General features: G+C 45.9%; 4 protein-coding genes across 4 annotated transcripts; 2 read left to right on the forward strand and 2 right to left on the reverse strand.

Annotated features, from left to right (window-relative positions):
* Positions 1 to 2,133: 2,133 nt before the first annotated feature.
* On the forward strand, positions 2,134 to 3,416 carry GPR19 (G protein-coupled receptor 19). The gene has a single exon (XM_056862733.1). The coding sequence runs from the start codon at positions 2,149 to 2,151 to the stop codon at positions 3,397 to 3,399; it is 1,251 nt and encodes a 416-aa protein (XP_056718711.1). The 5' UTR covers positions 2,134 to 2,148; the 3' UTR covers positions 3,400 to 3,416.
* Positions 3,417 to 11,969: 8,553 nt separating this feature from the next.
* CREBL2 (cAMP responsive element binding protein like 2) lies at positions 11,970 to 19,097 on the reverse strand. Its single transcript, XM_056862311.1, has 4 exons — positions 19,075 to 19,097; positions 16,872 to 17,069; positions 14,091 to 14,238; positions 11,970 to 12,010 (listed from the first exon to the last, which is right to left on the reverse strand). Exons 1-4 carry the CDS (start codon positions 19,087 to 19,089, stop codon positions 11,970 to 11,972), a joined length of 402 nt encoding a protein of 133 aa, XP_056718289.1. The 5' UTR covers positions 19,090 to 19,097.
* Positions 19,098 to 33,573: 14,476 nt separating this feature from the next.
* On the forward strand, positions 33,574 to 89,834 carry DUSP16 (dual specificity phosphatase 16). Its single transcript, XM_056862468.1, has 7 exons — positions 33,574 to 33,618; positions 63,644 to 64,294; positions 66,127 to 66,265; positions 83,665 to 83,828; positions 84,095 to 84,254; positions 85,861 to 85,984; positions 88,651 to 89,834. Exons 2-7 carry the CDS (start codon positions 64,064 to 64,066, stop codon positions 89,810 to 89,812), a joined length of 1,980 nt encoding a protein of 659 aa, XP_056718446.1. The 5' UTR covers positions 33,574 to 33,618; positions 63,644 to 64,063; the 3' UTR covers positions 89,813 to 89,834.
* A 7,744-nt stretch (positions 89,835 to 97,578) lies between these two features.
* BORCS5 (BLOC-1 related complex subunit 5) lies at positions 97,579 to 116,992 on the reverse strand. Its single transcript, XM_056862693.1, has 4 exons — positions 116,935 to 116,992; positions 113,157 to 113,300; positions 101,055 to 101,212; positions 97,579 to 97,883 (listed from the first exon to the last, which is right to left on the reverse strand). The coding sequence occupies exons 1-4, from the start codon at positions 116,990 to 116,992 to the stop codon at positions 97,653 to 97,655; spliced, it is 591 nt and encodes a 196-aa protein (XP_056718671.1). The 3' UTR covers positions 97,579 to 97,652.
* Between the last annotated feature and the right edge of the window lie 26,709 nt (positions 116,993 to 143,701).

Genomic DNA, 143,701 nt, shown 5'->3' on the forward strand with positions numbered 1-143,701 from the left:
CAAGACTTTCCTGGGGTCTAAAAGAGAGGTAGAATCATAGAATAGAATCATAGAGTTGGAAGGAACCCCCAGGGTCATCTAGTCCAACCCCTTGCACAATGCAGGAAATTCTGAACTACCTCCCCGCCACACACACCCAGTGACTCATACTTCATGCCCAGAAGATGGCCAAGGTGCCCTCCCTCTCATGATCTGCCTAAGGTTATAGAATCAGCATTGCTGACAGATGGCCATCTAGCCTCTGCTTAAAAACCTCCAGGGAAGGAGATCTCACCGCCTCCCGAGGAAGCCTGTTCCACTGAGGAACCGCTTTAACTGTTAGAAAATTCTTCCTAATGTCTCTAGATGGAAACTCTTTGATTTAATTTCAACCTGTTGGTTCTGGTCCGACCTTCCGGAGCAACAGAAAACAACTCGGCACCCTCCTCTATATGACACTCCTTCAAGTACTTGAAGATGGTTATCATATCCCCTCTCAGTCTTCTCCAGATGCTCCAAGTGGCAGCATACTCATGTCTAGTTTCCCCCGAAGAGAGTAGACTGATGCTGTGCCATAAATCTTCCCTCCGCTTTTTGTAAAGTGAATGTTATCTAGGCTTTCAGTGATTTTTCCAGCAATCTCCATTGTGAATTTTTGTTCTTTTCTTGTCTGTGACCCTGGAGAGCCACTGCCAGTCTGAGAAGATAATACTGACTTCGATGGACCAAGGGTCTAGTTCAGTATAAGGCAGCTTCATGTGTTCATGAGTTCAATGAGAATAGTTCTCTCTTTGCAAGGGGGCTGGTAAGAGTTGGTGGGGTGGCAGAGAGACCCCACCCCATCTAGAATGGGAGTGATGGATAGATGGGAGAGGACAATGGGAAACCAGATCAGGTTCCAAAATATTTGGCAGACATCCGACTTTAAATTTCAGTCTTTGATGTGTGACAGCGTTGATCGTTCATATGTAATGGGTGGCACTTATCACAGGCTGTTATTTGATCACTGACATACAATATTTAAAAACTGACAGCTGATCCCTGATCAGATTTCATATTTGAAGCCTTTGAAACCAATCATGGTTTCAACATGATATCAACAAGCCTACGGCTTTTAAAGCTCGACATGAAGTTTAACGTTCAAAACAGAAATTCAGATTTTGTATCCAAATTTTTTTTGAGTTGAAACTGGAAAAATCTGTCAAATTTTAAAGGTTAATGAATATTTATTTCAGCTTTAATCAGCCTATTACATGTAATTATGATAGTCAAAGCATGTTGAAGAATTGGGGGCAGAACTCAGGAAGGAAAAAACATCCCCTGCATTCACAATGAGGCACAACAATGAGATCAGAGCTATTACATTTGGATTCTCTGACGAGGTGACTTTCAAGTCACTTTTAAGAGGATGAACTTTAATTGGTTGCTTTCATCAGACATGTTCCAGTGCACCCCTTCCTCGTGCTGTGCAGGAAGAGAGAAAAGACAAACATCTGGACAAGATGAAGACATTTTAAACAGTCTGGTATAGGCCAGCCTAAAATCCCTTGAATGCTAGGCAGTGTGGAGAGCCAGCGTGGTGTAGTGGTTAAGAGTGGTGGTTTGGAGCGGTGGACTCTGCTCTGGAGAACCGGGTTTGATTCCCCACTCCTCCACATGACCAGCAGAGGCTAATCTGGTGAACTGGATTTGTTTCCCCACTCCTGCACACGAAGCCAGCTGGGTGGCCTTGAGCTAGTCACACTCTCTCAGCCTCACCTATTTCACAGGTTGTCTGTTGTGGGGAGGGAAGGGAAGGTGATTGTAAGCCGGTTTGATTCTTCCTTAAGCGGAAGAGAAAGTTGGCATATAAAAACCAAATCTTCTTATGGCGACCCAATAGGGTTTTCAAGACAAGAGCGGAACAGAGGTGGTTTGCCATTGCGTGCCTTGGCGTAACAACCCTAGTCGTCCTTGGTGGTCTCCCATCCAAGAACTAACAAAAACCGACTCGGCTTAGTTTCGGACATTGGGCTAGCCTGGGCCATCCAGGTCAGGGCAACCCACATGGTAGGTAGTGGTAATTCAGAGTATGCATAGCAACAGTTTATCCGCTACTAAGTGTACTGCTTATTTCACCTAACCACTGGATTGTTCTCTTCTCACAGTCCTTCGACACAACGAGTGAATATGTTGCTTGCCTGCGACATGGAAAACCCCGGCGCTGCTTTTCTCATCCCGACACCAGGGCTGCTGCAGCAGGACTACCAGAAAGTGGAGACCTCTAGCCCTCTGGCACACCACGAGACAACAACTCGTTTACCTAAGGCGCACGAGCTTGAGAAAAACGAGACCGCCTTGCAGTATGAGCTGGTGCCAGGGGAAATCATAGCAGCCAGTCTGCTTTTTGGAGCTTTGTGGCTGCTTTCCATCTTTGGAAACTCCCTCGTTTGCCTGGTGATCCACAGGAGCCGAAGGACCCAGTCTACCACGAACTACTTTGTGGTCTCCATGGCCTGCGCGGACTTACTCCTCAGCGTGGGGAGCACCCCACTGGTGCTTCTGCAGTTAGCCTCTGGCAGATGGACCCTCGGGAGCATGATGTGCAAGCTAGTCAGGTATCTCCAGTACCTCACCCCTGGTGTCCAGATCTACGTACTGCTCTCCATTTGCGTGGACAGATTCTACACCATCGTCTACCCTCTCAGCTTCAAGGTGTCTCGGGAAAAAGCCAAGAAAATGATTGCAGTCTCTTGGCTCTTTGATGCCGCACTGGTGTCTCCGGTGTTCTTCTTTTATGGGTCAGGACGGGATAACAGTTGCAACTTCTTCCCCCCGCATTCATGGGATGGGGCTGTTTACAGCATCATCCATTTTTTACTGGCTTTCCTGATCCCATCTGTCTTCATCATTCTCTTCTACCAAAAAGTCATCAAGTACATTTGGAGGATAGGCACAGACGGCAGGACGGTCCGGAGGACAATGAACATTGTTCCGAGGACTAAAGTGAAAACCGTTAAGATGTTCCTCTTGTTAAATTTGCTTTTTCTGCTCTCGTGGCTCCCTTTTTACGTGGCTCAACTTTGGCACCCGTATGAGACAGATTACAGGAAGAGCTCTTTGGTTTTTATGTCGGTCACTTGGATTTCCTTTAGCTCCTCAGCCTCAAAACCTACCTTGTACTCTGTGTACAACGCAAACTTCAGGAGGGGCATGAAGGAGACCTTCTGCATGTCCTCCATGAAATGCTACCGCAGCAATGCCTACACCATCACCACCAGCTCAAGGATGGCCAAAAGAAATTACGTGGGGATCTCAGAAATCCCCGCCCCAGTCAAAACGATTTCTAAAGACTCAGTATATGATTCCTTTGACAGAGAAGCTAAAGAGAAGAAACTTGCCTGGCCCATTAATTCAAACCCACCCAATACATTTGTCTAATTCGTTGGGGTCTTTTCGACAATTGTTGTGCCACACAGGATTACCGGTTTTGGAACAGACTGTATTCACATGTGGGAAGGGTGTTGTATACAATTATGTGAGCAGAAAAAAGGGTTTTATTTTATTAAACACGTTTTTTTAAAAATTGTAGACTGCCTTTAAAACAAACAAACAAACATGATAGAACAATGCTCTTCAGAACGAGAGCCACATTTCAAAGGTTTGCGTTCTGTGAATTTAAGTTCTTTTAGAAAAACTCATTTATTACTGGAGGCAAAACTATTGGGTGTAAAAGAGAATGAATCTCCCAAGAATGCAGAGCAACAATTTTGCAAGGCTGGAAAACAGGTGTGTTCCAACCGCCCCTTTTGGGCTAGGGATGGCCGTGCTGCCTGTCCGCGCTAAGACACACAAGATAAGAGCGGTGGTTTGGAGCAGTGGACTCTGATCTGGAGAACCGGGTTTGATTCCCCACTCTTCCACATGAGGGGTGGACGCTAATCTGGTGAACTGGGTTGGTTTCCCCACTCCTACACACAAAGCCAGCTGGGTGACCTTGGGCTAGACACACTCTCTCAGCCCACCTACCTCACAGGGTGTCTGTTGTGGGGAAGGGAAGGTGATTGCAAGCCGGTTTGATTCTCCCTTAAGTGGCAGAGAAAGTCGGCATATAAAAACCAACTCTTCTTCTTCTACACAACAGACACCCTGTGAGGTAGGTGGGGCTGAGAGAGCTCTGAGAGAGCTGTGACTAGCCCAAGGTCACCCAGCTGGCTTTGTGTGTAGGAGTGGGGAAACAAATCCAGTTCACCAGATTAGCCTCTGCCACTCATGTGGAGGAGTGGGGAATCAAACCCGGTTCTCCAGATCAGAGTCCACCGCTCCAAACCACCGCTCTTAACCACTACACCACGCTGGCATACCATGGGAAACAAGTTTTGTCCCCAAACCCGTATAACTTTCTTCCCTGGGAGCACATAGAAGCCACATACTGGGGGAGGGGTGGGGGGTGTAGGCAAAGCCTCCATCTATGGGAGTAGTCGTCTGCAAGGAGATTGAGATGTATGGGCAGTGCATCTAACAGGATTTGTGGGAAGGGTGAAATCTTACCCACTAGCCCCATGTAGCCACACTGCATTGTATGTAAATAGGGCCTTAAAGAAAAAGCACACACCACGATTGCACATATTCTTTTGGGAGTGCCTTCTGTATGGTAATCTCAGGAGGCATTTTAGTTCATTGTGTTTGCCAGTTGTTTCTGATCTATATTCTTATGACCTCACTGCATACTTGCTGACAGGGATCCAAAAAGAACTTTAGCTGTTGCTAATTTTTTTTTAATGCCTTTTATCTATTGGGTGATTAGTGATTAATAACAACTATTCACTGCTCAAGAGTGCTTGTATCCTAGAGCTTTTATTTGAATGAAAGGAAAGGAAAAAAGCACATGCCACCGCAGGGAGCGGGGTGGGGGATTAAGACATCCCATGACGACCATCTCAGTGAGGAGGAGAGACCTGGAAAGCCGCATCTGAGCTTCAGCATTGTAGAGGGAAAATATCGCATGATTCTATTCACAGCCTGCACTAACTTCCCCACATATAAAAAAGGATATCAGGCAAAAAAAGGTTTCTGGCCTAGCCTTCTACCTAGTGTACTATTTGCAGAAGAGTTGGTTTTTATACCCCGATTTTCTCTACCTTTTTAAAGAGACTCAAACAGACTTACAACTGCATTCCCTTCCCTTCCTCGCAAAAGAGACACCTTGTGAGGTAGGTGGGGCTGAGAGAGTTCAGAGAGAACTGAGACTAGCCCAAGACTTCACGTATAGGAGCGGAGAAACAACCCTTGTTCACTAGTTTGGAGTCCACCGTTCATGTGGAAGAGTGGGGAATCAAACCCGGTTCGCCAGATTAGAGTTCACTGCTCTTAACCACCACGCCATGCTGGCTCTGCTTTAAATGTACATGGAGTTTCTTGTCCAACCTGTGAACTTCTTGTGTTCACTACCAGTGGCGCTTATGTGCCATCTTTTTTTTTAATAATATTTTTTTTTATTTTCTTATTTAATACATCAATCTACAAAATAGTATCCAGTACAAAAAATAATAATACTAAAAAACAACTAATACTACCAAGTTAACAATAAATGAACTTCCCCCTCTCCCTCTTCCATCCAAAAATAAATTGTGAAAACTTTTGCTAACAGAACTAATCCCAATAGTATTTTAATAAACATATTCTTATCCTATCTAAAAGTATTAAATCAATACTGATCTAAAATTAATAAAAGGTGAAAATAAGGGATTAGATTAAACAGTATTCTTTAAATGGTTCCATTAAGGATTAAATTTTTCCAAAATAAAAACAAAAGGAACCATTAAGTGATATTTGTATAGAATCAAAAAATAAAAAATGTTGAGTTCTCCTACATCTTCCTCCTTTTCTATTAAAAATTAAATGTTTTATAAATCTTTCAATTATCCCTAACATTCATTTCAAACATATTATAATTCTAGTAATCCAATATCATAGTTTCAAAAATGTTATAGTTCTGAGAAATCAATATCATATATAATTCTATTTCCATTTAAGCCAGTCCTTTTAACCAGTTCCTTTTAATCATATCACCAAGAAAGACCAAACTCTCATATATTTATCCCTTTGCCTGGAATTTCCAGCGTTTCCTTCCTTTCCCTATTAACAGTAAGTGTCGTAGAACGTCCTTGGAGGTTGTTAGTGAAGCCTCTTCAATGAATCGATGGTCTTCACTGTAAATCCACGTTGCATTCTGTTCCATCCCAAATTCAAGGGAAAAAATTCTGGCAGCTCCGGTTTTCCTACTCGTTGAATCCTCCAAGCAGATATTGAACAGTTCATCAAGCAGGTTGAAAAAAATCAAAATCAAATTGAGACACATTCAATTCCATTGTTATCAGCCAGATTTGCTTTTTGAGGTTTACCAACTTCCTCTGGTGAATTCTTCTGTTCTTCGTCACTCTTAACAAGTAGAGGGTCTTCTTTAAGGTCTTTCTCATTCATTTTTAGAGTAGTTGATTGGATAAAAGCATTGAAGGTATTCGTCATAATGGTCATTTGATCCATCTGCTTTGACATCTGTTTTGACAGCTGTTCATACTGTTTTATAATTAATTTTTTATAATTTTATAATTTTTTATAATTGGTACTCATTTTGCTTAGCAAACATGCCCTGAATTCTTTTCTCCATATTTACTTCTTGCAAGGGTTCTTAGGATTTAGGTGTTGCAGGTATTACTGTATGCACTGATGGTTGATATTTATTTCAGCGATTTTGGCAAGTCTTAAAAATTGGTTTTCCAGAATATGGGTAGGTTAATAGTTCGTGCTGAACCTAATCGCTAAAAAAATCCACAAGAAATCCTCAAAAGACAGCTAAAAAGTGAGTTTTAAAATTTGAAGTACCATCAAGTTTTTTGGACATTCTAGGTCACAAGCAAACAACAGGTAGTAGGAAGTCGGCAGGAAACTGTGCAGCCACAGACCTTCCGGCGTCCCCTTTCTGTACTTTTTTTAATAGCAAAACTTTTAGTTGATGCACCAGGGGATTCACTTCTGGTCTTATAGGCTTCTATACTTCCCGTCTCCCTGTTGTCGGCAGGCGTCTTGCAATAGAGTAGTATTACTTCCTAGAGGTCTTCCGGCACTTCAAAATAGATCTTGGAGACGTGGCAAGAGGACCTTCCCATCCGGGAAAAGGTAGCGTGACCAAGGGGAAGGAGGGTTTTATTTCTCCCTTCCCCTCAAACGTCACAAACTGATTGGTACTTGCCACGTCTGTCAAACAGTTCAGTTGTTTAGTCTACCCCCAGATCAACTTGATAGAGTCCTTGCCACTTTATCTGATATCTTAGCAGAAAAGTTTTTAAACGATGGGGGCGGGAGAGTGAGGAGTTCCCAGTTAATTCTGCCAATCAATTCAGCCTTCTATTCCCGGTAAGATCAAAAGAATTCTTGTTACTCACTTAGATTTCGGAGGGTGAGGTTTTTCTTCATTAAAATAGTTCGTAAGATGGTTATAGTTAATGGAGGTCCAAGCCTAATGCCAAAGAAAACGCTTGCGGCGATGCTATCTCCTCTCGATGCCAGCGGGGACAAACATCCACACCTCCGGGGGGCTTAAAAAAGCTCCCTCGGAGAGTATGGGAGTCACACCGCTTTCTTCGGGCTGCAGAGGAATTCCTGCGTCCCGGTCCACTATTTAGAACCGGGTTGGTGTGCAAAAACACACCAATTCAAAGCGTTTCTTGGATTCCCTTGGGAGCTCTCCCAAGGGACGTGTGCTGGGATCAGCTCATTACCGGATGTTTGCGCTCATGTGCCATCTGATTCTAGCAATGCACTTCCTTCCAGAATTCTGGGCCTGCTTTATTAATGGAGCAGAACCTTGCTTTTCTACTTTCCCCCGAGCAGGTTCCCCGTGCGCTTTGAAGAGTTCCCATTAATCGGCCAACGGCTCCCTCCGCTGAAACTAATGAGGAAATCGTTCTGGGAAGGGAGCCGCCATGTGCCCAGCACAGATGGCAGGAGACTATGACGTCAAAAATGTCCCTGCTGAACACGTGAGCCTGCCCCCTTTCCCTTCCTGCCACATGGTGCTCGCCTACGCAAGTGGTAGGTGGGCTTCTAAGGACCACAGGCTGCAGTGCACATACAGAAGCCCCCCCCCCCAATGTCAGGGGGCCCATGAGTATAAGGGGCTGCTGCCAGAAAGAAATATCACTCTCCCGTGTGGGCAGATGAGAACTGCTTGAATCTCAGCAGCCATCTGCCACTTCAGAAGAGGAAAAGATTGTGACAGAGGCCTTCAGAGAGACCGCTGCAAATGCCTCAAAACAGGCTGTTCTTACAGTGAGATTTGTCACACTAATTAGTCAGCAAGGAATAAGGCTTTTCTAATTAAAAGAGGCCAAGAATCTGACGAGAGAGGGGAAGGGGGGAGAGGCGGCAGCGGTACTTGAAGGACAGGTCTCTTCACAACTCTGTGGAGAGAAGTTGTAGTGGTTAAGATCGGTGGTTTGGAGCAGTGGACTCTGATCCGGAGAATCGGGTTTGATTCCCCACTCCTCCACATGAGCGGCGGAGGCTAATCTGGCGAGCTGGATTTGTTTCCCCCGCTCCTCCACAAGAAGCCGGCTGGGTGACCTTGGGCTAGTCACACTCTCTCAGCCCCACCGACCTCACAAGGCGTCTGTTGTGGAGAGGAAAGGTGATTGTAAGCCAATTTGATTCTCTCTTAAGTGGTAGAGAAAGTTGGCATATAAAAACCAACTCTTCTTCTTCATTGAACAGTCTCCACATTTCTTCACAGCCCCCCCCCCCAAAAAAAATGACCCTCCAAAGTGAGCTTGGTTTACTGTCAGGATAATGCTCCAATTCCCAGTGGCTTCCATTAAGTTCATTGGAACCAAGTAAACTTTTTTTGGAGGGGGAACAACAAAACCTGTACTCTTCCATCCCCAAAACACGGGGTGCAGGCATTTTGGTGGCAAAACGTGCAATAGTACTTGTGGAATAAACATATTTGTCCCAGGGAGGTAAATGGCTGACAGTCAACCGTATGAGAAAAATGCCAAGCGCTGCACCCCGGGGCACCATTTTGTCAGGATATAAAAGACACTCCCACCCCAAATGCTGAATGGCCCAGTGTCAGAGGGAGACAACATGTCCCCCAGCCAGTGTAGTGTAGTGGTGAAGAGCGGTGGACTCAGATCTGGAGACCCGGGTTTGATTCCCCACTCCTCCACGAGTGACGGATGCTAATCTGGTGAAGTGGATTTGTTTCCCCACTCCTACACACGAAGCCAGCTGGGTGACCTTGGGCAAGTTACAGCTCTCTTAGAGCTCTCTCAGCCCCACCTACCTCACAGGGTGTCTGTTGTGGGGAAGGTGATTGTAAGCCGGTATGAGCTCCCTTAAGTGGTAGAGAAAGTTGGCATATAAAAACCAACTCTTCTTCTCCATGTGCTCAGCCCACCGAGCCACCCAGCTGTCCCTGCTCCCCAACACTCTTTGCCGCTTTGATAAAGACCCACACACGAGCTTGAAGTGTCATCTGCTTTAATAAAAAGCAACAAAGGACAGACTTGGGTCTTACAATTTAAGAGGTTTCTCCACACCACTACATGCAAGCGACAGGAACTGATCAGAGCCCCAGCTTCTCCCTTCCTGAGGCACACGGACGACTCTGGTCAGGCTGCAGGAAGTGAAGCGCCAGAACCTCTGGAGGGAGCCAGCCGGCTCTACCGCAGCTATTTGTCTCCCTATGCACACTCCGCTCCATCCCCACCTCTTTTTGACACCTCCCGTGTGGTGTTCAACATGCGAGGTCTGCATCAGCGGACTGGACAGACCCCTCCCGCTCCCCTCTTGCGGCAGCTGGGCAGCCAGCCAAATGGCAAACGCAGAGCCCCTCACAAAGCCGGTCCTCCATTGCATGGAGCAAGGAAGATTGTGTTAGTTTGAGACTCCAGGAGTGCATTAACAAGCAGATTACAGAGAGACACAATTGCACAGGTGTGATAAAAATCAAAGCCAAAGGAGGTCTATTTTAAAACAAAAACACCAGCAGTTTGCTTCCCAAGGGCTTCTTCGGCCCTGTTAAACAGGCCATTTCACAAGAGGATTAATTTAGATACCTGCTATTTAAGGAACTGACTGCTCAGATCAACCGACGGCTGGCCTGCCAAACAAGTACCTGTGGCCACGAACAGCACCTGCCGGTTTGTGGGCTGAGGCGCACCAGGAAGAAAGCGTGCCTTGTGGGAGGGAAAGAACAAGCCACTTTTGCGCACGTATCCCTGTCCTGTACCCATCTACCAGGGAATCCCTGAACAGCATCAATCCCCCCTCTCTCTGCCAATACATGGGCTGTGGTGTCATGCCATGAAAGGAAGGGAGGAGGGCCCCAATGCAGCCTCGTCCTACAGTGGCAGCGGGATTTCACAAGCATTAGGGCTCAAGGGTGGGGTTTTGCTTCCTGGGTGGTACTGAAAGCTTTTTCCACCACTGGAGGAACTACCGTCAATACTGCTGGATCACACCCCTTGACTGTCAACTTTAAATCAGGGCTGCCGTTCAGAGTCCAGCTCCCCGAGGACTTCGCCATTCATTAAGGTCATTTCTAACGTTTGTGAGCAGCTAGTTAAAAATATACTCTATGCCTATTAGTGTCTCCAGGGGAAGCCCGGGGTGGTGGACGAGTGGAGTCATTGGGGTCACGCTTATGCACCTGGCCTCTCCATCACTATACCAGCAAACGCAAGAATCGTGCAAAATAGTTAAAACATCTGCAGAATAAACTATACAAGACATTTGCATAAATACACACATCACACAAATCTGGTACTCGGGGCACACACCCACTGAATTCTTCCAGTGCCCGAGACACACAGCCGTGCCTTAAGCCTGAGTTACATTAGTCCTAAAACTGTCTCTGTGTACCCTCTTGCAGGCACAAAGCCTCAGCCTGCCCAACCTGCAGCCTGCCCAACCTCCCATTCCACTCCATCAGCCTTGAAAGGGGAAAACTCCGGATTGTGCTCAGAGTTTCCGAACACTCCTCTCGGCCAACAAGCCAAAGTGTTTAGCGTCCATACACAGAAAGCCTCTAGACGGTGACCCTAAGCCTCTTACTCCAAAGCAAGCGTCCCTCGGGATTAATCAGCATTACTTTGAAGGAATGTGTTTTAAACTCCAGAACTCAAGACTACTGTGGGTTACTTCCATTATCTACCTTGCCAAGATACAGACAGCTACATGATCACAGAGAACAGAAGAATTAGCTGCTGTGCAGCCAGGCTTGGGGATAAAAGCCTCTTGCTCAATGCAAGAAAAAGGAGTAGAGGCAGGGAAGCTTTAGATAATAGAAGAAAGCTGGGAGTTTGCCCCCACCCCATGCACTCAGATTACAAAGGCATGTGTGGGAAGCAGGATAAGAAAAAAGTTGGTGGGCTAGCAGGACTTTCAAGGCGCTTCGGGCAAGGCCCCCAAACCCTTCACTTCCATGAAGTCAGTAAGATCACGGACCTTACAACTCTGTAAGGCAGGTCAGTATCAACCTCCGACTGGAGACCGCTGGATTCGAGAAGAGTGGGCTTGCCTGGAGCCGTCTAGTGGCCAGTGGCAAGATGGGCAAATTCCAGTTCCCAGTTCACATTCTAGCTACAAGAGCTCAGAAACTACACAACTGTGAAAAGGAAGAACATTTCCATCACATATTCACACCTCGGCTTCTCATCATGCCCCACAAATAAATAATCCCATGAAGAACTTGACCCCCCACCCTCACCCCTTCCTTCTTCGGTGATCAAGATCTCCGATTTTAGTGCACAATTTCTTCTTAAATAACTACGACCTCAGCACAATACAGGCTACAAACTCTTAAACAGCAAACTCGGTCAGGACGTTTCCTCTCTCCCTTCCCCCCAAAGTCAGAATCCCTACTTGCCCGTAGGCGGCAATACAGAAGAACACTGGGTTAAAATAAGTTGCAGATGGACTTGGGTTGACTTGTGGTCAGTTGCTTCTGGTCAGTCCATCATAATCACCACGTTCCAGGCAAACATGGTAACTGACGGGCATCACAACGGAGGAGAGGGATCACGCAAAGACTTTCAGGTCACCACCGCTCAGTTACTTCAGCTTTTTGAAATACAGATGTGGTCTTCTCTCACAGCAACTCAACCTTCACCCTGAAAGAGATGGCAAACATAATTACAACTCCTATATAGCTTATTCTTAAGTCCAGTCGATCAGTCGAAGACCAGTGTGGTGTAGTGGTTAAGAGCGTTGGTTTGGAGCAGTGGAGTCTGATCTGGAGAACCGGGTTTGATTCCCCAATCCTCCCCATGAGCGGCGGAGGCTAATCTGGTGAACTGGGTTTGTTTCCCCACTCCTCCACATTAAGCCAGCTGGGGAGATCTTGGGCCAGTCACACTCTCTCAGCCTCGCCTACCTCACAGAGTGTCTGTTGTGGGGAGGGGAAGGGAAGGTCATTGTAAGCTGGTTTGATTCTTCTTTAAGTGGTAGAGAAAGTCGGCATATAAAAACCAATTCTTCTTTTATTATGGGCAACACCGACACAGCAGCCATTTACTTATTTAAAGTTATATGCCACCTTTTTGCCCCAGAGGCCAGGGGTTCACTACCAATATAACGTTACCTGGACTCATCACAGGAAAAGGGCTATTAACACCGCCAAGGTAAATAGTACAGCAATCTCCAAACTTTATTTTTCTGGAAGAGGAAATCACTATATTCCGGCAGCTTTAAAAGTCTTTAATGCCAAAATAGGGACACAATTACTTTATGGTGCCCCTATATGGATCCAAGCATCTGATAAATCCATAGAACAACCCCAATCATATTTTTTGAGAAACGTTTTTGGAGTACCACCACGTGTTCCCTATGCGGCTCTCTGCCTTGAATGTGGACAGAATCCAATAATAACTAAAATGTGGCTTATTACTATCAAGTACTGGCTTCACCTTTTGTTCCACTCAAATCCTTCTAGCTATGTATTTCAATTCCTCTTAGACTCTAACGACTCGAACTGGATCTCTCATATAGAACTGAAAATAAGGTACCTCGGCATCACTATAGATTCCCTTTTTCTACTTACTGAATCTGCGGCCTTCTCAATTATAAGAACCAAATTATTTCAACATGAGTTCCATTCGTCTGCTACTAAGACATGCTCGCCTCTTCACCACGGAATATTTCCTAAATCTGGTGAAACTGCCACGTATTTATATCAACTGTACACTCCAGGAGTGCGCAGGGCTTTTTCTTTAGCCAGACTTAATATTACCATCAGCCTTACTAACTGGCCGTTATACTGGTGTCCCCCTTCCCGATAGACTGTGCCCTTGCTCTATGGAAGAGACGGAAATCATACAACATGTTCTCCTTCCCCTTGTATCAAAGATTACGATTAAAACTCTTAAATCCTAGTTTGAGTCAGATGGAGGGACTTTCTAACAGTTCAAAGGTTCTCACCCTTCTTAATAACCAAGACCCTAAAATAATAGAAATTGTGGCTAATTTTTTTGTTGGTGTGATGGCAATTTGCTCTTTTTAATAAGTTATTACATTTTTTACTGTACTAGGGTGAACGTTGTATATGCCAATAAAGGTATCTGAACTGAACTGCCCCAGAGGCCATTCAAGGTGACCTGCAATTTTTTTTTAAAAAAAAAAGCATCTAGATAATGGATTCGCCTCTCCCTTCACTCTCACTGCTTGCCTGGCCAGCAGAACTGGTCCTCATTCCTTTTTCCTGCCAGTTTTTTAACCGACAACTCTGCAGGCAGGGTTTGTCCTTTTTTACTTTGATCCTGGACAGCTTCTAGTGCAGGGGTGTCAAACATACAGCCCAAGGGCCGGATCCGGCCCCTTGAGAGTTCTTATCCGACCTGTGAGCCAGCCAAGGTAGGCCCACCTCCAATCTGGGCTGGCGAGGCATGGCCCGACCAAGTAATATTTATGTTATATCCGGCCCTCGTAACAAATTAGTTTGACACTCCGTTCTAGTGATTCAGGCAACGTATTAATTTACTCACTGGAAGCCGTGGCTCCTTGACAGCCTTAGACACCCACCTGAGCCAGGCAGTCATAAGACAAGAAGACTAACCCGCGCAGTCAACACTTACATGGACTGTGGTTGTTGGTGTCTGCCTTGGCAGCCTTGGTGAGCTTGTTAGAGTTCTGCTGGGGTTTGCTTGGCTCTTCCCCGCTGAGGAGGGCTTTGATCTCAGAGGGGATTTTTCCTTGGTCCATTGCCGTGCACCACTGTTTGTACTAAAACACATACCAACAGAACAAACACTCAAATATGTCCCAGATTCCTTTAACTCCAAATGTAACTACTTATTGAACAATTGTTCATCTCAAATATTGGAGACGGTGGCACAGTTTTTAAAGTTTGATTTAAAAGCCCACCAAACAGTTAACTAGATGGCAGTATCAACAAACAATGTTATTGTTTAGTATCAACAGGCACAATACAAAAGGATAAGAAAGGAATGGAAATATTAAAAGGTGCCCTTTAAAAAATAGTTAATAGACAGTTACATTGTTTATTGATACTACAATATGTAGTATCAACAATGTAACAGCTTATTAACTATTTTTTAAAGGGCACCTTTTAATATTTCCATTCCTTTCGTATCCTTTTGCATTGTGTCTTTTTATGCTAGTAAAGGAATGATTGATGCTCACTCACAAACTGACCGCATCACAGAAGCAGAAGCTTTCCCACAGGTGTGATTACTGCACGTCCAGCTCTCTGCTCCAAAACATGCACAATTCCACACAAGTGCTGGCTGGGGGATGGGTGGGGGGCACGGGGGGCGGGTAGGGAGCAAGAATGGGGGTTTGGGTGCATAGTTCAGCATCATTGGTTCCCCTTTCCTTTTATGAAAGAGGAAGCTTCTAGCACGAATGGCTGCCAAGGTATTTTATGTAGCTGTGCGGGCACTGCCCGGTAAAAATCTCAGAAGCAGAGACAGGCTGCTGAATAAGATTCCTGACAACCATGGGGTATTATGCACAGCTCCACACTCCTGTCTACATCTAGCACTGACGTCTTGGAAGTCAATTTTGTGTATTTTTTGTTCAGCTGTTTATCAGGATACATAGTAGACAGACGTAGGTGTGTATAATGTATTTGTATATGTGACTATGATGAGAATTGATATGCCTATGTTATTTGGACATTTAATTTACCTTGAATATAATAGCTATTTTTGAATTATTCTTACAATACCTTGTATAGTGAATTTTTTGGTCGACCTATGTACATTTTGGTTCTACATCTAGCAAAAGCAGAGCGACATCAAACAGCAAAAGTTGCAGAGTAAGTGAGAAGTTATACAACTTTGCTTTTGTGGTTTACGGTGGCAGCAACACTATTCCTTTCTTGGCTGTGGATCTGGACATGGGATTCTTTTGGCAAGTGCATCGAGTTCTCCTGATGAGCAGGCCTGCCCTTCCAATCCCAAGACATGGCACTCCCTGGTAGTCCTGGGCTTTTAAAAGGCGCACAGCAGTAGGAAGGGGTGGAAGATGTGGCTTTGACTCGGCAGCACCACCGAGTCAGGGAAGAGATTAAGCCTCCCAGCCTTCTGTGCTTCTCAACGCTCAGCATGAGAGGGAGAAGCAGCCACTGGATAACCTGCAGCATCTATAACATCTCTTAGGCCAAGACCAATCAGATGGGGGTTGGCATTGGCTGGGGAAGGAGCCTCAGTTCAAGGGACTGGTCCTCTTTTGCTCCCACTGCAAAGAGCCCATCCCAGGGCTCAGACTTCAAAATTCAACCTGCTCAGGGTTCCCCCACCAGGTTCAATGGGTTTAGCTCCAAGTACAGGCTCACTGCCCTCACTACACCTGCCAGCTTGATGTAGTGGTTAAGAGCAGTGGTTTGGAGAGGTGGAGTCTGATCTGGAGAACCGGGTTTGATTCCCCATTCCTCCGCATGAGCAGCAGAGGCTAATCTGGTGAACTGGATTTGTTTCCCCACTCCTACACACAAAGCCAGCTGGGACCTTGGGCAAGTCATACTCTCTCAGCCTCACCTACCTCATAGGGTGTCTGTTGTGGGGAGGGGAAGGTGATTATAAGCCGGTTTGAATCTCCCTTAAGTGGTAGAGAAAGTCGGCATATAAAAACCAACTCTTCTTCTTCTTCTCACTTGCCTTTAGCTCTCAAGGGCTTTGCACATTTAGCCAAGTTAATGTGCCATGGGGCACTGGGATTATAGAACACCTCTCTGCTTCGGCTATGGCATATGCAGCACACACAATCTTTGACCATTCAAAATTTGTACCTTTCCTAAAATGGGAGTGAGGATGGCAAGTGTCACATGTACAGAGCCCATGCTTATAGAAACGTTCCACAAGTATTATATGGTATCAAAAATGCATGAAGGGCAAGCAGGCAAAGGCCCAATCTTGCTCTCACACAGCTCACCTGCTGGAGTGGACGCAGAGTGCTATTTATCACAGTGTCAATGTCACCACTGGGTAAACCAGCTGACGAAGCCCATATTGATGGGCATTTTACTACTCACTTAAGGTTAACATGTGGCAAAAATTCTCCTTTTGCTACTTAGCAGGATGACATAGATGACTTCTCTATCCTGAAGTCCACAAGCGTATCCAAGGGGCAGTTTGCTCACTGCACCAAGTGAGAAGAATTTTTACACACATCAAGGGCGGGACAGGGGCAGCCGCCACTAGACGCAAGAGTGTGGTAGATGGGCCAGGTTTTCGGCCATCTCTGTTAGTCTCTTGCCATGTACCCCCCCCACAAAAAAGGGGGTCGCCGTAAGTTGGCTGCAACTTGATGGCACTTTACACAAAAGGCTCAGAGTTCAAAACTAGGATTAGATTTTTTAAAAACCACACAGACACAGAGAGAAACTCAGTTACCATGTCTAACTCTTCTCGCAGCGCACAGATTGCCCTCTCTCTACTTGACACCAGCTCTTCCAGGTACTGGTACCTCAGCTTCTTCCTCGCCCTGCATTCTCGCGCGCTCTGCCGACTCCTCTCAAGCTTGGCTTTCAAATCTATTTTGGCTGGTTTACGGCCTCGCTTCCCCGGCTTCTTCACTTTGCCTCCAGCCACCTAGAAGGAAGGCCGAAAGCATCACTTCAGCAACAAGTGGAAGAAAAAGATCTCTCAGGAATCAGGGTTGTAAAATGTTAAAAGAAAAGAACATTACCAGCATCCTAGCTGGCAATTGCTCTGTAGCCTCAGGTAATCCGTTTTTCAGCTGTCATCAAGAGAACGCATATGAAATGTTACAGAAATTCTTTTACTTTTTAAATATATATAATATATATATTATTGCCCGAGGCCTCCCAAAGGGACTTCAATAGGATACACACTTCTAGGAAACTTCATTTGAAGATCACCACAAACTCATTAGTGGTGACTACTTTGGTGGTGATTACACTGGGTGGTTCAAATGTCAGACTAGGATCTGACAAAGCCAGGGTTGAATCCCCACTCTGCTGTGAAAACTCACTGGGTGATTTCAGACCAGTCACCTACTGTCAGCCTAATCTATCTCACAGGGTTGCTGTGAGGATAAAGCAGAGGATACAAGAATGATGTAAACCTCTTTGAGTCCCAGTTTGGGAGAAAGCTGGGATAGAAATAAATGAAGTAAATTAATTCAGTCATTGTCTTCGTTCAGCTACCAAACTTTAACACGTTACCAGCATTAACATTTCTAACAGTAATGGGGCTATATTATTATCACAGAACTGTTTGGGAAGGTGCTTTTATAATGCAAACAGCACTGGAGACTTTACCACTGCATACAGTATGTATTATCTGTTGCCTGTATTATCCTGCTCTCACCCCATTGTTTTCTACTTATATAATACACTTTTCTGCATTGTTTAACACACCACATGTAACACTTATGCTTTGTTTCAGATTTCTGCAATCCTAGTACTATTTATTAGATGTCATCATACTGACTGGATCATCTCACAGTGGGGAATCCACCTTGGGTCTCTGTAAGCCTGGTAAGCTATAAATACAGTAAATACAGGGTGTGTTTTAGCTCCCCTTCTTTTTAATATTTTTCTTTCTGATCTAGTGCACAATTTTAACCCAGCTCTTCCCCCCCATCTGTTCTCCTGCGGCCCTAGGCCTTAATAATGGATCGGGTAAAATGGCTAGGTATCTAGATAACCTAGAGATACCTTCTCAACGCCGCGCTTTTCTATTAGCTAGGGTTAATGCATTCCCATCTAGGATGCTCTTAGGCCGATACCTTCAGATCCCTAGACATGAACACTTATGCACAGGCGGTTTAAATTTGTTGAATACAATTGACCACACCCTTTTAAAATATTGTCGAAGGCTTTCATGGTCAGAGTTCATTGGTTCTTGTAGGTTATCCGGGCTGTGTAACCGTGCTCTTGGTATTTTCTTTCCTGACGTTTCACCCGCAGCTGTGGCAGGCATCTTCAGAGGAGTAACACTGAAGGACAGTGTCTCTCAGTGTCAAGTGTGTAGGAAGAGTAATATATAGTCAGAAAGGGGTTGGGTTTGCAGGACAATGATTCAGCTCAAACCCAACCCCTTTCTGACGATATATTACTCTTCCTACACACTTGACACTGAGAGACACTGTCCTTCAGTGTTACTCCTCTGAAGATGCCGGCCTCAGCTGCTGGCGAAACATCAGGAAAGAAAAAACCAAGACCACGGTCACACCGCCCGGATAACCTGCAAGATCGTCCCTTCTATGTGACTCTGCGGGATAAACTGCTATTTACTTTGCTCCAGTACAAGAGAGTAACGAAGTGAAATGCAAATTTCTCTCGGGCGATCGTGATCCTAAAATTACGGCTACCGTGGCTGGATTTCTTACAGGAGGTCTTAAAGAACAAGAAAAGTTTTATTAACCCGACTTGTAACTTATATGTATTGCCCTTTGGAGGTATATGTATTGCCCTTTGGAGGTATATTGTGGTTTTACCTCTGTCTTTTGGCATGCCAACAAAGGCCAATGAAATGAAATGGAAATACAGTCAGGAAAACGAATGCATAAAATAAACGAGCACCCGGGACAGACAGACAGAGATAGACACGCGCAAACAAGACTCCTTACTTTGCTGTCGTCCATAAGTGCAGCTCCAGGATCCTGGCAAGGGCAGAGGAAAGCTCACCCTATGGACTGGGGGCCGCAAAGGCCCACATGCGTTGCACGCCGCCGCTTCCTTGTTTTGAACCCTTCCCCACCCCCCCTCCGCACACCCAGCTCCCGCGGCACCGCGACGCTCCCTGGGAAATGTAGTGCCGATCCTTCGTTCCTGCGTCCAGAAACCGGAAGCGTGGGAGAGCCGGTACTACAACTCCCGTCATGCCGCAGAGCTCGCCAGCGCGGTGACGCAAGGGGACGAGCGCCAAGAAAGACGTACTGTGCGCCACGAGCGAGGGCTAGAGCGGCACATCCTGGGACCTCGGGCGGGGCCTTCCTGAGTTCCGGCTGGGGAGTCCGAGTCCCAACAGAGAACTACATTTCCCAGCAGCCTCCGGCAATTGCTGGGTGCCGCTGCACGTGAACTGCTGCCTGATGCCGAACCATTTTATTTCAAATGTAATTTATGCGCGCATGAGTGAAACCTAAACATGGGTGCTTTTGGGAGGCGTTGAAGGAAGCTGCGAGGCCACGTGTTTTGTGGATATAATTTTAGGCCGATGAATGATGTTTTATGTTACTTTTTGTGGACTTTTATTGTCTACCTTCTATGCTGATAATTCTGCAAAACAATATGATCTAAAGTATACTTACCTTGGAAAGAAGAATCCATCGGTCCATTTTGTATTTTTGTGTATATATTGTACATATTCTGTTCGTTGTCATCTTAGAGCTAAGTATTCACTTGTCACCTTGCACTTTTTATATAATTGTATTGCGTTGAGATTTGTGTGCTGGTTTTGTTTTTTTAACATTACTATACAGCACAGAGCCTCGTTTTTCTCCAACCTCCAGGTGGGGGCTGGACTTCTCCCAGAATTACAACTGATCTCCAGGTGATGGAGATCAGTAATCCCTGGGGCTGGGGTCTCCCATCCAAATACTTGGCCCAAGGTCACCCAGCAAGTTTCCATGACAGAGGGGGGATTCGAACCTGGGTTTTCCCAGATCCTAGTCCAACACTTCTTAAAATTTGTTTTTCTATTTCTATCCCACCCTTTCCCGACTGCCAGACTCGGCGGCTTACAACCATAAAATACAAGATTAACAGACAAATTATAATATGATTAGATTTAAAAGTTTATTTATTTTTAAATTCCAGATTACACCCTAAGCATTAAATAACAATAACCAAATAACCAATCAAGAGTTAACCAGTCAGGGCGGGGGAGAGAAGGGGAAGGGACAGGAGCAGAAAGGGTACCAAGGGAGACAACTGTGGGGTTGGGGGTAAGGGTTGGCTGTCCATTGGCTGTTTCCAGTCACAATCCAAGGTGCTGGATCTTACCGTGAAGGCCATAAAGGGCTTGTGGCCAGGTAGGGTTGTCAGCTCTGGGTTAGGAAATAACATAGGGTTGCCAGGTCTCTCTTCGCCACCGACGGGAGGTTTTTGAGGCGGAGCCTGAAGAGGGAGGGGTTTGGGGAGGGAAGGGACTTCAATGCCATAGAATCCAATTGCCAAAGCGGCCATTTTCTCCAGGTGAACTGATCTCTATCGGCTGGAGATCAGTTGTAATATCAGGAGATCTCCAGCTAGTCCCTGGAGGTTGGAAAGAAAAAAGACACCACTGTGCATATACCTAGAAGGTTTGGAAATCAGCACAGGAGCGAATGAATATTACAAAAGTGCAAATATTTACATAAATCACTACAACATATAACATAGAGTCACAACTATACACTTATTGACACAACCAACCTAAATAATCTATCCTACTATATACAATGTCTGTTACAACAATCAGGCTGGAACAAACCAGACTGAAGATTCAAAGTATAGGTATAGTCCTTATGTCATATTCAGCCATCACAGGGAAGTCCTTGGTTCCTCTTCAAGCTTTTAAAAAGATTATGCCAAAAACTGAAGAGGGGATACGGCCGTTTTGAATTCTTTGGCTTTAAATTTCTTCATCAGTCCCTCAAAAATCAGTCATCATATAATATCTCCAGCTTACATATTGCATGCTTGCTAAAAATTCAAGCAGGATAAATTTCAACCAGTTCTCATGTAGGGTAACGCAAATGTGTATAGGACTACACCTATACTTTGAATCTTCAGTCTGGTTTGTTCCAGCCTGATTGTTGTAACAGACATTGTATATATATAGTGTGTGTGTGTGTAAAGTGCCATCAAGTCGCAGCCGACTTATGGCGACCCTTTTTTGGGGTTTTCATGGCAAGAGACTAACAAAGGTGGTTTGCCAGTGCCTTCCTCTGCACAGCAACCCTGGTCTTCCTTGGTGGTCTCCCATCCAAATACTAACCAGGGCTGACCCTGCTTTGCTTCTGAGATCTGACGGGATCAGGCTAGCCTGGGCCATCCAGGTCAGGGCATTGTATGTAGTAGGATAGATTATTTAGGTTGGTTGTGTCGATAAGTGTATAGTTGTGACTCTTATGTTATATGTTGTAGCGATTTATATAAATATTTGCACTTGGTAATATTCATTCGCTCCTGTGCTGATTTCCAGTCCCTGGAGGTTGGCAACCCTAAAATAACAGGAGATTTGGGGGGGGGGTGAGCCTGAGGAGGGGGGTTGGGGAGGGGGGACTTCAATGGGGTATAATGCCATAGAGGCCACCTTCCAAAACAGCCATTTTCTCCAGGGGAACTGATCTCTATTGCCTGGTAGCTGTCGTAATCCCAGGAGATCTCCAGCCACCACCTGGAGGTTGGCAACACTAGGGCCAGGATACCTGAAGGATCACTGCTTCCCATAATGTCAAGCCCATCAGCTAAGATCCTACTCCCAAGCTTTGTCCTCTGAGCCTCCACCTGTAGAGATGAAGCAACCGGTGACCAGAGACAGGGCTATTTCAGTGCTGGCACCTCACTGTAATACCCTTGAGGCTCACTTCACTTCACTCCTACCCTACCCTCTTTTAGGCACCAGACCAAGATCTGCATGGTTTTTCATGGATGGATCCTTGGGCAACGTACCTTCCTTGAGGAAGAAACTGACCCCTCCCTCAGAAAAAAACAAACTATAATGCATGCTTCCTACTGGTCCTCCAACCACTGGGAGAACACTGGGGAAGGTGTACTAAAATACCTACATGCTCAGAGCTTGCTTCAGTGGCCTCTTCAACCATCTATGGGCTGTGGACATGTGCTCCCAGCTTTGCCCGTTGATGAGGTCACTCATGGCTTATGATGGCTGTAGGCTGTATACATTGGACAGAGGGCTGGACAGAACACTCACCAAAGGGACCCTTGTTTGGGTGACATTTCTATAGTTCAGTTGCCAGTGGCCAGTTTTCCACCAAAGTGACCTTTTCCCCTTCTGGTAGTTCTCCCAAGCCCCATAATTAATAGGAAAGAGGCTAATTTTAGCAAATATTTTGTGTGCCTCTGTTTTGCTGTTCTCTTAAGAGCTTTGTAGCTCTAGGCTTGCAAGCCAAATTCTTTTTCCTTTCATGTGCCGTCACCAAAGCCACTTTTCTTAAGACTATGTCTATCTTGAGCCATCTTTTCTGCTTCCTTTCTGATATTTCCTTGAAAAGTATTAATTCTTGCCACTAAAAGGTGTGAGTGTTTCAGGTGCCATGGAACTAGGGTTGCCAACCTCCAGGTACTAGCTGGAGATCTCCTGCTATTGCAACTGATCTCCAGCCGATAGAGATCAGCTCACCTGGAGAAAGTAGCTGCTTTAGAAACTGGACTCTATGGCATTGAAGTCCCACCTGGAGGCTGGCATCCCTAGTTAGGGCTGTTCTCTCCGAGGCCCCCCAAAAGAGGTAGATGCTCACAAACAGAACGCAGAACCCAGCTGAAACACAATGGGTGCAGTCTAGCTAAATGTCATCCTTTCTGTGGACCATGATTCACCTCACTGGGAGAATGAAGACTTGCATTTACTCACTGAAAAAAAGTGAGACCTGCCCATGATTAACTTTGGCTAGACTGAACCCGATGATCACTAAGAGACAAGAGCTGCTTCTGTAAAACATCTTAATGGGTGGCGAACGTTTCCTGGCAGCCCCAAGCAGGCAGCTCAAGTTACAACAGCTACAGGTGGTCGAACCCTGTGGCTTCAAAATGCAGGAAAGCAATTAGAAAAGGCGAATCTCAGATCATTGCCAAGTAGTGAATAAAAGCCCATGACATGTTTTGACAATGTGTCTTCTTCAAGGGCAAGCATTTTGTATGTTTTGCTCCCAAAGAAGTGCTCTGTCTTGGGACACTTCAACCAGTTTTATATCTGTTAAACCGTTATGGCTTCTCCCTAAGGTTGCCAGCTCAGGGTTGGGAAATACCTGGAGATTTTGGGGGCAGAGCCTAAGGAAGGCAAGGTTTGGGGAGGGGAGGGACTTCAATGCCATAGAGTCCAAATGCCAAAGCGGCCATTTTCTCCAGGCGAACTGATCTCTGTCGGCTGGAGATCAGTTGTAATAGCAGGAGATCTCCAGATAGTACCTAAAGGTTAGCAGCCCTACTTCTCCCACAGAATCACAGGATTTTCTCCATTTTCTCCAGTGGCCATTTTCTCCAGGTGAACTGATCTCTATCAGCTGGAGATCAGTTGTAATAGTGGGAGATCTCCAGTTAGTACCTGGAGGTTGGCAACCCTACTTCTCCCACAGAATCCCAGGAACTTTAGTTTGGTTAGGGTGCCGCTAAGTATTACCCTGGAGAGAGACCACCAACTACAATTCCCAGAAGCACTGCAGCAGTTGAAGACTGTGGTATAAATTTAGCCTAGGAGTTCCAATTTTCATAGGGAGATGTTTCCAATATGTGCTACTGAAATACACTGGGTATTGCTGATACTGCTTTTTAGTTTTCATATATGGCCACGAACACATCCCAGTTATTAGATCTGAATGGGCCATTCACAGACCACAGAGTGCGTTCTGTAATAGGTATGCATCTGTAGGCATACTTCTCAGCGTAGGCCAAAGGAGTAAACCACGTGTCACGAAAATTTCTCTAGAACAACAACAACAAAAACCCCTCAGCTCTGCGACGGAGCACATGTCTGAGCCTCTCTGGAGAATGAACAATGTGGTTGCACAAAGCAAGACACACAAAGTACACAGCATTGAAGAAGTGACTAATATTCTGCAGTCTGAGTTCACCTCAAGTATTTCATGAATTTCACATGACCCACCCACTTTTTTCTCTGTACCTCTGCAATTACCATATCAGCAGCAATAATTCCCTGTTGTTTAAATGCCAGATAGACACATCAGCGTGACTGTGACGCCCCTGAATGAAGGACATTGTACTGCCTGGTTCGGCTCTAAGTAGGGTTGCCAACCTCCAGGCAGTGAACTCAAAGAATGCCTCGTGCTGAAATGGGAAAGTACTACGGTACCCTAAAAAGGCAAATTCCATGCTGGCCATAATTAGACGAGGAATAGAGAATAAAACTGCTGGTATCATACTGCCCTTGTACAAATTTATGGTGAGACCACGCATGGAATACTGTGTACAGTTCTGGTCCCCACACCTAAAACAGGATATTGCAGAGCTTGAGAAGGTGCAGAAAAGAGCAACCAAAATGATTAGGGGACTAGAGCAACTATCCTATGGGGAGTGGTTAAGACGCTTAGGGCTGTTTAGCTTGGAAATAAGGCGGCTGAGGGGAGACATGATAGAGGTCTATAAAATTATGCATAGTTTGAAGAGAGTGGACAGGAAGAAGCTTTTCTCCCTCTCCCATAATATTAGAATGCGGGGTCATCTGCTGAAGCTGGAGGGTGAGAGATTCAAAACAGATAAAAGGAAGTATTTTTTTTCACACAATGCATAGTTAATTTGTGGAACTCCCTGCCCCAGGATGTGGTGACGGCTGCCAACTTGGAAGGCTTTAAGAGGGGAGTGGACATGTTCATGGAGGAAAGGGGTATTCATGGCTACTAGTTAAAATGGATACTAGTTAGGGTTGTCAGGTCCCTCTTCGCCAACCGCAGGAGATTTTTGGGGCGGAGCCTGATGAGGGCGGGGTTTGGGGAGGGGAGGGACTCCAATGCCATAGAGTCCAATTGCCAAAGCGGCCATTTTTCTCCAGGTGAACTGATCGCCATCGGCTGGAGATCAGTTGTATTAGCAGGAGATCTTCTACTACCTGGCAGTTGGCAACCCTAATACTAGTCATGCTGCATACCTATTCTCTCCAGGATCAGAGGAGCATGCCTATTATCTTAGATGCTGTGGCACACAGGCAGGATGGTGCTGCTGCAGTCGTCTTGTTTGGGGGCTTCCTAGAGGCACCTGGTTGACCACTGTGTGAACAGACTGCTGGACTTGATGGGCCTTGGTCTGATCCAGCAGGGCTTTTCTTATGTTCTTATGTAGAAAAAAACAGCACTGGTGGTCCAATATATACCAATGTAACAAATATTTAAAGTTCAAAGAAAAAAAATTTAAACAATAAATTCTTTAGTGGTAAGTTTTCTGAGTTATGCAGTTGCTTTTTGTTACTATGAAACATCAACACTACAGTGGATACACAAGTAACAATTGAAAGTCCAAATAAATATGACAATGAAATTCACAAATGTGTCAATCTTCACATGTACTTATGCTCAGGTAGTAGCTGGAGTTCTCCTGCTATTAAGACTGATCTCCAGCTGATAGAGATCAGTTCACCTGGAGAAAATGGCTGCTTTTGCCATTGGACTCTATGTAGGGTTGCCAGGTCCCCACTTACCTTCGGCGGGAGGTTTCTGTGGCATGCGCGCGTGCGCTTGCCAACGCACCAACCAGCACTTCCGGTTACAAACCGGAAGTGCCGCCTGGTGCACGGGGCTGCAGCGGGCGGCCCGCTCGCCCTGGGGAGGGCGAGGGAAGGATCCTGGCTGGCGGTGGGCGTGTGTGAGGGAGAGGAGAGACTTCCCAGCTGGAGTGCAGGCGTGCGGGTGCACGATAGCCCGCCAACCCTCAGCTGGTCGGCGGGCAGAGGGGCACTTTACCGGAGGTTTGCCCGCCACCAGCGGGCACCTGGCAACCCTAACTCTATGGCATTGAAGTCCCTCCCCTCCCCAAACCCCACCCTCCTCAGGCTCCGCCCCAAAAACCTCCCACCAGTCACGAAGAGGGACCTGGCAACCCTAGCTCTAAGGTTGACTTCTATCCCTTTTCTTACACGAACATCTGAGGTGAGCAACCCTATCAATCACACACTGTCAACCTAACTACCTCACAGGGTTGTTGTGAGGATTAAATGGGGGATTGCTGAATTATATAAGCTGCTTTGGCTTTCTCATTAGGAATAAAGGCAGGATATGAATGAAGTACCGGTAAATAAATAAATGGATTACCTCTTCCACTCAACAGGCCAGTTCTAATAATATAGAACGAGCAAGAGTCAAGTGTAGAAATGCAGGTTCAGCTTTCCAAGGAGCCTGTCTCCCGTTCTGTGTGTCCATATGAACAGGAAATGTGGAAGGCATTGGAACAACAGGAAGTGATTTTTGCAAGGAGCCTGGAGTCCAAGTTGGAACAGATATGAGCTGTTTTCTCCTGATCAGCAAATACTGCAATTTGTAGCCAGCTTGGAAATGAATGGTCGAGCACGAACATCTGAGGTGAGCAAGTACAGGCCCCCAACCACCCACACACAGTTATCATCCATCTTTTGGGGTTGTATTTCCATACATAGTCCCGCTGTTTGGCAATCGTAAACAATAATTCTTAAGTACAATAACTCCACCGTTTAATTATCACTCGAACAGATTTTTTCACTTGAATTTAAAAAAAAATGCAGGAGATTTTTCTTTTTTTCTCCCTCCCTCGCCCTCCACACAGTGAAGCTAATTATTAACCCCAGTCCTTGTTAGTACAACATCCAGCATATAAATATTAACCAAAGAAGCCATTGATCTCCAGCACGGACTCCTGACTTTCCAGCTTCAACAGCTGGGTGGAAAAGCAGACCCTGTCCCACGAGCCAGCCTGCCACAAAGAGCTCTGAATGGATGAGGTTTGCCAATTTTCTCGTACAAATCTATGCAACTGCCTTTGGCTGAATCGGAACACTGGTTCTCTCTAGCTCCGTGTTGCCTTCTACACTCATTCACAAAATGTGGGTTGAGGCCCTTCTAGAACTGCTAATGTAACATGCTTCAGTGCTGAGTCTATGGAAGTAGTATTGCCAACCTCCAGGTACTAGAACACTCAGAAAATTATTAGCCTGCTGTAATAAGGAACGGTGCCAGAAAATAACCAGCAGCACTGGCTTTACAAAAAAACCCTTCAAAAACAATTGTAGATACAAAAAGTCACAAATCTATATTAACGAAATAAACAAGTAGCAAAGTGCAAAGATTGTGAGTCCAAACAATGCCTGATACATCGCAGGGTATGTCATGCAATAAGTTTTGTCCATGCAAGGAATCCAAAATTTCTGTGGTGATATTGATAGTCCACACAGATGACTTCAAGCCACACGTATAAAAAGAATAAGAACCCCTCAATAATGACAGACAGGGATCTGGTAATCGTCCTGTTTCGATGTCAGTCTTCCTCAGGGTTCAACACTGACCGCTTAGTAGCAGGTTCTGTGCTGAATGGAACAAAGATCTCTTGCTATTACAACTGATCTTCAGCCAACAGAGATTGGTTTACCTGGAGAAAACGGCCGCTTTGGCAATTGGACTCTGTGGCATTAAAGCCCCTCCCCAAACCCGGCCCTCCTCAGGCTCCACCCCAAAAACCTCCTGCCACTGGCAAAGAGGGACCTGGCAACCTTAGCTGGCAACCCCCAGGACAGGAGACACCAGGGGAGCAGAGTCTGGATAATCAGCACTGCCCTAACGCAGCTGTGTCACTTCCAGTGTGACCCCAATTCCCTCTCTGTTTTGCTCCCGCTGCTCCACCAAGCATCCCAAACATGAAAAGGCCAATCCACACATGGCATTGTTCATGTGTCCCCCAAGTGGGCTTTCCACAGATATGCTTTGGGAGTTCGATGCTCAGAACTCAGTTCCCAGGCAAGCAGGGACCTGAAGCAGATTGGGTTATCACACATAAGGTACAGGTGGTTAAGTCTCCCCTTCTGGTGCTGTTTTCTCAATCTGAAATGGCCCTGGGGAATTGCTATTTGCCTGTAGGGGAAATTTCCATGTACTGGTGGCTCTCCAGAGCGATTTCAAGTTGGGAAAATGTCACAGCAAGGAGGCTTAAGCCTCTTTTCCCCCCATGCGCCACAGTCCTGATCTGGATTGGGTACCCACACGCCTGGGAATTGAGTTCCCAGCATACCGTTCCAGGTTCCCAGCATACAATTGAGTTCCCAGCACACAAATCCAGGGGTACATCTGCTGACAGTCCACATACCTGCCACATGGACTTCGTAATGTGTGGATTGTACCATTTAAGATAGTCCACTATCCCTGCATGATTTACTGATCTGGTCCTGCCTTCCTCTAATCGGTTTTTGGTTTTGCTTTGGTTCTTCCTGCAACCTCCTTCAGTGTAGGAGGGTAATTCTACCACATCCCTCATCAGATGTGTTTGGATCATTTAAACACTTCCAGAGTGCTTGAATCATCACACGGCAGAATTGCGCAGCACAAATTACTCATTCTCAGAGGGGGCTGGCCATCGCATCTCTGCATGAGTTAATGTTCTGGGCTTGCATACTTCCAGTTAGGATGCATCCCTAGAACAGTGATTCTTGCAAAAGTAGCAGTGCTGGAAAACTACCTAAGGACCGTTCATTCTTATCTTTCAAATTCTAAATTGTGCTTCCAATTTTCACTCAGAAGTATGCCTTAGCTGTCTAAAATGGAGGGGAGGAGAGCAATGTAACCCATGTTGGGTCCCCACAGGGGAGAAAGGCAGGGGATCAATGAGGTAAATAAAAAAATAGCTGTCAGAAATTTGGGGAGCATGCCTCTCCTCTGACTGGTCTTTGAGATTTTAGACAGAGGCCATCCCCAGCCCCAGAGAGCCAGCATGGTGTAGTGGTTAAGAGAGGTGGTGTGGAGCAGTGGACTCTGATCTGGAGAACTGGGTATGATTCCTCACTCCTCATGAGCAGCGGACTCTAATCTGGTGAACCGGGTTGGTTTCCCCACTCCTGGACATGAAGCCAGCTGGCTGACCTTGGGCTAGTCACAGCTCTCTCAGCCCCACCCACCTCACAGGGTGTCTGTTGTGGGGAGAGGAAGGAAAGGTGATTGTAAGCCAGTTTGATTCTCCTTTAAGTGGTAGAGAAAGTCGGCATATAAAAACCAACTCTTCTTCTTCTTTAACGGGAGGTGCCAGTGACTGAGTAAGATGGTTGTGGACTGTTGTTATGGGTTTTTCTAATAAATGACCACAAAACATAAAATGAGAAGGTTATAGTGCTAGATTTCTACTGTATGCCTATGGAAAATGCCCTGAAACACTCATAGAAATGTAGTGTCATTGGTAGTCCCTCAATTTTTATTTTATTTTATTTGCTTTTGCATTCCCGTAAACAATGTTTAGGAGACAGATGGCAACTTGACAGGGAGCAAATGCCACAGTATGAACATCCTTTAACCCGCAAACCAAATAAAGATGTCGCTGGAAATGTCAGGCTGCGGGTGTATGAGCAACACAGCCGTGAATCAACCTTCCAAAAGAAGCGAGTTGGTTATGGTATACATGCATTGATATTAGACAAACTGCAACTATTTACAATAAGATGGGTTGAAAGGACCGTAGGCGTACATTGATGCTTCAGTGCCAACATATAAACATTCAAAAGGACAGATTGCCCAGCCTTCTAAACAGATGCAGCACTTGGAGTTCCATCCTAAGCAGAGTTACCCCTTTCTAAGTGAATTGAAGTCAATGGGTTTGGAAAGGTGTAACTCCGGTATGGATTGTACTACTATATTTTTTCCTGCAGGTTCTCATATACGTAGTCATCTTTGGATGACTACAGCACCAAGCAACAACTTGCCCCTCTGAATGAGCCATCAAGAGATTAATGGCAAAACTAGTCATTTCCACACTTAGGACATTTTCCATATGCCACCCCCGCCCCCCAACACTCAGCCCCGCACAAACCCAATCAACCGTTTGGAAGATTGTATGCACTGAGAGATTCTTTGGGAAGCCCTTTAGAGTTTAGTTTCCTTAGAGGACTGGAGATTTACAATGTCTTTGTAATATCTGTTTCCTTTACAAGTAGAGCATAGTGGAAACAAACAGACACTCCTCTAGCAGGCAGGAAAGCTGCTGTTTCTGTATGAAATTCCCACAGGGAATCTCCTGTCACCTCACACCACGTTGTGCCTGTAACTGAATGTTAGAAGGAGAAGAAGATGGTTTTTATATGCCAGCTTTCTCTACATTTTAAGGAGGGTCAAGAAGAACCAGCTCACAATCTCCTTCCCTTCCTCTCCCCACAACAGACACCTTGTGAGGTAGGTGAGGCTGAGAGAGTGTGACTAGCCCAAGGTCACCCAGCAGGCTTCATGTGGAGGAGTGGGGAAACCAACCCAGGTCACCAGATTAGAGTCTGCCGCTCTTAACCACTACACCAAGCTGCAAACCCCCTTCAAAGTATTTCCCTGCCCTCTTCTACCGATTCTAAGGGATGTCACCTTCTGAAGGCAAAGGCCATTAAGGAGCTTTTGTAAAATCAATGAGGCCTTCCCCTTTAAAAAGGATTAAAGATAACACCTGTTTTCATCTTGTATATTGGGTAATTCATAGAATGGCTGCAAGGGAGTGTCCGTGTGGACACCCCCTCTGTCACCACTATAGGAAGAGGGGAGGAGCAAAGCTCCCTTTTCAAAAGGGAGTTTACAGTATGGATTGGTACAGCATGGAATGGTAGGTAAAGGGAGAGGGAGAAATAGGGTTGCCAGCTCCAGGTTAGGAAATACCTGGCGATTTTTTTAGGCGGAGCCTGAGGAGGGCAGGGATTGGGGAAGGGAGGGACTTCAATGCCATAGAGTCCTATTGCCAAAGTGGCCATTTTCTCCAGGTGAACTGATCTCAGCGTGGTGAAGTGGTTAAGAACAGTGGTTTGGAGCGGTGGACTCTGATCTGGAGAGCTGGGTTTGATTCCCCACTCCTCCACATGAGCGGTGGAGGCTAATCTGGTGAACTGGATTTGTTTCCCCACTCCTACACAGGAAGCCAGCTGGGTGACCTTGGACTAGTCACACTCTCTCAGTCCCTCCCCCAAAAACTCCAGGTATTTCCCAACCCGGAGCTGGCAACCAGGGTTGCCGGGTCCCTCTTTGCCACCAGCAGGAGGTTTTGGAGGCAGAGCCTGAGGAAGGCGGGGTTTGGGGAGGGGAGGGACTTCAATGCCATAGAGTACAATTGTCAAAGAGGCCATTTTCTCCAGGTGAACTGATCTCGATCGGCTGGAGACCAGTGGTAATAGCAGGAGATCTCCAGCTAGTACCTGGAGGTTGGAACCCCTAAACCCTATGGACCCTATGGAAACCCTAAACCCTACGCTGTTTTAGGCCCCGTTTTAATTGTAAGCCGCCTAGAACAGGACTCTGGAGAGGCGGCATAAAAACGGGGGAAAGTTCCAGGTGGAACATTAGATGCCGGGGGCAAGCGTGGGTGGGGGGAGCTTTGCCTGTGGCGTTGCGGGGCTTCAACTTGCTGTGACCCCCTCAGACCCCCGTGGCTCTGCAAGCCTCACGGGCTGCTTCAACCTCTGGAGGTGGTGAGCTCTCCTGCCCTGAAGGTTTTTAAGCAGAGGCTAGACGGCTACCTGTCAGTACAGTTGCCAACTTCCAGGCGGCGGCAGGAGATCTCCTGCTATTACGACTGATCTCCAGCCAATAGAGATCAGTTCACCTGGAGAAAATGGCTGGCTTGGCAATTAGACTCTATGGCATTGAAGTCCCTCCCCTCCCAAACCCCATCCTCCTCAGGCTCCACCCCAAAAATCTCCCGCCGGTGGCGAAGAGGCACCTGGCAACCCTAGACTGTCAGCAATGCTGATTCTATGACCTTAGGCAGATGATGAGAGGGAGGGCATCTTAGCCACCTTCTGGGCATAGAGTAGGGGTCACTGGGTGTGTGTGCGTGGTAAGGGGGGGGAGGGAGTTGTGAATTTCCTGCATTGTGCCGGGGGTCGGACTAGATGACCCTGGGGTCCCTTCCAACTCTATGCTTCTATGATGCTAACCTGCCCGGGCGCTTTGCTAGCAAACCGAAGCCAAAATCCCTAAAACGGAGGGGGGAGGGGGGAGCCTTGAGCCAGGCTGCTGGACGCGGGGCCAGAGGACCTGCCGGGAGCGCCGGCTGGCTGGGGTGGGACGGTCCGGTTTACCCAGGAGGAGTCGGGGGGGGGGGGAGAGAGGAGAGCCAGAACCCCCCCCCCCCCCCAGGGCCGGTGAACTAGGCAGCCGCCTAGGGCGCAGACCTCAGAGGGGCCTTTGGGGCACCGGTTTAAACAGATGGGGGGGGGGAATGCAACTGACAATTTCGATTTTTATTTTAAGAAAAGCACCACAACGGTGCTATGGAATATAATAAGTATGACTTTTTTAAAAAAAATTAATTAATTTTTATAACATAAAAAACAAACAACAACAATAATATAAAAAAACAAAAAAAGAAAATACAAAAGAGTATCTATATAGACTGATTCATACATTCATGGTTACAAAGTTATACAGTTCAAAAAGATACCCCTTCGTCCCTCCGCCCACCCCAAAAAGTGACCCATCGCCCGACTTCCGAAGAAGTGTCTAACACTTATAAAACTGTTTTTAAAGTGTCGAAACACTTTTAGACACTTTAAAAAACAGTTTTATAAGAAGTATGACTTCTTATACAAAGTTTTGCGCTTTTATTTTTTTCCCCTACATCTGTTTTTTTTTTTTTAAAATTGGCTAGCAACGGGGTGGTGGGGAGGGGCGCCAGTAGCCAGCCTTGCCTAGGGCGCAAAAAGGACTGGCGCACCGCCTCCCCCCCCCCCCCCGCCTCCCCATTCGGGACCGGCCGGGGAAGAGCCGGCCGCCCCTCCCTCTCCCGGCTGCGGCTGAGTTCATTCCCGGGGATTGGTTTGCAATGACGGCATCGCTTTATTTTTACACCGATGACCTCATCCCAGCAGCAGCTCCTCGCGAGTTGACCGACCAGCAAATAAAAAAAAACCCCTCTCTTCTCCCTCTCTCTCTTCTCCCCCCCCCCGTTTTGTTCCCGACATTGAATGACTGCCCGGAGCTGCTGCTGCCTTTCCACTCCTGCAAGCCCCGCAAATATTCCTTCTCTCCCCCCTCTCCACACTCACTCACTCCTTCCTCCCTTCCTTTCTTTTTCTCAAGCCCTCTTCAAGGAGGAAGCCAAAGCTCCAGACGCTCCCCCTCCTCTTTCGCCTTCCTCTTCTCCTTCCTCTTCAACCCCCCCACCTCCCCGAAAGAGGAGAAACACGGCCAACTACCCCCCCCCCAAAAAAGGTCCCCCACGGCTCTGAAGAAGGGAGACGGAAGAGGCTGGTGGGAAGCTCTCGGTCCTTTAAAGCCCGGGCAATTGATAAGAGGGGAGAAAAAGTAAGTCTTTTGGGGGGAAGAAAGGGCCAGCGGGGGTGGAGGAGTGGGGGGGGGACTGTGCCCCCCTTCCTAGATGCAGCCCCCTCTCCTAGATGCAGCCCCCTCCAGGATCCAGGTGCCACATGGGGGTGGGTTTGGGTTAGATGGTTGGGCTCTCCCTTAAAAAAAAAAAGATTAAATGAGTGAAAATGCATTTCCCCCCCCCCCCGCCCCACAACACAGTAAAATAAAAAATACTGCCTTCAGCCTCTGCTTTTCCATTTGTTGAGTTGGGTTTGATAGCCTCCTCCTCGGGGTGGTGTTTGTAAGATACTAGTTTATTAACACCCCCCCCCCAATGGGTAGCCTTTGGCAGAGTAGTGAGAAGAAACGAGTCATGTTAAAAATATGGGATGACCGGTGCCCAGGCATCAGTTTTACAGTCTGCCTTTGCAGTTCCTCTTCTTATCTATGCCAATTTCTTTCTGGTGTGTTTTTTGTTTTGTTTTTTGTTAAAGATATATATTTTTTAATGTAACCCCTCAATGTTGTTTGTGTGGATTCACATGGAATAGAGGAGAATCGGCTAAATAACCAGCGCGGGACAGTTTTTAAAAACAGCGTTTGAAATGGCATCTTTTCAGATTTCCGTTTTGGAAAGGGTACAAAACTACCTGTATCTCCTTGCTGCACATACCATGTTTCAAAGGTTGTTCAAAGGAGAATGTGTAATCTTTTGAAGTATAACTTTTTTTTTTTTTGCTAAAGAAAACAGGCTGGGAGGGAGGAATATTTTTTCAAAATCTCCTGGTTAAGGATGCATTTTATATGTGACTTGAGGACTCACACACACGTGTATATATATAAATAAATCGGTGATGTTTAGCTTTTCTGTTATAGCTTTTCTGTTTAGCTTTTCTGTCCATGGGGTTATCTTTCTCTTTGTGGTATTCTCTTCTTTTGATGTAGAGGCTGCGTTTTGACAGATGAACCCAACTCCGAAAGCTGTATCTCCACACTGGAGAACACATCTCCTGTTGTATTTCTGCCTGTTGCGTTAGAGAGCTTTTCTAAGAAAAATACCCCAGACGTAAAACATTTGCAAATGTTGTAGCTAACCTCTGATTGTATACTCTTTCCCATTAAAGTACTAGCCAGAAACATTAGAACACTGTTTAGAAAAAGGTGACCTTCTAGAACGATTGTCATTGCTGAAAAAAGGAATAAGGTGAAACGGTTTTGGAAAACTGTGGCTGATAATAATACTTAAAGTTTTTGCCTTGTGAAGGAATTGGTTGGTGGTTTCAAATGTTTGTAGGGCCCTCCGTAAAACTACTGGGGGGTTGAGGCAACCTAGTAGGCTTGCTGACAGTTACTTAGTTATTTCCCCCTTTTCTCCCCAATTTTGTCACGTAAGGTATATGTGGAAGTTCTTTTGCATGATCTGACCTGCAAGCGGGGGTCCTATTTTATACTCCTAGTCAGATTTATCAGAAACAAAAGATCTTGAAGTATGTTTGGGAGTGTACTTTTCTTCTGAATTGGTGTTTGTAGCCTTAGTAAGTACTTTTCCATAAAAGGACTAGGTAATAAGTGATGTGATAAGACCTCTGCTTGAGACCCTGGAGAGCCACTGCCAGTCAAAATAGACTGGACGAATGGCCTGATTCAGTATAAGTAGGGTTGCACGTAGGCCTGGAGGAAGCTATCCTGTCCCTTTAATAGGGACTTAATGTGTGGAAATAAGCAGCTGAAGCTTTTCATGGCATGGACATAAATAACATCCTATTAAGCCTCTGTTAAAGAGACAGGACATTTTTTCCCTTCCAAGCAGTTAGCCACCCTAAGTATAAGGCGGCTTCATGTGTTAGCATTTTATTAGCAGACACATAACTTGTGAATGAACAAATTGCACAAATTTAGGAATTTTTTTTTGGGGGGGGGAGTCTGACTGTCACCTTCTAGAAGTCTCTGAAGTTTAATGCGCCTTCTCGGAAGGCCTGTAGCATGTTCCGTATAGCTTTTCTAAGGAGGTGTAGCTGCCACAAGTGGGAACTGATAAAAAGAGGCCTGGTTATTTTGGCTTCATTTATCTGACAGAGTGGGCTATGATCCATGAAAGCCTATGTTGAAATATAAAATACAGATGTAATGTTTTTGTTTTGTTTTATTTCCACTTATGCCTCACTTGCAGAAGGTGAACTGCTCCGTTGTGAAACACTTGTTCTGACATTAAAGATTTAGGGCTCTGGACATACATGTGTAAATTATTTGTTTCCAAAAATGTGAGCACATGTCTGCAGCTTTTGGAGCACTATCATCTTGATCTGTCTCTTCCCCTAGCCTGGCTTTCTTTTATCTTTCTCTCAGTTCCAACCCAGCTTCATATTTTGGGTTTGTTTAAGAAGCTTATCTCAATTTATTCAGTTGGCATACTGTAGCAACCAGACACTTCTAGTCTTGACTCTCAACAGATCATTCAGTTAAAACAAAAAAAGGCTTTTTGGTGACTTAAAGGAATGAAAACAAAATTCCTCAAAAGCTGTCCTTCACAAGGTGAGAACTATCAAAGCCAGAAGTCAAGATCGGAGGCCACCAGGTTGGCATGTACCCATTACATGTCACCTAGTGAGACCTTTCAAAAGTTGTGCTGAATCTTTAAAAGAAAGGGGGGTGTTTTAAATTAAAAATGTGCACAGCTGTCTGAAATAGGTGCTGGCAACAGAATCTGTGTTTACAAAAGGATGTACAGTAGAAAACGAGAATAAATGCTTAGTGGTAGAGATTGTCTTATGGGGGCTTATAGTGAATATGTTTAGCAGTTTGTTAGAAAATTGACCTTTCTGATACTGTAGTGTTGGCAGAATGGAGGCTGGTGTGATGCCCTGCATTGGATTTGGGCCCTTCTGTTCACCCCTCCACCATCCCCGTGAATATGGCTACCATGCCTGAGAATGGTTTTTGGGGGAAAAAGGTCTGTGATTATGGCCACTGGGCTTGCCTCTGGATGTGTCTGTGATCTCCTGGTTTATATGGCAGGCTTACCTGCAGCTTAGGAATGTGCTCAGGACTGAAATGACTACGTGCAGCTGACAACGTGAACCAGCTCTTAGCGGTGGTTCTCTGATCTGTGTTGGGAGACTGTGGATGGAAGGAAGGCAAAAGCCATGCAGATGAAATTTGTTTTGAGTCCATAGTGTTGTCTTCAGGGGCAACTGAACCAGTTGATTCAAGAGAACAACTAAAAGAGTCTAACATGCTAACTGATAATGTAAACCAGGGGTGTCGAACTCAATTGTTACAAGGGCCAGATATGACATACATGTCTCTTGGTTGGGCCTGGCCATGCCTTGCCAACCCAGATTGAGAGTGAGGGGAGGGCTGGTTTGCGGGCCAGATAAGAGCTCTCAAGGGGCCGGATCTGGCCCCCCGGGCCTTATGTTTGACACCCCTGCTGTAAACCTTAGTACAGCTCACCAACATTAGAAATCCAGATTTTAAAAATCCAGCTCTAAACCATGGTATTACCTGCGATATTCTTTGCCTTACTTCTTCCATATATCTCCAATTAGATTTCCAAATGTCACTTGCCTGGTTGCCTGTAGTGAATAAAAACTGCTTCTAGGTGAGTAGGCACAAAAGCTTCTGCAAACGGAGAAGCTTCCAGTTCATCGAAGTGTGCCACAATGAGTAACATTCAGCATATGCAGCCTGACAGGCTATTAAATTGTGGACTAGTGAGTTCAGATAACATACTTGCAATGCAGATTTTAGCCAAGGCTGTGGTTTCTGATTCTCCTAGAATTTGGCCTATTCTGCCCTGACCTTCTGAGAAAAACACCCTGTTTAACCATAAACCGGATGATGAATGTTTGCAGATGGATCTGAGTGCTGGGATAATAAAATAAAACCCGGCTGATAATTCACGGAGAGTTTATTGGTGTTTGTTTGAGGGTGGTTGTGGTAGAGAGGTTAGTTGGGGGGGGGGGAAGCCCTGTTTTCGCTGTTACCAGCCAGTAATAGCACCTTGTTGTTGCTCCAGTTCTTTCACCTGCTCCAGGAACTTGAAGCTGTAACAAGGCAAACAGAATATAATACAGATTCACAAGGGCCCTTTGTTTGCTTTGATTCTCTTGCTCCGTATGTTATGCACTTGCAACTGGCAGTGCCTCTCCCAGCCCCCTCTAACTGTTTTGGGCATCATGTCTAAACAAGGGAGGGGGACTGGGGAGAAATAACAATCCACATTTTCAACCGCCTATTTAAAGAATTCATATCCTGAGGGTCTGAGACTGTCTTTCCTATGAGCCTGATTTGAGTTGTACCCTGCTCCCCGGGATGTATTGGACAAAGGGATGCCAGCCTCCAGGTGGGACCTGGGGATTGTCTGGAATTACAGCTCATCTCCAGACTACAGAGAACAGTTTCCCTGGAAAAAGTGGATGCTTCAGAGGGTGGACTCTATGGCATTGTACCCCACTGGAGGTCCCTGTCCTCCTCAGGCTCCATCCCCATATCTCCAGGAGTTTCCCAACCTGGCTCTGGCAACCCTACCCCCCATCCCCTCCTGGTGGCCAGGAGGGACCTGGCAACCCTAATTGGTCAGCCAAGTTGTGAGAGGATCTGGGGGTCATGTGCTCCCATGGAGAAAAGCCACCAAATGATACAGGCAATCTTGCCCTTATTTGGGTATGGGGTGTCTTGGAGCCTGCTAGATGAAGCTTATTTGAAGAGGGTGTCTTAGCCCCAAAGTGAGGGAGATATTGGATTGATTTAATTACATAATTACTGAATTAATTCAGTTTCTTTTCAATGTGGTGAGGGAATGGGAGAGGAGTGTGGGCTGGAAATCATCCAGCTACACTCAATGCCCAAATGTAAAATTAACATTTTTTTTCATACTGTGTGCAGTCGATCTCTGGAACTCATCGCCACACCATGAGACACAATTAGGCAAAGTAATTTTAAAGAGTTTGGCAAATTACTACAAGACAAAAATTATCTGTCACTGTTGCTATGATGAAGAAAGTATTTTTTCACACAACGCATAGTTAAATTGTGGAACTCCCTGCCCCAAAAATGTGGTGGTGGCTGCCAACTTGGAAGGCTTTAAGAGGGGAGTGGACATGTTCATGGAGGAAAGGGGTATTCATGGCTACTAGTTAAAATGGATACTAGTCATGATGCATACCAATTCTCTCCAAGATCAGAGGAGCATGCCCATTATATTAGGTGCTGTGGAACACAGGCAGGACAATGCTGCTGCAGTCGTCTTGTTTGTGGGCTTCTTGGAGGCACCTGGTTGGCAACTGTGTGAACAGACTGCTGGACTTGATGGGCTTTGGTCTGATCCAGCATGGCCTTCCTTATGTTCTTATTACTTCAAAGGAGCACCAATGTGGCTGACAGGCTCATTGTTTTGGCAATGGCAGCTTGGCTCAAATGCAACAGCACACAGTGTCTGGGAGCTGTGTAAAGTGCCGTCAAGTCGCAGCCATTATGGCAACCCCTTTTGGGGTTTTCAAGGCAAGAGACTAACAGAGGTGGTTTGCCAGTGCCTTCCTTTGCAGATAGGACATTTTGGAGGTCATTAATTCATAGGTCATTAATTCATCTTAAGTTGGAAGGGACTTGACAGCACTTAACACATACACACACACACACACCAGTTGGGAAAAAATGTATCAACAACATAGTTTTATCAACCAATAGAAATCATTATTTCCCTCCTCATAGCTCTAATTTAATTTGAATTGAACCACTAAAGTTTCCACCAGCACTAAGTCAAATGTCAGCTAATTCAATTAGCCCCGCTTTTTATTTCAGTGAGAAGACAAGTACAGGCTTATACTACCCATTTCCTGGAAGCTTTTATGTAATAAACTTCTGCTTCAATAGGTTTGTACTAGAATCTAGATCAGGGAGGGTCAAAGGTAAGGCCCACAAGTTGAATCCGGCCCCTTGAGAGATCTTACCTGGCCTGTGAGCCAGTAGACGAAGCCACCCCTCCAGTCCCGATCTGGGCTGGCGAGGCATGGCCTGACCAAGTGACATTTATGTCATATCCGAGCCTCATAACAAATGAGTTTGACACCCCTGGTCTAGATCCTGCCCTGGTTCCTCCTTTGCACGTTCTCATGAGATAAGGGATGTATGTCACTCGTCCACATTGTTATTCACAGTGGCAAACACTAGGCTGTGTGAACCAGTTCCCAGTGCTGTGCACATTCTCTCCCTCAACTTCCTTGGCCCTACTAGCCCCCTAATGCCAGCATAGCTGACTCTTTCTTCTCTTTGCTCAGTCTTCCATGTTTCTTCCACAGAGAAGAAGAGTTGGTTTTTATATGCCGACTTTTAAGGAGAATCAAACTGGCTCACAATCTCTTTCCCTTCCTCTCCCCACAACTGGCACCTTTTGAGGTAGGTGGGACTGAGAGAGTTCAGAGAGAACTGTGACTTGCCCAAGGTCACCCAGCAGGCTGCATGTGGGGGAGCGGGGAATCAAGCCCGGTTCTCCAGATTAGAATCCGCCGCTCTTAACCACTAAGCCACACTGGCTCTCCGTGCTAGTAGCCGTGCTAGTCAGCTGAGGCAAAAGAGAAGAAGAGAAGAGTTTGTTTTTTTATATGCTGACTTTCTCTATCACTTAAGGAAGAATCAAACTAGCTTACAATCACCTTCCCCTTCCCACAAAAGACACTCTGGGAGGTAGGTGGGGCTGAGAGAGCTCTAAGAGAGCTGTGACTAGCCCAAGGTCACCCAGCTGGCTTCATGCTTAGGAATGGGGAAACCAACCTGGTTCAGCAGATTAGCCTCCGCTGCTCATGAGGAGCGGGGAATCAAACCCAGTTCTCCAGATCAAAGTCCACCACTCCAACGCACTACTCTTAACCACTACACCACGCTGGCTCTCAGAGTCCGTTTCCTGCATTTCACAGCCCAGTTTCTTCTTTTGTCACCCTTCAGATATAACTGTCTGTCTAGTGAAGGCCTGACTCAGGAATTTGAGGAAGCAACACTTGTCCATGAAAGCTGGTTGATCTTCAAGGTGCCGTGAGGCAAGGGGACTTCTGAGCCATCGGCCGTCTTTTCTTGCCTGCCTATCACTAGTACTCCTTTCCTGTCTTCTTTCCCCCCAGTCAGTAGCCCAGATTCTCTGAAATACTATCCCTCGCCGCATCCATCTGAAGAGTACTGACCTACATTCACAGTGGGTAGCCCTGTTAGTCTGTCTGCAGTAGTAGAAAAGGGTAAGAGTCCAGTAGCACCTTAAAGACTAAGAAAAATATTTTCTGGTAGCGTATGAGCTTTCGTGAGCCACAGCTCACTTCTTCAGATGAATGAAAGTCCTCCAAAATGTCCTATCTTTGACAGCCTTGCTCAGATCTTGCAAACTGAAGGCTGTGGCTTCCTTTATTGAGTCAATCCATCTCTTGTGAGGTCTTCCTCTTTTCCTGCTGCCCTCAACTTTTCCTAGCATGACTGTCTTTTCCAATAGTAGAAAAGGGCAAGAGTCCAATAGCACCTTAAAGATTAACAAAAATATTTTCTGGTAGGGTATGAACTTTCGTGAGCCACAGCTCATGAAAGCTCATACCCTACCAGAAAATATTTTTGTTAGTCTTTAAGGTGCTACTGGACTCTTGCCCTTTTTGACCTACATTGTAAGTTCTGAATTCCAAATCTTATCTTTTGCCAGCCTGGCTTCTTTTGTGCCTTGGCTTCTTAGGTTTCTGTTGACACTTTTACGCGGCCAGACAGAATACTTCCCAAAACTCTTTAAAAAGTCAGTTTGAAGCAGCCCTATGACAGACTATTTCTCTCTCTTTCCGCCCCCCCCCCTCTGTCTCTGTCTCGTTCATATACTTCTAGGACAGGAGTCCCCAACCTTTCTGAACCTGCAGGCACATTTGGAATTCTGATGCAGCATTAAGGTTGCCAACCTCCAGGTACTAGCTGGAGATCTCTTACGATGACAACTGATCTCCAGCCGATAGAGATCAGTTCCCCTGGAGAAAATGGCCGCTTTGGCAATTGGACTCTATGGCATTGAAGTCCCTCCCCGAACCGCACCTTCCTCACACTCCGACCCAAAAACGTCCCGCTGAAGGCAAAGAGGGACCTGGCAACCCTATACGGCATGGTGGGCACAGCAACAAAGTGGCTGCCACAGGAGGCGGAGGCAGTCACAAAACGATTGCCACAGCTTAACTTCAGTAACCCAATGCAGATCCTTGTGCTGTGGTGGCAGCTGCTGCCAAAGCAATGTTTTTTTTAAAATCTGCACAGCCAATCAGAAGCCTTGCTGAGCAAAAGCCCTACCTGGCCCCACCCACTTCCTAAAAACAGTGAGCACCGGGAAAGGTGCTGTTGGGTACCATGATGCCCACAGGCACCATGTTAGGGATCCCTGCTCTAGGAGCATGGGAGCCCTTTCCCCATACATGAGAACATAAACCTATTGTCATGGGGCCAGGCTGCCTCATGACACATGTGAAGCTTGCTTAGACTCATTTGGACCAGTGGTCTATCTAGGCCACTATGCTTGGACTGGGAGTGGCTTTCCGATGTATTTCCCAACCCTGGTAGCGCAATCATTCTTGGACTGAACCTGTAACCTTGTTCATGTAAAGCATGCCTTCTTCCCCTGCACTAGCATGGCATGATGGCCCTTTCCTTCTCAGCTATAGGGGAGGTTGCAGGTTGGGTTGAAAATATCCAGGTGACTGGCCCCAACCACATGCTTGAAATATTCATAAGCATTTCATAGTCACATGGGTCTCCGCTATGGGAAAGCAATTCCCTCATCACTGTGTATGTGAAGGAGGGGAAGGGGCTGATTTTTCCTGCTGTCCCCACATGTTTGTCCGTAGAGAAACCCATCACTACTTCTCGGTTTGACTTGGGTGGGAAAGGGGCAAAGGGCCTTTTGTGTAGTGGCCCTGAATCTATGGAATTAGGGTTGCCAACCTCCAGGTAGTAGCTGGAGATCTTGGAAACTCTAAAAGGTGGTGTATAAAATCTCGATGGCCCCTTTTGTGCTCGTGGCCATTGGTACTTCCACTGGCAGTGAGTTCCACAGTTGCATTACCCATTGAGTACAGAAGTGTTTTCTTTTGTCTGTCCTGAATCTCTCGCCTATCAGCTTTACTTTGTGACTCCAAGTTCTAGTGTTACAGGAAGGGAAGAAAAGGTTCTCTAAATCCCCCCCCCCCCAAGAAAAAACCTGGCAGGATTTTATAAATTTATATCATGTTTCACTGTTGTTATCTTATTTCTAAAATGAAAAGCCCCGAACTTGTTAACCAGCCTTCTTTTTATCTGTAGGCAATGGACTTTATTATCCATTATGAAGAAACCATTTTTGCTAGAAGTGTGAAAAGTTTTTTTCTTTAAAGTTGACAGAAGTTTCTGCCATTCAGCTGTTCTTGCTATTAGTTGGCTTTGGGATTGGTGGTTTATTGTCGGCTGTAGCTTGAACTCCCTAGCGGAGATCTTGTTGGACCTTAGTTTGTTATGTTTTTCTCAATGACTGTAGCAGGTCCACATGGGGGGGGCGAAGGCATGTGCGAGAGAGCAGAGTTTGTGTTTTCTTTGTGCTCCATTTGTGGTTTGCCGCTGAGCCAAGAGTGACCTACTCAGAGTTGGCTCCGAACTAACTGTCAGACTTCCATTTTGTGTGTCTGTGAAATGCTCTTGTAGACTTTTAATAACTGAGGTGGGATTTAAGAAGGAAGGGGAGGGGGAAGAGGGAAAGAAAATTGTAATTAGTATTACCCAAGTGAGGACTCCCCCCCCCCCCAGCAAGTTACGGAGAGTGATTTGGCACCAAGAACTATCCCTCCTGTCACCTTTGTCTTCTCCATAAATCTTCCTAGGTCTCTCCTCTTGGAGATTATAACTCCACTAATTGATGTTCATGGTTAGCCCTGGTTAGTATTTGGATGGGAGATCGCCAAGGAATACCAGGGCTGCTGTGCAGAGGAAGGCACTGGCAAACCACCTTGCCATGTAAACCCCAAAAAGGGTCGCCATAAGTCGGCTGCGACTTGAAGGCACTTTACACACACACACACACACACACACACACACACACACACACACATACACACACACACTTGATGTTCACAGTCCATTGGTTCAATAGGGACTAAATCACTGGATTTATTATTTTCTATATTACATTTCTGTATTACTGTATGAAGATAATGTTACTGCAGATTTTGACTCCTGGGTTTGCCAATAAGGCACATTTGTTGAGCGTTGGATACTGACGTATCAATGTTTTAAGTAAGATTTTCTGAAGGACTGTATAAAAATAAAATTATGACTCGTTGTGAGGGTGGGCTGCATTGTGTACAGTGAGTTATGCTATGGAACAAACTTAAGCCGAGTTAAAGAAGGTTAACAAAGGAGTGTGAAAGAAACTCCTTCCTCTTCACACGTTAAGTGAAAACTCTGTGAGCTGCTTTAACCTAATTGCTTGAGCATAAGAAATCCTGGGTTCTCCTTCGGTCTTTTCTTTGTCTGACAACTTTCTATGACACATTGCAGAATGGTGTCTGGGAGTCTGCATGATTATCAATTACTCTTTATTCACTTCTAGCGGAAAATGAGGTTGTTGTGTTTGCTTTTACTTAGGCTAATAGAAGACATTTTTAAAGTGCTGCTTGATCCCGTAACACACAACTGGAAGCCCAAATCTATGCTAAGATTTCATATAATTGGATCCTTACAGCTTTGTCAGAAGCACACATCCACATAGTCGATATGCAGTACACAGTCATACTTTTTATTGACAATATTTCCGGAGTTTTGTTGATAATACCTTAAAGGTGTTATTGATGGAGTTGGCCCATAGTTCTGTGAAAATGATCATCTATCTACTGAGTTGAGGAGGCCAGGAAGGCTCCCATATGTCTTTCACGCCGCAGGATGTACAAAACAGTAATGTTCCAAAGGGCATTTTAAGCAAGAGATTAGAACTGTCGTGGTAGAATGAAACAACCCAGGAGGGCACTTTATAATGGAACAGGGTTGTAATCCAGGGCAGTGATTATTGCAGGTATCAACCTTCTTTTACTGCACTGTTTTGTACTTTGTAATCCACATGTATCGTTTGTAGTATACCTTGCCTTAGATGGCTGGTCGTTCACATTGTTCTCTGATTTTGTAAACCCAGTCCAATTTCATTGTCCATTGGTTGTCTTTGTCCTATAAACTTCCTTGAGCCTCAGTGAGAAAGGCAGACTGTAAACCATGTAAACAGAAAGATACCTTTATCTTTCTCCTTCTTCCACATGCGACACATATGGCTCTTTGAGTCACCACTGCTCTGTCTTGTCCAAATGCTCTTTTATATTGAGCTACCTTTGTTTATTACTAGGGTTGCCTGCTGTGGGCTAAGAAATACTTGGAGATTTTTGGGGCAGAGCTAGAGGAGGGCTGGGAGGGACTTCAGTGGGGTATAATGCCATAGAAGCCACCTTCCAAAGCAGCCATTTTTTCCAGGGGAACTGATCTCTATCAGCTGGGGATCAGTTGTAATCCCAGGAGATCTCCAGCTAGGACCTGGAGGTTGGCAACCCTATTCAGTACTGATATGGCACTGGATGCCATAAATCGATCTATATGGGCATCAGCAAGCACTGTTCTCTACATTGGCATCCTAGTCTGTTTCATTGCCAAAGCCAGGTCACAAGCCAGGTAAAAACGAGTCCAGGTAACTGGCGTTGTCCAAGGAAGCCTGAAGAGGCAGCTACAGTGAGGGGCCATGGGAAGGGGCAGTGGCTCAGTGGTAGAGCATCTGCTTAGCATGCAGAAGGTCCCAGGTTCAATCCTTGGCATCTCCAGTTGAAGGGGACTAGGCAAGTAGGTGGTGTGACCTCTGCCTGAGACTCTGGAGAGCCGCTGCCTGTCTGAGTAGACAGTACTGACTTTGATGGACCAAGGGTCTGATTCAGTGTAAGGCAGCTACATGTATTCATGTACAAGCTGTGTCATCTTGCTGAGACAGGGAATATTGGACTGGAGTGATTACAACCAGAGGCATTAAGGATGCCCCCTGGTTTCTTTAAGTGCCCCAGGGATCGCTTGCTCCCTGAATGAAGCATTTCACCCTCTGTTGTTCATGCATGCACTACCCTTCTGGCGACTTCGATCATTCAAAAGGGCAAGTGGCAGCAAGCTATCGTCCTCTTTTCTTTTGCTTTACTGGGTGATTGCTAGGGTTGCCAAGTCCCCTCTGGCCACCGGTGGGGGGTGGGGCAGGATAGGGTTGCCAGATTCAGGTTGGGAAACTCCTGGAGATTTGAGGATGGAGCCTGGGGAGGACAGGGACTGCAGTGGGGTAGAGTGCCACAGATTTCACCCTCCAAAGCATCCATTTTCATCAGGGGAACTGACCTCTGTAGTCTGGATATGGGCTGTAATTCCGGGTGATCTCCAGGTCCTACCCGGAGGCTGACATCCCTAGTGATTGCAAAACCACTGTTTGTCAGTTCAGACATCAAGCCAAATCCCAGTGAGGTCCCATCGACACATTACAAAATCCTTGTGGTTGTTGGGGAACAACACAAGAGATTTTATATCACAAGGAGTTTTGTACCTCCGAGCTATACGCTGGCTTTTTTCTGTTTGCGACCACAGCATACAGGGAGAAGCGGCTGTACCTCCCCATGCTGTTTTTGCTTCTGCAAACTGCCCCATGTGAAACTTACGTGTAGTCATGTAAGTACCATTATTATTTTTTCAAATAATTTTTATTGTTACAAACATAACAACAACACACACAACATTGTAGTATACACTTCATAATCATATGTGTGGCACCTTATCTAAAACCTGTCTAAAACAAGCTCTTCCTGTGCATCCCTGTGAGCAAAAGTACTACATTCTATAATATTATGCCCCCTCATACAAAATTATCCAGATAACGCTTCATTTTTAATACTTTGAATTATGTCAGCTACTAGTAAGGAGCACCGTGGCGCAGAGTGGTAAGCTGCGGTACTGCAGTCAAACGCTCTGCTCACGACCTGAGTTCGATCCCGACGGAAGTCGGTTTCAGGTAGCCGGCTCAAGGTTGACTCAGCCTTCCATCCTTCCGAGGTCGGTCAAATGAGTACCCAGCTTGCTGGGGGCAAAGTGTAGATGACTGGGGAAGGCACTGGCAAACCACCCCGTAAACAAAGTCTGCCTAGTAAACGTCGGGATGTGACGTCACCCCATGGGTCAGGAATGACCCGGTGCTTGCACAGGGGACCTTTACCTTTACTAGTAAGTACCATGATTTTTAATAACTTTGTGGTGTGTAGCTGGAGCCCTAGTTAGGCTTCTTTAAACATCATTTGGCAGGGTGTTTGAACCAAATCTATGTGGAGAGGCCGATTGCTTCTTTGTGGCCGGTTCGCTGACTGCATTATGCAGTGATGACATGGCATTGATTTATTTTTATCCTGACTTTCTCCCTCATGGAGACCCGAAGCAGCTTATCATACTGTTTTCTCTCCTCTACCTTAGTTCAATAGCAACGCTGTAAGGGACGTTTAGCTGAGAGACTGTGACTGGCCCCAGGTCACCCAGGAAGGTTCCATGCGTGGTGTAGTGGTTAAGAGCAGTGGTTTAGAGAGGTGGACTCTGGTCTGGAGAACTGGATTTGATTCCCCACTCCTCCACACAAGCGGCGGAGGCTAATCTGGTGAACTGGATTTGTTTCCCCACTACTACGCACATAGCCAGATGGGTAACCTTGGGCTAGTCACTCTCTTAGCCCCACCTACCTGATAGGGTGTGTGTTGCAGGGAGGGGAAGGGAAGGTGACTGTAAGCTGGTTTGATTCTTCCTTAAGTGGTAGAGAAAGTCAACATATAAAAACCAACTCTTCTTCCTCCTCCTCCTCCTCCCTCTTTCTCTTCCTCTTCTCCTCCTCCTCCTACTACTACTAGTGGGAATGCAAACCTGGATCTCCCAGATTCTAGTCCAACACTCCACCCTCTATGCCATGCTGGCTCTTGTGTATAATGGGTCCTCATATCCCCACTGAGAGAAATTTGGTTTCATTTTGCCTTTCCTCACTTCAAACACAGTGGTACAGGCTGAGTATCCCTTATCTGGACAACTGATATCCAGACTGACCTGAAAACCAGGCTTTTTTAGGGGGCATTACTCACGGGCCCTCAGCAGCACGCCAATTTGCTTCCTGATGTTTCAATATACACAAAATTATTTAAAATATTGTTTAAAATTATATTCAGGCTATGTGTATAAAGTCTATATAAAACATACATTAATTTCATGTTTAGACTTGGGTCCCATCCCCAAGATAACTCATTATGTATATGCAAATATGCCAAAAAAAAGTTTGGTCACGTCATGAGACGACAAGAGTCACTGGAAAAGACAGTCATGCTAGGAAAAGTTGAGGGCAGCAGGAAAAGAGGAAGACCCAACAAGAGATGGATTGACTCAATAAAGGAAGCCACAGCCTTCAATTTGCAAGATCTGAGCAAGGCTGTCAAAGATAGGACATTTTGGAGGACTTTCATTCATAGGGTCGCCATGAGTCGGAAACGACTTGACGGCACTTAACACACACACATGCCAAAATACGGAAAGATCCAAAATGCGGACCACTTCTGGTCACAAGCAGGCCGGATAAGGGATGCTCAACCTGTATCTGCCCCCTGCCCCCAGACAGTTCTTATACTTTCCCTCCCAGAATTCAGGTGTTGCACGTGCTTAGTTTGTGGCAGAGCTAAGAGTAGGATTGACAACCTCCAGGTAGTACCTGGAGATCTCCTTATATTACAGCTGATCTCCAGCCAATAGAGATCCGATCACCTGGAGAAAATGGCCGCTTTGGCAACTGGACTCTATGGCATTGAAGTCCCTCCCCAAGCCCCGCCCTCCTCAGGCTCCACCCTGAAAATCTCCAGGTATTTCCCAACCCGGAGGTTGGCAAACCTAGCTCAGTGGCTGGCAGCAGAATTGGAGCATCCATTTCAGAATAACCGTCTTGAAACTCCTCCGTTCTTGTGTTTGATTAAGAAACTGGTTCTGTGTGAAAATTACTCCTCAGCCTGAGCAACCTGACCAGGCTCTGTCTTCAAGCCTTGCTGAGAACTAATCCTCCGTCTTCTCGGACCAGTTTGGTGGGATTATTCAATGAAATGTAGCTGTGTCAGATTCAGATACAAGGAAATGTCTACTGACTCTTTTGTGGGGAATCAAATGAGGAAGTTTCCAAAACTTTTTTTTTCCGTCTGGGCTTGGCACCCAGTATTCTTAGTAACATCAGCTGTAAAAGAGCAGTATATGGTAGGCAGCCTTTTGTAAGTGATACTGAAACGGTTTACCCTTTAAAAATAAATAAAAATGCTGCTCTTTTGGCCGTGTAAGGGGTTTTTCCAAGTGGTTCATAACCAACAGCGAGTCAATTCTAGTTCTGGAAGAGTGTCAGAAAAACAACGGACATGTGGCGTTTTAAAGTCCAGCGGGTTTATTGTGGCATTAGCCTTCACAGTGAGCCCTGCTTCATCAGATATAAATTGTTAGAGTATCAGTGCATTCCTAAGAAGAGTTAGTCCAGTTTAAGCCCACTGAAATGAAGGGTCTTAGACTGGAGTAACTCTTCTTAGAAATGCGCTGTATGTGTTTCATAAGGAAGCAATTGCTGAAACAACCCTACAAGCCTTCGAGCTTGTATGGCATACATCTCTAAGACACGATTAAGCCTTACTGATGTCCTGAGGGGATTATTATAGTCGTTCCAATAAGCTGGAGCCCTGAAATTTTGGAGTGTGAAAATTAGAAACGTGTACACCTCTTGCTCAAAATAAGCCACCCTACAGTTTCCCTCTTTTGCTCTTCTCCAGATTTCCTCGCCAATACTGTGAGTTGTACTCAGAATGAACAGGATGCCAGGTGGATGCTCCCTTTTAATATATTGGGGAGGTAGCCTGCATTCTCTTTCTTCTCTGTTTCAGTCCCAGGACGTATGCTGCTGTTCACTTAATAGGCTGTGAATAGTTTCCACAAAGAAGTAATTTATTTGACATCTCTGAAAAAAATCACACCAAGTGCAAAGACTTGTCTCTCCGTCCCTCTCCCGAGAGAAAGTTTTAACTATGCACAAAATGGACACGGGACGTGCGGCTGTGCTATTCTCGTATGTGGCCTTCGTAGTGACCTCCCCCCCCCCCCCACATACTTTAAGACTGATGAATTCTGAAAGTAGATATACAGTACAGCAGTGTACGGTAGAAGAAAGCCTTTTGCAAGAGACGCAGCTACTTTAGACCTGTTCCAGTCCAGTGTGTTAAATATCTGAGTTATGTTTCTCTGCTGGGAAACTATGGGTGAAAGCGCAGGGTCGCTTTAGCCTCCTTTATTCCCTGTTTCAGCCAGGATTCAGCCAGGATGCAATGCGCGTTTGGCGAAATGCATGCGTTCGATCCTGGCTGAATCCTGGCTGAAGCAGGGAATAAAGGACGCTATAGCGACCATGCTTTTTCGCCCTAAGAATGGATGCTTGTTTTGGCATTGGATTCTGGGCTTGTCGGATTCGAACCCATACATGTCTGCCGCTTTTGATCTTTCCTCCTGTTTTAATCATTCTGTCCAATGAAGCGGCTGCGACTCGACCTCGCGGCGGGCGGTGATGTCATTGCGCTGATGTAATCATTCCTTTCCTTCGCCCTCTGCTCCCAAGCTTGTTTTTCAGTCACCACCTTCGCTTTATTGCCATACAGATGAGTAATTAAAACTCCTGAAAGGAACTTGTGTGTTTTGCAATTGTGTTCCAACTTCCCCCACCCGGCAGCTTGTCATTATATGCAAAAAGGGAAATTCCTGGCAAGCTTGTTTGGGGAAGATTCCGCCTGCAGTCGTGTTCACACACCAACTTCCTCCTTGAAAGACGCTTGGAAATTCTGGGAAATGTTTGGAAGTCTGGAGCTTTATCACAGTCATTGAGATCTCTGCGTAACTCTTCCTCCCAGACTGTTATTACCATTGATTTGACGTTGTTTTTCCTTGTGTAAGGTATATTGCTGGAAGGACAAGACGGAGGCCCCAGGCAGGGGCAGTCTTAGCCACAGGGCGTCCGGGGAAGCTGCCCCAGGTCGAGGGGGCCCTACCTCCTCAACTAGGGTTGCCAGCTTCCAGGTGGTGGCTGGAGATTTCCTGCTATTACAACTGATCTCCAGGAGAGAGAGATCAGTTCACCTGAAGAAAATAGCCGCTATGTAGGGTTGCCAGTCTTCAGGTACTAGCTGGAGATCTCCTGCTGTTACAACTGATCTCCAGCCAATAGAGAATAGTTCACCTGGAGAGAATGGCCACTTTGGCAATTGGACTCTATGGCATTGAAGTCCCTCCCCAAACTCCGCCCTCCTCAGGCTCCACCCCAAAAACCTCCTTCCAGTTGCGGAGAGGGACCTGGCAACCCTAAATAGAAGATGTCTTTTAAAAAACAGCAACTGGTCATGTCCTTTAAGGCAAAGGAATTTGCTCTACTGCCTCTTTAGAGCTGTTCTTGCCACCTATTCTTACTTTCATTTTCAGCTGGGGCTTTTGTGTGCCCCCAGAAGCAGTTTATCTACTGCAGGGGTCCCCAGTCTTTTTTAAGCCAGCAGGTGATAAGCCTGTCTTATCGTATCAATATTCAATCACAATAAAACAGTAGGAAGTTGAAGATTCAAAGCAGTTTGTTTATTGGCCAATACACAAAAAGCCTGGTGAAAATTGCCTGAAGCGCAGGGCAATTCACACCCACATCAAAGGGTTGCAAGCATGAATATAGACTTCGATAATGGGTGGTTACAGAGGCGTCATACACACGTAAGACCCAACTGCCCAATACTTGGGACCTCTAAATTAGAATAGCCTATAACAGCTTTGAAGGCGTTGCAGAGAAAGTGGTGATCTAATGCTCTCTAATGAGCAGAGGAGACCCACCAGTGTCAGGTGCTTCTCTGTTTGATCCTAAGCTACTGAAGTTCTTCTCTTGGACCCTGGCATATCCAAGGCTAACTAAGGGAGTTTTCCTAGCTGGCCCGATGAGGGAGGGGGGTGCAGCTTATGAGAGCATACTAAGATCTTCTATAGCTTCTCTACTGAACTTCTAACTAGAGGGTGAAACGTGGCCTCTTTAGGATTGAGGCCTGCTAATATCGATAGGTGCTTGGTGTGACTTTATAATAAATGCCAACTCTTATATGCTGAGTCTGGCATATTCATAAGTGCAGATTTTACTTTATTGATTACAAAGAATATATTTCAAATCAAAGAATACATTTCTAATACATTCCCCATAGCAAATAATGATTTCAGGCATTACACAGGCAGCTTTGGAATTCTGGCACCAGAATAGATCAGATGGGACTCTTTGAACCAGGAAGGGGGCCATGTAGGGTTGCCAGCCTCCAGCTGGTGGCTGGAGATCTCCTGGAATCGCAACTGGTCTCCAGGCAAAAGAGCTCAGTTCCCCCTGGAGAAAATGGCTGCTTTGGAAAGTAGATTCCATGGCATTATACCCCGCTAAGGTCTCTCAGCTCCCCAAACCCTACCCTCCCTAGGCTCCAGCCCCCATATCTCCAGGAATTTCCCCGTCCAGAGCTGGCAACCCTAGAGCCTGGCAAACTCTCCTTTGCTGCCCCACCCTGCAGGAACCGGTTCTTGCAGTACCTGTGTAAACCTATACTTTCCTCCTGTGCAGCACCCGTGTGAGTAAGTCCTTTCCCACCGCCTGCAGATGAGGTAATGTTTAAATCTGGCCCGAAGGAAAGACAGAAGCTTCATAATAGTGGGGAGGACCTCTCTGGATGCTAACTGTTCAGTTCCTGAACATAACTCCAAGCACCTGCTTCCTACATACCATGGACAAGCTATGCAGTCTTGATTTCTCTCCATTCTCCGAATATAGCCACAGCCCCTCAACACTTAGGGTTGCCAACCTCCAGGTACTATCTGGAGATCTGCTATTACAAGTATTCTCCAGCCGATAGAGATCAGTTCACCCGGAGAAAATGGCTACTTTGGCGATTGGACTCTATGACATTGAAATCCCTCCCCAACCCCCGCCTTCCTCAGGCTCGGCCCCAAAAATCTCCAGGTATTTCCCAACCCGGAGCTGGCAACCCTACTCAAACCCCAGAGCCAGTAAAGGAATTATAAGCCAAATTCTTGTGTGTTGTGTTTTGATGGGATGCTGGAAAGCTGAACCTGCATTTCCAAACTTGACTCTTGTCCTTTCTGTATTATTAGAACTGGCCTGTTGAGTGGAAGAGGTAATCCATTTATTTATTTACTTCGTTCCTATCCTGCCTTTATTTCTAATGAGAAAGCCAAAGCAGCCTAAATCATTCAGCAATCCTCCCTTTTATTCTCACAATAACCCTGTGAGGTAGTTAGGCCGACAGTCTGTGACTGACCCAATGTCACCCAGCAAGCTTCCATGGCGAAGCCTATTAAGGGACGTTGCTATCTTTGTGACCTTCAAAGGGGCTATGGTGAGGCCATTAATTTTAAAAGCCCTACTAGTATGGTTGTCAACCCCCAGGTGGTGGCTGGAGATCCCCCGCTATTACAACTGGTCTCCAGCCGATAGAGATCAGTTCACCTGGAGATAATGGCCACTTTGGAAGGTGGACTCTATGGCATTGAAGTCCCTCCCCTCCCCAAGCCTCGCCCTCCTTAGGCTCCGCCTCAAAAATCTCCAGGTATTTCCCAACCCGGAGCTGGCAACCTTACCCTAACCCCAGAGTCAGTAAAGCAACTATAAGCCAAGTTCTTGTGCGGTGTGTTTTGATGGGACGCCAGCGGTAACTCCTTTGAAGCTGGTGTGGTGTCGTACCTGATGCCACAGTACTGAGGATATGAGCACATAAGAGAAGGCTGCCTTTCTCAAGGAAGGCTGAATGCCGTTAAACGTGGCATGTTTAAACATGAGAGCAACGTCAGAGCATTGAATGAACAATGTTGTATCAGCTGGCAATAAAGCTAAGCTGGTTTTGTTGGGGGTTTTTGCTTCCAAATGTTGCTTTGAAGATGCCTCTGAAAATCCAGGATGCAGTCCAGTCAAACGTTTAACACTTTAAACACAAATAATTTCAGAGGGAGGGAATTAAGCTTAACTCTTCCACCGAAATCTACTTTGCTGAATGTGGGCTATATCAAGGCTTCTTAAACTTTTTCCGCTCACGGCCCCTTTTCCCCCCGAGAAATTTTTACGTGCCCCCGGGTATATAGACATATAAACTAGGTATACAAATCAAACATTTACTGATAATAAATCATAAAGAAATTTATTTTTAGACGATTCTTTGGTATACATATAATTTTACCATGTATTAAAGACGAAAGCAAATTTGCATACTAATATGCATACTGTTGCCAACAGTTTAAGAAGCGTTGGGCTATATAATGCCCAATTTGAAGGGCGTTTGTGTTATGCCGGTTTATTTCCCTCTGCATTTCTTGCTTTGAATGCAGGGAAGATATGTGATTTTTTTAATTTTTATTTCCAGCCATACTGTTGATTGGACACAGTGGTGGCTCTTGCATGTAACAAAAGGCTGAGGGAAAAGCAGCATGAGGAGGGAGAACTTTGGACCAGAGGCACATTATTATTATATGTGTGCACTTTACCTGCCTACTGCTTTTCCCTCTCCAAATAATTCTTCCCCTCTGCAATCACCACATCCCTTGTGTGTGTTCCTCGACCCTTGAGAATTTCCTGAGCTGGTTCATTATCTCTTGTTCTCTGATTTAATCATTCTGTACTATGTGTACCTTTTTGCCATTCAGATGGGCTTACTGTTGTTTCCTCAAATTACCCAATGTTGGGTCGTTTAGTAGTGCCCACGTACACACACGCACCAGTGACATTATTTGAAGTACCCTAATTTATAAGATTTTGTTCTTGTCTTGTGGAGACCTGGGTTTTCTAGCTGATAGTAAATGAATTCTATTAAAGCAATGCATACAGCTGCTTTTGGTGTTGGCAGGACAATTGGTACTGCCAGGCTAAATCAGTGTACAGTTGGCTGAATGCCAATATGCGTTGTAAAGAGAAGAGGCATCGAGTCTGAATCTGGGCTTGAGTACCTGGTTTATTAAGACGCTTCACCTTTGGATTGTTAAAAATAAGGACAAGAGAACTGATTAATGTGGGGAGGGGGCTTTTTCCTCCTCTCTGCCTTCACATCAGAATCCCTGATTCTGGGGCTGCTCCCTACAATCGCTCACTTTTATGGCAGGTGTCTGCAAAACCATGGGAGAATGGAAGCAGATCCAAACTGCCTTCTTGTCTCCTCCTCTGGTACAGTTGTACCCCACACTCCAAGTGGTGTCACCCACCTTCAAAGTGAATGGTGCTTGAGTAAATTTTTTATTTTCCAAACCACATAAAACAAAACACAGAACATATACACATTTTACATAGCTATGACAAGACATTTACCAGTTATTTTTTAGAGCGATTATATATCACTCTACACCTTCTACTATATAAGTAGAAAAGGGCAAGAGTCCAGTAGCACCTTAAAGACTAACAAAAATATTTTCTGGTAGGGTATGAGCTTTCGTGAGCCACAGCTCACTTCTTCAGAAAGCTCATACCCGACCAGAAAATATTTTTGTTAGTCTTTAAGGTGCTACTGGACTCTTGCCCTTGTCTACTACTGCAGACAGACTAACACGGCTACCCACTGGGAATTATCTTCTACTATATAAATGCATCTTGACTCTGAATCCCGACTTTGCCATGGAAGCTTGCCGGGTAGCCATGGGCCTACTTCACAGGGTTGTTGTGAGGATAAAATGGAGGAGAGGAGAACAATGTAAGGTGCTTTGAATTCTCATTGGGGAGAAAAGCCGGGTATGAATGAAGTAAATAAAAATAAATTGAGTGTGGGATTGTGGTGGGTGTTGCTGGCAATGGTGAGTGACTGTGGGATGATGTGGGGTACCATTTCAGTCAGTTGTTTGTAGTCTGAACAACTGTTGCGTCCAACGTCTTTTTTTTTTTTTTTAATAAAGCTTTTTATTGTATATATAGGATACAGGAAGGGGGGGAAAGGAAGGAATAAAACAATCCGTCTGCAATAGACAAACATTTTTGGGGGTCATTAATATATATCAGTATGCATTCCGAGTACGTTTCATATAACTAGTTACATTATCTACTTTCTTGTATTAGAGTTGCTAGAAAATTATTACTAAAAAGTAAAAAAAAACCCATAATCTATGCGATAGATATATTAGTATAGAATGGCTGCCACTTCTCGTGAAAGTAGTCCACAGAGTCATCTGTTGGGTTCATCGTGAAGGTCATTTTGGCCAGATTTGCGTATTCTAACATCTTATCTTTCCAATCGTCAATTTGGGTACAGTCGATTGTTTCCACCTTCTTGCCAAAACAACTCTCGCTGCTGTTGTGGCATATTTAAACAAGTCTTTGAAACTGACAGGTAGGTCAGATGGTATTATACTTACTAAAAAAAGTGTTTTGGGCCCAGATTTATTTTTTGCTTAAGCATTGTTTGTAATCCATCATGGATTTTCTTCCAATACTGTTGCAACTTCGGACAGAACGTGGAAGAAAGAACCATCTGTTTCCCGGCATTTCCAACATGCCCCTTTTTTCTCTTTTGTGTGAGCCATCTGACAAATCGTGTTCGGCGTCATATACCATCTATAATACATTTTGTGCCAATTTTCTAACGCCCAATGTCTTCGTAGCTCAGAGGAGCTGTTGAGAGTGTACTCCTCACTACTCCACACCTCTCTTCATGGTGTGGTTGGGGGAAGGCCTTAGGCTTGCCTTCCTACTGGGCTTCCCACATGGAAATGAATAGTTGAATTGGAGCATTTTTATTTGAACATGGGATTTTCATTAACTTACAGGCAAGCAGGTTCAACGTCCATGGTCAAGGGAGATCTTGTTTTCAAGTAACACCAGATTGCTTAACATTGTCATATATAGATAGATATAGATCTATATGGTGCATGCACAGAAACAGGAGACAGAGGATGTAACAGGGAAAATCTGTTTCTTTGTTTTTTTGCTCAGTGCCAGAGTGGAGAGCCGACGTGGTGTAGTGGTTCAAAGCGGTGGTCTCCGATCCGGAGAACCGGGTTTGATTCCCCACTCCTCCACATGAGCGGTGGAGGCTAGTCTGGTGAACTGGATTTGTTTCCCCACTCCTACACATGAAGCCAGCTGGGAGACCTTGGGCTACTCACAGCTCTCTCAGCCCCCACCTACCTCTCAGGGTGTCTGTTGTGGGGAGGAGAAGGGAAGGTGATTGGAAGCCGGCTTGAGTGTCCCTTAAGCAGGTGAGAAAGTTGGCATATAAAAACCAACCCTTCCTCTTCTTCCTCCTCCTCCTTTTCCGGGGACCTCAAAATCTCATTGCGCTTTGTAAGTTTTCTAATTCTGAATCCTCGTATGCTTCCCAGGTGGAAACAGAGAGTGGTATAAAACTCAGGTATTTACCACAAAGATTCCTTTCTGAACCACTCCTTTCTCTCTTACAAGTTCTCTGCCTCAGACATAACCAACTTGTAGCTCTTTTGGTAGATAGGGAGGGTGCACATGTGCAGAAAGGGCGCATTGTGTTGGCATTTTGTATCCACGTGCATGCATGAGAGCCAGTGGGGTGCAGTACTTAAAGTGTCTGACTAGGAACAAGGAGGACCTAGGTTTGAATCCCCATAAGCCATGGAGCTTGCTGGGTGACCTTGGGCTGATCACACGCTCTTAGCCTAACCTGCCACACAGAGTAGTTAGATAAAATGGAGGCGGGGGAATGATATTATAAGCCTCTTGGGTCCCTAATGGGGAGAAAGGCAAGGTATACATAAAGCAAGTAAATAAATACATTTTACAGCATGTTCACCTGAGTCTAGGTGCACCTCCTCCCCCTCCTTCAGAGATTTGAGGGGAAAACATGCAGGCTACCATGAGCTCCTTGACGAAAGACGGGTTTAAAATGTCATAAAATAAACTTGTAACCCACTGAATTAAATATGGCCCACCAAACCTTGTGCTTTTTGCTGCCTGTCTGGGAGTTCAAAATGGTGTGTGTATTAGGGTTGCCAACCTCCAGGGAGTAGCTGGAGATCTCCCGCTATTACAACTGATCCCCAGTCGATAGAGATCAGTTCACCTAGAGAAAATGGCCGGTTTGGCAATTGGACTCTATGGCATTGAAGTCCCTCCCCAAACCCCGCCCTCCTCAGGCTCCGCCACAAAAACCTCCCGCCGGTAGCAAAGCGGGACCTGGCAACCCTAGTGTGTATTGAGCCTTAGCAGAATAAAATATGTGGCTGGTGGTCTGTGGTTGCATCATGGTGTTGCCAGTACCTTCTGGCCACTGGCAGGGGATGGGGGAGTAGGGTTGCCAGCTCCAGGTTGGGAAACTCCTGGCGATTTGGGGATGGAGCCTGAGAAGGACAAGGACCGCAGTGGGGCACACTGCCATAGAGTCTACCCTCCAAAGCATCAATTTTCCCCAGGGATAACTGATCTCTGTACCCTGGAGATCAGTTGTAATTCTGGGGGCTCCTCAGGTCTCACCTGGACGCTGGCATCCCTATTGCCTCTGTAGCTCACAAGTTGTGGTGACTTGTAAAAAACATAAACTTTAAAGTAAAACTAATAGAATTTTAAAAAAAGGTTGGAGAGGGATGTGCCTGTCTAGAATGGGGTGAAAACCCATACAAGAGATTGAAGTAAACACAGGTTGTGAAATTGCATTGATCACTTAAGTCTTTGAACAGTATTCCCCACAGGTCTGGGGAATCCCTGAAGGATTTCCATGGGATTTTCCAGGCCAGTTTCCAGGGCTGGTTTGCCAGCCAGCACTGGTGCATCAAACATTCTTCCTCCAGGAATTTCCCTCTTAGGAACTCCTTGTGAGTCAGGATGGGAGTAAGTGTGCGCTTACTGCTGGTGATGGGTCTTTTGACCTTGAATTTCTTCTATATTAGACTTGAATGTAGGTAGAGGGGTTTGTTTAAAACGAACGTACGTCGTTTGGGTTGTGTTTAGCAATATCCTTCTTGTTTAAAAGTGAGCAGGCACGCTGGTGCCCTTGCTGTCTAAAACGAACGAAGCCTGGATTTCCTTGTTGGGTAGAGACCGTATGCAGCCGGTGAACCTTTGAACGTCTAAAAATAGTGTCCTATCTACTGCTGCCGCCTGAAAACAGGAACCCTTTTTAAAAAAATAATAAAAAGGACCGTTTATTTGGGTGTTGGCATAGAGGAGGATAAACTTGCCTTTATTCACTTCACCAGTAATTGAATAAGTAAGGAGAACTTAACCTGGAAGCGTTTCTTTCTCCATGTGTGTGGTGGGGTCACAAACCCTCTGGAGATGTAGGCTACTACATAGGGAATGATGCCGTGAGTCAGCAGCGTACTGCAGCATTCCTAGGGTTGCCAGGTCCCTCTTCGCCATCGGCTGGAGGTTTGGGGAGGGGAGGGACTTCAATGCCACAGAGTCCAATTGCCAAAGCAGCCATTTTCCCCAGGTGAACTGATCTCTATCAGCTGGAGATCAGTTGTAATAGTGGGAGATTTCCAGCTGGTACCTGGAGGTTGGCAACCCTACTAACACCTCAGAGGCTCTCCTCAATTTCTTGGGAAGAGAACCAGCTGTGTGCGCTGAGCAAAGTGGTCTGGTGTGCTGTGGTTGCCTACCCCTATCAAGGCTCCCTGTGCATCGCAAGAGATCAGTGACGGTGGGCAGTCTCTCTTGGGAAAGCTGCTCCACCATTACTGGTCTGCTCAATGAGGAAAGAAGTTTGAAAATCATAGCTTAGGAGATCAAAATAGTATTTTAAAGGTAAAGGTAGTCCCCTGTGCAAGCACCGAGTCATTCCTGACCCATAGGGTGACATCACATCCTGACGTTTCCAAGGCCGACTTTGTTTGCGGGGTGGTTTGCCAGTGCCTTCCCCAGTCATCTTCCCTTTACCCCCAGCAAGCTGGGTACTCATTTGACCGACCTCGGAAGGATGGAAGGCTGAGTCAACCTTGAGCCGGCTACCTGAAACCGACTTCTGTCAGGATCAAACTCAGGTCGTGAGCAGAGCTTGGACTGCAGTACTGCAGCTTACCACTCTGTGCCATAGGGCTCCTGTATTAGATATTTGAAAATGTAAAATGCAGTAAATGCCTTGTTATCCGCAATGGGGAATGGGGGTTGCTGGTTAAACAGATGTGCTGGATAGTCAAGCTTTTTATGATGTTTTGTATTATAAGCTGCCTCAGGCAAGGTTCTCTGGAGAGGAGGCATAGAATTTTTCCAAATAGATAATTATTACTCTGCCTCACTCCCACCAGACCAAATTGCACCCTATTGAAGAAGAAGAAGAGTTGGTTTTTATATGCCGACTTTCTCTACCATTTAAGGGAGAGTCAAACCGGCTTACAATCACCTTCCCTTCCCCTCCCCACAACAGACACCCGGTGAGGTAGGTGGGGCAGAGAGAATGTGACTTTCCCAAGGTCACCCAGCTGGCTTCATGTGTGTAGGAACGGGGAAACAAATCCACTTCACCAGATTAGCCTCTGCCACTCAGGTGGAGGAGTGAGGAATCAAACCCGGTTCACCAGATCAGACTCCACCGCTCCAAACCACTGCTCTTAACCACTACACTGCACTGGCTCTCCCACTCTGAGCAGCCCCCGTGCGTGGTAGTACCCCTCCTTCTGCCTGTGCCTCAGAGCTGTCCTACACAGCTGGCAGAGCTGGTTGCCAACAGCTCAAGACAGGTTAAGGGGATGGAGGTACCCAAGGATGATGTCAGCTGTCAGCACCAGCTGTCAGAAGCCCAGTAACATCTGGAGGCATCCCTTTGGCATGCTGGAGACGTGGGAGTGATTGTGTCCATGCCTCAAGACCCAGAGTATGGTGGCGGAGGGGGAGGAGCTTTTCCTCTGGGCGATGCCTGTTAAGAGTGTTGTGGGTAATCAGGAAACGGAGTTGCTTTTTATACCCCAATTTTCTCTACCTTTAAGGAGTCTCAAACTGGCTTACAATCACCTTCCCTTCCCCTCCTCGCAACAGACACCTTGTGAGGTAGGTGGGGCTGAGAGAGTTCGGAGAGAACTGTGACTGGCCCGAGCTCACCCAAAAGGCTTCATGTGGAGGAGCGGGGAATCAAACCCAGTTCTCTGCTGCTCTTAACCACTACTCCACACTTTAATGTATTTATATTTCTCATGGCCACTGTTAAACTTTGATTTTACTTTCAAATCTTTCTTTTACTTTTGTCAGTATCTTATCGTAAAAACTTTAACGGGACAGTCTCAAAGAAATTGGAAGGGCGGGGTATGTGGCAGAAAGCGAAAGGAGCTTTTCCAGTTATCATGGTTTAGCTATGATCCGGCCACAGTTAACCATCCAGAGGCAGTCTTCTTAACCATTGGGCTGTAATCCTCTTGGTTAAGAGTGGTTAAGAGTGGTGGTTTGGAGCGGTGAAGTCTGATCTGGTTTGATTCCCCACTCCTCCACATGAGCGGCGGTGGCTAATTTGGTGAAGTGGATTTGTTTCCTCACTCTTCCACGTGAAGCCAGCTGGGTGACCTTGGGCTAGTCACAGCTCTCTTAGAGCTCTCTCGGCCCCACCTACCTCACAGGTGTCTGTTGTGGGGAGGGGAAAGGAAGGTAATTGTAAGCCCGTTTGATTCTTCCTTAAGTGGCAGAGAAAGTTGGCATATAAAAACCAACTCTTCTTCTTCTCCCTCTCCTCCTCCTCCTTCTCCACCACCACCACTGTGGTGTCTCTGGTGCCAGTTTCTCCTGAGAGAGTGGTTTCCTACACTCACCTTCCCTTTTTTTAAATGCTGCACATCTGTCCTCCATGCACTTCCAGAAAGACAAGCTGCATAATGGCATGCAGGCTGAATTTGCATTTTAATTGCCCAGTAATGTCATGTGGGAATAGTACTGTTGGACCATCCGACAAATTCTAGATTGACATGACGGGTCAGCTGCATAAGACTGATGTGTGGAATTGGATGAAGGTTAGGTGTTCATTTTCATTCACCGGGTTTTTCCTTCAGTCCTCCTATTCTGAAGGGCCTCTTTCTATGCCTGCTTTGCCACTGAGGAACTCCTTGGCAGATGCCCCGTGGCGCAGAGTGGTAAGCTGCAGTACTGCAGTCCAAGCTCTGCTCACGACCTGAGTTCGATCCCGATGGAAGTTGGTTTCAGGTAGCTGGCTCAAGGTTGACTCAGCCTTCCATCCTTCCGAGTAAAACGAGTACCCAGCTTGCTTGGGGTAAAGGGAAGATGACTGGGGAAGGCACTAGCAAGCCACCCCGTAAACAAAGTCTGCCTAGAAAACGTCGGGATGTGACGTCACCCCATGGGTCAGGAATGACCCGGTGCTTGCACAGGGGACCTTTACCTTTAAGGCGGTAGTAATTCTCCCCTCCTCTGAACACCCTAAGTTCAGGAGCTGTTCTCAGGTACGCATGTGTTCTTCCTTTCCCCTGCTGTTCACTGTGTGAAGAAGATATTTCTTCAACTGGGAAGATCCCACATTCAAATATAGTACTTATGTTAAGCTTGGCTTTATGTTGTAGGGTCGGTGGAAATCTCACATTCAGGTATGGGCAGGATCTCCTGGTTTTCTGTGTGATTGTGTGTTCTGTGCATGGTGAGGGGAGCTATGGAAAAACCTAGGGTTGCCGGGTCTCTTCTCCTCCGGTGGCAGGTTTTTGGGGGGGAGCCTGAGGAGGGCAGGGTTTGGGGAAGGGAGGGACTTCAATGCCATAGAGTTCAATTGCCAAAGCGTGGCCATTTTCTCCAGGTGAACTGATCTCTAAGCTGGACCTGGACTCTCGAACCCTACCTATATCACATTGGGCAGAAGTGAAGAGGGACAAATATTGGTTGAATAAGCTAAAAAGGAAAGGACTGAGGATACATTTTCACACTATTACAACTTCATATTTTTGGGTGTGTGTGTGAAAGAATGGTCCATTTCTGGCTCAGTTTATTTTAATTTTTTACCTAGTTAGAAACTTTTAAGTATCTGTTTTTAAAAGTTCCTTACATTTCTTTTTCCTTTTTCTTTTTTTTTATGGCCAAGCATAAAACACCGGTCCTTTATCCACACCTAAGCAGACAGTCTGGCATCCTTATTAATGGGACCGATCTGCTTGTTGAAGCCAATAAAGCAATTTCAGGGCGGGGCAGGGGGGAGGGAGAGAGAGAGAAGCATAATCAGGCCCCAAAGAATCTTTGAATTTTGAAGCTCATTCTGTTCAAGGGAGTTAAAATGTGAGAATTTGCTGCACCGTTTCTAGAAGACAGGAGTTACTAAGTTGCAGTGATTCCTTTCCCTGCGTTTCATCCGCGTTTTCAGGGACCTGTTTTATCTCAAATTTGAAAACACGGGCAAAACGCGGGGAAATGCAGGGGGGAGAGCGAGGCGATCTCTGATGGTCGGAAACGGCATGCATGATCAACACAAAGACCTGAAGTATTCAGAGGGGTGACCGCGAGGGAAACAGCCATTCATAAAAGGCCTAGGAAGAGAAAAAATGCAACGGAAAGTTGAAGCTGTGGTGTGTGCGCGCCTGCTTAACTTTTCCCTGCCTGCGTTCTGCTCCCCTGCTGTCTTCAGCTTGTGTGTGCATGCGGGTCACCAGACGTATGTTTGCCATGGCTGGAAGAAAACTTGCTTGGGATAGGGAATGGAGGGGAAAAGCAGCAGCCAGGCAAAGGATGAAGCTCATCTTCCCTTCCAAATGGTACCCTTTCCCACCTGCCGTTTGTAAGATGCTCTGGGATTTGAGTCTCTTCCAAACATCTCCATAGGGTGGAGGAACAGACGGACTGAGAGAGTGAATTTATCATTTATACATTTGTTTCGGAGAAGAAAAACATGGTTTCAAAGCCCACAACAGCTTTATTGTGACAATGGGGAATTAAGGAGGGAATGGAAGGATTGCAAACGTTCATCATCTGTCTTTTTTTTTTTTTTTTGTCTGTCTCCTGCCACCTCTTTCCCCATCCCAGTAGGCTCCAAGTCCGCTCTAAAGCAGATGACGAGAGAACAAAGGTGAAGAATGATGTAATGGCAGGACCAGCCGAAAAGCATCTTTTGTTTGAGTTGTGAAATGGTTACTCTATAGCCAAAGATGAATCAGCTGTGAGGGGCTGCTTTGTGGCACAGGCCTTGTCTGACCGGCACATCCACCGAGAGCCGGAGGAGGCATTCATCTTCGCAGGGCCCTCTCCGCAACAACAACAAAAAATGGGTCTAATTTTTCTCCTGCCAGTCACCACCAGCATGACCTCATACCCTCCGAGCACAATGGAATGGCTAAGCCTTTGAGTGGATAGCCATTACATCACCTCCTTGATTGCCTCCGCTGCAAATTGGAGAGGAAGGCGGTGGCACGGGAAGGGACTCCTCCGTCGGTCATCTCCGCCGGGATGGCTGATGAGATGAGCGGTGCTCGGCTCATGGCTGCGGAGAGACTGGTGGCGCTGCTGGAAAGCGGCACGGAGAAGCTGCTGCTGATTGACAGCCGCCCCTTTGTGGAGTACAACACCTCGCACATCTTGTATGCCATCAACATCAACTGCTCCAAACTCATGAAGCGGAGGCTCCAGCAGGACAAAGTGTTGATCACCGAGCTCATTCAGCACTCTGCCAAGCACAAGGTACAGGGGCGGCGGGTCGTGCCAATGAGATTTGCCTCTCTTTCAAAAGAGCAGTTGCGCGGAAGGCACAGAATTGGAAATGACTGTGAAATCTCTAGCGATAGCCAGAGCATAGCCTCTCCGGAGTTGTAAAGGTGGGATGGAAATTACCAAAATGAATAAGTGCTTTAGGTCCAGAAGGTGCCCTCCAATGCCAGCTTGGTGTAGTGGTTAAGAGCGGTGGTTTGGAGTGGTGGACTCTGATCTGGAGAACTGGATTTGATTCCCCACTCCTCCACGCGGGCGGCAGAGGCTAACCTGATGAACTAGATTTGTTTCCCCACTCCTACACATGAAGCCAGCTGGGTGACCTTGGGCTAGTCGCACTCTCTCAGTCCCACCTACCTCACAGGGTGTCTGTTGTGGGATAGGGGAAAGGAAGGTGGTTGTAAACCGGTTTGATTCTTTCTTAAGTGGTAGAGACAGTCGGCATATAAAAACCAACTCTTCTTCTTCCTCCCGGTGGGCTTGTCCATTGCTAGGCTATGATTTGAGTCAGCTAGATTTGAGTCCAGCAGCACCTTAGACACCAACCCAATTTTGGGGGAATGAGCTTCTGAGAGTCAACTCTCCTTTTGGCAGATAGTATGGGTTGTATAACTGATGGGTTGTCTAACTGAAGTAGTATGGGGCAGTATAACTGAAGCGTGGGATTCATTGTGGGTAGAGAGGGGAGTTTGATGTTTTCACTGGAATAATAAGAGTACTAGGTGAAAGTCAGGATTCCAAAAACACCGGCTTTCATGCTGCCCCTTTTCTCGGCCAAGCTGGAAATCTTCCTCTGGCTGAAGGAGCTGTTCTCCAAGGGAAGTCTCCTTAGGCCGGTGGGAGTCTTCAAACTTGGCTGAGTGAAGTGACAGGATGAAAGCCACACGGCTGGACGTGGGTTAACTCCAGTTAACTGCAAACTGTGGTTATCGCTACTTCTAGCTAAGGTCAGTGCTGACATAAACCTTAACCACCAAGGTTAAAGCCAATGACAGAAATTTGAGGTGGCAGAGGAAGAGAGGCGATATTTCAGCAGACCCCTTCCAGTATTTGAATCATGGCTAAGTGACCCAAGAGTATCATCCATGGGCTGGGATCATATTGTGACATTGTATAGTGAGAAGAAATGTGGTGTATTGGTTAGTGTCTGCTTGGCATGCGGAAGGTCCCAGGTTTAATCCCCGGCATCTCCAGTTAAAGGGACTAGGCCAGTAGGTGATGTGAAAGATCTCTGCCTGAGACCCTGGAGAGCCGCTGCTGGTCTGAGTAGACAATACTGACTTCAATGGACCAAGGGTCTGATTCAGTAGAAGGCAGCTTCATGTGTTCATGTGTTCATAATAGAATCTTAGTAAAAAGTTGGAAGAGAATCAAAACGAAGATGACTACAGCCAGCGTGGTGTTGTGGTTAAGAGCGGTGGTTTGGAGTGGTGGACTCTGATCTGAAGAACCAGGTTTGATTCCCCACTCCTCCACATGAGTGGCAGACACTAATCTGGTGAATTGGGTCTGTTTCCCCATTCCTACACATGAAGCCAGCTGGGTGACCTTGGGTTAGTCACAGCTCTCTTAGAGCTCTCTCAGCCCCACCTACCTCATAGGGTGTCCGTTGTGGGGAAGGGAAGGCGATTGTAAGCCAGTTAGACTCTTCCTTAAGTGGTAGAGAAAGTTGGCATATAAAAACCAACTCTTCTTCTACATGAGGGAATTTTGGGGGATAAGAAAGCATTCTGCCTTGAGAAATGTGTGAGGGTTTCCCCCCCTTGATTTACACTGACAATTTCCTTCCTGATTATTTATCCCAGGTTGAAATTGACAGCAAGCAAGAAGTGGTGGTATATGATCAGAGCTCAAAGAATCTGGCTTCTCTTTCTAGTGACTCTTTTCTGACTGTACTTCTGGGAAAGCTGGAGAAGAACTTCTGCTCCGTCCATCTGCTTATAGGTAGGAAACCTTGTGAGAATTACACAAAGAGTTGTGTAATACACAAACATGCAAGCAGGATTCTGATGCTGACATAGCTGAGGCAAGGATGCTCTATAATGATGTCTCTCTCTTCCTCTTTCAACATCAAAGAACACAGGAAATACAAATATAATTTGGGTGGAGTCTTGTTCCTTGCTTCCTTATGCTGCTAAAGCTCAGATCAGTTCATTTCGTTTCCAGTCTAACGACCATCTAACCATCAAACATCATAGGTCTTAGAACATAAGGAAAATACCCTCTTACATAGACTTGGCCCTTTTTAATTGTATTCTCACTGCAATTGATAAGAATTTCCCCCTGATGATATACACTTGTACCATCCCCAAAAAATGAAATCGCAAATTCAGTGAATCTCCATGAAACTGTAGAGAAATCCAGGGCACCAGCCAATTAAATCATGGTCCAGAATAAAGACTGCGAGATATTACCTGTGAAACTGACTCTACAAGATTACTTCCATGAAGACATACCCATCGAATAATTTGTTTAAATCTGCCCTCCAACAAAACTGCTGGTAAGGCATGACATCTTGCTAGAGTAAAAACCTGTTGATATCAAGGGACAGTAAAAAAAAGTATGATGTTTGGCTTAACAATTTATTTAGTCCGGAGTGAATCTTTGGGGCCATGGAGAGCATGACCTTCTAGTTCTGACTCTTGACCTTTGATAATCAATACTACTACTTCTCTGCACTAAATCAAAATTGATTTTTGATACCCAAGAGATTTGAATAACCCAAACTAAGATTTTTTTAAAATGTCTATTGTTGAATGATTATTATCTAAATCCTTCTTTACAGTGTAGCCAGAGTCAGTGCCGGGCAAGATCAGTTAGCAGTGAAGGTTAAGGATAGTACATAACCCCACCCCACCCCCAGCATTAAGCCCAGTTTAGCTCTAAATACACCCCTCCTGTGTTTCGGATGCCTGTGACTGTGCTGATGTGAATAATACACTCATACTGAGGGAGGGACCCACAACCAAGTCCCACAGTTTTGTTATGCCTTGGTGGTGGTCTCCCTGCCCCAGAGAGAGCCAGCACAGTGTGGTGGTTAACAGCAGTGGTTTGGAGTGGTGGACGCTAATCTGGCGAACTGAGTTTGAATCCCCACTTCTACACATGAAGCCAGCTGGGTGACCTTGGGCAAGTTACAGCTCTGTTAGAGCTCTCTCAGCCCCACCTACCTCACAGGGTGTCTGTTGTGGGGAGAGGAAAGGAAGGTGATTGTAAACCAGTTCGAGTCTTCCTTAAGTGGTAGATAAAGTTGGCATATAAAAACCAGCTCTTCTTCATCTTCTTCATCTTCATGAGGCATGATTCATAGTGACATGCAGCTAGTCACATTTTGTGCATTATCAAAAAAAGTCCTTGGAAGAATTCTGAAGTAGCTAACCTACATGCTTGGGGTGTGTATGGGAGGTGTTCTTATGTCACTTTGTATTATATTTTTTGTCCTGTCCTTTTTCCGAGATGCTCCATGGCTCTCTCTTATTCATCCTTAATCTGTTTTGGTTCTGCTGACATCTACAAGACCTGAAATACGCTTGTAGCTAAGACTGAATATCCTTTGTCCTTAAAACAAAAAGAGAGATCATGTGTGCAGGACATCTCAGTTCCGCACCAAGCAAATCTGAATTCTGCACCCTGTATAAATTGAGTATATTTGCATAATGTACCTTTATTTTTTCATCATGTGCAAAACTTTAGCATAACTTATTTTGATGCTGTTTGTCATAGGGAAGAGCAAGGAGCTAAGCAGTTGTGGAAGGATTCTTCTAACTGCTGGGAATTTTATCCAGCCAGCTGTATACGTAGTTGCTTTTTGTTTTGTTTTAACTGAAAACAAACATTCTCAGAAATTCAGTGTTCAGTGTGTATGCAGGCATATGCGTTCACACACACACACACACACGAATGAATAGGGTTTCCAACCTCCAGGTACTAGCTAGAGAACTCCTGCTGTTACAACTGATCTCCAGCCGATAGAGGAGAAAATGGCCCCTTTGGCAATTCGAGTCTATGGCATTGAAGTCCCTCCCCTCCCCAAACCCACTCTCCTCAGGCTCCGCCCCAAAAATCTCCAGGTATTTCCCAACTTGGAGCTGGCTACCCTATGAATGAATGGATGAATGAATGATATAAGCTGCTTTGGGGTCCCCATTGGAAAGAGGAGCAGGGGAGGGACTGCGGCTCAGGGGTAGAGCATCTGCTTGGCATGCAGAAGGTCCCAGGCTCAATCCCCGGCATCTCCAGTTAAAAAAGGGACTAGGCAAGTAGTTGATGGGAAAGACCCCTGCCTGAGACCCTGGAGAGCCGCTGCCGGTCTGAGTAGACAGTACTGACTTTGATGGACCAAAGCTCTGGTTCAGTATAAGGCCGCTTCATGTGTTCATGTGTATAAATGAAGTAAATATTTAGGATGAGATTGGCCGTTGTCACCTAGCCAGCTTTCCTGGCTAAGTGGGGATTTGAATCTCCCACATCCTAATCGGACACTGTAACCACTATGCCACAATAGTGTTTATAGCACTGTTTATAGCTTGAGACTCCTGATTAATTGGCATCTTGTATAATGTTGGCTGGTGCTACCGGAATACTTGAGTGTGTTTCAGACTGGCAGTGCAATGGTCTAATAAACTTGGTGTGCACTCTTCCCCCTCCCCCAACTTTGGTAACCAGATAATATAGTCTGCTGATCCTGGCTGTAGAAATGGAAAGTTGTAAAGATCAGGCAAATAGCAGCTCACACTACCTGTTGGATTAGCACTTGTACACTTCTTTGAAATGTCGGGTGAACTGTTATGAAAAAGTTTATATAGCACGTAGCACAATTCAAGCCACACTCCGGTGAGTTTCCTTATCTTCTGTTCCAACGGCCTTTTGATTTCTTTCTTACATAACAAAGTAACTTGCAGAGTCAACAGTTTTGTGTTATCTTTTTTAGCATAAGATTAGCAAATAAAAAGAAACAGCTCTTACGCAAGTGATGTGGTGGTGGATATACTAAACCACAGTAAGAAATGAAATATCGGTAGCATTCCATTTCCTCCAGGTATACCCGAAAAGTCTGAGCATATTCTGTTGTGGGTGTTTTCTGCCCTTCCCCCAAGCATTTTCGTTAAGGTGCAGTTTAGCTGACGCACACAATCGGCGTTTTGTGTGGTCTTGTTTGTCCCCTTAGTTACAGAGGAGGGCATAAAGTTGTTATCTCAGCAAGTGGATTACAAACTCTTGTAAAATGTTTGAGTCCATCGGTCAATGTAGAATGCAAAAGACTTGGGGGGGGGGGGCGCAAGGTCCCCCAAAGTAACACAGCCTCAGGTTTGTTTACAACAGTGTGACAAAATATTTAAGGAACAGAGAAGTGACAGGAGTATGTTTTGGCATATAATGGTTTCCAAACATTCATTAGTGATTTCCTTAGCCTCTTGCATGGGTTTCTTAAAGTTGCCCTGGCTGCAGTCCCTTTTTCTCCAGTGTAGTCCCATTGGTTCAACCATAGTAGGACCATGATGGGGAGAATGGAAGGAAGCTCAAGTGAACATGTGCAAGAGGACCTGATCAAATGGTTGGAAGCAGTGGATCCAGATAAGGACAACTTAACATTGGAGGAGGATCTGAAAGTCTCTTTTAGAGACTTACCATCCCAGGAGAAATATTGGATTATAGATAAGCTTGAATCTCTGAAGACTAGTCTGTTGAAGAGTGCTGCTGACACCATATCTCTTACAACATGTTTAATCCATCCTCATCCCACAGAGACTCTAATGGAATGCATTACCTCCAACACTGACTCACAAAATATTCACCCTCCGAACAGAGTAAGGAGTTGACTGACCATCAGCCCACTCCAGGAAGTTACATCCATGATCTGGAGGGGTGGGGAAGTGTAGTAGTCCCATAGGTCATAAAATTAAACTTTTTAATGCAAAGACATGCGGACAGTTGATGTCCGTTCTTGGCTTCATCCTTTCCCCCACTCCAGTTTCCTGACACGAAATGGTCCATGGGTCTGTTGGGGAAACCCACAAGTTTCCCCAGCAGACCAAATAGTGCACTCCTGGGACCATTGCTGGACAGGAAAATGGCATGTGGGGAGGCTTAAGCTCCTTCCCCATGCATGCCACACTTGCGATCTGACTTGGGCACCACAGATGTGGAGTTTAAGGAGAACCTGCAACTTGGGTGTGACTGTTACATGGGACGCAGAGTGGGGACTCCAGACCCAACCTGTGTTCTCCATAATTTGTCAATTGGTCTTTTTGCTCCGCAAAAGGTGGTGGAGAAATGAAGTAGTACCAAATAGCTGGTGTGGGATGTCAACATTTCTGAAGAGTCAGGCAAAACAAACACAATTGCTCGGGAGTGAATCCATACAACCTCAGGGTAACGAGCCACCACCAGTCTTTTTTCTAACCCTCCAGCCCGAGACCAAGGAACAGAGTCTCTAGCCCTTCTGGGTGTTAATCTAGAAGTCAGTTGTGCAAGGTGAGTAAGTTGCCAATCTCCAGGTACTTGGGAGAAAATAAGTACCAACACAACGTAAATGCAACCTAAGTTTAGTACAGTGAAAAAGTGCACAGTGAACAAACAACAAACATTACAAGCAGGAAAAATACATGGCTCTCAAAGAGTCTCACGGAATCTTCAACAATCTTCACTGAAGTTCTTACTAAAGTCCAAAAGGCTTCAACAAGCAAAGTCCATAAGAAGGACGGTGCAGTCCGGATTAACTTTAACGTTTTCACCGCCGCGCAAGCGGCTTCATCAGCACACCATTCTAATATCGGGAGACAAGGCTCCTAGATAAATACAACAATAATAATATATAATATTTATAATATTCCAGATACATTTTAAATACATTTTTAAATTTTAAATATTTTAAATACATTTTAAATATTTTTTAATAATTTAAATTGATTGTTACTGTTGCTAAAATACATATTTGCTATTAAAACAATGACCTGACATACCTTTATAATAGGGTTTACAAAAATCTCAAGACAATTTAACAGCGCTGCAAAGCTGCTCCGTTCGTAGTCGGATACTGAGGTTACAGGTGAAGTTAATTTATACAATGCTCCACAGTAGAAACGTTATTAAAGGAGACAGCCAACTAAAGACAATTATAAGAAGTTTATAAGAAGTTTATAAGAAACAAGACAAGTCCATTTCATTATTGAGCCCATACGGAAAATAAGATTTGAATAAATATATAAAACACATTTCTTGCTGTAATAAAATTTTTTGTACATTTTCAAGATCAAATAAATTACCCTTATAAGTCCAAATAACAAAAAAACGGATATCATTCTCGCTGTGTTTATTGTCTATAAAGTGCATAGTGAGGGGGGCGTCCAAAATCTTCTGTCTAATTCTAGATTTATGCTCACCTATTCTGAGCTTTACCTGACGAACTGTGCTCCCCACGTACAATTTTCCACATTTACAAGAAATGCAGTACACACATTTACTAGTAGAGCAGTTTGAAAATTGTTTTAACTCAAAGGAAAAATTGGAGGTGGTGGATGTAAATGTTTTTAAAGGTAAGCTTAGGGGACAGAAGGAACAAGAGCCACAAGGAAAGTGGCCATTGATAGAAGGACTGAATCTCTTGGGATGATGATCCGAGTGGACAAGTTGGTCTCTTAAAGAGATATTCCGTTTGAGTCCAAAAATAGGCGGATTCAAACAGCCCGGTATAGTGGAAAGTAGATGCCAATGTTTTTTGATGATATTTTGAATGGAAGAAGAATGACGACTGAAAGTAAGTGAACAGAAAATTCTATTAGCATTGTTAGGTTTTGGTTTTGAAATGAGCAGGGAAGATCGATCCTGCAAGCTGGCTTTAAGTTTAGCTTGATATATAACGTTCTTGTCAACAACAAATTGTCAGTTTTTTTGTGTTGAATATATCCTATATGGTAATTTATGGACCTAATATATATCTAAAGTCATTTGCACATAACAAAATATATATTTTATCAAAGGAATTGTTGAACCGAAATACAACACAAAACACTGTTGCTGTATGTAGGTTTTATTTTATTTGTTTTTTATCTTATATTTTGGAAATATACATTGAGGGTTTTTTTTCCTTTAAATTTTTTGGGGGCCCCCAAGAGAGTGGGGCCCTAAGCTATAGCTTGTTTAGCTTATACGTAGATCCGGCACTGATGAGATGCAGAGTCCAGGCAAAGTCAATGAGCAGGTGCTCCGGCCAAGCAAGGCCCAACCTGGCTCAAAGGTGTCAAAAATCAAGAGGTATCCAAACTACAAGAGGTGCAAAAACTAGAATGAATGTTCTTCCTTTATGCCAAACTGCCAACAGTTGGCCTGAATCTAGTTGACCAGTCAAATGTGTTGGTAGACAGGTGACCTGACCATATCAGGTGTGTTGCTAGACATGGGATCATGTACTCTGCAGCTGCACGTAGGCACAATTAAGCAAGCTGTCTTCCCCCATCCAGGGTTCCTTGAGCTAATTAGATGAAATGTGGAGGCGAAACTCCCCGCCCCCCCGTCCTCTAGCCTTGAAACTTCTAGACCCCAATGATCCCACTTGCACCTGTGTCTAACTCCTATCTCTTATCTCTCTCTCTGAAACCACAAAATCATTAAATTCCCAGAAAGAGGCCTTCTATGATTTTTCTAGGCTGAAAGCCTGAACCAAAGTTTTTGGAAAACCAAGAAACTACTGTACAAAGCCAGTTTCTTGACATGGCATACTACTTTTCAATGTTTTCCAGTGTGAAGAATGCCCTTCTGCCTGATGTGATAGTTCTTTAATTACAAGGGGCTGGTACTTACGTGAGTTTTCACACAGAAGAGTACTAAAAACTGGTCTAATGTTAGGGTTGCCAGGTCCCTCTTCGCCACCGGTGGAAGGTTTTGGAGGCAGAGCCTGAGGAGGGTGGGGTTTGGGGAGGGACTTCAATGCCATAGAGACCTATTGCCAAAACGGCCATTTTCTCCAGGGGAACTGATCTCTATCGGCTGGAGATCAGTTGTAATAGCAGGAGATCTCCAGCTAGTACCTGGAGGTTGGCAACCCTATCTACTGTGTCCGCAGCTGGAGGTACTACCCTTTCATTCTGCTGCTTGACCAGTCTTTGATGATGCATGGCTTTAAGAAAATTGCCTCTGTGATAAATGGGGTGTGAGGTAGCCTATCTGATGTAGCATATCTGATGTTGCGCCACTGCTGAAAAATAGATTCTTGTGCTAGTGGACCGGCTTTGCTTGTGTTGTGCAGGAGCTTAAGTCTGATGGAAGTAGTTTGGATATATAGTCACTTGCATTATGCAGCATATCTTGCACGGGTTGGCAAGTGTGTGTTCCTCCATACTTTCAAATCTTGTATTATGTCCACACCCAAACTCCCAGCACGAGAATAGAAACCAACAGATGAATCCTGTAAATAGCCAGTTGTTTATTTTCAAGCAAGCCTGTAACAGCCCTGTAACAGGGACCACGACCGGAGCCCCCTGCCGTTACTGAAGATTCTACTACGCCTGTTATGTGCTGTATTTAGTTACTCTTCCATTGATTTAAAACTCAAGACGGCTGTTTGTTCTTTTGGTGAAAGATATAGTAGGGGGAAAAAACCACAATTGGCATACATTAGTTCAGAACGCTTATGTTCAGTGGCGGTTTCTAGGTGGTCTCCCATCTACACATTGACCAGATCCAGACGTAGGAACAGGTAATCAGGAAAAGGGGGTGTTCCTGACAAATGGGGACAGTGGTCATGCACGTTTGTTTGGCGACACATGCTAAGCAATTGACGGACCCAGCTCCTGTCAAATTGTTTTTGAGGAGAAGCAAAACTGAACCAGGGTGAGCCTTGTGGGGGAACGAACCTGCAGTGGCTGACTTTTCTTTGACTTGGGAGCCTTGATTTGGAAGCTCTTGATGGCTTCAGGCATGGTTGAACTCTCTGTGGCCTTTAGACCTGATTCTACACACAGAACCTTTTGTCAGGTGGAAGAGTGTTGGTTTTCCTTTGCAAGGAGAGGACATCCTGAGAGAAGAAGATTCCTCACTTCATGGTCAGGAGGCCGGGCCAGAATTCCAACGCCTTTTCTCGACCAGATGTGTGGTGGTGGATGGGGGATCCTTGCTAGCTCTTGCCTCAGAGCAGAGGGAAAGGGTTTCTGAGAACTCTGTCCCCTGGCAGCAGAAGTCAGGTATACAGACCCCATTTTTTCTCCATCCCTCTCCCCTCCTGCCAACAGACAGAGTGGGGGAAGACAGAAAGTGAGCACAGGTGAGGCTGCACCAAAGATCTATACATTACCATATCGGCTGTTTTATTTCCAGTCCCTTTCCAAAGAGCCAGCATGGTTAAGAGCGGTGGACTCTAATCTGGAGAACCAGGTTTGATTCCCCCACTACTCCACATGAGCGGCGGACTCTAATCTGGTGAACCAGCTTGGTTTCGCCACTGCTACACATGAAGCCAGCTGGGTGTCCTTGGGCTAGTCACAGTTCTCTCAGAGCTCTGTCAGCCTCACCTACCTCACAAGGTGTCTATTGTGGGGAGAGGAAGGGAAGGAGATTGTAAGCCGGTTTGATTCTCCTTAAAATGTAGAGAAAATCAGCATATAAAAACCAACTCTTCCTCCTCTCCTTCTTCTCATATTCCCCTGCCTAGAATTCTCCTTTTTCATGGCTTCCACACACTAAGGGCCAAACTATGTGTTTCACTTTTTTCAGTGAGTTAGCTCCACACATGTGAAGCTCCAAAATAAGGCTAATAATGCCCCTACTGTGGCCATTTCAGCTTGGAAAATGCCACAGTCCCAAGCTGGCTTCGAAAATGCCCTACTCCATGATTTCCTGAGTCCAATCATGCCCCTTCGGGGCTTTAAAAAGCACCTGTGGAGGATACTTCGGTTTGCAGTAGGCAAACACATCAAATGTTCTCATGGTAATCAATGTAAGTAGATGGTGTTAGCTTAACTCTTATAGAAAATATATATATATGACTTACTTAAAACAATATTACCATATAAAACAATAATAGACAAAATTTATTTAGTATTCGTAGTATTTTGTAATTAAACAGGGGCCGACGCTGAAACTTTAGGGGCGGTCAGCTGCACACATTTTTAAACATAGAAGCTTGGGCGCAGGGACGATGTTACTTATGTATTTCTCCCAAAAAAATTTCTTCCCTTTTTTTCATTTCTGTATCCCTATGTGTGTGTAAAGTGCCTTCAAGTCGCAACCGACTTATGCCGACCCCTTTTGGGGTTTTCATGGCAGGAGACTAACAGAGGTAGTTTGCCAGTGCCTTCCTCTGCACAGCAACCCTGGACTTACTTGGTGGTCTCCCATCCAAATACTAACCAGGGCTGACCCTGCTTAGCTTCTGAGATCTGACAAGATCAGGCTAGCCTTGGCCATCCAGGTCAGGGCATCCCTATATACTAATAAGATAATAATAATAATTAGAAAAAGCAGTTGTGGAGGAAATGAGTTGGGTCCGGGGGACCCCCCCCCCCCCGAAACTCGACTTGTTAAAAAAATGTGTAGTTTGGCCCTGAGTCGACATTTTCATCAGGTTATCCTCCACAACCCCAAGATCTCTTTCCCTCTCTGTCTCTGCCAATTCAGACCCCGTTGGTATATATTTAAAATTAGTATTTCTTGTTTTAACGTGTGTAGTTCCAAAGTGGATAGTTAAGCTTGTACAAAATAGCGATGGCTACAAAGTTTTGTGGATTTTTTGTTGTTGTTGTTGCAAGGCTGGAGTCCAGGCAAAGTCAAATTTTGTAGTGATGAATCAACTTCAGCAAAAAAGTAAAAAAATAATAATAGTAACTCTTACTTTATGGGTCTGGTAGTAATTCCAGAGGAGTAGCCCTGTTCGTGCTTTGCAGCAAAAATAAGCAAGAATCTTGTGGCACCTTCAAAACAATGTTTTATTATATCACAAGTTTATATGAGCTCACTGTCCCACTTCATCTTACAAAGTCGGCTGTAGTCCATGAAAGCATATTCTAGTCTCGGAGGTGCCGCAGTACTCCTGTTTATTTATGGCTCTGGATTATTTCAATCCATTGTTCAATGCTCCTGGGATGCGATGTGAAACGTTTTAAAGGTGAGACACAAGTCTACAAGATGTACAAAGTTCCTCTTAATGATCGAAGAAGGGACCCTGGAGTGGTCTTTTGCCAGCAGTAGTTTGTTCCTAGAGAGAAACGTTTTGTGTTCTGTCCTTTCCCTGGGGATATCACCTTGCTTGAATAACTAAAGTAAAGTGTCTTCGATGTTGATATCGAAAGGTTGGCCCAGAAAAGTTCGGAGCATGAAGCTTTCTGCAGAAATGAGGAGTGTTGTTTTTAGCAGGGCTGTGTTGTATGAACGGCTTATGTAATGGAAAAATGGCACGCATTGCCGTGGAGTGGAGCAGGAATGCGTCGGCAGTAACAGTTGGTATAAAATCAGCAGTTCATTTAAACAAAGTGGAAACATTATGAATTCATAAGAGCACTCGAGTCAGGAAGTTCACAATTACTTTTTAGCTATATGGGGTGTACTTGTTGAGAGAGGAAGTTGTTGTATTTTTTCCTTAAAAAGTTTAGATCTATAAAAGGGATGCACCAAATCTAAGAGAGTGTTTTTTTATTAGATAAACTATACACATGTAATATTGGGTGCAGAATTCAGATTCCTAGGAACCTCCGCTTTTTGTTTTAAAAGGCTTTCCTTGTCCTCGCGGATGTTGAGGTGTGTGTGAGAACAACACCTGAGTAAACCTTAGCTGAGAGAAGCAGCACGGCAGAAAGTTTGCAGTGTAGGTGTGGGGAGAGGGTGGGACTTCACAGCGTAGCTTCTTGGACTTCTGCTGGGCTAGCAAAACCAGAATAAATAATACCAAATGGTAGACATTGCAAAATATTTTTTATCCAAAAAAGAAGTTGTTCAGATGTTTTCAATTTGCTTAATTTATGTAGGGTAGATAATTCATTTGTAAAGGAAAAGGATTTTAATTTTGTTAGCGATGAGCAGCACTCCATGAAAAAGTGGCTATCAGCTGGTTGTTTGGGAGTGCCTTTGAGGAAAGGTAAAATCATTATTGCCAACAAGCCTTCCCCATCTCTTTAGGATGGCACTGTAAGACTGAATGTGAACAGTTTTACCTGCAAACCCCTCTCCCTGAGCTGTAGAGGAGCCTGCTGTTTTTCCCCTGAAGCTAAGCTGTAAAAAGTAATCAGTCCGTTGCCAGGTGGCACTGTGCCAACAGAATGGCGTTGGAGACATAGCGTGTCTTTACTGCAATCGCCGCCACACTGTGGGTTTGGGTATCTTCCACCATTCCTTTAGCCGCTGTCCCTGCGGCGTTAACTCTGCCAGGTCTTCCAAATGCTATAGAGCTGAGAGGCAGTGCAAGGGGGAGAGAGCGCCGACGAGTACTTACATCGATCGCAGTGCAAGGCCTCGTGATTCCAGAACCCTGCTATCACATCCACTTTACTGCAGTTTCCTAAGCTTCTAAGAGCCAGCATGCTGTAGTGGTTAAGATCGGTGGTTTTGAGTGGTGGATTGTAATCTGGAGAACCGGGTTTGATTCCCCACTCCTCCACATGAGCGGCGGAGGCTAATCTGGTGAACCGGGGTGGTTTCCCCACTCCTACACACGAAGCCAGCTGGGTGACCTTGGGCTAGTCACAGTTCTCTTAGAGCTCTCTCAGCCCCACCTACCTCACAGGGTGTCTGTTGTGGGGAGGGGGAGGGAAGGTGATGATAAGCCGGTTTGATAAAACCAACTCTTCTTCTCTGTGCCACCTCTTCAATCTCAGTCAGGAGACATGAACAAGGAGCTCAGATTTCTTGTTCGAGAAAAGGGACGAGGGCAGGACTGGGGCAAGGGAGGTTGGTACTGGCTTCCTGTTCCCCTGAACATCTTGGCCTGGGAGATCTGGGGAGAGGGGACAGGACTCCGGGTTGCCCTCCTGGGATCCACGACACTCACAGCATTCTGTACTGAACTCCTGGCCTTTGGTTCAAATGTTATCAATTGAATTGAATGGCTGAGAGGAGAGGAAAATTAACCCCAAAGGCCTCCTTGGGCATGGCTATGGCGACTGGTGTTTTCTGCAAATGTTGTTGCATGGAGTGCAATATCGAGGGATCATAGCAGAACCAGAGCTGACCGAGCAACTTACAAATCGTATCCCAAAATTTTCAATAGAGGCCGTGTTCTATCTGAAGACACTAGGCGGCTTCACCGAACTGAAGTGCATTTGTAGTAAAGGGTTGGCCATCAAACCATTGAGATTCTAGGTGCATTTCTGTGGACCGGCACAAAACATTTGTCTTTCAGAAACTCTTAACTGAAATTGGTGCTATCAAAAAGCAATTTAAGCAGGGACCGTGTGAATTAGCTGCAAGGGGGTATAATGTTATGAGTAGGGTTGCCAGATCCCTGTTCGCCACCGGCGGGAGGTTTTGGGGTGAAGCCTGAGGCAGGCGGGGTTTGGGGAGGGACTTCAATGCCATAGAGTCCAATTGCCAACGTGGCCATTTTCTCCAGGTGAACTGATCTCTATCGGCTGGAGATCAGTTGTAATAGCAGGAGATCTCCAGCTACTGCCTGGAGGTTAGGAAAACAGTACAGGGGCAACAGTCATGTACAAAAAGGTGCAATTTATATAAGCTACTGAAGTGAAAACATGTACAATATTGTACTCGACAAGGTAATCACGCAACAAACTAACAATATGTACAATATATATATAGCAAGGAGCCACAATGATTTTCCAAGAGTCTCAGCAGAGTAACAGTAGCAATACAGTTTCTGTGTACAATTTCATAAGAAGCCACAAACTTCCATAGGAACAGTTTCTGTGTACAACATTTCATAAGAAGCCACAATCTTCCATAGGATACGGCCGTTTCAGATTCACAATGATATGGAATCCTTCTTCAGTCCTTCAAATATTGCTTCCAAAAAGTGTGCTGTCATACACAAACTTGATACCATCCCACGTAGGGTAAGCATAAATCAGGTTACAAAAAGATGTCAGCAAAGTACATCACATAATGCAGCTCACTTTTTGGAAGCAATATTTGAAGGACTGTAGAAGGATTCATATCATTGTGAATCTGAAACGGCCGTATCCTATGGAAGATTGTGGCTTCTTATGAAATGTTGTACACAGAAACTGTTCCTATGGAAGATTGTGGCTTCTTATGAAATTGTACACAGAAACTGTATTGCTACTGTTACTCTGCTGAGACTCTTGGAAAATCATTGTGGCTCCTTGCTATATATATTGTACATATTGACTGTTAGTTTGTTGTGTGGTTACCTTGTCAAGTACAGTATTGTACATGTTTTCACTTCAGTAGCTTATATAAATTGCACCTTTTTGTACATGATTGTTGCCCCTGTACTGTTTTCCTAACCTAATTGGTATTAGTATAGAGGTAACTTTTTCTTCTCCACTACCTGGAGGTTGGCAACCCTAGTTATTAGAGTTGCCATTGTCGTCTTTCTCCCTCGTACAGATTATTAGCTAGAAGAGGAGACTAAGGGGGAAACCCGCTATTCCTTTGGTGTTGAGAATTTCTTAGGAAAAGTGATCATACTTTTATAATAACACATATTCGCACAGTCTGCGGAAACTCCGCCATACTTTGATCAAAGAGAGGCTTTGAAGCCACCACATTTTTACGCCCCTCCTACCAGCTGGATAATTAAATATGATATTGAATCTTGGCAAGCGTTTGTGGCTGGAAGTGGCAGAGAGTCTGGTTTTTGCAAGCAAAGATCTGGGAGGTATTTGGTTTCTGCACAACAAAAGCAATTTGGGCTCTTTCGACCACAAACGGCTTTTGGCGCCTTAAGTTGGTTTCATAGAAACTCCCATCTGAAAGCTGTAGCCACAAGTAATAAACTGAACAAGCCAGGACTGGAAAAGTTGTGCACTGCATTAACGGGGGAAATATCCACAAACCACAGACTAAATAAAACAGCCGGTTATGTTAACCGACACCCTGAACTCCCATTCATGAAAATCCTCTGTTCTACATGCTAGCAAATGCAACAGAGAGTACTTTCACTCTTCTAAATGATCACAACTTTAGACATACAACCGCATCACATTGGTTTACGTGCAGAAGGGTTTTGTTTCAAGTAATGGACGACATAGTATAATGGACATATTTAATTTGCAGCTCTGTGGGGGATATTGGAGTGTGTATGTCTCCAGCGTGGAAAACAGCACATCTACAGCAAAAAAGGTTTTCTGTCCTGTCCACCCCGGCCACATTTATGTGATCTGGAGTTCTGTTTCTGCATTTTTGTTTGTACACACCATGGGGCAGCAGCTGGAGGTGCTGGGTCAAAATCCTTTTTTAGTTGTTAACCAAGAGTGAAAGGTGTGGAAAAGGGCCACATCTGGCCACAATCCTTTTAAGTCTCTTTTTTTAATACAAGGATTATTTAATACTCTGATTTTTTGCATATGAAAACAATGATTTTAAAAATGGAGTGGTACTTAATTACAATGAGATATTCAAAGGAAGAAGGTAATGATACTTACAGTGAACTTAGTTGAGTACACTATTCTGTTCCCTGTGGCTAAGAGGACATAGTTGCAGCAAAATGAACTATTAAAATTAAAATCAAACAACAGTTAAATGAACAGTGTTTTAGTACTGCCTTGAGTTGGAATAGTTGTGGTGGCTTAAAATAAAAGGAAATTAAAACTTCAGGTTTAATTGGTTTAATAAGTAGCTTAGCCAAATGAATTGTGTTTGGTAGCCAAATTTAAGCGGTGTGGGAAAATGTTAACCTCTGGGGCTGAAAGCTAAGAACCCACTTGTTCATTGTCAAGGCTATTCAATTCAATTCAATTTATTATTATACAGTCATGGACCATCAAATAAAAAAGGATTGCAAAATTGGTTGATAAAGAGCAGAGCATGTAGACAAAATATGGCTAGAATTACAATACTTAAAATAAAGAAGAGTTGAAGAGTTGGTTTTTATATGCCGGCTTTCTCTACCACTTAAGGGAGACTCAAACCGGCTTACAATCACCTTCCCTTCCCCTCCCCACAACAGACACCCTGTGAGGTAGGTGGGGCTGAGAGAATGTGACTTGCCCAAAGTCACCCAGCTGGCTTCGTGTGTAGGAGTGGGGAAACAAATCCAGTTCACCAGATTAGCCTCCGCCGCTCATGTGGAGGAGTGGGGAATCAAACCCGGTTCTCCAGATCAGAGTCCACCGCTCTTAACCGCTCTACCACGCTGGCTGTCACCACGCTGACAAAACATTACAAAAATAATCCAGTCATAAATATTCCTAAAATTAAAATAAAACTAGTCTAAGAGGTTCTGGACAATAAAGATGCCATGCTTCTCTGGCTATTGCATAGATTTTGTCCTGCTCTGCCTTATTTTAATTGCTAACCAAGCAAATCTGGCAACTCTATTAGGTAGATTGTCTATTGTGTCCAATAATAAAAGCTTAAGTCGTTGTTTCCTCAGAACTCTAGGGCAATCTACAAGTAATTGGATCAGTGATCTCATATGTATATGATCGTACAGTTTGCATTCGAATAACACATATTCCGAGGTTTCAAGTGCCTCTTGTTTACAAAGGCATTTACATGCTTCCAGTGGGAGTTTGTTATATTTCCCATCTAAGAACATAGAAGACAAGGCATTGTATCGTAGAAGCATAAAGGATCTGCGATACTCAGGGTTTGCAACTCTGGACAAATATGACATTATAACATTTATCTGCTGGTCAAATGATCGTAAATAAACTGAACTGACGTTATAACATTCCTGTTGAGTAGGTCCTTTCTGAAAAGGGGATTCGAGATCTTATTCAGATCATTTTGCTTGTGGTGTGCTACTGTAACAGGAACTAACAAGAAATATTTAAGATGACTTAATTTTCTAACACTGTGGTACCTTCGTTGTTTTTTAATTGGAAGATTTCTTATACTTTAGTATCAGGAACTGTGTTAATATTCTGGTAATTTCTCAGAAGTACTGGCTTGGATCCTTTATTTCCTTTATTCCATTCTTTATGCTCGTGGGCCAACAGGTCATGAGCAAAACAAATTCAATACATTCCATAATAAAAATAAACTAACATACAAAAATATAATATCTAAACAGTACAGTTAAAAGGAAGTATCTTTAAAAACCATAGATAAAAATTTTGCCACGGCGAGGGTTACATTTGGATCAGTATCAGCCAATAACTTTGCAACTATCTCTTGCTTTAGGGCAGGTCCCCACCTCTGAATGTATATTGTGATCCATTTGTCTCTGGCGAGATCATGCTTTTTACATTCTACAAAAAAAAAACCCAAAAAGCCAAACTGTGTCCAAACTCCCTGACCCACAATCACAAAATGGCTCGGAAAAGGAGACCCCAGAAAATCTGCCTGCATTTAATCTGGCCTTGGAGAAAAGCACTCTGTACTTGGGAACAGATAAAAATTTACAATGAGGTAGAATCTTTGGAATGGGGAAGCCCAGAGGGCACAAGGAGCAAACCCTGCATGCTCTGCAGCCAGTGCTCCATTTGTCAAGTTGCAACACTCTAGAGCTGACTAATTTACACGCAGAGGGATATTCCATTTTCTTTAAAACCTCAAGGGACAAATTCAGTCTGTGAAATCTATCCTCAACTAATTTTTGACATGGTTGGATCCGGCGTAACCTTATCACAAAAAGTCAAGTTTGAATTTGCAGGCTCACTGGAAATATAACACACCCTGACTGTCTAACCATGGTTAGGTGATGGGGACACCCAGTTTGTATCTCCATCTCGACCCCATTCATACAAGCATGGCTCTCTTTCAGTCTTTAACCTTTGCTTAGTCTTTACCCCTGCACCATTCTCATACCAAACCGCAGTTTGCAACCATGGTTAGAAGTCAGCCCTGATGCTAACCTTATTTACTTCATTTATACCCACTCCTCTCTCCAACGGGAACACAATGCTTACAGCATTCTCCCCTATGATTGAGGATTTCCTTGAGGATTTCCCAAAAATTAAAAATTATTCTTGGACAATAATTTTGAAAACATATGTTCATTGCTTGACCCTGCAGTTGATTTCCAGTCTGGCTGCGGAAAGTATGAACTTTCTCCACTGGAAAACAATTTGTATGCCAGTCGTATGGTCGTCTGTGTTGAGCCATTCATGCATTGAAGTTGTCACTTGATATTGCAGTCCTTAAGGGATACGTGTGGAACAGCTCCATGTCTTTTTATGGGAACCGGTACAGCAATCCCAAGAAGGATGTTTCACAACGCACCATGCTGTTTTCCCCACATATAAAACTGCAGTGTCGCTTGTTGTTCCCTTCAGGTGGATTTGCCGACTTCTCAAGCTGTTTCCCTGGCCTTTGTGAAGAAAAGTCTATTCTGGTGCCTTCCTGCATTTCTCAGCCCTGCTTACCAGTCTCCAACACTGGTCCAACCAGGATTCTGCCTCATCTGTATCTTGGTTGTCAGAGGGACGTCCTCAACAAGGTGAAATAGAAAAGTGGTGAATTTTGAAGTGTAGTCATATAGTAAGTAGTGTTGTGGGTAGGGGAATGTGTAATAACAGTAATCGAGTGATCGAGTCCAAAAATCCAGGACACAAATTCTTATCCCCGTTTTGCTCTGGTTTGGATCCAAATCAGGGCAAGTTTTCCTTGGTTTAGCATCCTCATGATGTTGTCCCCTGATCATCGATTTCTTTCTTACGTTGATTTGCACATACTGACTATGGTTGTGATGGTGACATCTTGCAGGAGCTGATGAAGCAAAATGACATTGGCTATGTACTAAACGCCAGCAATACTTGCCCCAAGCCGGATTGTATCCCCGACTCACACTTCTTAAGAGTCCCTGTGAACGACAGCTTCTGCGAGAAGATTTTTCCCTGGCTGGACAAATCTGTGGACTTCATAGGTAAAGCTTTTTGAGAATACAATCTCTCTCTCTCTTTTTTAAAGTGTACCAAATAATTCTACTAAACATGTTTCAACAGACGCATGAGCACTCTGAAAGAATTCTCATGAAAAAACATGGCGAGTTTTCAAAACAAACAATTTTTTCCCCTACCGGTAATTTTCTTAGGGACATTTTTTTTCTTTATACCTGCACAAAGCATTTTCCACGAGGAGCAGCAGGTCCAGTTTCCAGAACCCGCAGTATCTGCTTTTCCTCTCCCCCTTTATGCCTGTCTCCCTTGGAAGGAGTAACGCTAATCCCTTCTGCATTTTACTTGCTTGGGCGGGGTTGGAGATGCCGCTCCTACTTGTACTTCTAGCTTTGAGCGAGCGCTGAGCCCAGAAGAACCACAAGCTCTTTCACAGGTGAGCCTCCAGAGGCTTTTCATCCCTTAAGAACTGCAGCATCAAGTGTTCAGTCTGTGACAATTAAGTAATCGCTCTAGAAGAATTCTGTGCGATGGTTTGCATGCTTGAGAGGGCTCTTGCACATCTAGAACCAGAAGCAAAACTTGCCTGGTTCATGAGTCTACACTGAAAGTATGACAGTAGCTAGAGATCTCCTGCTATTACAACTGATCTCCAGCCGATAGAGATCAGTTCACCTGGAGAAAATGGCCACTTTGGCAATTGGACTCTATGGCATTGAAGTCCTCCCCTCCTCAAACCCCACCCTCCTCAGGCTCCGCCCCAAAAACCTCCTGCTGGTGGCGAAGGGGGACCTGGAAACCCTATATGACAGTCATATTCAGTCAAGGGGTAACAAAGTTATGAGAAACCAAACTATGATGTGCATGTATTTTATCCACAATGAGACCCCTATCTCCCTGCATATAAAGAAGGGGTGGGATGAGCAGCCCCTGAAGTTGGTCCTCAGGGGAAATCTGGTTGGCAGTTCTGCATGTGAGCCAGCGTGACATAGTGGTTAGAGCATCAGACTAGGACCTGGGAGACCAGGTTTGAATCCCCACTCTGCTGCGGACGCTTGCTTGGGTGACTTAGGGCCAGTCGAAGACTGTGGTCCTGCCCAACCTCACAGGGTTGTTGTGAGAATAAAACGGAGGAGGGAGTGACCGATGTGAGCCGTTGGGCTAGAGACAGAGCAGGCAGAGGAGGCAGACGTCAAGAAAGTTTGCAGACAGCTGGTGACTTGGCGTGGGACTTAACATTTAACATTCATAGTTCAATTTTCTGGTTCCAGAAAGAGGAATAAAATAACTGTGACTGATCTGAGGATTATCGTTCGATTCGTGTTTAGTTTTATGATGCTTAGGATGTTTGGCATTTCGAAGTTTTGTGGTTATCATTCCAGCCGCCATGAGCACATGAAGAGCTGGGGGTGCGGTTGTTTTAAATAAATAAATGGAAAGAGCGACATGCTATAACGCCAATTCCCTCCCTGTTTGATCTATGCAGCAGGGGAGATTCCAGAATTGTTTTCATTGGTGTTTTGCAGTTGAGGATCCCTTGGGGCCTAGATAGAGCCCTCATTCTCAGTGACTTTTAAGGCAGCATTAACATAATTTTCGGTTGTGTTGTTTTCCTTCTTCTCCCCTCTCCGGCAGAAAAAGCAAAAGCCTCGAATGGTCGTGTTCTGGTACACTGTTTAGCTGGAATATCTCGCTCTGCTACCATTGCAATAGCATACATAATGAAGAGAATGGATATGTCCTTAGATGAGGCCTATAGGTAAGAAACGGGGCTTTTTTTTCTGGGGGAAATTAACACCGAGGGCTGGCTTCAAGCACTTGGACCATGGCCTGGGTGGAATCAATGGCTTCTGTACATCTGGGGCTCCCCGTGGAGCTGAAATGGCTACCTGTTCCAGTTCAGCCAAGTATGCGGTAGATGCCCAGGGTCACCGCTGGCCCCAAAGAGCTATGGTGAAGGTCCCCAGACACCCACCCCCTCCCGGCATACTGAACTTATTTGCCTTATTCATAGAACTCAGTGGAAGATACCTCTTGATATGGGAGAATTATATTGTATAGAATTCTAGCTGTTTGATGTAGAGCCAGAATGGTGTAGTGGTTAAGAGTGGTGGTTTGGAGCAGTGGACTCTGATCTAGAGAACCGGGTTGGATTCCCCACTCCTCCACATTAGCAGCGGAGGCTAATCTGGCAAACTGGATTTGTTTCCCCACTCCTACACATGAAGCCAGCTGAGTGACGTTTGGGCTAGTCACGCTCTCTCAGCCCTGCCTACCTCACAGGGTGTTTGTTGTGGGGAGGGGAAGGAAAGGTGATTGTAAGCTGGTTTGATTCTGCCTTAAGTGGTAGACAAAGTCGGCATATAAAAACTCTTATTATTATTATTCTTGTAAAGAATTGCTGAGAAAATTAGGGGAAAAGTTTTCCATACTTGGAACAAGTGTTTATATAAACGTCAGTCATTGATATCTAAGCTAACCAAGGCATCTGTGGTAGAGACAAAACGCCATTGTATTTACATATTTTATCCTGCTTTTCTCTCACACGGGTGACTCAAAGCAGTGGCCATACCCACTAACAGTAGAAATATAAATAAAAATATACAACCCCAAGCCCTCATTCTGAGCTTAAAGCAGGTAATGAGCCACAAAGACATCGTAGGTCTATGCTGGTTCCACCTGCACCACACTCAAAGGTCCACAGATGAAGAATCAAGGGCTAAGACCCCTTTGGCTCTTACCCTTTGATCAAGCCCAGAAAGGCCACAACTCTGTGGCAGAGCATCTCCTTGGCATGCAGAAGGTCCCAGGTTCAATTTCTGGCACCTTCAATTAAAAGGATAAGGGAGTAGGTGATGTGAAAGACCCTCCCGCCTGGGAGCTTGGAGAGCTGCTGCCAGTCAGACAAATAGAAGAAGAGTTAGTTTTTATACCCTGCTTTTCTCTGCCTTTAAGGCATCTCAGAGCAGTTTACGATCACCTTCCCTTCCTCTCCCCACAACAGACACCTTGTGAGGTAGGTGAGGCTGAGAGTGTTCAGAAAGAACTGTGACTAGCCCAAGATGAACCAGCAGGCTCTGTGTGTAGGAGTGGGGAAACCAACCCAATTCCCCAGATTAGAGTCTGCCGCTCTTAACCTCTGTGCCACGCTGAAAACAGTGTAAGGCAGCTTCATGTGTCCAGGTTTTAAGTTACCGGCTCAGATGTTTCCAGCTTAAAGGCTGGCTCACCTTTCAGTTGTTTTTTTAAACATGCAATTCTGGGGAAATATACAGGACTATACCAACTCTGGAGTGATTCTGCTTGGGAGCCTGTTTTTGGTATTAGTAGGTAGGTTCTGGCCTGTCAAATGTCTGGCCCTGGGCTGTAAGCTGCACCTCTGTGCCTGTGCAGACCTGTGGTATTGGGGTTCAGCATGCAGGTTGCTGAGATCAACGCTTCTGTTTTTAGAAAAGCAAGTCATTAGCCCCCGCGGATACTGTGATACAGCCAAAAGTGTGCGGGCGAAATCCAACAGCTTGGATGCCAGGTGTTTCTGAATAACGTTTCCTGTGACCAGTGCTCTGGTGGTATTCCTTTGTCCATCCCCATGATTTAGTAAAAACAGCGTAACCTGTGTGAAACCGGAAAGGAAGCTGCAGAAGAAATTGTGCAAAATTTCTGCAGCATTATCAGCGTATATGAAGCAGGAGGCGAAAGGGACCAGTTTCTGCCCTGAGATGCTAAGAGCTGGAATTTACTCAAAAGGGAAGGATATGTGCAAATGTAGTTTGCCAAGGAAGGACTTTGGGAGCTAAGCAACTGGCTAAATTGGGGTATGGCAGGAGAGGGAGAACGATGGGGTCACATAGTGGTTCTGGAAGGAAGTTCTTGGCAAGAGGGAGAGAGGGAAGTAGAAGACCCTCCGCCCGCCAAGGGTAAATCTGCTTACATTGCAGAACTGCAGCTACCTTGCCCCCCTCCTTATAATCAGCATGCAGAGAGCCCGGTGGATTATCCTCTGGTTTCTTCCTGGGGCCTCATATACGGGGCTTGGCTTGCCATAACGTACTCCTCATGTGCAGGACACGGCTTTTAATAAGCCAGCATCGTATGGTGTAAAATATCTGTCAAAACCTCTGGGTGCCAGTGTGGTGTAGTGGTTAAGAGCGGTGGTTTAGAGCGGTGGACGCTGATCTGGAGAACCGGGTTTGATTCCCCGCTCCTCCACATGAGCACAGACACTAATCTGGTGAACCATGTTGGTTTCTTTACTCCTACACACGAAGCCAGCTGGGTGACCTTGGGCCAGTCACACTTGCTCAGCCCCACCTACCTCACAGTCTGTTGTGGGGAGGGGAAGGGAAGGTGACTGTAAGCCGGTTTGATTCTTCCTTAAGTGGTAGAGGAAGTCGGCATATAAAACCCCAACTCTTCTTCTTCTAGATTTGTGAAAGAGAAGAGGCCGACCATTTCTCCTAACTTCAACTTCCTCGGCCAGCTTCTGGACTTCGAGAAGAAAATCAGGAAGCAGACCGGCCAAACGGGGCCCTTCAGCAAGCGGAAACTCCTGCATTTGGAGAAAACCAGCGAGCAGGGCCTGGGTGCGGACGGCGGGCCCAGCAGCAGCCTCCTTCCCTCCCCGCAGCTGTGCGCTGCCGCCTCTAGCTTGGAGACCGTGGAGCAGAAGTCCGCGGACTCCCTCAGCCTGGCAGGCCCACCTCTGGAAGACGGCCCGCTGGTTCAGGGCATCATCGGACTCCGCGTGTCCTCGGACAAAGTGGAAGACAGCAACAGGCTGAAGCGGTCGTTTTCCTTGGACATCAAATCCGTCACCTGCGCGGCAAACAGTAACTGCCTTGCGGCCCCAGGGCAGGGATATTCCTCTTTGGAGGACACGTTAGAGTATTATAAGCATTCGGCAGCCTTGGAAAGTAGCGCCAAGCTATGCCAGTTCTCCCCTGTCCAGGAGGTCTCAGAGCATACGCCGGAGAGCAGCCCGGATAAAGAGGAAGCCAAGATTCCCAAGGACTCTCCGAAGGCCTGGCAGCCGGAGAGCCAGAGCAAATGGCAGCACTTAGGGCGAACCACTAGCACCACCCAGAGGTCGTACCCACTGCACCGGAGCGGCAGCATGGAAGACAACTACAGAACGAACTTCCTCTTTGGCCTCTCCACCAGCCAGCAGCATTTGGCCAAGTCCGCCGCCGGGCTGGGGCTGAAGGACTGGCACTCGGACATTTTGGCCCCGCAGGCCTCGGCGTCCCTCGCCAACAGCTGGTACTTCGCCACGGACCCCTCCCGCTTCTATTCTGCGTCTGCTTTGTACGGGGGCAGCGCGGCCTACCCCGCCTACAGCTGCAGCCAGCTGCCCACGGGCTGCGAGCAGGCCTACGCCGTGCGCAGGAGAGAAAAGCACGGCGCCCGGGGGGACTCGCGGCGGAGCTGGCACGAAGAGAGCTCTTTCGAGAAGCAGTTCAAGCGGAGGAGCTGCCAGATGGAGTTTGGGGAAAGCATCAGGTCGGAGAACCGGTCCCGAGAGGAGCTGGGGAAAGTGGGCAGCCAGTCTAGTTTTTCGGGCAGCATGGAGATCATAGAGGTATCCTGAGCCATCCCACGACGGTGTGACTTTCCCCCCTTTTGGGGGTCAAACAATTCCCTGTAAATCTGAAATTTCAAAAACAAAATGCAAACTGTGGGGCTTCAGTGTGAAGGAAGCGATCCTATACAATGAGAGCGAGAGAGTGAATATATATATATATATATATATGCATTAAGAGTAATTAAATGGTAAGCCTAACACCTGCACGGGGCAATCAGCTATTTTCCTCCTGGTCCCTTGCCCACAAACACCTTTCACCTTCAGGTGGAAATAACAGGTATTTTGTGAGTTTAATTCCCCTCGACAACTGAAGCAATTATATACAAAGAATTGCAAGTTCTTACAATAGGTAAGGAATCGTTCTTTGTAAGCTGGGCACGTCTTCTCAGTTCTACCGATTTATTCTACTACAAAGCCAAATGAGCCCCCCCCCTCCAGCTGATTCTATTCTCCACGTTCTTCAACAATGCACCTGAGCCAATCTGATGGAAATATCCTATTTCAAGGAAAATCTAACCCTTTCCCCCACTTGTTGGTATCCAGGCTGGGCTGAAAAACCAGCAAGGCTTTTGGTCGGACACTGTAAGTGCTGACTTGGTGGACAGATTTTGCGTTCTGTGTTAACAAACCAGTACCTCAAATGAAAAACTCGGGCAAGTTTTTTTCTGGCTACCAGGGAAAACAATGTGGGAAAAAAAGGAAAAGTGCTTGTTTGTTGGTTTCAAGCGTGGTATTAAATGTTGATGGTCATCCGTGTGCCTCCCGGTCCGTGGTTCATTCCCCAATTGTGTGCCCGGAGAGTGACTGAAATGTACCTTGCAAAATTAAGCTGTTGTGTTGAGAGGTGTTTTTCGCTTGCGCCGCTGGGACTGGTTCCGTATAGCGTGGTGTAGTGGTTAAGAACGGTGGAGTCTGATCTGGAGAACCCGGTTTGATCCCCCACTCCTCCACATGAGCGGCGGAGGCTAATCTGGTGAACTGGATTTGTTTCCCCGCTCCTACACACGAAGCCAGCTGGGAGACTTTGGGCTAGTCACAGCTCTCTTAGAGCTCTCTCAGCCCCACCTACCTCATAGGGTCTGTTGTGGGGAGGGGGAGGGAAGGTGATTGTAAGCTGGTTTGATTCTTCCTTGAGTGGTAGAGAAAGTCAGCTTATAAAAACCAACTCTTCTTCTTCTGATTTCCCCCTCTCGCTGCTAATATATGGGCGATGCCATTAGTACCAAAGGAGCAAGAAATGACATGTATTGGTTTCCTACTGCGTCCCAGAAGCCTTGTCCCCATGACCCTGAAGGCTGGTCCCATCCCTGAGTTTTGAGAGAATGGAAGGGCTCAACACCAGCCTGGGATAACCAGCCTATCTCCCAACTGCAAGCGTGCCTGCCTGTTCTTCTCAGAGATGAGGGAGAAAGCAGCTCTCTTTCAGGGCAGGAGGTATGCCTTCCCTTCTGATTCACAAAAACCTGTTTGAGGGGCACGGTTCTCATTGCTTTTGTCTGGGACCCAGCTGAAAAAGAGAACAGCCTTTCTTTCTTTGTTAAAAATGAAGCTAATGTGGTTTTCTTTGGCATTCCAAGAAAATGTAACCCTGCTGTTTCTGATATGGGGGCGGTCTACCTAGAGAAGGGGAAGTATGTGAAACTTGTTCTGTGGCACATGTTCTCAGGAGTTGCCATTCCCAGATTTAAGCATGACTGTATTCTTTCTGTTCTTTAAGTGAATTTTCAACTCGGGGCCTCTCTCTGCATTCCAACTTGTTGTACAGCAATTTCATCTCAGAAGCTTGGATAGCCAAGCACTGGGGTAGTGTGAACTTGTCTACAAAATGCACCCATGTTCTACAAAACGCACCTATGTTCAGATGGCAAAGAGTGGGCACATGTGCATTTGACTGAGGTGGTCAGGCTGCGGCTTCTGCATTCGGAAGGTGCTAAATTCAATCTATGGAAAGCTGCTTCCAGTCAGCGTTGACAATACTGAAGCTGCTGCCAGTCAGAGTGGACAGTACTGGACCAATCATCTTACTTGGTACGGAGCAGGTGCGTGTATTCAGAGTCCCGGCTTCTCCCGCAGTAACACCAAATCAGGACCCCCACTGCTTCCAATTAACCCATGGAACCATGGCCCTTTAAACAACCATCTGCCCTTCATAGCTGATGTACACATGAAGCTGCCTTATACTGTATCAGACCCTTGGTCCATCAAAGTCAGTATTGTCTACTCAGACTGGCAGCGGCTCTCCTGGGTAATTTCCATCTGAGCCTGGCAACTCTTTGAGCTCCAGATCTACACAAAATGCATGTTAACTCTTAAACCGAAAGGCCAATTGCACACTGATTTAGGAGGTGGGGGGGGAGAGGGAAAAGTCATACCTTGATGGGAACATCCCAAATCAAGCAGAAGCTGGCAACAAAACTACAGTTAGTCGCTGGTAGAAAGAGCTTGGAAATGCAGGTGAGAAAAGTGCTCCTGTAGATTAGGTCATCTAAATGCTTATTGAAGTAACATTGACCAAATTCCATTCATATATAGAGTGGGAAAACTATGCACTCCCTTTGTGCTAACGGTGAAACAGAAAAGTTTCTGGTTCAAGACTCACCTCCAGCGCAACCTCATTAATTCAAGACAGCATTACGGTAAAAATTACCTTGGCTCTTCCTTACATAGAGCATCTTTGAAGTGAAGTGCTATATGAATGCCGGGAGTGATCATTTACTGCAAGCCCTTCGTTATCTGCTTGTCCCAAAGGATTTCTTTAACCACCTGTTTCCTGTATGGTGGAAGAACCAACCACAGGGGCGATTAAGGTACACACGACTTAGGAGACATTTACAGATAACTGGCTTCTATCCATATTTTTCTGCCAAGGTGAGGGATGGTTCTCATTTTGCCTTCTGTATTATGTTTCTTTGAGGGAGGTTTGCAGTATTAAAATCTGGCTGACCTTGAATCAAATGAAGTGAATGAGCATTGAAATTTTCAACCCACTGAGCCCAGTTTTAGGACTGGTCATTACTTAAAGAATCACTACATTGTAGCATCAAATTGAGGCCATCCAGCCAAATTCAGGCCCCTACGAGGATCCTGCGTGGTCTTCACAAGGGGGTGTGAAGGTGAACCAGGGTGGACCACGAAAGCAACCTGGGGGGAGCCCAACCAGGACAGGGGATGTTTCTAGCTACTTACAGAACTTAAGCCTGGATGGTGCTTCTAAAATAAACATTCCCTTTTAGTACCAGGAAGCTGGTATGACGCACCTGTCCATTTATTAACAAAGTCAAAACAATAAATATTTCAAGTTGAGATTACGCACCACACAGTAAGAGAAGCTGTCGTACAAAAGGAGACCCAGCACAGAGATAAGAGCCGCTTTTCAAGAAAACAGAAAGCACAAATAAGGCAACCTTCCTCAAACTGCAGAAGTACCATTTGTTTTCTCGCGTCAAGAGGAAGGCGGCTGTCTTCAAGGGAACAGCCACTGTCAGAACCCTAAAGCACTGCAGAAATTCGGGGGCACACAGCCAGATTTCATGAGGCGCAAGCTAGTTTTTGGGAGCGCCACAACTGCCCCGAGAACGAAAACACCCACTCTGGTCCAGGCAGAGTGTCCCTGGAGCAAGTTATCTTTCAGGGAAGCTTGTCTACTGTTCGGGACTGCTGGAGGAATTCCTCCTGCAGTGGTTCTCAGTCTTTCTGAAATGCAACCCCCTTTTAAAAGTACTGTGCCGATCTAGACCTGTTTGCGAAGCAACTCCATGCTATTTCCCCCTCCCCGACATAAAATGCAGGGATCTCACACCAGTTAACACTCAGTAAGTTTATATTCTATTTTTTTCCAGTTTGATATGTATAAATATATAGCATTATTGAGTAACGGGCCACGTTTTATGGCCCATTTTCACATTACGCAGAGCAATCCCAGATTGGCCATCAAAGATTCAGCATCCCCTCTCCCAGCTTCCCCTTCCTTTCTGGCCCTGTGCCCCTGCCTGTGAGTCATGATCAAATTCTGGGTCTCATGGTACAGTTTGAGCGCCACTGCCCTCACCCTACAGTGATCTCCAAGGAATCGTGCAATTCTGCAGACTTCAGTTGGAAAACAAGGTGGGGATATAGGTAACATAGGGGAGCTAATTCTGCAAAGCCATTTTCAAACATCTTGGAAATGGAGCAAGCCAGCCATCCACAAGGGACACATAATGTGCCTTTCTTCAAATGATAGAGAACATTATTAGACGAGTGCCCAAACTCTCCTGGCTGCAAACAGCAGCTAACGGTTAAACCAGAGCTTCATGAGGAATGAACTCTTATAACTCCACTGCAAGAAGATAGAAATGGGTAACCAAGTTTTAGGGGCGGGGGCAGCAGGATGCAGACCCATTGTGGTCTAGAGGTTAGAATGCCAGACTAGGATCTGGGAGTCCCAAGTTCGAATCCCCACGGAAACTCACTGGGTGGCGTTGGGCCTGTCGCACACTCCAGCCTAGCGTGCCTCACAGGGTAGTAGCTGAGGATAAAAATGGAGCAGAGGAGGGTCTTAGGGTCCCCTTTGAGAAGAAAGGCAGGTTATAAATAAGTTCCCAACCCAGACTGGAATTGGCATCTGGCAGCTGCTTCGGCATGTTGCTTTTCTTTGCTGGGTCAGGATGTCTGCCATTTGAACAAAAATCAACACCTGCCCTTCCAATAGAACCTCAAGTTCTGCCTTGTGCTTCCAGTGATCTGAAATAGCCATCCACAACACAACACAGCTGGTACAGAACTAGCCAGAAGGATGTGGGTTTCAATGAGCATTCAAAGCTCTTTAGCAACACCAAACATAGCTCCAGCTCGACCCAAACTATAGAATTACTCAAATGCAAAACTGGACGAGAATGTGGTACTTAATGCATTGCTTGTTTCATAATCCAAGCGTTCCGGCTGTCTTTTTTTTTTTCCAGGCCAGTGTGTGGAAACATGGCAGGGCATGAAAAAGCATTTGTTTAACCTTTTGCCATGAACATTTTCCTTAGCTAAAGTTGTAGATGCAGGGGGTTCAGCAAGCTATGCTGGCCCCAAAGAATGGGGACACAGTAACCTTTTGTTAGATCACACCTAGCCTTACGAGAAAGACGTATGAGTGCAGGGGGGGAGGGAGCATTTTTGCTCTAAAACCCGAACAGACAATCGGCATGTGTGGGACATCAGAGGAAACTGTGACGTCCCCCCTGGATAGACTTCCTCAAGCTGAGACCGTCAAAGCTTGCATGGATTCACCCAATTTGGTAAGCAACAAAGAACTGGAGAATATAGCAGCGTTTTCACATCACGGCAATATACATAACCGTGGGCCAAACTGTGTTTTATATGGCGAAAGTGGGGAAAGTTCAGCCTTGTACAGGAGAGGCCACTAACCACTTAAGTCTTTTTTAAAACAGGGATTGGCTAAGACGCAGCCTTTAATGCCCCGCCACTTCCAGTGTTCCTGTTCAGGGCAGCTGCAAGCTTTGCTGTTATAAGAGTAATAAAGGTCTAAAAACTAGCAATGTCTTGCCATGGAACTATTTGCGAATATAACGAGAGCTCTTGCTGGACAGATATGCCAAACCCCGTGGAAAACAGCATCAGCCAACCTGTCCTGGGCTTGGTGGCTTTTCCAGCTGCCTTTGGACAGAGGCACAAAACAGCTCCTTTTAGTGGCAGAGATCTGGGGGGCGGGGGGGGGGGGAGACCTTCACCCTGGATTCCACATAGTTGTGACGGTCACATGACTCAAGCAGCTATTCGTTTAATAGCTCCATAAAATAAGAAGCCTATTAAAATACACAGGGAAACCTCAAGGATGAAGAGGTCGTGTAGACCTCTGTTGCCGCAAAAGCCTCTTTAAAATAACACTTGACGGGCTATAATAAGCCGGCTTCTGACTTTCACACAGTTGGCTGTAAAATATATACACACACACAGCTTCAAGGCTAGAGAATCTCATAAAATAGCTAGCCACCAGTAGCACAAGTTGCATGTTTCCCTGGGTCTAGATCATTTCTAAAGTTTCTTCCCTTAGAAGCCCAGGTTGTTCTTTCATTCGCCTTTTAGTCTACATCTACTGAAAGTACCGTGCTGCTACAAAATAGATGAGGTGGCTGGGGCTTGTCCTAAGAGTTTTCAAACTGCCTTACAGAACAACCTGGGGCTTCTCAGAAACTCCCCTGGAGTTCCTTCAGAGAGGTCCCCAATAGCAAATACCTTTCCAACAGACGGATTCCCTCCCCTCATTACAGATGTTACTCTAAAATAAGCCTTACCACCAACTCCCTGATTTCAGATGAACCAATAGGGATATTAACTTACCTCTGACTTGATTCTAACTAACAGTGCAGGACTTTGTTGAGGAGGTGAAAAAAGTGGGAACCAGAGACAAATGACTACGTAAATCCACAATTACAGATAACTAAAAATGAGCACCATCAGTCAAATACCTTGACCTTCAGGAAAGCTGAGCAGCGCTAGGTAATACTCAAAAAGGAGGATATGGGAGACGATGGACCTCTCTGCCCAACTTCAGCACTAGGGAAGATACTAGAACAGATTATAAAGTGGTTGATCGGCACTTGACAAAGTTCTCTGTGACATTTTGGTTAGCAAACTGGTTAAATGTGGGGTGGATCATAGTGCCATCAAGTGGATTCACAACTGAGGGAGAACTGTATTTGCAAAGTGCTCATCGAAACACTGAAAAGTAGGCAACAAAGATTGTTGGGGGGGGGGGGTCTGTGAAAAAATCCTACAAGGAAAGGTCAAAGGAACACAGTATGCTGAGCCTGAAGAAGAGAAGATGGGGGGAGGGGACATGATTGTGTTCTTCAAGACACATGGAAGAGGGCAAAGTCATGTTCTCTGCTACTCCAGAGGGCAAGGCTATGTCTAATGAGCTTAAGTTACAGTGCAGTAGATTTCAGGTGAACATCTTCCTCATGGCAAGAGTCAGACAACTACCGGGGGGTTCTCTCTCTCTCTCTGGAGATCTTCAAGAAGAAGCTAGGCAGCTATCTGCTGGGATGGTCTTGCTTTGGATTTCCTGTATTGGAGTAGCCATGAGGCCTAAATGGCCTGGCCAGTGTTTTTTGCAAACAGAGTGTATGCCCTGGAATGGCAGGCTGTCAAGCTTTCTGTCCTCAGGGAAAGCTTTCCACACTGATTTGTGGAAAGAACCATGAGGAATCCCTGCACGTTAGCTGCAGAATCCTTGTTGTGTTGGAGAACATTCTGGGGCACGGCTTCAATTTCTGCTGAGGGGTCACGTGGCTCATGAGGCCTCATAGTCAGGAGAATCCACCCTACAACGGAGCTAACAATCCCCAGCAGCCATCTGGCAGAGGCAAACTGGCAGAAAAGAAGCTCACGTGGGCAGCAATTTGACTTCCATTTCCAGTCCTGTCACCAAGAAACCTCATGATCTGTAGGAACACCGTTGGAAAACCACTGCCTTAGAACATGCCCCAGAATCCTTCGCAACTCAAAGGGCTTCTGTGGCACAAGCACAGGACTTCCTCAGCAGGCAAGCTCATGTGAAAAGAGTTCCTTGAAGGTTAAAAATAAAAAGTTTAAAATTGCTGTAGGAGAAGAAGAATGAGGACAGAGGCCTGAGCCTCGTAAACAATGTTCTGCCAGAATGTGGCAAGCAGAAGGACCCAGAAACAGTGAAAAATCTAATGCTCCACGTGGTGCTTTATTCCCAGTTTGAATTTACCATCCTCGCAAGCTAAGGACACCCTTCCGACCACAGTGCTTTGGTGAAGAAGCAATGCCTTGGCTGGCAAGTGCATGATGCTTCAAGCAGGCTCCATGAAAAGGTGGTAAAAGCAGAAGACTACAGCTTGAATTCCCGCTCGGGTTTCATGCTGAAGGGCTCCAGTCTTTCGCTCTCGGGCAGCAGGCTGTTCAGCCGCTCCATCAAGGGGACCGTCTGGTCAATGCCCATCTGGATGCGGCGGAGGATGGCCGACATCTCGTTGACCTTCTGGATCTGCTCCGCATACTTGGCGTACCTTTTCTGGCGCTCCTGCATTAAACTGTACAGCGTTTCTACCGAAAGATCCATCTGGTTGCAAAAACAAGTGGAAAGAGGGTTGGTTACGAAACAAAGAGACTTTTGCCGCAGACCACAGCAGCAATTCAGCAAGATGATTAACAGACCCACCAATTTCCCAGCCCTACCCTGGTGGGTTGGATCCATCTGTCTCTTTCACGCAATACAGCCCTTCTTATACAGCCCTTGTATATCTGCTCTGAGCCCGGCCTAGGCTGGGGAAGAAATTTAATAAAATAATAATGAATAATCGTGCCAGCATGATGTAGTGGTTAAGAGTTGTGGTTTGGAGCGGTGGAGTCTGATCTGGAGAACCGGGTTTGATTCCCCACTCCTCCACATGAGCAGTGGACGCTAATCTGGAGAACTGAATTTGTTTCCCCACTCTTCCACATGAAGCCAGCTGGGTGAGCTTGGGCTAGTCACACTCTCTCAGCCCCACCTACCTCACAGGGTGTCTGTTGTAGGGAGGGGAAGGGAAGGTGATTGTAAGCCGGTTTGAGTCTCCCTTAAGTGGTAGAGAAAATCAGCATATAAAAACCAACTCTTCTTCCGCACGCTTGATCACAGCCTTTCGTACACACGTGATCACAGCCTTTTGGTGATCAAAGGGGACCCCTCCTTGTTCTTTCTCCAGCAGAAAAGCTGGTTGGATCCAACCTTCCGCCTGCAACACTCTCACCTTTAACACCTCTGTAGCCTTGCCTCTCTTCCGTCCCTCTTCAAATTCTTCCTCAAAAACCAAATTTCCCATATGGCATTTAGTTGAGGCTCTTAATCTTGAAGAATGGGCTGCGGGAACCCTAAAATTAGTGCCTCCCACCAGCTAACTCCCAGTCAGAGAACATCTGTTATTGCTCCTCAGTGAATTTAGACTGTGGTTCTGCTCTTTTCACTTTTAATTGAACACTACACAGCTAAAACAGATCACAACCCTGACGGAGTAAAGGGGGCACGAACTAGCAGTTCACACAACTGAATTCTAAACACACACCTGGAAGGTTACCAAAAGGAGTAACTAGTCCATTGCTTTGCTTTTCTGAATTAATTGTTAACAAATTGTAATAACTATTAATCTTACGGCACCTCATGAAAACTGCAGAAACATGATTTATTGTCTCTAACCGCCTCTCTTTAAAAGTAAAACATATTTTTCAAAAAAGGGTTTCAGCTGTTTATAACAAAATAACTGCAGGCTACATTTCTGCTTCTGCTATTTAAAGCTGTGTCACTCATCGAACGATCATGAGCCTCCTTCGAAGTTGGCAGGAAAATCCCAACCCCTCTGGAATCACCCAACGCTGAAACGAATGACCCTCATCAAAGTTCAGCCAGCGAATCCCACAACTCTGCACATTCCATGGAGCAGAGCCCTCCGTCAAATTACTACGAGGCATTATTCTGTAGTGGAAGGCAACCGAGGTATGCTCAACCCTACTGCTACACCATTATATACCCTCTGTCAGATGTCCCAACCTGTTAAGGATGCTCTGCAACTAAAAACCAACATACAGGCCATCTGGAGCTCAACTTTGGCTGCTTCTGCTGCAGCAGCAGCAGAAGAAGAGTTGGTTTTTATATGCTGACTTTCTCCACTACTTAAAGAAGACTCAAACAGGCTTACCATCACCTTCCCACCCCTCCCCACAACAGGCACCCTGTGAAGTAGGTGGGGCTGAGATAATTCTAAGAGAACTGTGACTAACCCAAGGTCATCCAGCTGGCTTCATGTGTAGAAGTGGGGAAACAAATCCAGTTCACCAGAATAGCCTCCGCCGCTCATGTGGAGGAGTGGGGGATCAAACCCGGTTCTCCAGATCAGAGTCCACCGTTCCAAACCACCGCTCTTAACCACTACACCACGCTGGCCCTCAAAGAAGCCCTGAGGAGCACTTCACGGGCCAAGAGAAAAGCAAGACGGGCTTACATTGCTGGAATGGGGGCAACATGTTAACAACAACTAAAACACTTTCATTTTATGGATCAATGACCAGTGAGAGATGGGCAACTTGTGATCTTCCAGCACATGGAAAGGAAGGGAGAGTATCTTGTGTTGTTGCTGCTCATGCAAATGTAGTCCATCGGTGTAAGCAGTCTAGTTAGCACAAGGCAGTCCTAGTGAACTCAAAAGCGTGCACCGTTTTGTGTCATTTTGGCTGGTTCTAATTAAAGGTATTATTACATGGACTGAGCTTTACCATCTGGAAAGATGCTCGCTCGCGCTTCTCTCCCTATCCTTCCAGTACAAATTCCTCCCCCCAGAGGTAGACATTCTCCCTGCAGATGCTTCTCCTTTGGACAATCTGCCTAAATAGTCCTCAGCCCCCATGGAACTTGCACACATTCAAATTCAGGATTCAGCAGTGTGCAGTTGAAACCAAAAGCCTAAGTTCTGTCATGCAGAAGCTGAAACCCATCAACTTTCCCCTGGTCTTTCCTGTGGCTTCCTCCCTTTTCACACAAGTGATAAAATAAAATCCAGCAGAGCACACCATACCTCTGGGTGTGGAAACTATTTAAACCTAGCGCAGAAGTTTCCACGTTAAAAACATTCAACTTAATAAAGTTTGTAGGCTGGGGCTAGCCCTATGAGTTGCAGCATGTCAAGCAGACCACCAGCAAGTCAACCCTCGCACGAGAGGGAAGCAAACCGTATGCCAGGATTCTAAAAATGGATTTTCCCACCAAATAAGAGACAAGACTGCAGAATGGGAGGCCGTTGGACGGCTTCCAGGCTCTTGTATGCCTCATTAAACAGAGCAACACAAGAACTTGGGTGTTTTGAAAGGCTTTCTCCAAAGGAGTGCCTCAAGATGGTTCTACAGCCCTCCCTAATGGGCAGAACTGACTGAGCTTATGTCTACAAAATATTGCAGGTAATAAGCAGTAACTCCTTTCCTGCTGTCGTTCCCTCTCAGATGGAGATGGGTCAGTGAGCAGCTGAACCAGAGCTCCAGAGCCTGGAACAGCTCCTGATTCCATTCTAGGCTCAGTCTGAAGTGTTGCTAATCCCAAAACATATTCTGAGACATCTTCCACAGCCTTCCTGGCTTTTGATATTGAGACAATATCAGCCAGGAATGCTGTTGTGTGCTTTCCATCTAGGTGCCAAATCAGAAGGGCATTCTTAGGTCCCTCACCTGTAGCTTCACTTTCCACCCGCAACAACAGCCTCTCCCGTACCTCTTTGATTCGCTTGACTAAAGCATTCTGGTCAAAGGTCACTGCCTCTGCACACTGGTGAAGGTGCTCTTGGTACCGGAGGCAGAGCTGCAGAACTTGCTGAGAATCCAGCTTCTCCAGCTTAATGTTGGTTGGAGACGTCTGCCCACTGAGTAGACCTAGAAGAAAGTCAATAACAGCCATAAGCAACTGCAATGGCTCGTTGCAGAACACGCAAACTGGGAAGAAAGGCCAGGAACAAAACATTTATAACAATACAAGGATCTGTGTGTCCGTCCATTTGTGGCAGGCAGAAAATAAAGCCAGAGCCTCAACACTGGACACTGGCTTCAGGATGATAGAGGGGTTACAGTCCAAAAAGTGAAGGTAATCAGAACATCCCAGCCCAGATGATCTCCAGAATACACCCGTGGTATTTGCAATGGAAGCGAAGGGTCTCCATCTGTGGCATAACATTGCAAAATAAACCTAGACAACTAAAAATTGACCACCAGCTTCAGGATGACTATGGGAGCTGTAATGCCCCCAAAGAAGGGGATTTTCAGGTCTACAAGGTGGGCTCTCCTTTCAAAGTAGTGTTTGGCCTGTGGAACGTAGCGGTGCTCCGAACAGTGTCATGATTGCTCTGGAGCCCCCTTTGGTTTACTCAGGAGTTTGGAGCAATGCACACTCTATGGCAGCAAAGTGGTTCTGCTGCTTTGTCATCCTTGTTTCCACATAATGCCACACCCCAAAACCTTTTCAGGCGGCAAGTTTTTTAAAGCTAAATTGCAACTGCATGTGCCTCCAATTTGGATCAGGGCCATGTGGGAAGGGAGCCATGTCTATATGGCTTCTAATGAAACCACACTTCTCCTGCTGGCAGTAATTCTGGAACCAAAAAAAAACAATGAGGGTAATTGTAGCATAATGAGGGTAGTTTTAATAGGTAGAATCAAAGGGTAGTGGTAGAAGAAGAGTAGAAGGGTTGGTTTTTTATACCCTGCTTTTCTATATCGTAAGGAGTCTCAAAGTGGCTTTCAATCCCCTTCCCCCTCCTCCACAACAGACACTGTGTGAGGTCAGTGGGGCTGAGAGAGTTCGGAGAGAACTGTGACTAGCCCAGGGTCACCCAGCTGGCTTCATGTGGAGGAGTGGGGAATCAAACCCGGTTCTTCAGATTAGAGTCTGCCACTCTTAACCACTATACCACGCTGGCTAGAAGGATCAACGTACCTGTCCGTTCTGGTTGTGATCCAAACTGGGGCTTTTTGTTTGACTGCAATTTAGCCATTAAAAAAAAAAAAGAGAGAGATTTAGTCTGTTTTGATCCTCAGCGCCAGTTAATACTCTCCGATAGCAAGGCCACAGTCCACATGCCTCTTATCAGAAGACTCACCAGCTACGTTATGATCAAAAACAGACAGCGCCATTTCATGGAAGTCTGAGTCAATGTACAAAGCCACCACCACCCTCCTCTTTCAGGTGTTGCTGCAGAACAGTCGCGGAAGGGTTCAGTGGCCCATGATATGCCCCACAGAAGAAGAGCCGCACCTCTGCCCCAGGCGATATCAACAAGCTCTGATTGGCTGTGCGGCACTTCCTGGCGCATGACCCCCAAAGGGCTCATTCCTTTCTTTCCTTTTTTTCCCCCAAGCTCCCATGACCCACAGATCTTGAACAGTTAATGGGGAGTCCTCCCCACCCCACATTTCTTTAAGGAAAATACGGTGGAGAGATACTTGGCCACTGCCGGTGTTATGCTTGGATCTCCATCCACCAGCCAAAAGGGAAGTATTTTAATGCCTGTTACGGCGGCAGGTATGAGAGCCCCGTGGGGCAGAGTGGTAAGCTGCAGTACTGCAGTCCAAGCTCTGCTCATGACCTGAGTTCGATCCCAACGGAAGTCGGTTTCAGGTAGCCGGATCAAGGTTGACTCAGCCTCCCATCCTTCCGAGGTGGGTAAAATGAGTACCCAGCTTGCTGGGGGGAAAGGGAAGATGACTGGGGAAGGCACTGGCAAACCACCCCGAAAACAAAGTCTGCCTAGGAAACGTCGGGATGTGACGTCACCCCATGGGTCAGGAATGACCCGGTGCTTGCACAGGGGACCTTTACCTTAACCTTTATGAATGGTTTTAATGGCATTTACCATGTTAATAAATCTGAATCTGGGTAGGGTAAATTGCCATCTTCCATTTAACACTGCTGAAGGCAGACATCATTTAAGGATGATTATGGAGCACAGAGGGAGAAATGGTGGGCGGGAAAAGCTGTAAGCAGCCTCAGGGGGGGGGCATTTAGCTCAGCACCGCTACCTACACCCCCTTATGAACACATCCCTGATAATTAGAAACAAGGCCAGAGTAGTTCCACAATCTGGTAGCTGGAGTGGGGTTTTTAATTGTCTTATTGCAAATTATCTGACTTTAATTATAATGCGCACAGGCTTTGGCAGCGTGGTCTAAAGGGTGACAGATTATGTATAAAAATAAAATTACGAACATGCTACTCTACATGCACCATTCTGGCTGCTAGGAAGATTTGATTAAATGCTTACTTCCTACTTAAAACAAAAACGGGGAGGGGAGAACCCATTTAGCTATTTTATACTTTAATATAACCTTCCCCGAGACTTCCCAAGTAAGTTTCAATTTGGAATCATATTCTGGGAGGTAGAGACGACATGGGTGGCTGAATTAAAGAGAAAGGAAAGCCTGCAAGACAGATTTGCTAACCATCCTATTATAGCCCCCTTGAAGGTCCCCCCTCCCCAGTCCCCACACTTTCAGCCAGCCTAAAGCTGCTTCACTCACGCAAAACACTTCCGGACACTCCACTTCTAAAAAACAGAGTGAAGCAATGGAGACCTTTTAATTCTCAAACTGTGTGCAGCAAGAAGATTGCTGCTGGGTCAGGAGAAAAATTAAACAACATAAAGAGAGCCAGCATGGTGTAGTGGTTAAGAGCGGTGGTTTCAAGCGTGGAATCTGATCTGGAGAACCGGGTTTGATTCCCCACTCCTCCACATGAGCGGCGGAGGCTAATCTGGTGAACTGGATTTGTTTCCCCATTCCTCCACATGAAGCCAGCTGGGTGACCCTGGGCTAGTCACAGCTCTCTCAGCCCAACCTACCTCACAGGGTGACCTTGGGCTAGTCACAGCTCTCTTAGAGCTCTCTCAGACCCACCTACTTCACAGGGTGTCTTGTTGCAGGGAGGGGAAGGGGAGGCGGTTGTAAGCCGGTCTGATTCTTCCTTAAGTGGTAGAGAAAGTTGGCATATAAAAACCAGCTCTTCTTCGTCTTGTAAAGACTCTTTACGAGTCCCGAACCTGCTGCGCACAAGAGAGGATGCCAGCTCCACCTCTGCACGGCTCACTGGTCTGCTCTCCATCTGCTTCCCATCAGTGCATCTGTCCCATCGATACACTAGATGGGAAGCACAGCTGAGGGGCAGGCCCTTCTAACTGGGCAGCACACCAGGGAACTCCAACCAGGCAGGGAATGCCACAGTACAGAAATGGCTGCCGAAAAGGCCCTGGCATCCCCCTCGGTACCATGTTGCTGTTCATGTGCTATGTTCATGGGGACGGTGGGAGGGGCGGGGCTCAGGAGCCTTTGTTCAGCTCATGCAGGAAAAAAGTGGCCGAGAAGCAAGTTCAGGGACAGAAGAGACCCTTCCTCCGGGGCACTCTTGGAACTTGATGTGAATTCCCTGAGGGCTGGACTGACTAGGGATGCCCGCCTCCAGATGGGATCTGGGGACCCCCGGAATTACAGTTCCTCTCCAGACTACAGAGGACATTTCCCCTGGAGAAAATGAATGCTTGGACAGGGTGGCATTGTACCCCACTGCGATCCCTATACTCACATGAACACATGAAGCTGCCTTCTACTCAATCAGACCCTTGGTCCATCAAAGTTAGCATTGTCTACTCAAGACCTTCAGTGGCTCTCCAGGGTCTCAGGCAGAGGTCTTTCCCATCACCTACCTGCCTAGTCCCTTTACCTGGAGATGCTGGGGATTGAACCTCGGGCCTTCTGCATGCCAAGCAGATGCTCTACAAACTGAACCACAGCCCCTCTTCTGAGATCCTTCTGATTTGAAGGACCTTCTGATTAGCCTGAGGTCCTTCTGATTAGCCTTCACTGATTTGAGATCCTAATGCAATTTAGATGACTGTCTGCTGACGGTTACTGGTTATACACCCCAGGCTCCATCCCCAAATCTCCAGGAGGTTTCCAACCTGGAGCTGGCAACCCCCCACCCCCACCGACGGCTAGGGAGGACCTGGCACCCCTACACTTGGCCACCGGTTGCCTGTCCTTCAAATGAACCCTCAGACCCTTCTGCTGAAGCCTGTGGCGGTTTTGCAGGCTCCAACCAGAGCTGGGGCCAGGAGACACGCTGTATCCCTGGACGAGATCCGAAAAGAGCGATGCGACTTCAGAAACAGAATCCTGCGTAGCAGCTACCTTGCAACGAGGGAAGACCGCTGAACGCCTCCCTTCGCATTTGCCTTTTTATATCTTCAAAACTTGCAAACTGTGCAGGATCCCTAAAATTATGCTTACCGTACAACTGAAACTATTTCTTCCTCCTCCGTCCCCTTTTCTTTTCCTTCCCCCCTCCTTTTCATGTTGTGCTGTTTTGTGTGGAAAGAAACAGAGGCCCCTTCTTGCCAAGGCTGACCTCAGCTCATTCTTATTCGATGACATGCAGGCAAATTTCACTCTCACAAACATTTGCAGAGGTTGGAAGCCCCAAGGCTCCTGGCTGTCTTGGGCCGGGCGCGTTTTCTGACTGCTTTTTAGGAGTGGTTGGGCCTCGTTGGGTGATTGTACTTGAAGGAACAGTAACGGTCAGGAGACCCTTCTTTCCTAACCGAATTGAGTCTCTCCCTTCCTCTCACTTCATAGCAAGAGCTCACCTACACAGAATAGGTGATAGTGGTGCACACAGATAGTCAAAAATACCTGAGCAGGATTCATGCTAAGGTTAGAACTATTTAATAACCCTCTCCCTTAGGGTTGCCAGACTGCAGATACTAGCTGGAGATCTCCTGCTATTACAACTGATCTCCAGCCGATGGAGATCAGCTCACCTGGAGAAAATGGCCGCTGTGGCAACTGGACTCTATGGCATTGAAGTCCCTCCCCTCCCCACACCCCGCTCTCCTTATGCTCTGCCCCAAAAACCTCCTGCCGGTGGCGAAGAGGGACCTGGCTTCCAAAGGAGGTGGTAAACTCTCCTTCCCTGGAAGTTTTTAAGAAGAGGTTAGATGGCCATCTGTCAGAAATGCTGATTCTATGACCTTAAGCAGATGATGAGAGTAGGGCATCTTGGCCATCTTCTGGGCATGGAGTAGGGGTCAATAGGGGTGTGGAGGGGAGGTAGTTGTGGATTTCTTGCATTGTGCAGAGGGTGGACTAGATGACCCTGGTGGTCCCTTCCAACTCTGTGATTCTATTATTCTACCCTCCCTCCCCTGACAGCATTTTTCCAAACACATGAACAAAAACCATCCTTATTAGGTTTATTTATCTAGGTACTAAATGAAGTTATGCCCATGAGAGAAGAGCAAAGAATGACCACTGCTCATCTGCATATTTAAATATCTGCATTTACAATCTTACTATTTAACAATGAGGCAGAATGGAGGACAAAGGCCCACAGGCCAACCTAGTCCTTCTAACTGGAAATCCATCAAAAAGGAGAAAGGAACTCCATTTCCCCCCTTTCTCACTCCATTACAGATACATTCCCCTAAAACAACACCATCACAGCTATAAGGTCACAGGTAGCGCACCACCCCATCACACACTATTAACCCACAGGCTCGGTTTGCATTGTGGGGGTCAACCACGATATGCACCTGCTCCACTAGAGACCACAGTTTGGGGGCCCATGCAACAGAATGCCCCCCGCCCAGTTCCCTGCTACCGCTTGCTGGATTAAAGCAACTGACTTGCCCTTGCAAATGACGTTGTGTTCATTGTTCAGTATGTTTTTAAAAGTATCAAAAAAGGGAGTAAAATCTCCCAAGGATGCTCCGTTCAATTTGCAAGCAGAAACGCCGATAGAAAGCCAGCGCTAATTCTAGGGGAATCGTTTATTTGTGCTTATTTAGGGCACAAAGATGAGCACCCCACGAGGCAACCTCAGGAATTTAATTAGCTCCAGAGGAACATCAAGGGAAGATTAGCAGACCTTTTTGCCACCCCGAAAGGCCAGGAACACGACTGGCTTAACAGGAGTGGTGAAGATAGAAACATAACCTTCAGAGGAGAGAGACCAACCTCTGAAATGGCCCGTCCAATGCCCTTAGCCACAACGCAGGAATCAACATTTCGTCACATCACACACATACTCTTACACTACCATCCCGTACCAATTTTAAGCAGGTTGAACCCTGTCACTCTCTTCTACTAAGATTTTCTCCAGTGGAGAAGGGCTTCCTCTGATGGAGGAAGACTTGATAGAAGTATCCCATTCAGTAATATTATTATGGCTGCTCATGGGGTTTTCTCAGAAGGCACACTGAGGGTATGGATCTTCTTCTCCAGGGGGATCTGCTGTTGTCCCTCAAAGGCCGGAAACTGCTGTTCTGTTCTGAAAAGCATTTTGGTATTTGACGTGTATTCTCATTAGTGGTCCCATGCTAGCTTAGAGAACAAGTGTGTTGCTAATTAATCTTATCCTTTCAGGAACTGGGCTCCCAACCCCTATTTTGCAATATTAACTTCAGTAGTGAATGACCCTGAAACAAGGGCAGTCTTAGTCATTCGGGGTTCCTGCACCAAAGTCAAGGAGGGACACCCCAAAACCCCAATCCACTCCTATCAAGTGCCCAATTTTCTCAATGTATGTCCCTTCAGAAATGCACCATAGTTTGCGTTTTGACTGCCCCCTATTTTCCAACATTCAGCAAAGCAATACAGAAAACAGACTACCATTACTATAAAAAGAGCAAAATGAATACTATAATAGTAATGTAATGACTCTCTAGACTCATTTAACCTCTCAGTGTGAATGCATCGTACTGGGCTCCAAAAACAACATACTGTAGCTATAACTGGGGGGGGGGTGAATTTAATGAGGTGGAAGTATTTTGAAATGTTAGCTAGATTGATGATGTACGTCCATCGTTTTTGAAAAAAAGAATTATGAGCAACAAATACCGCAATCTAGATTAGTCACACGTGGGCATCATAAAAAAAAAATACGAGCACAAGTGGAATAGCTTGTTTGAAAAGGGAAAGTAAGCATCTGCAACTAGTTGCTGTTGGGATTTTTTTTTTTTTTTTTTGCTATCAGAGTTGGTGGAAATAGATGAAAACACTACCAGATTTCTCATTCTGCACGTAGGTGATGTAACTGATGGATTCTTCAGTGGGTCATATATAGGGTTGCCAGGTCCCTCTTCGCCACCGGCGGGAGGTTTTTGGGCTGGGGCGTGAGGAGGGCGTGGTTTGGGGAGGGGAGGGACTTCAGTGCCATAGAGTCCTGTTGCCAAAGAGGCCATTTTCTCCAGGTGAACTGATCTCTATCGGCTGGAGATAGAGTCTATAAAAGTGAACAAAACAAGGGAATAAAAAAAAGAATAACTCATAACTCATAAGTAACTATAGGGCAGGGGGAAAAAAGTTCTTGAACAACACAAAACTGGTTTAATGGGGAATAAATGTTAATTAGACTAATGTTTGATGGAGGTTAACCTTAAACTCAAGCAAATATGTATGCATAAATGTATTTAGATTGACTATGACCAGAAAAAGGGAATATATCTGTAACTCAATTAGGATGTTAGAAAAAGTGGGGGTATCTCTTCCCCCTTCTCTTTTTTATTTTTTTTGTTTTGTTTTTTGTCGTCTTCTTTTCTTTGTATTACCGTTCATATGTAAAATTAATAAAACTTGCTAAAAAAATTCACTGAATGGTTCTTTCTTCTCTTTGGCTTTTATGCCCAACTCCAAGCACAGCCTGCAGTTATAAAATGCCCAAACTTAGAGTACAACAGAAATAAAGCAAGGTAACAGCAACTATTAAAAAACAAAAAGGCAGTTTTTAAAAGGCAGTGGTGCTAAGCCCAGTATAAGGCCCACTCAAGCGGCTGTTCCTACCGAGACACCCAGAACTCCAAAAGCTGGCCTTTCTCCACAAATCTAACAAGCCACACTGACTTGGAAAGACTCCACTATGACTTCACACAGTCTGCCAAGTAACACAATGAGCCTATTTTCAAAGAGCTCCTAGTGTCTGCCTGAAATTAATTACGAAAAATAACTAGTCACCGATAAGAATGACAGATGCAAGCCACACAATTATCTGGGGAAGATATGAAAACTTCCCACAACTGAATATTCAGAAAACTAATAGCTTTTATTATTATTCTTGTTCTTCCTCCTTGATACTTTCCATCTTTATTTTGACACCTGCTAAGGGCAACTAAGCACCTCATGACGGAAGTCGGTTTCAGGTAGCCGGGCTCAAGGATGACTCGGCCTTCCATCCTTCCGAGGTCGGTAAAACGAGTACCCAGCTGGCTGGGGGTAAAGGGAAGATGACTGGGGAAGGCACTGGCAAACCCCCCCGTAAACACAGTCTGCCTAGTAAACGCCGGGATGTGACGTCACCCCATGGGTCAGGAATGACCCAGTTGCTTGCACAGGGGACCTTTACCTTTTACCTTTAAGGGCAACTAAATAAGGGTAGCACAACGACATCTGAAAGCAGCAGAACCAAGAACAGCCAACTTGGTACAAGGTTTACAGCGTTGGACTAGGAACTGGAGACCCAGGTTCGAAACCCCATTTTGCCACAGAAGCTCGCTGAGTGACCTTTGGCTAGTCACACACAGCCTAACCTACCTCACAGGAGTACAAAAGGCGGCCGGTGGGGGGGGGGAGACTGATGCACCCCACCTCTGAGTTCACTGGAGGAAGGGGAGGAGGAAAGCGTAGTCAATAAATGGTGAGTAGCAGTCGCAGCCTCCACTTCTGTAGGAGCAACCTCTCACCTCATGTCCAGCGCCAAAAGAGTTGAGCAGATCTACTCATGAGGTGCTTACACTGAGCAGACCTGCTGACCCCAACAAATGGCTACAGCAGGCCTACTAGTTCCAGAGGTGTTCTGTGCAAGCAGGAGATCAACGTCTTCCCCAATAAGCAGTCCCAGTGATGGCAGAACATCAAGCCACCCTAAGTTGCCCTAAGAAGAAGAGTTGGATTTTATACCCCATGGTTCTGTTTCAACGCGGGCAGCCAGTTACAGAAGGTGGGCCTGAGGACCTGTGACATTTCCCCTATGGAATCCCTCAAGATTGCATCTTGTCCCCGATCTGGTTTTAACACCTATAAGCAATCCACTAGAAGAGATCGTCTGGGGATTTGGAGTGAGGCGGCACCATTATGTGGATGGTACCCAGCTCTCCATCCTTTAAACCAGTGGTTCTCAACCTTTTTTCGACCGTGGCCCCCTTCCGACCTTGTTTCCTTCCTGTGACCCCCTTGTCCTACCGGTAGAAAGGTAAGCTATTTAAATGTTTGGTTTGCAAATTGCCAAGGAACAAAGAAGCATCAACAGCCACACAAAACGCACACATGCAGTTCTTATTGGGAAACTGAAATTTACAAAAAATACCCCACAAAAAGGGAATCCAACACGCTAATAAACAACAATGTTCACATACAAGGGAGAACAAAGCCTCTACCCCCGTTGCACAAGATTACAGCGATACAAAAATCCACAGTTGCAAACGATGCATAGAAGTGCAATGAAGAAAGTCGTGTGTTAGGTTTTCAGTCCACTGAAGGTACAAATCGTATTTCTTTTCTGTTTTCTTTTCTCGGTCACTTCTCTGTTTTCTTCACTTCTCCCTTCCCTCTGTGGCCCCCTAGTCTCGTGCCGTGGCCCCCCATTTACGCAATTTTCACCTGGGGTCCCACTGGAATATCCTGCCTTCCCCCTGGTTGAGAACCACTGCTTTCAACCACTAAGCCAGGTGGGTCCGTGGAAGTCCTGAACCTGGAGAAGGCAGTGGGATGCATGACAGCCAATAAACTGGAGCTCAGGCCAGACAAGACTCAAGCACTGAGGAGTCAGCCTGTCCAGGAGGGGGTTACACGCCCTCTGAAGGAACAGGTTCATAGCTTGGGGCTGGCCCCTACCTTGAACTCCCACCATCACCTGCGTCACGAACAGCTAGCAAAATTGTTCTTTAATTCACCAAGGCAACAGTCAGCAGCACCACCTGGCGGACACTGTATTAGTCTCTTTTTTTGCTGTCAAGTCACAGCTGACTCCTCCTCCTCCTGATGTCTCTTAAATTAAAATAAACCCAAAATTAACTACTGGAACCATCTCTGATGTCTCTGCTGCTAAAAGAACTTCATAATACCTCCTGGGATTGTCTAATTCTGTCTAAAATAAGATCATCTGGAGTCTCTGTGGAAGACCTGGCTTTAACTACTGAGGCCCATATTTTTAAAATTGTTAAACAGCGTTTCTTGGATATGGAGCGTCAGACGTTACTCCCCACTCAACCCTTGGTCTGCTCCCCAGCAATGTTGGGTCTCAAGAATTTAACCAACAATATTCCCCATTATTTTCACACTCTGGACATCCCACCCCTCCGCAGAGCCTTCTCTCTCGCTAGGGTTAATGCCTTTCCTTCAACGATGCTATATGGAAGGTATCAACAAATACCGATCCAGGAAAGGACTTGTCCCTGTGATACCTATTCCCTGGACTCAATTGATCCTATTCTGTTGGTCTGCCCTCTATATGAAACACCCCGTGGGAAATGGTTAAAAAATTGGCTTCTTTCCAAATATCACCTATCTACCCAAGCAAAATGTCAATTTTTATTAAATGACTCCGATCCGGAGGTTACTGCAGATGTTGCCAATTTTCTAGTGGATGTGATAAAAGTTCAAAAAGCCCAAAGTTTGTAATTTCTACTTTTGGAATTTACTGGCCTATGTTTGTATCTTAATGACTGCATATTTTATGTACCTTCTGTAACAATTGTAATTTTACTTATGCCATTAAAGGTTTTTCATTCATTCATTCAACTACTGGAACCATGATAGCTGGATCACAACCACACAGCAGAAATTGTAGCTTATTAGCTATAGGCAACAGCTGACTTCTGGCGACCCCATAGGATTTTCAAGGCAAGAGACGTTCGGAGGTGGTTTGCCATTGCCGGCCCCTGAGTCACAACCCTGGTATTCCTTGGAGGTCTCCCATACAAATACTAGCCAGGGTCAGGGCTGAGTGTGACTGGCCCAAGGTCACCCAGCAAGCTTCCATGGAGCAAGTGGGGATTTGAACCTCGGTTACCCAGTTCTGAGTCCAACACCTTAACCACTACACAACACTGGAGCTCTAGTATTTGTCTACATGTGGAACATTTTCCAAATAGCTACCCTAGAGCTAGCAAGCCCCTTACAAGACCCTGGTTTTTTTCCCCAGGACCTGGAGCACCACCACAGGCCCTCCCAAAGTAATGTACTTACATTGCAGGGCTGAATAGTTGTGAGGGGCAGCAATCATCAACATGGGAATTTTGCCACCCTCCTGTAGATTTATTGTGGCCATTCAGATAACATAAGAATGGGCACTTTTAAAGAGAAGTCTAAATGCACCGCCAACAGGAACAAATGTCAAAAGGGTAGTTGGTCACAGCAAAACCTAAAAAGGAGCCTTGAGACACTTTAAAAACACTTTTAACACACATACACACATTAAGTTGGCAGATATTTTAGGATTTTATACCCTTAAGCCTTTATCATTCATCAAGTTACACCTAAGCTAGCAGGGAGAACAATTTCGCTCAGCAAAACGTAACAGCAGGGCTCACAATAAAGTTAAAGTGATGAAAAAATGGCTGCTGAACATTACGTGAGCAAACGACGTCACCAGCATCGCAAGTCAAGATGCCAGATAATTATCCTTTCCCTCTGGTTGTCTGGACTACTATCCAAAGAATGGAAAGACAGAGATTGGAGAGAAGGAAAGCGCGAGCGTCAAGAACCAGAAGTGTTTTGGAAAGGTAGCAGGGGAGCATATCTGGTTATATACTCAGGATTCAGGCAAAAACGAGCAGCATCCTACCTTTCAGGAGGGGTTGGAAAGTTGGGATTTCCTGCAGCTTGATGACTTCAGGGTCGTTGCTGACGTTGCGCGACGACTGAGTCCCTTGTGCCACCACAACAATATCATCCATTTTGGCTCGTTGTTTGGCTGGTGAAGGAGACGCTGGGAAAGATATATCCAGACCGATACATAAAGGAAGCACCAGAAGTATAGCTACAGTTTGCCTGTAAGATGAAGATGTTTCGCAAGGCCTAAGGTTGAGGGCAGTGACGTTTTTATAGCAGCTAGCCTCCCTTCTCTTCCTGTTCCCTCTTTCCACCCTATTTCCCTTTTCCTTCCCTCTCTCTGCTACACTGTATTAGAAAAGATGGATAGAATCTGTGCTTCCCTTCTTGTCTTATAGGTCTTCCGCCGTTACCCCCCAGGACCAATTTCACCCTGTTAAAGAATGGTTCCCCCTATTTTTAACTTGGCATAATGAGGGAATCATCGTTAGAGTGCCATTTTACCTAATTTAAATTTTAAAGGTTTTTTTAAAATAGTAGAATATATGTTTTATGGTTTGTTTCTTAATTTTTTGGATTATTGTACATTATGTTTGTTGTTAGCCACCCTGAGCCTGGGGAAGGGTGCTGGGAAAGGGTGGGGTAGAAACCTAAATAAATAAATAAAATATGTCCCCTGGGATAGGGTGGGGTAGAAACCTAAATAAATAAATAAATAAATACATTATTGCCCCAAAGAAACAAAACATGCCATTCAATCAAGCATTGCCTTAAAAAAAAAACACCTAATCTGATAGAAGAATTAACCATGTGGGCTAGAAACACATTTAAAAATTTTAATTCCTTATTTTTGGTTTTGTACCCAACTCTGGAAAGTCTTCCTTTTGGTACCCAGGGCCAGCTTACGCACACATAAAGATACGTTCAGAGGGCAGCCATGTTAGTTTGCAGTAGAACAGTTCGATTTGAGTCAAGTAGCATCTCAGAGACCCAACAAGATTTTTTAAAAAGCTTATATCCTGCAAATCTTCTTGATCCCTAATATGCTACTGGACTTGAATCTAACTATTCTACATGCATAAAGGGATCCCTCAATGACCCACAGCTAACTATGTGAATGAAGAAGAAGAGTTGGTTTCTATACCCCACTCTTCTCTGCCTTTAAGGAGTCTCAAAGCAGTTTACAATCACCTTCCCTTCTTCTCCCCCAACAGACACCTTGTGAGGTAGGTGGGGCTCAGAGTGTTCGGAGAGAACGGTGTCTTGCCCAATTCCACCCAGATGGCTTCATGTGGAGGAGCGGGGAAACAAACCCGGTTCTCCAGATTAGAGTCCGCCGCTCTTAATCACTACACCATGCTGGCTACCAGGAGCCCCAAGTCCTGCTAAACACGCATGACCCCTTTTGCCTTCCTTGATCCCGCCGGCCCTTCGACAAATTACAAGAGCTTTAAAATGCCAAGGGCTGTCAGGATGCTCAGGAAGATGCATGCTTATTGCAACATGGGCATAGGTAACCTGTCGATCACAACTGACTGCTGGGGCAGTGGCTGATCTGAAGCCATCCAAGACCCGTCCACCCTTGGCATCGGTGGCAATCACCTCCAGCACTCCAAGTGCTAACTGGTGCCTTTCGACAGGTACTCTAAGGGCAAAAACGCATGGTCGCTTTATCCTCCTTTAATCCCTGATTCAGCCAAGATTCAGCCAGGATCGAATGCATGCGTTTCACCTAATGTGCATTCGATCCTGGCTAAAACAGGGATTAAAGGAGAATAAAGCAACCATGCGTTTTCGCCCTAAGTCTGGGGCTCCAAAACGGCCGCTACATTAGATGAGGGGCTGCACCAGTGGTGACCTTTTTCAAATCCTTTCAGATTCTTAGGCAGCAGCAAACCCCCCCCCCCCATATCACAACTGGACACCCCCATTAAATATAGAGACATTTCCTCAGAAAACAAAGCAGCATTTTGCTCTTCAAATGCCTGATCCCATAACAGCCCCACTGGATTGTCACATTCCATCCAGTTGCCTGGAAATGTCTGCTGGGGAGTCTGCAACTGGTCTACACCCCCCCCCCCCAAAATAACTGTGAGAAGTATGAGGCCCTTGAACAATACATGAAAATAGGAACTGCGCTGGTTTCACTCCTTCAGGAGGCCGGGCTCAGCACTTTTAACATCAAGGTCTTAGGACCTTGCAAGAGGCTGCCTCTGTGTCTAAAGGGAACTGGGTTTTAGAATGGCCTTGGCCAGAGGCTCTGTGTGCTTCTGCATCTGCTACATTTTCAAAGCCTGATCTGGAGTAACTCAGCTGGGAGTTTCTACTGGTACGGGGTGTGTGTCACCCAGGGTACAGCACGTAACCGTAACTGGCTTTATGGCCCCTACTTTACCATTCTGCACATTGTTCTGGCTAGCACACTCTCCCCCCCTTTTTTTTCCAGTTGGTTTGCAAAATCCAGCCATTCATAAGAACATAAGGAAGGCCCTGATAGATCAGACCAAGGCCCATCAAGTCCAGCACTCTGTTCACACAGCGGCCAAGCAGGTGCCTCTAGGAAGCCCACAAACAAGACGAGTGCAGCAGCACCATCCTGCCCATGTTCCACGGCACCTAATACAATAGGCATGCTCCTCTGATCCATTATTTGGGTAGCTTGCCACAATAATCTCCCAGTTCTGATCCGAGGCAATAAGCTTGTGTCCGGGCCAGGGCTGGATTTAGGTTTGATGAGGCCCTAAGCTATTGAAGGTAATGGGTATATGTCCAGGTGTCCTTTGTCAACAACAAATTGTCGCTGATTTTTGTGCTGAATATATGCTATATGGTAATTTATGGACCTAATAGGTATCTAAAGCCATTTGCACATAACAAAAGATGTATTTTATCAAAGTAATTGTTGAACTGAAATATAATTACTTACATCATAGGAGCCTACACAACACAAAACACTGTTGCTGCATGTAAGTTTTATTTTATTTGTTTTTTATCTTATATTTTGGAAATGTACACCATCACCTACTTGCCTAGTCCCTTTAACTGGAGATGCCGGGGACTGAACCTGGGACCTTCTGCATGCCAAGCAGATGTCTAACACTGAGCCACGGCCCCTCTCCATGGCTCCTCCTCTAACACTGAGCCACGGCCCCTCTCCATGGCTCCTCCAGGGTCTCAGGCAGAGGCCTTTCACATCACCTACTTGCCTGGTCCCTTGAACTGGAGATGCCGGGGATTGAACCGGGGACCTTCTGCATGCCAAGCAGATGCTCTGCCACAGAGCCACATCCCCTCCCCTTATGAAGCTGCCTTATACTGAACCTGACCCTTGGTCCATCAAAGTCAGTATTGTCTACTCAGACCGGCAGTGGTTCTCCAGGGTCTTTCCCATCACCTACTTGCCTGGTCCCTTGAACTGGAGATGCTGGGGATTGAACCTGGGACCTTCTGCATGCCAAGCAGAGGCTCTACCACTGAGCCACGGCCCCTGCCCTTATGAAGCTGCCTTATACCGAACCTGACCCTTGGTCCATCAAAGTCAGTCTTGTCTACTCAGACCGGCAGCGGCTCTCCAGGGTCTCAGGCAGGGGTCTTTCCCATCACCTACTTGCCTGCTGCCTTGAACCGGAGATGCCGGGGATTGAACCGGGGACCTTCTGCACGCCAAGCAGAGGCTCTACCACTGACCCACGGACTCCCCCCGCCAACAGCTAGCTTTCTGCCTGCAGGGAGCTCATGCACCAATCCCGGGAGCGAGAGCCTCCCCTCGCCCCCCGCCCCAGGGCCCCTACCCGACACGCTGGGCTCGTGGGGCCGTCCGTCCGCGTCGGCGCTCTGCTCCGCGCCCATGGCGAGAGGAGGGGGCTGGCCGCCAAGCCTGGGGGGCGCGGGGGGGGGGGGCGGCGGCGGCGGAGGGAGCCCGCCTCCTTGCCCGGGGCTTGCCAAGCCCGGCGCTGCGCTCGCGCCGCCTTCCGCCTTCCCAGCAGCCGCTTTCGGTTCCCGGGTCCGCCCCGCCGTCAAGGCGCCTGCTCGCCCCGCGGCAGCAGAGAGTCGCCGCGCCGGGGCTGCTGCCTCCTCCTGGCCGCGGGGCGGTGGGTGCGGCCGGCTTCTTCGCAGGAAGGGGGGCCTCTCGCCTGCAGTAGGCACGGGCCCGGCGATTGCACCCGCACCCCCCCCCCCCACTCCAGGCTGCAAGGCCGTGCGCGCTTACTCGGGAGGAAGACTTTAGAGCCAACCTTGGGTGACCGCACTGAAGCCTGTTACCGCACTTTTGCATTCCCAGCGATGTATTAAGAGTTTTGAAAACGTTGTAAAAAAATACTGTTCGCGCTTTCTGTTTTATTCCCAGCGATGTATTACGCGTTTTGAAAACGTTGTAAAAAATACTGTTCGCGCTTTCTGTTTTATTCCCAGCGACGTATTAAGAGTTTTGAAAATGTTGTAAAAAATACTGTTCGCGCTTTCTGTGTATTCCCAGCGATGTATTAAGAGTTTTGAAAACGTTGTAAAAAAATACTGTTCGCGCTTTCTGTTTTATTCCCAGCGACGTATTAAGAGTTTTGAAAACGTTGTAAAAAATACTGTTCGCGCTTTCTGTTTTATTCCCAGCGATGTATTAAGCGTTTTGAAAACGTTGTAAAAAATACTGTTCGCGCTTTCTGTTTTATTCCCAGCGATGTATTAAGAGTTTTGAAAACGTTGTAAAAAATACTGTTCGCACTTTCTGTGTATTCCCAGCGATGTATTAAGAGTTTTGAAAACGTTGTAAAAAATACTGTTCGCGCTTTCTGTGTATTCCCAGCGACGTACTAAGAGTTTTGAAAACGTTGTAAAAAAATACCATTTGCACTTTCTGTGCATTCCCACCGACGTATTTTGAAAACGTTATTAAAAAATACTGTTAGCGCTTTCTGTGCATTCCCACCGACGTATTAAGAGTTTTGAAAGCGTTATAAAAAAATACCATTTGCACTTTCTGTGCATTCCCACCGACGTATTTTGAAAACGTTATTAAAAAATACTGTTCGCGCTTTCTGTGCATTCCCACCGACGTATTAAGAGTTTTGAAAGCGTTATAAAAAAATACTGTTCGCATTTTGTTTGGCCCCTTTAGCTGCAAAGACGTCTTCCAATTATTTACAAGCCTGGTATCCAAAAACCCTTTTAAAGCGGTGTTTTTTATAACATTTTCAAACTCTTAATACATCGCTGGGAATACATAATGCAGTAACCCCCTTGCATTTCCACCGATGTATTAAGAGTTTGAAAACGTTATAAAAAATACTGTTTGCACTTTGGCCCCTTTAGCTGTGAAGACGTCTTCCAACCATTTATTAGCCCTTTGCGGTAACAGCCTTTGTATTTCCAGCAATGTATTAAGAGTTTGGAAACGTTGTAAACAAATCTGTTCATACTTTCAATGTTTTCCCACCGATTTATTAAGAGTTTGAAAGTGTTTTAAAAAATGGTGTTTGCACTTGTTTCCAAAACCCCTTTTAAAGCGATGTTTTTTATAACATTTTCAAACTCTTAATACATCGCTGGGAATACAAAGTGTGGTAACCTTCCATGCCCCACCTAAGCATCTCTAAAACCCTGATGCCCACCCCCCCTGTGACATTGTCACCAGCTGACCGCCGTGTACACTCTGATTTTAGTTTTAAAAATGTGTATGTCACAATATATATGTACTGTATATGAGGCCCCTCAAACCATAAGAAATGCAAATAAAATTCGCTGTTAATAACTCAATCTCGCATTGCCCCCCCTTAAAAATCAAATTGCCCCCCTGTGGGGTGTGAGCCCCACATTGGGAACCACTGTTTTAAAGCTTAACATTCGCACCAATGTGGATGCGATCGGGCGGCGGTCGTGCACGGGAAGGATGTACTGAACTGAGTGGTAAAAATTCCCATTGGGTACAAAGGGAGATGCCTGAAGGCCCTTTGGTAGGGTTGCCAACCTCCAGGTGGAGGAGGGGCTATGGTTCAGTGGTGGAGCATCTGCTTGGCATGCAGAAAGTCCCAGGTTCAATCCCTGGCATCTCCAGTTAAAGGGACTAGGCAAGTAGGTGATGTGAAAGACCTCTGCCTGAGACCCTGGAGAGCCGCCGCCCGTCTGAGTCAACAATACTGACTTTGATGGACCAAGGGACTGATTCGGTTTAAGGCAGCTTCATGTCTTCATGAGATCTCCTCCTGTTACAACTGATCTCCAGCCAATAGAGATCAGTTCACCTGGAGAAAATGACCTCTTTCGCAATTGGACTCTATGGCATTGATGTCCCTCCCCTCTCCAAACCCCGCCGTCCTCAGGCTCCACCACTAAAATCTCCAGGTATTTACCTACTTGGAGCTGGCAACCCTACCCGTTGGATATAATGGAAGCCAGGAATGCCAATTGACTTGCATGGGCTCCATTGAATACATTACAGCATACAAAAGCTGCAAAAGAAAATGCAGAACAAGTTTAGAGACAGATGTGCCTGAAATGACATCGCCTAGAGTGAAATGGTGGTCCTTGGGACCAGATCAACTGCTCTGGGATTGGGATCACAGCCCGCAGAGTGAAACAAGAGTCTCAGGGATTAGTATAAGTGTTCTGGGACTGGAATGGCTTCTCCCTTCACAAGTAAGGCCTTTTATGCAGGGAAGTTTCTCTGCAGTCACCCCCGCCACCTGCCCCAGGGATTGCTTTTGATTATGCATGTGTTTCCCGGTTAGCGGTCGCCTCGCTCTCCCCGTGGGCTTTGCCCGTGTTTACACAGTGTAAGTCAATGCAATCAATCAGATGAGACATCTGATAAACAGTGCAAAAAGACTAGGATTACAGCAATTTGAAACAGAGCAAAAATCATTACTCGACGTGTCAAACAATGCAGAAAAATAGTATAACAATGGTAGAAAGCAATGCAGAACGAGCAGGTGAAAAGAACAGTGCTCATATGAAGACCTGTTTGGACTTGGGTCATGGCAAGAAAGGGAGCCTTCCTGAGTCTGGGTGAGAGCAGGATAATACGTGCAGCAAACAGTTTCAGGTTTCATACTATTTGATTACTTTTTTTTACTTGAGTCTCAAGTAGGAAATTGGTAAATAAATAACAAAATATAAATAATCAAGAAATAAATAATGATGGGCTAACCACCACTGTACTTATTTGCCCCTCGCCCAATAAAAGCTTTCTGGCTACAGGCCTGGAAGCTGGAGATCCTAAGGGTCTGCCATGGCAGGCAGAGACTCACCCAGACTCAGGAAGGCTCCCTTTCTTGCCATGACCCAAGTCCAAACAGGTCTTCATATGAGCACTGTTCTTTTCACCTGCTCGTTCTGCCCCTTTAAAACTTCAGGGGGCTGAGCTTTGCCTCTTCCGTGGGTCAGTCCTCTCTCCCCCGGCCAGACCAGGTCGGGTTGTCTTGTCTTGTCCATCCCCAGTGCTTCCTCTAGGTTCCCCTCCCTCCTCTGTTCCTTCTCAACCTTTCCAGGTAGGGTTGCCAGGTCCCTCTTTGCCACTGGTGGGAGGTTTTGGGGAGGAGCCTGAGGAAGGCAGGGTTTGGGGAGGGGAGGGACTTCAATGCCATAGAGTCCAGTTGCCAAAGCGGCCATTTTCTCCAGGTGAACTGACCTCTTATCGGCTGGAGATCAGTTGTAATAGCAGGAGATCTCCAGCTAGTACCTGGAGGTTGGCAACCCTATTTCCAGGCCGGTTTGCCTTCCTTCCCCCACCAGTCTCTCCCCCTTCCTCCCTTGACATATCCATTTTTATCCGTGGGGCTCCACTAGGGTTGTTTTTGCTGAAGTTACTGAAGTTTGCTGAAGTTTTGCTGGCAGTTATGAGTTCCCTCAGGATCCAGCTATGGAAATCAGGATGAGAAATGGAAAATAAACCTGCCAGTAAAAACACAACACCATTCAAAAGGGTAGCAAGGACTGGCTTTCCCCACAGTTGGCACCAAGCCAAACTGATCTCAACGTTTTTGAAATTTGGGTTGAATATTCCCCTATCTTTGATGCCTTTTGACATATCTTGATCTTGGGAATCAGTACGGGCCCGGAAGGCTGACATGTAATAGCCTTTCCAGATAACATTCGGCGCATCAGGAAGTATTTGACATTTGTCGAAATCTAAGCAATTTCTAGCTGAAATTCAGCTGCCGAGCTAGCATGGCATGAGCCAGCATGTTCTCCTCAGACGTACTGTCAAGGCTGACCCTGCCTTGGTGCAGTGATGTAACCAAGCTTTACCTGGGTTTGGTCTCAGTAACTCCCGGAGCAACACACACCATAAAGCAAAAGAAGGCTTTATTGAAGAAATTTTAAGAAACGATATCAAATGCAAGGCATATTTTTGGCAGGAATATTATCCGGTATTAATACATATTCGGATGCAGAGAAAATTATATTTCTGTTATCAGATATTGATGTGTATGGATCATATAGAGTCTCTTTGCTCTTGCAGCAAAGAAAATAAGGTCTAACATGGTATCAGAATTAGCAGCTACTTTTCTTTTAAATTGAAATGTTTTAGTATATCTCATTATTTAATATTTTACCTGCTAATCTATTGCATTTGTTTTTTATTTATTCGTTTTAGCAAATTGTGATGGCCAATGGCTATATATTTTCATTCAGATACAAGGCATATAGCTCAGTGGCAGCAAAATGCACAAAAATAACAAAACTGAGAAGCCATCTCCCTTATTGGAGTCCTAACACAGATCAGTTGTTTCATAAAGCAAAGAGTTCCAGGACATAATACGTATATCTTCTTGGCTGCAGGGAATAAAAGGTAAAGGGATAATGAGTCTTCTGGCCCAGGCTAGCCTGATCTTGTCAGATCTCAGAAGCTAAGCAGGGTCAGCCCTGGTTAGTATTTGGATGGGAGACCACCAAGGAATACCAGTGTTTCTGTGCAGAGGAAAGCATTGACAAAGCACCTCTGTTAGTCTCTTGCCATGAAAACCCCCAAAAGGGGTCGCCGTAAGTCGGCTGCGACTTGATGGCACTTTTGTTGGGTATTAAGTAGCGAGCTTTGTTACATATCAGTCAAGAGTTAATATTGAATGTATAGATGCTGACCAGCGCAAGGAAATGTAGAAGGATTATTTGTTTTACTCCCAGTGAACCCTACCCTTAAGTTTAGCAAGTTCGTTTTTACTAAGACGAACGTCTTTGCTTCTTTTGTGCGTGCGTGTGACTCATCTTATCTTTCAATGAGCCATAACCAGCGATCCTATCCCTCTGAATGGTAGCAGTATTAATTAATAACCCCAACAACTTTACACACACTTGAACTATAGTTATAGAAAAACACTGGCCATATCCTCCTGACTTCCTCAACCAATCCATGGAACCCCCTCCCGTACCAGATTCACAGCTGAACTGTGTGAGCTAATTAATAGGCCTAAGTAGATGGCCTTGGGGAGTAACCGCCAGTGTGTGTGTGTGTGTATGTATGTGGGAGGGGAGTTAACACCTGCAGAGAATCAGAGAACAGTGAATCCAGCTGGAACGAACTAGAGTAATAGAATTTCAAAGAGACTACATCTCCCAGCAGCCCCGGCTCTGGAGAGGCCGGAGTTCCTTTTTCCAGAGGGGAGGAGGGAGGAGGAGAGGGACAGCTGGGCACAGTTGCTGGGTCTAGTCAGGCAGGAGCAGCCTGGCAGTAAGGAACAGGCTGACAGGGATTAAGATGAAGATTAATCTTCCTTTGACACTCACATCGGGTGCAAGGGAGGCTTGGAAGATGTATTTTGTCACTGATCGTTTCCCTAAGAGGCTTTCCCAAAGCCTACGTTTCTTGTGCGCAAGGGATGCCGCATTTCAGACCGGAGCTCATGGGTAGTGAAAATACCTAAAAGCATATTGACCATCTGAATTTTGCAAAAGCGAATCGGAGGAGCGGTGATCTTCTCCATCTCCTTGTCCAATCCCTGTTTGATGTGCTGCAGAATTGTCAGGGCGACTTCCTCTGCCTGTTCTTTGAGAGACAAAGGGAGCAGCTGTGTAGTGTTGGCAAGAACTTCCTGCCATCTTGGTCCATGGTAGAGGAAAAGTCTTGTACTGCTGGAAGGTTTTAGGTTCTTCATCTCTGAATGGAACTGAGATTCTGTTTTGGAGATTACAAAAGCTTCTAGTGTTGTGACACAAAATTGTCTATAGAGTCCAATGATAAACTACAGCTCTTTATTTTGGCCTAAGCAATCGAACCGGATGAACAAACTCCAAACCCAATAGAGTTGGGAGAATGCCATGCCCCCCACCCCCAAGGGCAAGCAGTATGATTTATAACTTTCAAGCAATTACGTTTTACAATGAAGATACTTTTCTGATCATACGATGCTTCGCTGTTCATTGTTCTTGCGATATTTCAGCGGGTCAGCAATTCCCAAACACAAGTGCGTCTAGTCAGTTTCACTAGCTGTAACAGAGTGTACTTTATTGCAGATAAGAGAGTTCCCTTCATTTGCGAACAGGAAAGGAGGGAGAACTCCAGCCCGGGAGAAGGGCATCTGATCGGGAGGTGCCTGCATGAGTGTGTGTGTGTATGCTACCGCTTTCAGGCACTGAAGTGACAAGGGAGAAGGGGGGTTGTGCTGAAACATAGACGTGTCTGTGTAAATGCTGGGGGACTGTTTGTGTGCACTTCACTAGTTTGGCTAAAGGAAGCCTGGACCACATGGTGAGCCAGGCCGGACTCAGATGGAAGGCTGTTGTTTTCAGGCTGATTGGCTTAGATGATCAGTGGTGAGTTGAGGTTCCCCACTGTTGGTTCCAGGTCCTGAGGATGTCTCTCCAGCTCTACGCCATGCATAGTAGACCGTCTGCTTCTGGGGCTCAGAGCATCAGCTAGAGTGGCGCATGCAGCACTCTGGAAAATGGCGTTCACCAGCTGATCTGTCAAATTCTTAACACCCAGATACGAGAAGTCAGCCTGGCAGTTGAACGGAAGGTGGCCTGTGGTGAGGCAGCTGACTGCTACTCTTGCTGATGTCTATGGAAGCTCGGGCGGACCAGAGATGATGGAGGAGTGGTTGGTGGAAAATACTGATCCAGTCTGGTTACAGAAATCTACTTGAAAGTTTCTTCTAAGAGCTCCCGCGCCAGTTCGACGATGTGAGAGTATTTCTCCCCCTGAAAGTTATTTGCCATAGTTTTCAAAGCCTTCCTCAAAACAGCATTTTGTTTCACTTCCCCTTTCTCCAGAAATGCCTCTGGGAGTTGTGCGGAACAGGCCCTGCTCTCTTGGGATACCGTGTCCAAATTCTCAAATACTTTTTGCCCTTGAACTTCCTCCCAGCCCAAACCTGGCTGCTCCTTGGGGGCAGAGGAGGAAGTTCCAGCTGGTTCTGAGCTTTCCTCTTCCTCATCGGAGCACATGGCCATTCCTGGAAGTTTAATGGGACAAAATGATTTCCTGGTCTTTTTCTTCAGAGGTGTCACTGTGGATTTGGGCTGCCGGCCGGGAGGTCCTCTTTGCACTTTGCCACTAGCTCCATTTGTTCTCCACCACTCTACTGTCATCGCCTGCTCCATTGCTGAACACTGTTGGGGATAAGACGGCTTCGACTGCCGTCTCCAGAACAACCTTGTAGAACCTTCCGGGGCATTGAGACCCCTGCATTCCATGCAGGGAGACCTCTACTGCCAGCCTGGACCCTGGCTCAAACTCCCATGCTGAAATCCTATGTGCACTGACATTGGGGTAAGCCCCATTGATCAAAGTCAAAAGTAAATGGTAAATATGAAAGACGTATTAGGACACAATCCCATGAATGCTTACTTAGGAGTTCCACTAATTTCTCACTATGATCCTGTATCTGTGGACAAACAGGAGACCTGATGTAAAATGGTACCTCCACATTTAGAGGCAGTGTACCTCTGAATACAGGTCACTGAGGAGGGGCAAAACTGTGGGAAGATCTGCTGCCTTCATGCCTTTCTCATGGATTTCCTGGAAGTATTTCACTGATGGCTGTTGGGGGAAGGATACCAGATCATATGGGTGTGTATGTTTTGCCCAGTGAGGCTAAAGGCGGTCTAGGGAGGATATTTTCCTGCAAGAAAAGCAGCAGGGGAGGAAAGCGTTAAAGTCTCCCCTTCCCACCCATGCCACTCTGGCGAAAGCAACCACTGAGGCTGCCTTTGCAATGAAAAGAACCCTTTAAAATAAACTGGGGAGAAAAGTCCTGTGAAAAGTTCAGTCGAGCCCTTAGTGAGGCCTGAGTGGGGTATGGATCCATACCCAAGAACTGCACCAGATCAGCCAACCAATCTCTAGAACCCCTTGACACATAACCTACCTCTCTCCTCCCCAATTTAAGTGAACTGGGAAGCCCAGCTCTTCAGAGTTCGCCACCCAAATTTCACCTAAGGCAACGTTAAAAATGAATGTGTAAGTTCTCCACAGGTGACCCCGTTGAGGAATTTAGAGGGAAGCGCACTATGCTTTGTAACCGCTAGCCAAATTCTTCCCAGGGTTTCCCTTGTTTCACTTCAAGGGCCATTCAGAGTGAATTAGGAGGTTCTTTCCTGTGTGACGCAACAAGGAATTTTGCGCCAAGCCAAAAGGTGATACTGGCATATGATAGAAGCTAGCATTCATCGGGCACACCAAGAGTTATTCAGTCAGGGCACTGATCTATAAATTGGTATGAAGCGTAGTCCTCATTAACACAACACTTTACTGATTTTCAGTGGACTGCAAAATTGGTAACTTGAATTATTTTATTATACAGAATACACCCGTGTGGTGTAGTGATTAAGAGCGGCAGGCTCTAATCCGGAGAACTGGGTTTGATTATCCATTCCTCCACATGAAGCCTGCTGGGTGAACTTGTGCCAGTCACAGTTCTCTCACAACACTCTCAGCCCCACTTACCTCACAAGGTGCCTGTTGTGGGGAGAGGAAGGGATTGTGATCATAGGCTGTTCTGAGACTCCTGAGAGTAGAGAAAAGCGGGGTATAAAAACCAACTCTTCTTCTTCTCTTCTCTGGCCAGCAGGTGGCACTCTGGAACTGACTTAACCATTCCTGGCCAAGTAGGAAGATTTTTGTGGCTGCTCATCAGGCACGCTTGTTAAAACCAAGAGGACACAAATTGTAGTGCAAAGAAAAATAGTTATTCTGGTGTGTCACGAGCAACCCCACAAGAAGACATATTGGGGGTTGTATGGCGAGTTGCTTGCAGGTGAAACTAATTAAAAGGGAGGGAAGACAGTCACTTAGGCATATTCCAAAAGGCCAAACAGGTTGAACCTCCAGAAGAGTAATTTCTCTCTAAGCAGCAGTGGGGGCCGCACTATGGATTTTGGCTATTGCACTGAATGTGCATTGAAATTTGGACTTTGGACTTAGCATTTTGGACTTTGGACTCTGGTTTATGAACTTTGAACCAAATATGCGGTGAAGTAACCAGGCTTAAGAATTTTTTGCTGTACTTTTTCGGTTTGTTTGAAACAATTTTGGATTTTGAGAAATATAATTCATTACTGTATACTTACCTTAGTCTGTTACTGTGGTAGTTACCACTACTATATTTTGGACAATATATTCTCTTGATTATATGCTGTGTACTTGAGCTTGGGTGCTGTATTTCTCCTTAACTAGTGTTGTCTCAGCACACATAGCAATTTATTGAGGTTTAACCTCCAGGTACTAGCTGGAGATCTCCTGCTATTACAATTGATCTCCAGCCAATCGCGATCAGTTCACCTGGAGAAAATGGCCGCTTTGGCAATTGGAATCTATGGAATTGAAATCCCTCCCCTCCCCTCCCCAAACCCCGCCCTCTTCAGGCTCCGCCCCAACAACCTCCCGCCAGTGGCGATGAGGGACCTGGCAACCCTACCTAGGCTCTACCCCCTAATCACCAGGAATTTCCCAACCCAGAGTTGTCAACCCTACCTCCAGGGTTGACCCAAGGTCACCCAGCAAGCTTCCACGGCATGAGTGGGGATTTGAACCTGGGTTTCCCAGGTCCTAGCCTGGCACCTTAACCACTACACCACGTCTAGAATTGCAACTGATCTCTAGACTACAGCAATTAGACTCTGTGGTATTATACCCCTCTGAGATCCCTCCCAAAACCCTGCCTCCCCCTAGACTCTGCAGGAATTTCCCAGCCTGGAGCTGGCAACCCTGTAAGAGGGGAGATGATAATGCAAACCTCCATACCTTCTCCAGCATAATTGCCCTGATCTATATCTCTCTCCCCACTGGCCTAGGCAGTTGTTTAGGACCAAATTATACATCTGGAGTTCCAAGGAATTCCATCATAACATATGATTGGGCCCTGACAAATGAGGCTACAGCTGTGTGTGTGTGTATGTAGAGGGTGGGTTTCTTTTCTGCCGTGGGGGGGGTAAGCCTCCTTGGTCCATGGTTCATATCTGGAATGTACTTGACTCAGCCACGGGTGGGGGGAGAGGGGGGGCAGAAGCATTTGTAAGACTAAGGCCTGCCTATTCTCTTCCCTCCTGAATAAATTCTCTTCCTCAAGCCCCCTGCACTTAAGGAAAGGGGAAAAGAATATAACTGGTTTTTTTAATGTGCATTTTGAGTACAAGTACTAACAAAGCTGTAAGGACGTGCATTCAGATGAGCCAACCCAAAAAAGGTGCCCTTTAACAGGTGTCAAATAAGCCAAATCCGAAAATCCACAAAAAATCCGTTTTTTCGGCTTTTGGGGATTTCCCATAGGCTTCTATATTTTTTTGTACCATCAAGTCACATTGGAAAGCTTTTTGCAGTTTTAAGAAATCAGATATCAATATACCACTACTATAATTTTTTTAATGCAGCAAAAAGTCCACCAGTGGCAGGTGCAAGCAAATATAGAGCTGAAATGGCACCCAGTGTGGACCAGGCAGTATGGAAATGTAAATCTTCTAATCTACAATGTGGGGGAATCTGTTTTCGCTGTGTTGTTTCCAGAACAATTGGACCAAAGTAGGTTCTGGAAACACTGGAACAAACCAGGGAAGGCGACCAAAAGAACATGGTTGGAAGGGGATGTTTTGATGTTCCCCAAAGCCCCATTTCTGTTTGAGAGCTGCAGCGAGACAAATCTTCCTTGTGGAAGCAGCCATAATAATAATAGTGCCTTACTGTACAGGAATTACTAAGGTAAAGTGTATGCTGTGCTTTCATGATTGGATATTATTCCTGTTCCTCATGTAGCCAACCTCTCAAAGCTCCTTTATGTTACAAATTTGTCCCGGAGGGTATTTTAAATTAACTTCATGTCCCCCTCCCTAGTCCAGTATTCCAGCGACCTACAACAGCATTATATTTATGTTGCAATTCTTCCTTATCTTTCAAGTGGGCTCAACCAAGGGGATACAGAGGAATGTTCTGAAGTACTGAGTCAGCCCAACCATGAGGTATAGGGTTGCCAGGTCTCTCTTCACCACCAGATGGAGGTTTTTGGGGTGGAGCCTGAGGAGGGTGGGGTTTGGGGAGGGGAGGGACTTCAATGCCATACAGTCCAATTGCCAAAGCGGCCATTTTCTCCAGGGGAGCTGATCTCTATCGCCTGGAGATCAGTTGTAATCGTGGGAGATCTCCAGCTTGGACCTGGAGGTTGGCAACCTTAATGAGGTAAAGTGAGGCAGCCAACTCAGGAAGCAGATTTTGTACGCCACTGAAAGTGGCAGAGAGGGAGACAGACGCATCTTGCCCACAGGACGCAATCCACTGGCAAGTTCTGCGCCGATCCCACTGAAATAAATGGGAGACATGCTTTTGAGCTTGTTAAGCATGGCTTGTGCAAGAGAACGTCTGAGCAGATTGGGCCTCACGTTAACTCATGAATGGTTAGGATTACCAATCCGCAGGTGGGGTCTGGAATCCTTTCAGAATTACAACTGATCTCCAGACTACAAAAAATCAGTTCCCCTGGAGAAAATGGCTGCTTTGGAGGGGGCGCTGTATGGCGCTCTATCATGCTGAGGTCCCTCCCCTTCCCCAAACTCTGCCCTCCCCAGGATCCACCTCCAAATCTCCAAGAATTTCCCAAGCCAGAGTTGTCCCCCCCTAATAAGGGACCTGGAGTTCTCCTGGGATGACAACTAGGGTTGCCAGGTCCCCCCTCCCGATCAGCTGGAGGTTTTAGGGGGCAGAACTGGGTTGGCCGCATGCGTGTGCGTGCATGCGATGACGGCACTTCCGGTTTTACTTCTGGAAGCTCTGCATTGCCGCAGCCGATTTAACACTCAAACCCCCAAATTTTGGGGGTCTGAGTGCAAAAGCAGCCGCTGCGATGCGGTGTTTCCAGAAGTAAAACCGGAAGTCCTGTTTTCACGTGCACGCGCTTGCGCCTAGCCACAGCTCCGGAGCGGCTGGGTGGATTGGCGGGCAATTGCCCGCCAATGCCACCCACCGGGCAACCCTAGTGACAACTGATGTCCAGACTACAGAGATGAGTTCTCTTGGAAACCATGGTAGCTTCAGAGGGTAGACTGATGGCATCACACCACTGCTGAGCTCCCTCCTTTCCCCAGACTCCACCTCCTTCTCCAGGCACTGATCCCAAATCTCCAGGAACTTCCCCAGCTAGAGTTGGCAACCCTATGAACGGTAGAGGTGCCGGTTGAATTTTCTTCCTCAGACGCCAAAATGGCTCTGTTGAATAGCAGGAGAAAAATAAAACCAGGATTCAGGTTCTGAGATACCCAAACAGGCAAGATTATGGCCAGTTCTGCAGCAGTATTCTTACTTGCACTGGAAAGTCACTGGGGCAGGAACTTTTTTTTTTTTAAAGTAAGTTGCTACTCACTGATGGCACTAAAAAAAATCAAAAATAGCAATCCAGGAACTGAAGCCTGCAGATTCATCTGCAGGACGAGTCACTGCAACGGAAGTTATTAGTGGGTTTCAATCTCCACCCAACTGAGCAGCAAGTCTCTGGCATGCCTCCCTTTCTGTATCCTCCTGCTTCTTTCCTTTGTGCTTGGCTCCCTCCCCCCACCCCACCCCTCAGGCTTCCACCAGGTGTATGCATCTCTCTATTTCCTTACTAGACTCTGTACCGTGGAAGAGACCAATCAGCCCGTCTCTTTCCTGGCTTCCTGTCTCTCCCTGCTCCAGTAGGTGTGTCCACGCTCACCTGAAAAACTTTAGACACAAATGAAATACCTTCAGCCTCAGGGAAGGCAGGACACTTTCCACCTGGTTCCCGCCGGAGCTACGGACCCAGCCGGCTCCAGCAGCAGCCCAGGTCCCAAGGATGTGACGCCCGACAGGTAAGACCCCTGGATCACACCTCTGCTCAGTGGTTCCACGCAGGAGACAAACTTTGCTCTGTTGCCACATTCCAGAGAGGATCGGGGAGGGAGGGAGCGTGAGCGACGGAGAGAGGCGCGTGGGGCCTTGCACAGAAATTCCAGCTGAGCAGTGTCAGATTTAATCAAGATGGTGATGGGATCTGACATGACAGGCAGCTTCGGAGGACGAAGGGGAAGATAGGGACCCACCATTTTAAAAATAAGGGGCAATACCTGGCCAGTGTTGTCTTCTTCGGGAATAGTCGCTAGGAGGGTGGTTTGTTCCCTGCTGGAGACCTTCTCTTTCGTACAAAGACTGTCTTCCATGGAGGCTGGGCTTGTTTCTCAGGTTTCATCGCTCTAAGAGGCAACAGCTAAGGGGTCAGGGGTCTACTCTAGGCTTCCTTGGAGGAAACCCAGTGAGAGTGGGGGGTCACAGGATATGCCTTTCTGGGTAGCCTGTCTGGACTAAAATCCCACTGCATAAAGATTTGGATAACAGAGCCGCCAGGTGTAGGGTCGCCACTGGAGAAATGGCTGGAATTAATACAGGGTTTGGAAGTCTCTGGCCGGTCGCTGCTCAATAGTTTCCATCAAAGGGGGTTCTTTCCCCCGCCTGGAGGAGCACCTCCCTTGACTTCTGTTCTTAGAGATTAATAATTCGAGCATCAGCTCCCTGCTCCAAGGGGCTTCTGAGGACAGCAGCAGAGCTGCAGGTACAGGGCTTGAACTCCAGACACCTCCATGTTTTCCTTCCTGGTTTTATCTGATGGTGTCCTGTGACTTTTATGGTGTACGTATGGAGAAGGTTATTACGCAGGCAAAGAGGCAAGGGACCTCTGTCGCTCACTCACTCCATGGGAATGCTTAACTTTACCTGCTCTTTCCAAAGGTTGGATGGAATAAACAGTCAACCTCTAAGGGAACCTTTAAGAGTCTAGTTATCCTGCATGGCTCTGACTCATCTTCCTTCACATAGATGGTCTTCAGAAGTTGCCTCAGCTGCTTCTGCCATTACAGGGTGCCCCCCATTAATTCAGACTATCACTGTTCCACATAAAATAATTTAAACGTGCTACATAGTTCCATGATATATTATTATTATTATTATTATTATTATTATTATTATTATTATTATTATTAAAATGTATGTCCTGCTTTTCTCCTTATACTGAGGACAACATATAGAGGGAAGGCAGGAGATTTATTGGAATAAAGTTGGATAATTTAATAATGTAATATGTTGGTAATACGTGAAAACATTAATAGTTATTTTGGAAGCAAGCAAAAATGAAAGGAGGTAACAGTTATGAACAAATCCTTCAGGATGTCCTAGACTGAACTGCACCAGGGAGAAGAATCTCTGAGGATTCTTCCCTACAGGCATCCTGATCCAGCAAAAAGGACTGGCATATATAGCTGATAATAATTAATTGCTGTCAAGTTGCAACTGACTTATGGTGTCCCCTCATGGGGTTTTCAAGGCATAAGATGAGCAGAAGGGGTGTGTCCTTGCCGGCCTCTGCATAGCAAACCCAGTCTTCCTTGGTGGTCTCCTATCCAAGTACTAACCAGGGCCAGTTCTGACAAGCTCAGGCCAGTCTGGGCTATTCAGGCTGCTGTAACCGATAGGCCTTCCAGATCTGCACTGATATGATCGCCAAGCCCCTTTAAAGCTTCTGGGTGCATCTGTTGATGAGGACCAAGACACACATAGTCCATGTAGACCCAGCAGTTATGCACAACTCACACAACTTTCAATCGTTTAGACTGTGAATTACTTATTTAGCAGGCTCTAGATATCTTTCCATAAAATAGACTTGTGATGGCAGAGGAATAATATTTTCTTGACAGTCAAACTAGGGTTGCCAGCCCAGCACTGACAACCCCTGAGAGACACAGGGAAGAGGAGTCCAACCTGGAAGTGATGTCACTGCATCCAGGCAACACTCTAGGATTCGCCCGAAATGGTGACTGGTTTTACCATAGAGTTTTAGGTGAATCCTAGAGTGTCACCCTGACACAGTGATGTCACTTTAAGGCTTGCACCGGATGTTACATTGTGGCTTTGGTGCAATGCTGATCCCCCTCCCATTTTGCACCCACTCACCAACTAACCAGGTACTGCCAGAAGGCCTAAAAGCAGGGGAAGAAGCACAATTGTCTCCTGTTGTTGGCCCTCAGCACAGGTATTCAGAAAACGGAGGTTACATTTAGTCATCATGGCTAATAAACAAATAAACAGTCATTGATGATTCTGTCCTCCATGAATCTACCGTATCCCTTCTTAAATACAACTTAACTGTTGATCATCACTACTACATCCAGTGGCAGTCAGTTCCACAAGTTATTTTTTGATTAAATAAGTACTTACTTTAGTTTGTTCTGAATCTACTGCCCATTAGCCTCATTGGGTGTCTGGGAGTACAAATATTATGAGAAGGAGAAAAAGTAATTGCTACCCCCTTTCTGCATATCATGTATAATTTTCTAAATGCATTTTCTTTCCCCACCCTTTAGTCATCTGCTTGCAACAACTAAGTCCCCAACCCCTTCGCTTTTTCTCATTAAATGGGTGCGCCAATCCCTTGATTATTTTATTTCCCAATTTCTGCACCATTTCTAGTGCTCCAACACCCTTTGTTGAGGTACAGTGGCCACAGCCTGGCCTAAAGCCAGACTGAAAAGAGTCTAGAGCAGATGAGTTATCCATAGGGTTGCCAGGTCCCTGTTCACAACCGGTGGGAGGTTTTTGGGGTGGAGCCTGATGAGAGTGGGATTTGGGGAGGGGAGGGACTTCAATGTTATAGAGTCCAATTGCCAAAGCGGTCGTTTTCTCCCGGTGAACTGATCTCTATCAGTTAGAGATCAGCTGTAATAGCAGGAGATCTCCAGCTAGTACCTGGAGGTTGGCAACCCTAGTTATCCAAGAAGACTTGGAGTTGGTCCGCTACTGCTCTCTCAATCACTTTGCCCAGAAAGGCCAGACTAGGGACTGGGTGGTAATTGGCCACATCATTTTTCTGTAAGGATGCTTTTTAAAGTAGTGGATGGATAACCACCTTTTTGAGTGGCTGCGGGAAGGTGCCCTGAGTTATGGGCTGATTTATAATAGATACTAAGTGTGTATTGAGTGCACCTTATATCATTTTAGCAGCCGGGATGGGCAAGGATCCAGGGTACAAGTAGGAGCCTTCACAGATACCAGGAATGTGTCAACTTCCATATGGAAGCTGGGTCAAAATGATTCATAAATAGGCCAGGTGGTTCATTAGGCCTTTCTTCTGCATTTTGGAGGACATTAATTCATAGGGCCACCATAAGTTGAAAGTGACTTGATGGCACTTTACACATACACACACACCTGTGTTGCAACTGAAATCTAGATCAGAGCATGGCTTCTGTAAAGAAAAGTCCTGTCTCACCAACCTTTAGGAGGTGTATGCAAGAAGCTGCTTTACATTAGCCATACCATTGGTCCATCAAGGGCAGCATTGTCTACTCTGCTGGCAGCAGCTTTCCATAGTCTCAGGCAGAGGTCTTTCACATCACCTACTTCCTGTTTCTTGTAACTGGATGTGTTGGGAATTGAACCAGGGACCATCTGCATGCAAAGCAGAGCTGTGCTATGGTAGTTCTTTGTGAGAGTTACCAAATCAATGAATAAGGGTGATCGAGAAGACACTATGTTCTTACAGTGCACTCCTAAGCAGAACAGCACCCTCCGAAGTCAATGGACTTAGAAGGGTATAACTGTGTTTAGGTTTGCACTGTTAGCTTTTTTATTTAAATCCATCATCAGAACCTGCTGAATAAAACTAGAAGTCATCAGATAAGAGGATGGGTCTTTTTCTGGATTAGAAATTAGCTCAAGAAACAGAAGCAGAGAACAGGAGTAAATGGACAGTTCTCGCAAAGTTTCAGATGGTAGGTGGTATGGAAAACCTTTACCTGAGATGCTGGAGAACTGCTGTGACAAGACTGTTCTTGATAGACCAACATTGTCAGGCAGCTCCATTTCTGCAACGGACACTTCTTAGCCGTTGTTCCTTAACTGTTTCTCCACCTTCTCCTCACCCATTCAACTTTTTCAGTTCTTTTCTAAACTTCTGTTTTGCAGATTCCAGGACCAGAACTTAATATTCACTCTAAATATACATATTAAAAGGCCTTCTAACCCCCCCAATAGACAATGTGTAATTTATATAATGTGTAATGAAATAATTTCTTCACAAGGGACAACTACATTTAATTTTATTAATAGAAAAGAGCAAGAGTCCAGTAGCACCTTAAAGACTTAAAGCTCATACCCTGCCAGAACTTTTGTTAGTCTTTAAGGTGCTACTGGACTCTTTGCTGTTTTCTATTGCTAGAAACGGACTAACACGGCTACCCATCTTGATTTAATTTTATTATACTTTTACTAATCTAGTACATTGTTCAGACACATTCCTGTCACAACTCTATCATTTTATCACAGTAAATTAAAATACGAATACTCTTTTATTGAACTGATTCCGACTTCTTGAATGAAATAATGTGATTAAAAAAATGAATCATTATAGCTTGTAGCCAGCTCAAAACAAACTTGCATCTTGATCGAGTATGTGTTTACTCAGAAGTATGTTGAGTACTGTGTGACTTGCGTTTGTAGCACAGCAGCTTTCTGATTTAGTGTGGAACTGGAGTTGCATGTTCCAGAGAAATGAGCTGTCACTCAAAATGGCCCCCACACATTGAGTTCTCCTTTGCTCTTCCCATTGTGCATGATGTCATGTCACCCATGTCCTGATGACATGGTGTTCTGCATTTCCCACACATGAACATACATGAAGCTGCCTTATAATGAATCAGATCTTTGGTCCATCAAAGTCAGTATTTTCTACTCCGACTGGCAGCAGCTCTCCAGGGTCTTAGGAAGAGGTGTTTCACATCATCTGCTACCTGGTCCTTTTCACTGTAGATACTGAGGATTGAACATGGGACCTTCTACATGCCAAGCAGATGCTGTACCACTGAGCCACAGCCCCTCCCACACAGCCCCCTCCCCACCCACACTTTTAGCTGCTGGGACAGAATAGCTCATAGTTCTGTGATATCACAATGTGGGGAACATTAGATGTTTTTTGGGAACTTAACAATGGTCTCTGTGACACATAATTCCACCTCAAATGAGTAAGTTTGTACTGGCCACAGGCCATGACAATAAATCATCTTATTTCATTCATCTCTGTTCTCCCCTAACATGTATTTCTGCTCTCGCTTACTTATTTAGTACTATAAGTAGGTTAGTTGGGGAAGAACAGCAATGATTCAATCCACACCTTGCACAACTGAGTAAGAGGATAGTTAAAATAGGCCTGTTATTCACGCGCTGCAGTTGAAGGTATGCCAAACCTAAAGCAGTTCATCTGCAGTTAAGCCTTGTGGGATATGTGCTTGAGCATCATGTTGCTCAAGGCCATGTTAGACATTATGCAAAATGTGGGTGTTTCCAAAAATGGATGCAAAATATTCCCCCTCCCCTCAACTGTAATGTCTGGTAGAAGCTACCTGTGATGTTCAGTGTGTCCCCATCTCTGTACTGCGTCATTGGCTGCAACATCTGGATCAGGCTCCTCTTGTACCTCATTTTGACCATCCCAGCACAGCACCCACTCCCCCCCTTACCCCATGCATAGCTCTACTGCCGCTTCTGCCTTTAATAACCTGAGTGCTGGGGCAGAGGGGTGGACACTGGGATTTGTGAAGGCCAAGAAACAGAATTCCTTAGTTGGCCATGAGTGGTAGAGAGCAGAGGTGCACTGGATGCAGAAACAACTGGGCGGGGAAGAGGTATGTGGGGAGTCTGCAGGCAGTTATGAAGCCTGTCCGGCAGGAAAGGTGATACGGCTCAGGGTATAGGGATGCCAGCCTCCAGGTGGGACCTGGGGATGCTCTGGAATTACAACTCATCTCCAGACTACAGAGGTCAGTTCCCCTGGAGGAAATGGGTGCTTTGGAGGGTGAACTCTATGGCAGTGTACCTCACTGAGGTCCCTGTCCTCCCCAGGCTCCATCCCCAAATCTCCAGGAGTTTCACAACCTGATTCTGGCAATCCTACGCCTCCTATTTCCCACAGGTGGCCTCGGGGGACCTGGCAACCCCACTCAAGGAGCCATGGCTCACAGTGGCTAAGTGACCCCCATTCCCCAAGAATCCATGGCCTTTTCATATCATTTCCCCACTGCCCGCTTGTGCAGTCTCTCTTTCTCTGTCGTTCATGCATGTCACACACACTTACCAGAAAGCTGGAAAGCGAAATTATTTCCAAATATTAATTTGAGGAGTATGTATTTTGCAGACTACGCCCAGTCCTTCTATTGATACACACTGCATCCACAGGATTTCCTTTATGTCAGGGCTAAGTCTTATTTTCAATGTGTAGCTATAAGCCCTAAAAGCAAGAACAAGTAAAAGTGCCCCTGAGCAGATGCAGAATGTATCTTAGTCAAGATGGAGGGGTCAAAGAGAGAATTGTTTCAGAACCAGAATGGCTTTTCCAGACAGACTTGAGTTTTGCCATCTTCCCCCCGCCCCCTGGAAATAAGCATTACTAGCCTTGCATGGGTTGCTGCAGAGACCACAGCTATGTTTCCATAGAAGAAGGGCTTTAGCTCATTGGTAGAGCATCTGCTTGGCATGCAGAAGGTCCCAGGTTCAATCCCCGGCATCTCCAGTTAAAGGGACTAGGCAAGTAGGCAATGTGAAAGACCCTGCCTGAGACCCCGGCGAGCTGCTGATGGTCTGAGTAGACAATACTGATGTTGATGGACCAAGGGTCTAATTCAGTGTAAGGCAACTTCATGTGTTCATATGGATCATCTGCTGAGAAGGCCCGGCATATTGCAGATGAGTCTGAGGAATTTTTGAAGACACAAAATTCATTCATTCAGAGCTCTAATCGCACATGATAGGGCACATGGGGCTCTTGTCCTGCACACACTGTGGTGATAAATCTGTGGCTTTAGATTGTAGGTTGGATCCTGCACAGAAGAATCCCCCTCAATACAGAACGTGCATAGAAAACAAGCATCTCAAGTGAAAAAACATTTATACTTGACATGTAATGTTATATGTGGAGGGAAAGTTGTTCTAATATAGAGGAACACTTAATCTAGCAAGTCCCCTTACAGAAAGAAATTCCTTGTATGAAGAACGCTAGATGTCGACAACACGCTTCTCGCAGATATGCCACTTTTCTGTATGTGGACCCAGGGGTGCTCTTAACAGGAAGTTGCAGCCTGCCATATTTTGTAAATGTGTGTTTGTCTCATTCACACAATTTAAGTGTACAGCTTCAAAATTGGGGGCTGGATCCCACCACCTTTCTTGCCAGTGAAAAAAAGAGGGGGGTACCTTTTGACCACCTAAATGGCTACACAGTGGATCATGGGACCTGCCTGGACAAAAGGCATGCGGGATGGAGGCTGTAGTAAGGAAGAGTGATGGAGTAGACAAGCTGGTGGGATCCCACCCTTTATTTGTATGCCAAAAATGGTAATTTGTTTTATTTATTTATTATTAGTTTTATATCCTGCTCTATGTCCCCGCCAAAGCCAGGCTCAGAGCTGCTAACAGTCATTAAAACATTGTGTGTGTGTGTGTTAAGTGCCATCAAGTCACTTGTGATTCATGGAGACCCTATGAATCAATGTCCTCCAAAAAGTCCTATCTTTAACAGCCTTGCTCAGATCTTGCAAATTGAGGACTGTGGCTTCCTTGATAGAGTCAATCCATTTCTTGTTGGGTCTTCCTCTTTTCCTGCTGCCTTCAACTTTTCCTAGCATGACTGTCTTTTCCAGTGATTGCTTTGGGGAGAAAGGGTGTGTATAAATGAAGTAAGTCAATAAATATAATTTGGTCTCATTCTATGGGCAAAGAACCCATAGAGACCACGTTAAATGAAACTTTCAAATGAAACTTTGTGCTCATCTTTGCCCTAACGTGGCTCGCTTGGATTGTTGTAAACTCGTCTTCAAACGAGGGGTAGCGAGGCTACCTTTCCATTATGCATCGGTCTCTCCAGCTTCCAAGGCCAAACGTTGCAGCCCAATCCCATGCTTGCTGGCTGCTGAACTCAATCCCACACCCACTGCATTCAATCGGGCTTGTTCCGTAATGGATCCCAGCCTCCGCTTCGTTCTCATTTGCCATTCTGATAATGAAGCACCAGAGTTTACCCCATCTGCCTGGGAAAAACTTGACCATAACGAAACGGCAAGTGCTAATTTATGTAAATGTATGCAGTTTCAAATCGTCCATTGGCTAATGCTGATGCAAGTCTAAAAATAGTTAACAAAGGGGTGATTCTAACCAGCAAGGCTAGTTTAAAACTAGTTTGGCAACCCTGAGAGGTACATGGAATAAAGGTGTAATCATACATCAACCATTCTTTAAGCAATAGGAAATCATCTCTCCCTGTTCTACCATGCAAGGTTCTATTTACATGCACAACGTGCTAGCATATAGATATTGGGAGTGATAACAAATCAATTTGGAGGAGCAATCTCTCTGGATGGCCCTCTCAAAGTTGTCTAGGTAGACTTTTGGACATGTAGAGTATCATATAAAGGGGAAAGCTTGTTAGAAGTTGCCTCTCCTTTCCATTTTCTAGTATTGCAAAGGCATAATTCATGAATAATCACCTAAAACTAGGGTTGCCATAGGGTTGCCAACTGCCAGGTAGTAGCAGGAGATCTCCTGCTAATTCAACTGATCTCCAGCTGATAGAGATCAGATCACCTGGAGAAAAATGGCCGCTTTGGCAATTGGACTGTATGGCATTGAAGCCCCACCCTTCCCCAAACCCCTCCCTCCTCAGGCACTGCCCCCAAAATCTCCCGCTGGTTGCGAAGAGGGACCTGGCAACCCTTGCCAGGTCCCTCTTCATCACCGGCGGGAGGTTTTTGGGGCTGAGCCTGAGGAGGGTGGGGTTTGGGGAGGGGAGGGACTTCAATGCCATAGAGTCCAATTGCCAAAGCGGCCATTTTCTTCAGCTGAACTGATCTGTCAGCTGGAGATCAGTTGTAATAGCAGGAGATCTCCAGCTAGTATCTGGAGGTTGGCAATCATACCTAAAACTGGAATGGAATTATCACTGTAGACCTGTCGTCTCTAATTTTCTGGGAGCAGGACCCGGGATATAAGGGGTTTCTTTCTATCTGTTGAAAGGAATTTGCTATCTAAAGACTCCTTTGCAGCTGCAGATTCCAAAGTGAAGCATGCCCTGGATTTTTCTCTGAATATTTGCCAAGCGGTCCTGTATTTGGCATCTGGTAATGTTCCCCCCTCCCCAGTATTTGAAATTTTACTTCAACATTTAATTGTTGACAGCACGAGAGAGATCATCGCACAGTGGTATTTATTTAGCAGTTGATGACAGATTTTAGAAATTCATATCTGATGCCTGCAGGGAACAAAACTATTGAGATATTCTGACAAGACTAAATTACTCATCTTTCAGATTTTGCTTTCAGGACTGATTGATAAAATTTTGGCAAATTGCAAATATTTATGAGCATTCGTTTCAGCTTTACGATCTGCCTCTTTTTAGACAGTCTGGCAGTGGAGTTTCTTATTCAAAAAATCCTCTCTAGTCATGTGTGAGTACATCCACAGCTGGGGGGGTGGGGGGCTAAGGGGTACAAAATTCTAGGTCCCAAGTCTCTGAGAGGAGCCAGGAAGAGAGGCTGGAGGATAGCAACAACCACCGATGTTCTGACCAAGCATCTAGTGTACATTCTTCTGAATGTGAGGGGGACCATATGTTGGTTTGCCAGGTCCCTCTGCCACTGGTGGGAGGTTTTGGGGCGGAGCCTAAGGAGGGCAGGGTTTGGGGAGAGACTTCAATGCCATAAAGTCCAATTGCCAAAGCGGCCAGGAGAACTGATCTCTATTGGTTGGAGATCAGTTGTAATAGCAGGAGATCTCCATCTAATACCTGGAGGTTAGCAAGCCTGTCCACATGTGGCATGTGTGTGTGTGTGGGGGGGACTTAAGTGCTCTTGGCACCCAAGAGAGCACTTTGAAAGGCTATTGAATGAACACATTTTAAATTTGCTTATTTTCAGTGAACGGATATACTGTATGTGAAACAGCAAAAGCAATTTCCTCTGTTTCCTAGCGTTAACTTCTAAGTAAGGAGCGAGGAAGGAAAGGCTCACAAAGCTCACTTTGCCATTGACCTTATACAAATCATCTGGGCGGCAGGTACAGAACTACTTCAGGGTGTGTGTATGTGTGTGGGGGGGTTGCACACCCTTCCCTTTCTGCCTGCTTGAGAGCCAGCGTGGTGTAGTGGTTAAGAGCAGTGGTTTGGAGCGGTGGACTCTGCTCTGGGGAACTGGGTTTGATTCCCCACTCCTCCACATGAGTGGCGGAGGCTAAGCTGGTGAACTGGGTTGGTTTCCCCGTTCCTCCACACGAAGCCAGCTGGGTGACCTTGGGCCAGTCACATTCTCTCAGCCTCACCTACCTCACAGGGTGTCTGTTGTGGGGAGGGAAAGGGAAGGTGATTGTAAACCGGTTTGATTCTCCCTTAAGTGCTAGACAAAGTCAGCATATAAAAAACAACTCTCTTATTCTTCTTCTTCTTCTTTTCCTCCTCCTCCTCCTCCTCCTTCTTCTCCTTCTCCTTATCTTTCTCTGTTGTTCATGCATGTCACTCACACACATGCCAGAAAGATGGAAAGTTACATTAAATTATTTCACAATATTAATTGCCCCGTAATGGATCCAGCCTTAGCTTCGTTCTCCTTTGCCATTCTGATGGCAACAATGTCAGGGGTTGCTACTCAGTACTGTGTCAGGGACACCTCGTCGGAAGCATGAGAGCAAGGAATGACCAGTGGCTGACTGAACCAGTGTCCAGGCGGCCAAAGATCCCCTGCTTTCACGCTATGGTTTCATCATGCTGTGGTTTCTTAGTGCCAAATGGTATGCAGAATGCCCGTCCAGATCCAGGTGTAGCTAGGTGGGTAGTATCTTGTCTTCAAACGTAGGGCTCATATCCTGTTTTGCCAACTGAATCGTGTGGGATCAGTCCTGTGATAACCTGTTGGGACGGGCCTCTGATGGCAGGCTCCAACCGCCTTGTTTGCATCGTCAGAAATAATCTGCATGCAGCGTGCCGTTTCTCTTGTGTCTCCTCAACCTTCGCTTCTAAACAAATACCTGGAAAAGTGGCTATGAGGCTGGCTGCCATGCACAATTTAACTTGGTGTAGTGGTTTGGAGCAGTGAACTCTGATCTGGAGAACCGGGTTTGATCCCCCACTCTTCCACATGAGCGGCGGAGGCTAATCTGGTGAACTGGATTTGTTTCCACACTCCAACACACGGAGCCAGCTGGGTAACCTTGGGCTAGTCACAGTTCTCTTAGAGCTTTCTCAGCCCCACCTACCTCACAGGGTGTCTGTTGTGGGGAGGGGAGGGAAGATGAATGTAAGCCAGTTTGAGTCTCCCTTAAGTGGTAGAGAAAGTCAGCATATAAAAACCAACTCTTCTTCTTCTTCTTCTTCTTCTTCTACCTATTAATGCTAGCCTGGAGTCTGAGAGATGCAGCACGGTTGTAGTTTGAAGTCATCATTCCCTCTTTGTGAAGTCTTCGCTGTGCTCTGCTCTGCCAGCTGGGATACAGGAGGGAACAGAGATTGCTCCCTGCAAGTAGCACCTCCCATCCATCTGTGCCATCCCATCCATCTGTGCCATCTGAGAGAAACCAGAATCTCAGCAGCTCACCTGCGTGCATGGGGAGGCAGTTGCAAGGGGCTATCAAATGTACGAAGAGAGCCAGCATGGTGTAGTGGTTAAGAGCGGTGGACTCTAATCTGGAGAACCAGGTTTGATTCCCCACTTCTCCACATGAAACCTGCTGGGTGACCTTGGGCCAGTCACAGTTCTCTCAGAACTCTCTCAACCCATGCAGAGGCAGGAAATGGCAACGCATTCCTGTATGTCTTTTGCCTTGAAAACCCTACAAGGTCGCCATAAATCAGCTGTGACTTTGATGTCGCTTTCTACCACTACCACACCAAGGCCCTGTAAAGAGCCAGTGTGGTGTAGTGGTTAAGAGCGGTGGACTCCAGATTAGACAAACCAGGTTTGATCCCCCACTCCTCCACATGAAGCCTGCTGGGTGACCTGGGGCTAGTCACAGTTCTCTCAGAACTCTCTCTGCCCACGCAGGGGCAAGCAATGGCAAACCACCTCTGAATGTCCCTTGCCTTGAGAACCCTATAGGGTCACTATAAGTTAGCTGTGACTTGACGGCACATGCACACACACACACACACACACACAAAATGTATGAACTGGCTACTACATCACACCAGTTTACAGAGCTAGGGCTTCTCAAAGTAATGTTGATGGTTTAAAGGGATGAGGCTGAGATCAAGAACATAAGAAGAGCCCTGCTGGGTCAGACCAGAGGTCCATCTGGCCCAGCATCCTGTTTCACGCAGGTTATAAGTAATCATTATTCACTTATGCTGCATAGGATATATTTAGTAGCGTTGCTATTCTTTCTGAAATAAACTTTGCATCCAGGCTGGTGATGTTTCAGTGATGAGACATCTGAAAAATTTTGAACGAGGCAAAAGAATTTCACTAAGGAAAACTTCTCAGGGGTGGAAGCAGGGGTCTTGTACACCCCTAAGAATGGCTTTTTTAGGTTTATAATTGTTCACAGTTGCCACAAGATGGCAGAGTGAACTCTGGCAGTCGTGTATATCATTTTATTAAACTATATCACACACACATACACCCTCCCCCCAAATTAAACATGGTATCTATTGGCTTCTACATTGGCTTGTACACGAACACTTAAAGATACAGGGAAGTCATGGACCATGAATGTTCATTCAGCAATGAATTTAAGACCAAATGTGTCCAATTAAAGTCCCTCAGGAGTAATCCTGGAACGTTCAGTTCGAGAAGAGCCCTGTTAATATCAGTGGATTTAGGCTTAAGGGGTCTTGGAACCTCTGCAGGGGTGTAGGACCTTATAATGATGGAGGCTAGCGGTTGTGGATCGGAGCTGTTCCAAGGACAGTTTCAAACTTCACAGTGGTATGCAACTGCAATTGTATGCACATAATGCACACCACTGCTGCACACTTGTGCATTTTTCTTGCGTATGCGTCACCACCCTTATAATAACATTAACAAAGTCACGTGACTTGTCAGGGAGAGTGCCCCCATGTTCTAGAACAGTGATGGCGAACCTTTTAGAGACCGAGTGCCCAAACTGCAACC

Source organism: Euleptes europaea, chromosome 17 (assembly GCF_029931775.1).
Source record: "Euleptes europaea isolate rEulEur1 chromosome 17, rEulEur1.hap1, whole genome shotgun sequence".
NCBI lineage: Eukaryota > Metazoa > Chordata > Lepidosauria > Squamata > Sphaerodactylidae > Euleptes > Euleptes europaea.

Bases quoted from the DNA above. Each gene is read 5' to 3' on its own strand.
- GPR19 (XM_056862733.1), top strand. From the start codon at position 2,149: ATGTTGCTTGCCTGCGACATGGAAAACCCCGGCGCTGCTTTTCTCATC.
- CREBL2 (XM_056862311.1), bottom strand. The intron at 14,239-16,871 runs GTAACTGAGTTT...TATGTGTTTTAG, and splicing joins TGCGAGAAGAGTTAGACATG to TACAAACAGTGGTGCACGGC. The intron at 12,011-14,090 runs GTAAGTGTTGAC...GATGCCCGTCAG, and splicing joins CACCAACAACCACAGTCCAT to TTACCATGTTTGCCTGGAAC.
- DUSP16 (XM_056862468.1), top strand. From the start codon at position 64,064: ATGGCTGATGAGATGAGCGGTGCTCGGCTCATGGCTGCGGAGAGACTG. The intron at 64,295-66,126 runs GTACAGGGGCGG...TATTTATCCCAG, and splicing joins AGCACTCTGCCAAGCACAAG to GTTGAAATTGACAGCAAGCA. The intron at 66,266-83,664 runs GTAGGAAACCTT...TGTTCCCTTCAG, and splicing joins CTCCGTCCATCTGCTTATAG to GTGGATTTGCCGACTTCTCA.
- BORCS5 (XM_056862693.1), bottom strand. From the start codon at position 116,992: ATGGGCGCGGAGCAGAGCGCCGACGCGGACGGACGGCCCCACGAGCCC. The intron at 101,213-113,156 runs GTAGGATGCTGC...ACTTTCTTCTAG, and splicing joins TTTCCAACCCCTCCTGAAAG to GTCTACTCAGTGGGCAGACG. The intron at 97,884-101,054 runs GTACGGGAGAGG...TTTTGCAACCAG, and splicing joins TAGTCAAGCGAATCAAAGAG to ATGGATCTTTCGGTAGAAAC.